At 26.5% G+C, this 121,896-nt stretch overlaps 1 protein-coding gene and 1 long non-coding RNA gene across 2 annotated transcripts; one reads left to right on the top strand and one right to left on the bottom strand.

The window, feature by feature from the left end:
* Positions 1-78,542: 78,542 nt before the first annotated feature.
* On the bottom strand, positions 78,543-94,772 carry LOC136972994 (uncharacterized). Its single transcript, XM_067267676.1, has 5 exons — positions 94,578-94,772; positions 88,390-88,525; positions 84,168-84,310; positions 83,370-83,511; positions 78,543-79,440 (listed from the first exon to the last, which is right to left on the bottom strand). The coding sequence occupies exons 1-5, from the start codon at positions 94,624-94,626 to the stop codon at positions 79,209-79,211; spliced, it is 702 nt and encodes a 233-aa protein (XP_067123777.1). The 5' UTR covers positions 94,627-94,772; the 3' UTR covers positions 78,543-79,208.
* A 14,990-nt stretch (positions 94,773-109,762) lies between these two features.
* LOC136972934 (uncharacterized) lies at positions 109,763-112,109 on the top strand. The gene is made up of 3 exons (XR_010880418.1): positions 109,763-109,866; positions 109,996-110,127; positions 111,794-112,109. It is a non-coding gene; the product is annotated as an uncharacterized lncRNA (long non-coding RNA).
* The last annotated feature ends 9,787 nt before the right edge of the window (positions 112,110-121,896 follow it).

The following is a 121,896-nucleotide window of genomic DNA, read 5'->3' on the forward strand; positions in this document are numbered from 1 at the left end:
CAGCCCAATCGTGTAAAAGTTTTAATAAGGAAATTTTAATCTTTTTTAGTATTTAAAATATTACATTTATTTGAATTTCCACGTCGATTTTACAATTGATCGTAACTCTTAATGATAAAAGATTCAGAGCTGTAACTCGAATACTTTAAAAATATAAAAATAAAACCAATTAAAGAAATAAAGCAAATGGATTACATGAGATCAAAAAGAGAAAATTTAATATCATATTTTAAAAACTGTTTAATTGTATTTATTGATTTATTAGACTTAAGATACTAATTACAACAAATTATTAATAAAATAGAATTTAATTTAAAATATTTCAAATTTTTAGATAAATTAAAGTCGAAGACCTCCGATTTAATCTCGATAATTCTAATTTAATTAAGAATTGAAGTTAATTATATGAATATACTAATTCTAATTAAAAGGAATGGAAATTAAATAATGCAACTTTAAATTATAGAAAAGTTTACTTAAAATTTTAAAATTTCAGAAAATTTTTAATTATCAAACTCGTTCGTATCTTTTAAAATTTAATTCCAACATAATAGATTAATTTATTGCTTTTAAAATTGTAAATTGATTAATGTTTGTTTATTAAAATTAAGTGTCAAAACTTATAGACAGAGTTAAAGGAGCATCCCAATAGAAGTTTAAAGATAAAAATCACTCTTTTAACTGTCCAAACCTTTATTAAAAGTTGAAAGTTTGAAAGGCAAATTCCTCATCAGCTTAACTACCATCTGTAAAGTTTCAGAATCGATAGTCGAACCGGCATTTGTGGAATCCCAAATGTAAAGGGTTGGTAGGGAAAAAACTTCTCTCTCTTTAATCTGACCACCTGTAAGCCATGAAAGATTAGTATATGTAGCTGAGAGTGATCTATGACCCGGTTTAATCACCCAGAATGGAGCACAGTTCGACAGTAATTACAATTTCCCAAGCGATGCATCTCGTGTCATTCTTAATCTTTAGCTTTAAACTCGTCCTCTTGATCGATCGTATGAATTTTCTTTTTTCTTTTTTTTTTTGATTTACCTCTTTGCCGAAAGCGAACTCTTCTGACTTCAATATCTTGGATGGACACCAATGACATTTACAGTGACAATATAACAACTAGGCTTTGTACTTTCTTCTATGATTTGGGATATTGTTCGACAATTCTTTATGCCAAAAGGAAAAAGCCGTACTTTTATCTTTCACCTTTGATTAATAGACGTAGAAAGTATTTCAAAACGATTTTTATGTCGTAAAAATTCTTATATGGATTTTAAATTATATTAAAGGTCTTTAATAAATTATTCTAGTCTTTTATTTAAATAAAAAGTCAATTATATGATTATAGTTTAGAGATAAACAAGTATTTTAAACGCAAAAAAAAACTTTATTGTATGGTCTACTGTTATTTTAATGTTACTAGACGAATTCGTGATTACTTCCACAGATGCGTTTAACACGTTAACTTTATTATATCGTAGGAAATAATTATTTTATTATTATTATTATTATTATACTGTACTAGCGACAACAATCAATAAGTAACAACCCACGTTTACGTCTTCTATTAAATTTTATCAACTTGTTGTATCAAATTTATTCATATAAGCACTTATACAACCTTTCATAAATTTGATATTTTTCCTTTTAAAAGTAGATCGATAAAGTCCTCACTCATAAAATTCATAGGGTTATGATATAAATTTTATTGAAATTTAGTAATAGCTACTAGACTTCTTTATCGACTTAAATGTAAACTGAATTCATTCATAAACTGGTGCAATTTATTATAAATTTTATTTAAAAATACATTTTTATTTTAAAACTAGATCGATAATTCTTTCATTCAAATGCGTTTAAAATTTTAGCCAAGTATTTTTTCCCCTATATATTTTTTTTATTATTTTAAATAAAAATTGACAATTTAATAGAATTCAATTTTTTCCCCTTGTTTATTGGCCAATGTTTGCTATAAATATAGATATTTTTAAAATTATTTTTTACGGTATTAATCATAGAAAACTACAGTAAATAAATACGTGTATTGAGAATAAGATTATTTCCAATATAAGTGAAGCTGTTCTCCATTGGGAGATAAGATAAAAGCAAAACCACCGCAAACAACACCTACAGCCATGTTGGACACTCTTTGTTGTCAACATTTCAAGCAAATATAATATCTCCAGAGATCTCCTTCTTTATTTTAGCTATCCCTAGATATATATATTATTTCTAATAATTGAATTCTGTAAAATAATGTAATAAAGTCACTACAGGTCATACACGGAGTCGGTTTAAATTCTAATTTTATTTCGTATCTATAATACTTCTCAGTAGAAATTCATATACAGTATAAATAAATAACACGTAAAAAATAACTAAATAAAAATGACAAATTTTACTGTAGAAATAAGTTTATTTTTAACTAAATAACTTTCTAAAGATGAAAATTAATTCTTTTAATAACGTAAATTAAATTAAATTAAAATTCGTATATAAAATACGTAAAAATTTCATTTTTTTTTTCTCACAAGAGAAAAAAAATGAAAGATGTAATTTAACCTAATTAAATAAGTTTTTAAGTTATAAATCCATGAATAACCAAGTTAAAAAGTAAATTCCATTATCAAATAAGTAATAAAAATTAAAACTCTATTAATAAATATTCGCACAAATTTAACTTATAAATTAATAAAACAGAATTATAAAAATGAATACAGTTTCGGTAACATAGAATAAAATAAAAAAACTTAAATCCATTAATACAAAAAATAAACAAAAATTTTAATTTCATTTGATCAAACAAATTTAAAAACGAATAAATTAAATCACTAGATCGATAATTACTAGATATGAATTTTTTACGGACAGAAGGGATTAGATCGTTTATTATTATTATTATTTTTCATAGAAAATAACTTATAAATTGCATTATTCTAATTTTTTTTTTCTTATTAGGATACCAAATCTTATCAAAACGGAAGCAGTGGATCATGAGTTATTAAGTTCCTTCACCAAGGGAAACGGACAGTAATAATAAAGTTATCGTCGCTTTCCTTAAATAGCTGCATACATTTCGTACATATTAATGAATTTAAGGCAAATTTAATTGATTAATTAATGATAACTTTTTACATTTAGCGGCTAATTTTTTTTCCTTTTTAGAAAAAAAATTAGTAAGATAAATTTGCATTTGGCTACGCAAGGGAAAAAAAATTAGAAGAGATAAACATATTTTTAATTACATTTATATCTTAAGCATATTTAAGTTTTACATATGTAAAAAAGTTAATTTAATTACTGTATTTAATGAACTATTTTTCTTTTAAAATGTTTTAACAGTATGAGATATAAAGGAGATACAATAATTCCTCAATGTTTTTAAGGAATTGAGGGAGGGAGTGTCCCACTTCCTTCCGCTACACCCAAGCATCTAAAATATACATTTTCAACTGATAGTACTAATTAAAGTCTACATTTTAGGTTTATCGGGTTTTTGGGGATTTTGGGGAGGCTGGTCAGGGTGGGCCACCCCCTTAAACGTCATTAAAATAAACCTTAAAATTTCAGTCTTATATCTCAATTTGAGCGGAAGAAATTTGAGTTACAACATTTGAGGACGTGATACAAAGTATATAAATAAAAAGTAATAAAAAGTAATAAATAATAGAATAAAATTCAAGCATTTAATTTTTAATTTTAATCTTTTTTTTTTATAATTTTTAAGAGATGAAAACATTTTATTTTAATTTATATCTTTAGGTACTGTACATCCGTCTTTGCTTCTTTTAAAGTCAACAAGCAATAAAAATACTAAAATAATAAATCAACGTAAGAAAGTACAAGATCAGTTTTTGATAGGCCACAAGATTATATTTGAAATTTTGTTTCTGCTTTTTCTAATATATATATATATATATTTCTATTAACTCTATCTGTTTCTAGTTTGTCACGAAAGAAAGGAGAAGAGGGGGAGGAAATGATAGAAAATAAAATGACTACAATTCACTTAAATCTCAAGTTCTTCCAATTTTCATGTGGTAACTAGATTGGAAAGTTGTTTGACTGTTGTTGCTTGAAATGTCAGAAGTTATCATCATCTATTGTCATCGACAATTGATGATATGTTTACTTGAAAGAAAAATGTCAATGTATCGGTTTGACCAAATAAGAAAGGTTAAAACATGATATATTACATTATTTGATATATTAAGCTTTTCAATTTGTTGGTTTCAGTTTCGAAAAGAAGAAAAAATATATATATATATTAGAGTTAAATAAAGTGGAAAAAACTCATTTTGTATGTTTATAAAATAGATAAAAAGAATTTTTTTTTCACCTCTCTTCATTGTAAATTTATGCCTTGACGTGAGTTATCTTTCTGTATTAAATCCAATTAAATTATTATAAATAGCGCATGTACAAAACCTAATTATGGTATAATAATTTAAATAATTATTAAATTTAAAATTTTACAGTGATTGCTGTTTATTATATTGTGAAATTAATATTAACTCGATTATAATGTTCAACGTTTCCGGATCTACATTTTAAACACGCAATGTTAAAGATAGGATAGAAAAACGAAAAATTAATGACTTTCGGTATAAGTTTTTGCTGTTTAATTAAAGAAATCCAGATTTATTGAATGGCTAACATGCTAACATGCCCGTTTTTTTGTTGCTGTAGACGAATTAAATAAAATCAAGATTCATTGCTTTTTCTTTTTTTTCATTGTCGTTGCCTCGCTTAGTTGACAGTTCTGCTAGCTCGGATCAAATTAAAAGATATATTGTAACAATTTTTAAATATTTTATGTGTTTTGCATATTAAAATAAATGAAATTAAATCGTTTAAAGCATTATAACTTTTATTCGTTAAATAATTGTTTTTATATGTAACTGGGGTAGTTACATTTAAGCGTGAGAAAATATGAGTTACTTATAAAAAAGTTTACATGGGATTTGTAACATTTTATGTAACTTTAAACTTGATGCACTTATAAATATTCCGGTTTGTTTACCACAAAGTGAATTTTTTATACTTCTGTTACCATATTCTTTTGTTTTATAGCGATTTATGTAACATAAAAAAGGATTACAGATAGGTAAAAGGAAAATCCTAAAATAATGAAGGATGATTCAACGAAAGACATCGGTGAGTAGAAAAAGTAAATCAATATATATATATATATTAAAATAAAAATATTTAACCAATTTTACTGTTTAGTAGCATCTTGAATTTGTTCATCTTCGTGTATATTAAAATAATAATAATAATTAATAAAGAAAAATGCTTCTTCTTTGTATGGAAGTGCAGGTCTGAATGAGATGTTTGTTGTAGTCTTGTGTGTATTATTACGGTAGTAGCATTCGACCGCGATTTTCATTACCTTGCTATTTATGGTTGGCAGAGGAATTCGAAAGAATTCTTAGTATTCGAAGAAATTGGACGGAGCTGCGGGTACTTCCTTCTAATGCATCACAACGTGTATGAATTCCTGCAGAATCGTGACGAGTTCAACTACACAACATACAAATACACCTAAACAAAATATTTTTCCACATATAAAAATATGTAATATATAAATGTATCTAATACTTAAAATACCTCATAAATTTGAAAAATTTTTAAAATTGGATTTTAAGTACACTTCTATATATCATCTTAATGATAAGCTATACATTTCGGGATTCTCTTCTAGAATATATTTAATATGTCGGCAAAAATTAAGATTACTTACGTTCTTTAACAATAGTTAATATTTAGAAAATTTTAAATAGCTTTCATTAATTTATTTTCTTAACGTCCTTATCTTGTGAATTAATATTTGAAAAATTAATTAAATATTGTAAATATAAATTTTAAAAATTCTGCTTTGGATAATTTATTATGCATTAAAAATAAATAATTAAATTATTTATTTCTTTATTAAAATTTATTTTTGCATTAAAATAAATAAATAAAGTATATTTATCTTAAGTAAATATACGTTAACTATAATAAATTATAACAGCATAATATATATATATATATATAATTGTAAGCACCTTTAAGCATTGTTTAATCTGCCTTGGAAGTTTATACAGGAATGGATCTATATCAAATTTGGGAGGATAACCCTCTGCCCCTTTAACTAAAGTATCTCCCTCTCCTTAAAGCCCATGGATCTACCCTAAAACTGATATTCTCCAGGATCCACTATTGAATCTATACATAATTTTCTAAATTACATTGTGTTAAAAGATACGCGTGCATTAGTATAAATGAATTTGTGTTAAAAGGTGAATCTAAATAAATATTAATTATTATGCACCGAAAAGCCAATTGATTTAAAATAAAAGTATAATATATATATATATAGCTTTATCTAGAAAGGTGAACTTGTATTGTTATAAATAATTTAATTCTTGAACGTCGTACGAACTTTTAAATAAATGATTTCGTGTCGAAAGGTAAACATTTATATTAATATAAGTGATGAGATATTAAGAAAAATTAAAATTTTGCCCGAACTTAATTTTATCATTAAGTAATTCTAAAAGTTAAATATTAAAAATTTATATTCTTTAATTCGTTTTTATTTTGAAAATTAAGGTTTAAAAATCATCGTAATAAATCTAAATATTGTTTTAATGAGTGTAGAATAAATATCATTTGTCAATTTGAATCGTTTAGCTCGGTAATTATACGCAATTTTCTGAAAATATAAAATTATTTCTACGTAATTAGATATAATAACTCGATGGCTTGTTTAAAAAAATAAATATTTTGTTTTTAATTCGTCGCATTATCTATTTTTCATGTGATATAAATGGGAAACTTCCATGATATAATCTGTGACTCAATTATTGATCCAAAGATTATAAAATATGCATAATATAGAATTATATTGGCTATTAACATTAATAATAGCATTAATTCTTTCTTTAACAGAAAATAACAGAAACGGAATTTTTATTTTCTTGAATTTTCAATTATTAAAATTACTAAAAAATTCGATAATTAACAATTTTATTTAATTTTTATCTCAGAAGATCAATTATTAAAAATGTGTTTCGTTTCCATAATTAATTGATATAGACAATGTACAGTACAAAAATAATGATTATTTTTAATTAGATTTAAAAATTATTTATTTAAGAATAAACAATACAAAGCTAATATTTTTCAAATAAATAAACTCGGTTTAATTTTAATTATTTATTTTTTTTAATTAAAGAAAAATTTAAACTTATGTAATTATTGAAAAGAAAACAATTAATAATGACAAATAAGTGCATGAAATTCTCTGTTAAAACTTTAATAATAATAATAAAATACTAAATGGCAATTAGTTTATTTGATCTGCTAATGGAATTATTTTTATTATTCAATGAACTAATTTTGTTAAAGGTAATTAAATTAGTAAAAAAGTAAACTATAGAAAAATCTTTCGTATTTTCTATTTTTACGAAGCTTAAAAATGGTAATTTTAAGGAAGATAATTAAAACAATTTTTCAAATTTCAATCAGTAATTCATAAATACATAAAATCAAAGATAGATAATTCAATATCTTAACATTACAATTAATATTGTTCTGAATGATTAACGATGAGTTAAATGATTTTTCTCTCTATCTAAGTATACATTCGTTACGATTACAAATTTCCTTAATGGTGCAGTTTTTACTGAAGTTTTATTTAAAACTACTACGCCCGACAGAAATAATCATTGAGTACATGAAAGACTAATTATAATGACTACATTGATCCATTTCTTGAGGCAATTTAGAAAACAAGTTAATAGATGTGGGCGTTTTGGATTTAAAACATCAATCTTGGACAATTCCGAATGAAAGTTGAAGCGGGTTTTGTTAAAATGTTACATTTTTTCTTTACTCTTTTTTTTTCTTCAATGTAAGCTCGATAATTTGACATTTGTCTGATAAACATTCACAATTTTTATTGCCATTATTATTCATATACTTGTATACATAAGTTTTCTTTTTCAGAATGGAATAATTTGAATGTAAATGTTGCATGTTCTCTAGTACAATTTTCGAATTCTGTTGGAATGGTTTATTCGTAATTAGCCTATTAATTTAATAGTCATTATGATATTTAATTTTATTTAAAATATCTTTAATTACGAGAAGGACCACCAGTAATTGAGTGGGTAAAACCACTGGACGTCGATAATTCAATGGTTCAGAGGTCGAGGGTTCGCATCTTATCAATTGATTGACCATGTGGAATTTTCTAGATTTTCTTACACCCAAATACGAGCCAGTTTCTCATAGAAAGTCCTCCCGAGAGGACTGTCTATGAGAAACTGGCTCGTAGTTGGGTGTAAGAAAATATTTCTATGAGAAACCCCTTGGTGCCAGTTTACCAGAGATAGTTCTCCCGGAAACACCCCTTTGGCAGGTCGTCTAAGTGTTGCGTTGCTTTATATTATATTATCAACCAATACTAATTATGAAAGTAATAGAAGTTTAATTAAATATACAAACTTCGATTTTGCATCATCATTAGTTCTTTTAAATTGGCATTAAATTGAGTTTGGAGCTAAACTGACGTATCTCAAACAATAAAAATTACATACAGTAATGAGATCTACACACAGGTTTGAGACTAAAAATTTGAGGCATAAAATTAGATGATAATTTCTTTTGAAATGCAAAATCGTATATTTAGTCACTCACAGAGATATACGGATTTAATATTTACGGGGAAGATCCGCTCGTAAATATTCCTTGGCTCTATATAGGAGCGCTATATCGAAGTTTAGCAGTATATTATGGATTAATTTATCCTCGACGTTTTTTAATATTACATATATTTGATAATATGAAAATTAGATGAACTGTGTACTTTAATTACTAACAAAATTAACATAACTGTTTTCAACTGAAAAATAAAAAATAATTAGAATATATTTAAAAATTTTACAATTAAATTCTATTATATTAGTTTGTATATTTTTTCCATTACATTGGATAAATAATTAAAAAGTAATTAAAATAATAAATTTACGAAAGAATTATTACATTGACATGCTAATTAATTAAATAATTTACATATTCTTTCATATTGAAATGAAGCAACTAATAGAAAAGATAAAGTTTTAGATAATAATAATAAGAATATATTCAAATTTCGCATGTCGAAAAGCGAAAAAACTAATTTTGTAAAGCTGAGACGATAAATTGAAGTTCATCAATTCTTTCTATATTTGCTGCGAGTCCTCCATATTCGATTTGTAAAGAGGAACAATCGACTCCTAACCAATACATAAATTACTTTGACACCATCATATATATTTCTCTTTTTCCTCTTTCCGTTCTGAATGGGAAAACCATAACTTCACTTATATTCATCAATTGAAAATGTCTTATTAAGGTTCACAATTTTTCTCTTTTGTGTTCCAGTTTAAAATTTCAAAATCAATAAAACGATTTTCAAAATTTATAAAGAGAGAGAGAGAGAGAAAGAGAAAAAAAAACATTTCGTTTATTATAAATAAATAAAATAAAAAATGAATATTGCAGCTCTAAATTTTAATGTAAAAATTAATCTTTTAAAGTTTCCAATTCAATGATTGAAATGATTTCCAATTTATGATGTAAAAGAAGAGAAACTGATTTTTATTTTTTAGAAGAAGATGTTTATCTTCTGTGTAAAATATTTTAGATTTTCTACAAAATCTTTTATTTTAGTGGAATATAAAAGAAATTGTATTCTTTTTTTCTTCTTCTTCTTCTTTTTCCTTCTTTCGAAAGATGAATTTTGAATGATGGATGACTCAATTTAAAAACTAAACAGGCGTAAATGAAAAAGCGATACATAAAATTCAACTTTACTTTTACTTCAATCAGAAAATGAATAAATACTATTCTAAACGGTTTTTTGGAAGGAATATATATATATATATATTCAAACTGATATTGTACAATGATGATATATATTTTTACAAGAAGAATTTTGAAATATGATATTCAAAACAACTGAAAAATGTATTTTTCATCAGATATTTAAACGATTTCTGGCTCAATTTCTCAAAAAACTCAGCCAATTTCAATTTATAATATATGACATTTAAGCCTGCGAATCACTCAAAAAACATCACACGTAAACAAAGTATTAAAAAGTATGCATTTTAAGCAATTGAATAATTTCAAATAATAGAATTTAAAAAAAGTTACTTTTAATATGTTAAGGAAACAAATTTGAATATGTTTTTCATTGTAAAATATTATTTAAATTAGTTTTATTATTATTATTATTATTTAAGAAATCAAAGAGGCAAATATGTAAGAAATAAAGATATTTTTATTATTAAATTGTTATTGGCAATCTTCGAATCTAAAAACATTATCAATTTAGCGATTGAAATGTTTCTATTTGTTGTTTACTTTAGGAGAAATCATATAAACACTAATTTGGAAATTGAAATTTTTCATTCGTTAGACAAAGAGAAACAATATTGCATTAGTTAGATCTATTCTTTCGATTTCTAAAATATGATTTAAATTGACATTTGTAATATTTTTAAATACATTTAATTATTTTCATTATTATTAAAATTAATTAACGTATCATATAAATGAAGTCACACGACTAATAGGAATAATATGATAAAGCTATAACTACATAAAAGTAAAAAATAATAGAATAAATTATATAAGAAATTAAGAAAGAAATCACTAACGGGCTGGCTACGTGGAGTTTTCCAAATTTTGTTTACGTGTCTACCACCTAAACAGTGGCAAATTTCCCATAGAAAATCCTCCTAAGAGGCATCCTCTCTTCTCAGATAGTCTATGTGTTGCGTTGCCTTACTCCATCAATCCCAATCCTCTTCTATCATTATATACAGGCATACACATACACTAACGTATGAAAATATAGTAATAAAATATTTTCAACAAAAATACAATTTACGACGATGATTTTAATGAAATATATGGATTTTATTTTTTTGCATTCATAAATTACCATATTATTTTTTCAAACGTCCGTTATTATTAAGTAATTTTGTTGAATTAAATTATATTTATTATATACATTTATACATGCATTAATAATTACACAAATAATGCTTTTTCATACATTAAATATTTACAAGGTAAATAATATATATTAAGATAAAAATGTAAGTAAAACTTCAAAAATTTACACAATATAATCAATTTATTATTTACATCTACTGTAATTAAAACAGCGTTAAACTCTATTCAATTCATAAAACGTGAAGAACAACTTAAAAGAATAAAATAAGATAATGAAATAACAAACAAAACAAATTAAAAATTCAGAATTTAATCATTTTAATTGTAAACTATTTTAAATTTTATTTTTATATAAAAGACATTTTAAAATATTAATTCATTTTAATTCATTTTAATTATTATCCAATTAAGTTGAATCGAATAGAACTCCAAATCCAATTGAATTTGGGTTTATTTAATACAACCAAGTTAACAATAACACAATTCAATTAAATATAATTCTATCTATTGAAACCAAAAGGTGTTACTAGTTACTTTATTAAATTTCTTTCGACATTCATTACAATGATTTAAATTCAATTCTATCTATTATTAAATTATGTTATTTTTTTATGTTCGTTAAGAAAGGAAAAACAGAATAAATATACTAAACATGATCCTATACGCTCTAACATATCTCTTTTTTACTTAGCCTTAATTAACCGCAACCCAGTCTGCTCAAGAATGTTTGGCTTCCAACAGGAGAACCCGAGGCAGATTCATCACTTCCTAACCCAAAAAAATCCAGCAACGAGTTGCTTAACTTTCCTGGCAACATTAAAATTTTAGTGGCGCCATCTGTTATGATATTTTATTTTAAATTTTTTAAATATTTTTAACTATTATAAAAATTGCAAAAAGCTTAATTTTGAGGGTAGGGATGAGTTTTATTTAAAAAAAAAGAAAAGAAAAATGTAAATGCTGATAACGAGTAAAATCGTCATTAAGTCCGACCCCACTCGAGATATGACACATGACCTGCTTTTAACTCTCACCCCGTCGATCTTCAACCACCAAAATTTAATAGTATCCATCCCCCAAATACGTAAACCTTCCTGTAGAGTTTCAGAAGTTTTCGACAAAAAGCACAGGAGTTATTAAGCTTTAAAGACGGTGAACAAAATCGCGCGCGCGTGTGTGTGTGTGTCTCCCCACACACTAACATCCAGACAGAAAAAATTCCGAATTTTTTTGCATTTCTCGACGTTTTATAGTGTCCTGAGTCCAAAAATGTAAAAAATGTTTGAAGGGGATCATTTTTTTGATCGTTTGACATACTTATCCTCTGTTATATATAACAGAGCTGAGCTAGTAATAGCTATTTTTCTATACCAGAGTGGAAAGGAATAGAAATATTCTGTAGGAATTAACAAAAATCTGATACAATATAATCTTCTACAAGTTTACTTAGTATAACGGATTCTTGCATTTTACTATTTATTAAGGAAAATTCTTTAAGATTTCATAGAACTCAAGTGAAAAAATTCTACCCACGGCATAGACAGATTTGTTACACTAAGTAGAAATGGATCAGATTTAGTTCATCCATAAAAAGATCATTTGGAATAGATCAAATTTACCTTATTCCTGTCGAAAAAAGTTTTTATCTGGATGATGTATTGATTCAAATTTTAATGATTATATCAAACTTTTAACAAAATCGTCTCCAAGAACTCTTATTCATTTTACTCGATTCGACTTAAATCACCTGCAATAGTTGTAAAAGGAAACATAATATAATATGATGATATATAAATATTTGATCAGTGAACCATCATTACAATTAAATATTTAGGATCTAATATTGCTTCATCGATTATGTGACAATAATCAACTGGATAATTATTTTACAATTTCTTCTTTAGTAATATACTGTAATGAAGAAATTTCTCATATATTTTTTTGTCCTTTTTGAGATAATTGCACGGATAAGTAAAGACTTTCCAATTTATTTTTACGTAGGACATTCGAATGATTTCCTTTAATTAAATTTATCGCATCTTCAATTTCAACAGGAGCATTAAATAAGTTCATCAAAAAATACAATTAATATTTGTGATACCGTATTAAAAAAGTAATATATTAAATAACTCTACTCACGTGTACTTCTTCGACAAATTAATAACAATTACATAAACAAAAATCACATTTTTTTTTATTTGGACACATTCAATTAACAATGCTGTAATCTCGAAATATTACTTAAAATAAAAATATCTACTTAATGCATGTAAATAGAGTGCTAATGACATTATCGATCCATTTGAGAAAATTCGCATTTTTATAGAATGTTAAAAAGTAAAAATATTATTAGTCTTTTCTACTTAATGAAGTCGATAAGTGTCAAGGAATTTAGTGTTAATTACAAGAACATTATTATGGATAATGTTCTCTTGTGCTATTTGACAGCCTTCAAATCCTTAAAAATCTACTTGTTGAACCTCGTGGACCTGTTAGACTAGTGAACTCTCAACATGGTTATTTCTCTTAAGAATTTTTTTAGGTAATTCGCCAATAACGAAATTAACTTCTACATCCCTCGTTTCATTTCATTTATTAACAATTAAGAATTTATTAATGGCTTTAGTTAATGTACAGGTACTTCACCCGGACATGTAATTTAACAGTATTTTATTAAAGAATTTTCGCATAAAAATCATATCTGATTTATAATATTCGCTACGTAGATAACTCAAAGTGTATTTAGCTGATAAGCACCTTCTGAACAGGGAAAAAAACATTTTTCTAATTTTAGAAAAGAATCACTACATTTAAGAGAATCTTTTATACATTTACATATAAATTACCGGTACACCAGACCTGAACTACAGGCAGCCATATACAATACTTTAACTATGTATCACAAATGGAATGTCACATTTACATAACATATGATACTGCTATGTCTGGTGATATAATTGCTGTATAATCATAAACGGAGCTGCTACCAGAACCAGAAATAATTGATTTATATACGAACGTGGAACAATTAATTTTTTCTCCCTCTTTTCTCTACTAAAATGAAACATTAATGACGGATTAGATAAAATTGTTATGAAGATAAGAATGAAAATGTTATCACTTCTTTAAAAAATCCGAACAATCTCCTTCATTATAAATTTCAAAAATGTAACTAAGAATCTTTTTCCTTTATCTTTTTTTTTAAAAAAGAAAATAAATAACAAGATAAGATTAAAGCTGTTAAATAAGGAAATTTTAAAATCTGATATTTTAGTAATTTATCATTTCTAATTTTTAAAATGCGGTTTTGTAAGGAGAAAACGAGAGAAAAATTAGTCTCCCAAGGCGAAGCAAACTGGATAGAAAAAGAAAAACCTTTTAAAATATAAATTTAATAATTCGTTTATCAGTTTTTAAATACTTTTCACTATAAATATTATTCATAATTTAAGTTTTATAGAAAAGAAAAAATATATATATTTTGTATTAAAATTGATTTTTTTCTCTAATATCGAAAACGTAAATATTGAATAATTAAAAATTTTAATATTTTGTTCATATAATAAAAGAATTTTTTTATTAACATGCTTGAAACAAAGGAAAACGAAATGTTAACACAAAAATTGTGCTTCCAGGTTCTGGAGATTTTAGACATTAATGGCGAACAAGTAGAGAATCTTTGACTCTAGAATTGTGGACAAACATCTATTGTTATGATAAACCTATTGTCTGTTCTGTTTTTACTTAAAAGAATGGGTTTAACGTTTACTGAAGCCTGTTTTTATTAATAAAAAATTGTTAATAATATCTAAAAATTTATTTTTTTACGCTTATTATTGAGTTGAACATAGATTTATCCAGATAAAGTTTTGTTATATATTTGTTATCTGTCTGTATAAACCTGAATCTATTATTAACGATACATTTATATTTTATTCCTATAAATATTTATATTTAAAAATCACAAAGAAATTAAATCAAATATTTGTCGCAAATAATAAAAAGCAGTGAAAAGTTTGTCATTTTACATTTCTATATTATTCCACATATACAGTGTAATAACTATATTAATATTTTTCACTAGTTGGGTTGCAATTTTAAAAATTGTAGATCTATAAATTTCCACTGAGATCCGCCTATCTGTCTGTCCTTCCCTAATCTTAAGAATGGTGCTAGATAAATGAAAGTTGTGACCAGATATGGAAAGATGAGGGGCAGGAGGCCCTTATAACTATATACAAACAGTTGGTCTGTACTGGAAGTCACGTTATTTTAACTGAAAAATATTCCCCAGAACGGAATTACATAGATGACCGGCACGACTCTGTTGTTTTCAGGAAAGTATGATGTACAGGGGCAAGACACTACTAATTTGAAGTGGAGAGCATATATTTTAAATTAAATAAATTTAAAAAAATATAATTAAAAATTACATCCTGGCATTGTGAAGTGGTCAAAATAAACAATAACACGCTCGTTTATAATAGGCTATATGCAATAATTTGAGATTTGCCTACGTAGCTGTTAGCATTGATATTTGCTTTATTTAATGGTAACAAGATAAAGGCTTCTATTATAGCTGATTATATATTCCTTTCTATCTAGAATTTGCAGAAACCTTCCAAAAAAATAAATGCCCGGAGGTCTAGGAGCAACTTGAGTGGTTTTAATAATTTATATACTATTTGAAAAATTACAGACAGTGTATTTCTCTCAATTGTTTCTTTTTGTATAGTCCAAACTAAAAAAGCTAAACAATTTATAATTTTTATTTTTATAAATTAGCCCCGAAAACTTTTTGCAAAGACCTCAATATTATAGTTACGCCGTTAACTGTTAGACTGCATTTAAAAGATTTTAGTTTACGTGACGCCCATACACGATTGAATGAAACCACTGAACACTCTGCGACCGACGGTAGTCGGTCGCAGAGGGACTGAACCTGACGTCACAACAGCTCTTTCATATCAGCACATCTAGCAATCAGTACACTCGACAGAATATTCTGGCAATAAAAGGATATATCCAGTCCGCTAACCGATTCCATTTAAAACGTCCCCAGACACGTGTCTCTGAGGAAAAGACAAAAGTCGGTCGCAGGTTCGCATCCTCACAGACAGGGAGTTTTTCGAGTTTCTTTACGTTTGTGGCGTCTAAATAGGGACCGGTTTCTTATAGTCCCCTCCCGACAGTCATTTCCTCAGGCAGATAATCCATGCTGTATTACCTTATTCTATTAGTTTATCCTATCCGAAATAATTTTTTGCAGAAAGCCCCCAAAATTACAGTTAAGCAACGCTTGCATTTTGGTATCTTCTGTAACAAATTCGATGTAATGTTTCTCCATATTTTAAAAAAAATTTAAAAGCAAAAATTCAATTTTTTATGGAAATAATCTTATCGCTATTTGTCAGAAGCAAACCAAATAAATCATTTATTAAAAAATAACAATAAAAAAATTTATAGGATTAAACACCACAGGAACCACTATAAAATATTAAACTTTTTCTTTAACTTTTCGCTAGATTAGCAATATTTCATTATTTATCCTCAAGCAATGCTTTTTCATGTCAATGTAAGCAATATATTTGCAAGACAAATACAGTTAGTAAAGTGTATTAAAAATTGATTAGATAATTTTTTTAAAATAAATGAATAAATATTTTGAATATATTTTTTTGTTTATTCTAAATTTTTCTTCAAGGGTTAAATGGAATCTATTCAATTTTAAGTGGATTTTTTAAAGATATAATATAATCATTATGCTGATATGAATCCATTGAAAACTCAACTGAACTTAAAATGTATATAGAAAAAAAACTAATATAAATTATAATTGTTCTAAATTGGGCGTATGCAAGAATTATTTCCATTTAACATCGTAAAGAAGATTTTCAAACTGACTAAATGACTCCTCCCAAAATTGATAAGAATAATAAAATTACTCCTAAGATTTACTCTTGTTAAATCATTGATAATGATAAGCAATTTTTATATTAGTCGAGTAGAATAACAGAGCAGTTCAGCAAAAAAGTACACTTAATATTATTTATTTAATACCAACAACCAATAAAGTAAATTCCTGTACAGTAAGGAATTAAAGAATAATTGAATAAATATTTATTTTCCTTCATTGTATGTTAAGAAAAAGATAATAGTAAAAGGAAAATTTCTATTACAAAATGATGCTCGAGGAATTTTTCTAGTACTATAAAAGATCTAGATTCGAATCTAATCTACATTTATCGAGTAGATTTCTTCTAAATCGCCTAGTCATAAGTCAAATGGTCGAGCAGTAAGGTGTTTTCATGCGGTCATTATTTGAGTTCGAATATGATCTGGATCACTTTTCACGGGATAATTTTAGACGATCGGGATGTCAATTCTCAATGACATATCCATATTTCATTGAAGCCAACTGTATAGTTTATATTTGCTAGTGTCTTGTTAAAAGAATTCGATCTAATGCAGTTCATCACTCTATGAACAGATTTCATTGTGAACTTGTGATAGATGAAATTGAAGTCGGCCATTTTATATGTTGGTGGCTCGTAAAAATTTATTTCAATTCTCAATAGAAAAATTTAGTTTCCAGCAATCCAAATTTCATTAAATTTGTAATCTCAGCTATTTTAATTCTGATAAATTTTTGTTTTGAAATTCTTTTACAGAGAATAAACTTTAGAATAATGGAAATTTTTTAAATGTTACAAAACTTTCAATGAAGATTACCTTATCAATATGCTGATAAAATTAAAGTTAATTTTTTAAATAACTTTTTTTTTGCGATTGTAATAAGAGAAGAAAGAAAATATTTAGAAACATGATTTTATTTAAGAGGATTAAAATAAAAATTACATTGATTACGATTATGATGAAATTTGATCTTATGCTTTTGTCAGGGAACGAAGAAATTTAAATAGTTCCATTTTTTAAGGCAGGAAAAATTATAATTTCTATAACATACAAGTTTTTAAGTATCATTAAATAATTTAGGTTAAAGTGTACTGTACCTAGGTAATCCCTATGGAGGCACTTCCGGAATCTCGACAGCTTTTGCAATTAGAAATGCAAATTTTTAATTTTCGTGGCCCCGAGGACGCACGTTCTAACCTAACCTAACCTAACCTAGTCTAATAAATTACCAATAATTTGGTATAGAAATAGGGAATAGAATAGGTTAGGTTAGGTTAGAACGTGCGTCCTCGGGCCCACGAAAATTAAAAATTTGCATTTCTAATCGCAAATGCTATCGAGATTCCGGAAGTTCCTCCATAGGGGTTACCTAGGTACACTTTAACCATAATTTATATAGATTATTACAAGTCTGCACATAATTACTAGAAATTAAATGTATTACATGTTATACTATCTACTGCATTCGTCCCTCAGGAAAATTTTGGGCAATGATAAACACAAACACCCACTTACATGCATATCTATACACACAAGTTTAATCTTCATACATTTATTATTTATTCAAAGAATAAAGTAGAGATTAATATCTAGGTTAAAAGGTCTTAAAACACAAAAAGTTATTAGTAAAGAAATAGTAAAATTAGATAAATCTGGTAATTTAAAATTTAAATATTTTATAAAATATAAAACTCAGAAATCAGAGATGGACATGTGAATTTGACTAATTTATATTCTTTCATTTATCAAAATTTATTCGACGCTTCAATAACTTAGCAATTTGAATAACTTTAGCTAATTAAAATATAATAAAAACTGAATTTGTTAGTGTTTTAAAAATTCATAAAGACAATATCGAATTTAATTGTATAATTTACATAAAATTAGGAAGGATAATTTGTGTTGTATCGTAACCATAAAGATAAACAATAGAGTATGTTTAACATGAATTCGGTTACTTTCCAACAGTAAACATATATTTTTCTCCATGTGGTTATGACTTTGCTTATGATAATGTTATTATTTATTAAATATTATGATTACTTATAGGAAAATAATCCAGGTAGAGTTATTAGTGTATTTTCAGCATTTTTTACGAATCAGTCACAAAATTTATTGAAAATCATTTGTAAATCCTAATATATGAATTAAGATTCACTAAGTTTGCACTGAATTATACATTTATAAGATACTGTACTTCAGTTATATTACATTAATTTAAATAAATGTATTTGTTAGGTACTAGATTTGTGGAAAAAATTCAAAACGTTTCTGTAGTCAGGTGAGAACCTGCGACAAACTATCGATGTTCAATGCTTTTATATACTCTGAATATATATAGGATTTGATAAATTAAATCCTTAAAACTATAAGTTTACTATATATCTGTAATTATTTCCCAAATTCTAGTACAGAAAACGAGTTATCTAAACCAGAGATAAATTAATGATTCGTCAAAAGACAATAAAATAACGTCTCTTGTAACTATGGATCGTCTATAGCTATAACCTATACAAAAACACGCATAAATAAAAAAATATTGATTTTTGTTTAAAATCATGTAAATGGAAATTATAAAATTTAAATAAATACTATTTGTTCAAGCAGTTTGAAAAATTAATAAAGTATATGTGAAAATCTTTTGCGATCTTATGTGTAATGAAAGCTTCGGGTTACATGAAAAAATGTAACTGTACACGCGAAATGATCAAATATATAATGCAGATTGTGCAGCAATGAAACGTGCTAAAATACTTTAAAAACCTGCTTAAACTAATAAACACTAATCCTTTTATAAAGAAAAAAGCTAAAGAATCAGATTTAAATTTTAAAAAAAAAAGAATATTCCTAATTTTAATACCTCTCTACAATAGTAATTTCAAACTTGTTTTTATAATTTTCATAGTGCAAGATCATTGTTTAGAAGAAATAATTCTAAATCCACTTATAATTAAATGTAAAGCGTTTAATTGATTAACTAGTTGAAAAAGAACAAACAAATACATCCAAGAAGTCAGCCTTACGTTTTCTAATATTTCTTCCATCTCAAACGTTATCCTTCCTCTCGCGTGATGTTTCTCGTGGGTTCTTTTTCATCAGGCGTTCTCTAAAGTTATTCTTCCCAAAACTCGGCAACATCCGATTCGAAGGTTGTATTCGTTCAACCAATCACGGATCAATAAACGATCACCATCCTCAAAGACCACCCGAAACCATGTGTTTGAGAATAGACAGATTCCTCGGATACTGTTCAATGCTTGAATAGGATCCGAGGAACTTAGGGTGAAGTTTTAATCCAGAGTTTAATCGTTTCATTGTTACAAGGCCTACATAATATTTAGTCTATGCGTCTATGCGTCTAATGCGTTGAAGCTTCGTTGATATTCTTGTTGAATTTTTAAGATATTTTGGATTAGCAGATTGCTAAAGAGCATTTCTGCTTGCATCACAACTGCGACTGCTTTCGCAATTAGTTTACCTAGTTCGGAATCATTATTTATTCACATTTTTTTCCCAATTAGGATCTTGAAAACCGAGCATCCTGTACGTCTGCTTTGAGTAACATTTGTGTATTGTTATGTCAAATTGACATATTTATTGCATTCTTTTGGCCCTTCACAGATACTTCGAAGTAATGGTAAAAACACGGGATTCATATTCTACTTGTCCATTCGTTTGGGGGACGTCCGTGGAGAGTAATATGTAAACGGTGATTTCTTCCTTACAATAGTCTTGAAACGTGTGCAGCACTGGATTAAGGTTGCTGAGAGCCCTACGTAGGCTACAGAAGTATTGTGTTCCCCCCTCGTGTATGTCAGTGTGAATTAAATATGTAAACACCAGTTATTTAGGAAAAAGCTGGTCATGGAATCGTAGGAAATCATTCCTGGTTTGTGCTCCAATTTCATATTTACCACGAAAACATGTTAGTCGAAGAGATTCGTGAGTCTAACATGGCAAATTCTTGTTAGAGCTACGTGAGTTGATATAGAAGACAAAGATTTTGCTAGTAACTAAAACTTTTTTACGTATGCTTTCTTTTGTTAATTGTACCATATAAAATACAAGAAATTTTAAGTTGTTTTCCAATTAACAGGCTTTCATCAATGTTTCGAATTATGAAATAACGTTTTGTATTCGTATCAAAATTTTTATGTTTGTGTTGCTTAAGTAAATACGAAATGGACATGGAAAGGTACTAACTTTGTATTCCATAAACTCTTCCTAATTAAAACTTCTGCTAAAAGATGGTACAGTGGTAAAAATACATCTGAGATGACCAGATTCCTCTATTCTACTTATTACAGCGATGAAGACGCCACAATATAGTGTCCTTGACTAGCTAATGATGATATGGAATGTATTTTGTGGTATTAAGTTCTGTAAAGACGTTAGAGTCGAAACCTGGGTACAATGTGTTCAATGTGAGATGCGGACTCATGAAGAATGTACTAAGTGAGAGAATATTAATACGTTTACGATTTTTATAAATAAGAGCGCCTTTCGTAATAGTAGTTATTTGTATTTCATATCCCTCTCCCTATTTCATAACTCTAAGTTTTTGCTATTTACTTACTTTTTTGAAGATTCTTATTCCTGTACATTTGTAGAACATTAGCTTAATATATAATAAAGACCATTAAAATTCCTGAATTCTATGAGTAAGTGAATCAATACAACGAGTTGAATTAGTTGTGGTGCTTCGGCGAGTCAACTCTCAATAATCAACTGTTTCAAAACCTCAATTTTATTCTATTGCCTTCTGCAAAAGAATTTAAAACACAACAGATTCACTCGCTCATTGGCCAAAACTAAAAATAAAAACATTTTGCAGATTTGAATTTTGATTGAAAAATTGAACTGACCGAAGCATTTTATCATAAAACTAAGCAAAGTCCTATTGTTTATTTATTTTATTTTCAATTATCAGGAAGGCGAGATGGGGGAGTAGGTATGCAAAACATGTTTGATTTCAATTATAAAGAAACAGGGAAAAATGATAAAATTGTGGTACATAACTATACATTAAGTCGCGATATATAGTGAGACGTTTTTACACGAAGGCAATTCCGCACGACCACAAAAACCAAATAAAAATTTTCATGGATTCACAACTCACACCGAGCTACAGTTCACACGGTGTGTACGTGTAGTACAAGTGAACTGGAGGATTGATCTTCTCACAAGGAGAAGATTAATCCTGTGAGAAGTGTTATCATTATTGTACAACTGTATAGAATCAGTACGTTTTTAGGAAATTCCAATGTCAGTACCACTTAAAAAAATAAATCCAGCAACGAGTTGCGTAACTTTCTTGGAAAAAGAATTTAAAATAGTGTGTAGCGCCATTTCTTACGATATTTTAAAATCTTTTTATATTATCAATTATTATAAAATGGAGAACAAAAAAGAGTAATTTTAGAGAGCATAGACGAGTTTTGTAAAAAATTAATATAAATTCTAATTAGCAATGATTTATTGTGACGTCGTCACAATGCCGGGCTGCAAATTTTAATAATATTTTTAAAATTTATTTAATTTAAAATATATGCTCTCCACCTCAAATTAATAGTGCCTTGCCCCTGAACTGTACATTTACTTTTCCTGTTAGTCATGCCGGTCATCTATCTAACTCTTTTCAGGGAAAAATTTTCGGTTGAGATAATGTGACTTTCGGTTTGCATCGGAAGTTTGTATATTGTTAATTGGGGTCTCCTGCACCTAATCTTTCCACATCTGGTGTCGATTTTCATCTATCTAACCCCATTCTGCAGATTAAGGAAGAACAGGTAGATAGACAGAATATATATATATATATTAGAAAATACATACATGTATACTTTAACGTTTTACCTAACACTGACAGCCTTTTTATTTATTTATACCACTCTTTACTTTTTTAACAGTGCTAAAGATATATAAAGTTGATTTTAAAACTTTCAATTTAAATTTCCGGCTTTGCGGTACGTTTCTGTCAAGTCAGTAGCTTCAAATTCAAATTTACCTGAGGCAACACTGCTTATGACGTGCGCTTCCTCCACCTATCGGCTGAGACAGGAATGAATACCGCCTACCTGTTACTCTGTTTTCCCGATGAATTAGATTTAAATGATTGTATATCAACTTTACGGGAGACGAGGGCAGTGCCTAATTCTATCCTCGTTCGCAGGACCCGTAAAAATCTAAACATTTTTAGCCTCGCACCAGACATAATACGTTGCTTTCTGCAGGTGCTTCTCAAGCAACGTATGGGACTAAGTCCCACCGCCTAAACACTCTACGACTTTGTCTGAAAGAGACAAACGTTTTAAGAATTATTACTATGAGTTAATGTATTAATAAAAATGTTCTGTATATCGCAGAATTTTTCAATTTTAAGATAAATTAATGTTAAAATATCTATTCGTTACCTGCCATTTAATAATATTAAATATAATGTTTATATTGTAACTAAATTAAATTAATCAAAATAGGTGTGAATTGTATTATTCGAATTTAAGAGAACACTTTAGAATTTGAAACGCACTCTATTCAAAAGGATTATTAAAAGAGGAAATTTAAATGACAATTAATAAATATATTCTATATATACGTTTTGCACTTATACGTTTTATTTGACAGGTCTAAGTCTTATATAATCTAATGTAATTTTCTTTCATTTATTTGTTTAATTTTTCGGTCCCAATACAGTACAAAAATTCACTTGTGGCTTTTACTTTTTACCGGGTCGAAATAAAATACTTTTTAATAAATTGGGGAATTTAATTCTAGCGATGTTTACATCTTTTAACCTTGTAAACTATGATTGTTGTATTTCTTAAGCCATCTCATCTGTAAAAAATACTGAGTGGTCATAAGGGAGAAGATGTCGTCTGTCTTCGCTATAAAAGAAGCGAGAACAATTAGAAACAGGCAGTTTTTAAATGTAGAAAGTTTAAAAGAATTGTACGAATATTGAGTTAATTAATCTAATGGCCCAATACTAACGAACTTTAAAATTTAAATTGTCAATGAGTTTTATTTGTTTGTAATTTAAATTTTAAGTTAGGAATCATTTAACTGTCGATAACGGAATCAAACACATTTTGCTGGATTCCCGAAAAATTTTTATTTTTATTACTCATATTAAAACAATAGGTATAAGATTTTTTATTCCTCGTGGTGACCCTTTTTCCTTGATGCTCTAACACGTATTTACTCTGCTTACTTGGTAATTCGGCAATGCTCCATAAAGTAAGGATTTGTTAAGTTCTTCACTTGAAATGCCTTCTATAACGTACTGCAAAACTGATGAAACATCACGTAATTTGAGAAGCAATATATAACATTTCGTGTAAATATTTAAGTTACATTTTACAGGATTTTTTCTATGTGATAAAAAAGACCTCGTCTACTTAATTACAATATCGACGACTTTAATTAAACTAAATTCTCTCATGAGGAGAGTTCACCACTATGTATGGCATACAGCTCTTCCGGATAAAACCTTCAAGTTGAAACAATATAATGTTGCAAAAAACAGGGAAGAGTTGGGGCACTAATGTGACGTTTAGCAGTTAACTCTTCAAGCAATACAATGCTGAATTTTTAGACAACCTCGAATTTGTTTATGAAACACATCTGACTCTTGAAATCTTTGTTATATTGAAATAATACCGATTAAGACTGGTATGGATATAGTTATAAACTGTATCTGATTGATTTTCTTCCATTATTCCAATTCGTTTCGGCGATTTGTCAATTTGAGTCACTACCAAAGAAGCTGGCTTGCTTCGCTCAATGAGCTTCAATTAATTTATAAAACAAAAACTTTAGAAATAGTAACAAATGTACTGTATAGTACTGTACATGTCTATAGTTAGTAGGCTGCAATTAAATAAAAAAAAAAAAAAAAAAAATGTAGAACTATAAATTCCCACTGTCAGTCCTTCCTTAATCTTCAAAATGGACTTAGATAAAAGTCGAGACCAGATATAGAAATATTTGAGGCAGCAAGTCCCGATTAACTGTATACAAACCGGAAGTCACATTATTTCAATTCAATGTATTATTAGTTAGATAGATGACTGGCACGACTTTATTGTTAAAGGAAAAGTGTGATGTACAGGGGCAAACCACTACTAATTTGAGGTGGAGAGCATATATTTTAAATTAAATAAATTAAATACCGGTATATATATATAAGATATATATCATATTGATTTATGTATTAATTTAAATATAAATAAATAAAAATATGCCAAATATAGTCATCTGTAATTCATAAAAGCCAAAGGAATAAGAATTTTTAAAACGGCAAATAATAGATTCTAGCTGCAAAATCCTTGTATTCGTACTTTCTTGTAAGCCAAAAGCATTGAATATAATATTATTATTGAATATAGTTTGTAGTACAGAATTATACAATGCAATATTACGTATACAATATAATATATTAAGTAATTTAAAATTGATTAACTATTGTAAATGATGTAAAATTGTTTTAGACCTTTTACTTTAAATTTGCTATTGTATTTGATTGAAAGCGTACTAAATTATTGAGTGGAACAATTTATTTATCACGTTAAAGTATACTTTTTCACTTTATTTATCAAAGATTCTCTATATTCGTGTTTTAAAAATTTATAGAGCTGTTTAACTTGATAAATTTTTCTGAAAAATCCAATATAGGCGTGCATAACATAAATAAATGAAGAACCTGTAAAGGTTAAATAAATTTAGAGTTTATTTAATCTATAGAATTTCATTAAAACAAAGCACAAATATCATTCTCTATTCGCTAATCCTTAATAGCGTAGCTTTATTCTTTCTTATAAATTATGAATGCTATCCTTGAGGCTTCTGAATGAGGCTATATATAGCTATGTAGTCTACATTTGTTTACTATTATGCATTATTTATTTTTTGTTAATAATAAATACGATTTGATTTGATATATATATATATATACTGTAGTTATAAAAAGCGCCTGATTTCTGAGAAAAAAGTTCGTTTATATATGATAAAAGCGTCAATAAGAAACTATAGTCCTGTGAAAAGAATGTCAACAACATAAACAAAGTTCTGATGTCATCAAAACATTTAAATAATAGAATAAATTTTTAAAAATTGTAAATATATTTTCAAATCATTACAATTTTTAGTTATTATATTAAAGAATTTCGTGCAGTATACCTGTACGAAAAATATTTCCTGTTTCATTGCGAATGTTGCAATAATCACAATTGATTTTTATATAGGCCTATTACTATTAGGATTTTTTTGTTTTTGACATTTCTGCCTTACGGGTAATAAGATAACCCTTTCCTCCATATCCAGCATGGGTTCGGCCAGGGCCACTGTTGTGGCGGAGAGGTAAGGGACAATCCCACATATTCGGGACAGATCGTCTATAAAATTTCTACAGTTACTTTTCCGAATTTGATTCTGGGTTTACCAGAGCGGTAAACTGACGCCCTAACCACTCCAGCACTCTCCCCACTTTGTGATATTATTGACTATTTTGTTCAGATTTTTGGCCATTGGCATCTCTCACCAGATCACCTCTACATCAGGTCTCCAGTGCAGAATGCAGTGTTTCATTTGTATTGGTGCACTTGGAACCTCTGGACTAACAGACGATTGGTGGTTGTTTATGCATCGCTTATTCTTCTCATTTTCCTAACTTTTCTAATATCTTCTCTTATACACTCATTGTCTTTTTTATTTGATCTGAACCTCTGGACTAACAGACGATTGGTGGTTGTTTATGCATCGCTTATTCTTCTCATTTTCCTAACTTTTCTAATATCTTCTCTTATACACTCATTGTCTTTTTTATTTGATCTGAACCTCTGGACTAACAGACGATGGGACACGAACAATGCAACTGTTTTCAACATTATACTGTAATTGGAGAATGATGGATTTAATCTATCTTTTTCTTTTCCATTTTCCATTCCTGCTCTGAGTTCAACTCTTGTTTTATGTTCGCATTTGTTAGATGCTTTCTCTTTTTCATCTACTGTATCTGCATCTTGCATACAAGCAGATTAGTTGGAGCTTCTTTTCTCTGGGTCTGTGTTTTCAAGAGTAGTTGAAGCTAATTATTGCAAAATAATGTACTGATTTACTCATTTTCTAGGCGGGCATAGTTTATCCGGTGAGACTCCAGTCCCGTGTCACACTTCAGTTTTCGTTGTTTCAGATAACGGCTAAGTACTGTTTAATGTTGTGTTTGATATTCGTGATGATTGGCAGTGGCTGGTCGTGCTGTGGAGTTGCCGTCAGCAGTCGGCAACGGGCACGTTTATCTTGGCCTCTATGTTGCTTTAAACCACTCTTGGTTGTGCGATAAGGAGTGGTACCTCCAACTGTCGCCTCTATCCTCCTTTGTTCTATCCTCTCGTACAGCATTCCTGTTCGATCACGTCTAGTACTACGAGATATTGAGGCTCCGTCTCCTTGCAACCTTCTACTAGTTAACCTTGTATGCTTCATGCAATCTATAAAAAATACTGTAAACATTTAAGTATTTGTAACTTTCACGTGTGAAATGTAATAAGCCATTAGTTATTTCTGATTTACATATCTTATAAGTCGGGAGAATATGCCAGTTCAGAAAAATTCCACTAAACCCGCAACTCGTTTATCAGTCAGTGGAGGTCAGAAAAACTTATTTCAATTATTGCTGTGTACAGTGTAAGACACAAGTTTTTATACTGTATAAGTTTTGCAGACTCCCCTCGAATGAATCAAGGTTTATCGTCATTCATTCGAGGAATCTGCGATTTATGTTCATTGTTGCTTCTGAGTTGATATGTTATAGTACTGCTCTTTCTGATAATGAAGATAAACATGTATGATCTGAAGAAAGTGCATGTACTGTACATTTATGAGTTGTTTCTTGAAGTTTACAGAAAACGTAATAAATGCAATGCCAGAAAAATTTTAATAAAGCGCTGTGAAATATTCTTACAATAATGTCACGAAGTTAGTGGACTTGACATTAATTATTGTATATAACACTATAAAAATGTTGTTTATTGTTGACTACTTCATATTCCATACAACTGGCAACTTCCCCAGTAACTGTGGCATCTTAGCCGTATGTCGAGAAAGGTGATACTTATGAAGGTACAGTTAAATATTGTCAACACTCCCTTCATTTCCGTAATTACTCTCCAAAACTGTGAAATTTATTTAATTTTCTAAAACCATCTTTCAGTGAGTTTAGCCACTGCTGTTTTCTTTTCTTCCGCATCATTAGACAAATCAGAAAAGTTAAGTTTTGTCAATTATAAACTAACGACATATCCTAGATCTCTTAGTGCTCCCTGAACCAGACTTATTCTAAGGATTTTTTCTACTGTACAAATATTAGTTTTGTTTTGTCCGATCCAATAAATACTGGCATTAAAGCTAAAATTAAAATAGGTTAAAGTAAGGTTAAGTTTGATTTAGATTTGCTTAAAGTCCGATTACTTTAGTTTTAGTTAAGTTAGATTAGGTTAATGTTATGTTATGTCTTTTCCTATTTTGTAAGGTTTGGTTTTGAAAGAAAGAATTATTTTGTTATCTGTGAGCTCCAAAGTGTTCGATATTTTTGTATGAATTATATTCTACTGTACTGTACTAATTATTCTTTTTGGTTTTATACATTTAAACTACATTATATACGAGGGTTTATAACCATATGGGTGCAGTCTGTTACATAGTATAGAATTTATATTAGAAATATTTAACAATTGAATTGATTAAGGTTTTGAATAAATGCTTATAGATAGAATAGTATATTCGATTAGTATGTAAGTCTAGATTGAAATAGATTAAGATAGGTTAAGTTTGGTTTAAGTTAATGTTAGGTTAAATTAGTTTGAGGAGTTTTTAGTTTTCAGAATCGAATAGGCCGAATTTAGGTCATTTTTTGGTCAAGTTTGGTTAAATTCTTGTTAAGTTTATTTTTATATTGTACATTTGTGGTTTGTACATTTAAACTACATCCTGTATGAAGCTTTATAATTAATAGGTGTGCTGTATTGTCTGTATAAACTATATTTTGTTTGTTACACTGTATTGGATCTATGATAAAAGTGAAATAAGTTATTCTCCGTCATAGTCTTTTTCTAAAGCTCTTAAAATAATACAAACTCTTTCTCTTTTGGTTAAATAGCTTTTTTCGGAAAATTGTTGTTTTTCGAATCAATATAATCGGTTAGAATTAACTTATACGTTAGACCTATCTCGGCCATACTCGACGTTTTCGGAATTGGCTAGTTTTATCTTAACGTTATTTTTCGTTCCATTAGTCTTTCGTATCTGATTTATCCGCCTTTTAGTTTTGAAAATCGAATTAACAGGTCTTATTTTATTCGAGTTTCGTATTTTCACATTTCTGGTTAGGTGTTTGCAATTTGATCTGTATGGATTTATACATATATGAGTTTAGAAAGTGCATCTTAAGCCCGACCAAAATGTGTTAAATTTATTTTTTTTAAAAAAGACGTTCTATTTTTCTAATAAAATGTCGAAAATTTAAATTGTGCTAAAACTGAGGAGATTAGGGAAAATGTTAAGATGTTGAAAATTACCTCAAAGAAAACAAAGTTTAGCAGAGTATTGAAAAGAAAGCCTTGACTAAGTCTGGCAAAGATGGCAGAACTCTTCGAGGATTTATTCGTTGAATATAAAGCATTCGAGAAACGTAGGCCTAAACTGAAAAATTCAAAAACAAATAATTTAAATGCTCTTGTTTTAACGCATAATATTTAGAATGGAATAATTGTTGTTATTCGTTGTAAAGATTATGCAGTAGAACCAGATATTAAGTTACCTCTGAAGCTAATGTTGCTAGGTTCAGATTGGAAATTCCCAGTTTAACCGAACGTATTAAATACTTTGTTTACTTTTATACAAATACTTCCATAATTCCATTCGTTCTGATTGGCTTTTAGGCTTTCATTTTCTTCAGATCATTTCTACATCAGTCTATTCAGAATATGATCTATGTGGAATATTCTCTACATGAAGATTTTCTACATTTTAAACACAATTTTAAAAGGTAACTTTATAATGTATACTATTATCATGTATATTGATTGTTATCGTTTTTTATTTGTATTTTAATCTTTTGTTACGGGCATTATTTTCGGGGAGGATATCAATTGTCTTATGACATTTCCTTTTGTATATGCAATAAACTTGGAATAAAAATTAATTAATGCGTAGTATTAAAAGTTTTTAAATTTGATTTAATGGCTTGTTCTTCTTTGTTTTTAAAAAAACGGGTATAAAGGAGATGTGGCATTTGGATACGTTACTAGTCTCTACGGCATCCTTTACCTAGAAAATATATTCTTTACAAGTTAAATTTTAGAATATACGAATAGTCTGAAGTATTTAAGTTTTATTGTAAAGTATAGATTGAATTGAATACTCTATACACATAGAATAATTTCTAAAATATTGCTATTTATTTGTCTTGTAACCCTCAGATGAGGATTGATTACAGATCCATTGAAATATAACTTATGAGTTTTCCTTACTGCTTGCCAAGTTTAATATGTGAACTGAAACAAAACTTGAGATTTCAAAGATCTGTATAACTTTAAAAATCATTAAAATTTTGCATAGAAGCTCTTTTGTTTTGGCTAATGGAATTCCTTTGAATAATTTCATTTAAAGAAAAAATATAATTTTGCTACATCTCTAGACAAGAAGGTTAAAAATAGGAGAGTCGATATTCGTTTGGACGTTCGATTGCAACTGTCTTACTAACACCTTTGTAGTGTTTCTGGTAATACAGACAATTTCAAAGTTTGTTTTTGTCCGTATTGTTTATATACAGACGGATCAAGGTCGGCGAACTTTCTGCCATAACCAAGGTAACTCTATTACAAGCATCTAGTTTCCGGTTAGATAAACATTGTACTATTACACAGATCAAAAATTATGCTGTCGAAGATACTTTAAGATATGTAATTCGAAACAACATTCAGAATGTACTCACGTTATACTAATTTCGATGTTACGATGTTGTATTTATTTAATCATAATAATGAAATCTTCCTACTACTTCCGTCTCCTCAATCGATGAATTGTTTCTGTACTCTTAGTAATGCTCAAATGTAGGCTCGTTGAAGCATACCTCTACACTGAAAGTTGCCTTTGTATATACAATTTATTTACAAGAAAATATGTATGTCAATTTACAAACGTTTAACGTGCACGAAACTAAAATCCGATTTGGGACATTCACTATCTGGGATCAGATTTCTCTTTGATGAAACCTCTGGAGAGCAAATCAGCTCTATTTATGTACAGTACATTACGTACTTACTCTGATTTCAGTACCTCACCCATACATTTTTCTTAGAGGAATAAGATACCTCTCTATATACTCAGTGGGCTTACCGGTCACTTTAAATCCTACTGCAATCAGTTTCTTACCTCTTTCCCTACTCCCAACTCTTTTCCTTTCCAATTTAAAGCCTAATCAGAATGATTTCGGTCACTGGGAAAAGCTAATCTGTTTGCCTTACCCGAGTGTGTGTGTGGTCAGTCTTCCACTTGTTTAATGTCTCTTACATCCGGAAGTCGTTTATGACAGTCAAACTTAAAATGTGGTTTTATTTCTTCCTTGTATAGACCCATTCCTCCACTTCTGGGACTATACTTTAAGACTACATTTCATCTAATTTATATTTTTCAAATTAAATAATATTTATTAACGTGTACACATCTTTAATTTAAAGGTTTCTTTGATTATAACCTAGTTGGTTGTTTGGCTGTTTCGGTCTATTCAAACAGCAATGCTGTTTATATTTTATAATATTATGCAATTTATTCATTGATCATTCCATCAGTGTAACGGCTGCGTGGACTAGCAGTTGGAAGAATTTCGTTAAAACAGCAAGATTATATTTAAATTTCTACCATTTTTTTGCACATTGGGCGTAAAAGTAACAATTAAATAAGTGACTCTTGGCCAGGGTGGACAACTGTTTTAAGTGCGCGTGCAAAAATCGCCAAATCTGTGATGCAACGTACTAGTCGGAATTTTTGAGAGCATATTATTTGGCCTCTTTTAAGCATTGAGAGAGCCTTTTCAAATAATCAAATACCCACATATTAATACACAATAAGCGATGCATAAGTAATCAAATATACACTTTAGAAACCTGATAAATTCTTTGCGAAACGAAACATGAAAAATATATATAAAAAGATGTTGGATATTAATCTTTTAAGGTGAACCCTGGGTTGCGTGTTGAAAAAAAAGCCATTGAGTGCCAAAGTTTCCCAACCCCTGCGCTAGGGTAACACAGTTCATTACAGAACTGTGGCAAATTTAATAATCACTCAACTCGTCTAAAAATGCCATGTAATACAAATTGCGATTGTGGTATCGGTGTCCCTGACACTGGATTCCATTTAAGTAACAATAACAAATTGCTTACTGTATTTGATGTACTGTTATTTATAGTCTGATTATTGTAATATATACAATTATGCGTTGGAAATATTCATTTTCACAAATAAACTAGTTTTACAAGATATAATTAGTTGTTTGTCCGTTCTTTTGTCATCTATGGTGATAAGGAAAGGAAGATAAGGAAGATGAGGAACATTACTATCTACTAATGACATGTATAAAAGAAAGTACATAATTATTTGGACTTATTACAGGTTAGACTATTCCAAGATATCCGGTTGTCCCTATTATACTCTGTTTTGCTGAACTCAAGCTGACTGCTTTCTTCTGGTGTGGACAGAACCTACTATTGAGCCTAATGAGTGGACATTAGTATTGTCCATCTATCAGACCTACACGTATTTGCTTCTTTCTCTATCAGTATTGCATAGTTTATCTAGGTTTAGTCAGCAGTATGAGTCAACGATTAACTGTAATAGGAGTGCAGATGACGGGTTCGGGATATAATATTATTCAATCTATGCAATAAATGTAATACTATGCAGTGTGCCAAAGCACACATCTCTCTATTTGAATGCTTTAGATCCTATTTTGTTTGTCCAGTGGAATTCTGATTTTTCCATGACTTTTCTGTGTTGAAACTCATCTAGTAACACTTTCTAATTACCTATACGTTCTCGATTTATGAGTTTATCGTTTAATGTTGTTTCGGAAAACGTTATTACTCTTTGTTCAGTTAACTTAATTAAAAATAAATACACAAAACAATCTGTCATGTATTTAATTCACAAATTTTGTTGCGTTTGAATCCATTTCCTCTATTTAAAATGACTTTATTTATTACAATAATCATTTATTTCACTTGTCTTTAGCAAAATTTTAGTTTATTAAATTCGCGTGTTTAGTTTACAACTGCGTAATTATTATTTCGTTTATGTAATTTTATGTATTAAGTAGTTTTCATTCTACTGTGGTCAAGTCTTACTCCTCAACAAAATTACTTTATAGAATATGCTTTAGAATTTTTAAATTATAATTTTCTATTTTTATGTTGACCTTTTAGTAATTAAACTAGTATAATCGATAGTATTCTTGAAATAGCATTATAATACAGTTTACATAAAAATCAATTTATCTCAATTATTTGACGTATTCGGTTTTGTCTTATTTGGTTTCTCCTGTTTGCTCTGCGCTAAGACAGCCTTTGGTTGTTTATTCTTTATTTGGTTATTTGGTTTTATTAGACTTAAAAGCTTGTTTTTACCACTGAGTTTTCCAACTATAAGCCTATTACTTTTCTTCGTTATTTTCCCTACGAGAGGATTGCAGTAAACAGTTTGTAAAACTGGAAGACTGCAAACTGAACAGAGTCGATAACCTGAAGAAACTATGAAACTAAATCATAAATAATAAAATCAAAAACACTCCTTTTCTTCTCTTCTATCAACATAATAACTTATGAGCCCAAAATAAGACTAAAAGCTATTTTTCTCAACAATTCTTACCATCTCTTAATACTAAAAGATTGGGACGAGATTTCGGTTTTCTAACTTTCTTTCTTGCATAAAAAGAAATTTATGTTAAGAATATTTACTAAACTAGTTGAGTTTGTGTCGAAAAAAGAAAAAAATGTTTAGACATCCGGAGATGTTGGGCTTGGCCCTCACTACATGGTCTTCCCCACTCGATTTAGCCCACGAGTAGATGCAGAGAATGATAAACTAATGCCTGAACCGACTGTAGGTTTAGTTGAGATTAAGGCTTTTAGATTAAGTTAAGATTTTTCTTTATTGTGAGATTTGATTGCGAAAGAACAAACCTCTTTTCGCTCTGAGAGTTCTACATAGTGGCGGGAGCTTACAAATTTACATTATACGCTGCGTGAAGGTTTATAATCATTGCGTTTGAAGTGTGTAATTTATAAATTTTATTGTATTTATGGATCTACGTCGAAAATACTCACAAAGAGAGTTGATTTTTGTGTTGAATAAAATGTTTAAACGTATAAACAAAAATAGGTAGGAAAGAATAGCGAGTTAGTTTCAACCTGACCTAATTTTTTGCTTTTCCAGATCTGAAAAAGAAAGAAAAAAGCAGATTCGGAACATATTACTGAAGACCGCTGTTGCAATTTTGAGTAATTGTCTGTAATGTTGACTGTAGTAAGTAATGAAATTTCGGGGAAAGGTTGCCCGTGCGGCATACTTGGGATGACAACAGCTATCCATCGGCAAACAACTAAGACAAAAGGAACACTTACGACAATGAATACAGGACTAAAGGTGAAAAGTTGGTGCCATAATAATTTAATTATTTATCCTAATTTACAAACTATTCTAATTTCTCTAAGTATTTCACTATTATTAATTTACTAATCTTTCTAAAACTTTATAACAACAAAAAATGTATGATAGATTTTACAATATAGCTACAACTGTTTGTCAATAGTGTTCTAAGTCTAAGGTAGGTTGCTGAAGAAGTAGAGTTTCTCAACTGTCTTACTTAGGATGAGAAGGAAGATGCTGCGACAGGAATAAAGTATAGGATGAAAGCGGATGATAAGACAGTAGATGCTATTAGGACAGTTGCACCACGACCAATGGGGCATTGATGAGTGTTTAAAGCAAGATGGAAGGCCAGATAGAAGAGGCCCTTTGCTGACTGCCGTTTGCAATCCCAGAATACTGTAGTGTATATTCCGCTACTGTCGTTCATCTCGTGGAAAATACTCAGCCCATGTGAAGAATATAACTACTAACTAAACAAAGACATTTGGAACGTAACAGAGGAACGGAACTTAGCCAGATGAGTTACGACTTACTGGGAAACAGATACAGAGCTATATAAACATTCGGCAATAACCAGCCTCATTTAATCTGGAGACATTAGGCCGAAGAACAAGAAACTACCTAGTTAATTCGTGCAAATAAATTTCATAGGCGTTAGATACTAGAGAAAAGGCATTTACAGAACAAGAAAAACAGGAGTTATAGAAGGGGATTAGGGTTGGGGAAAGTAACAAGAAGTAAAGTTGAACCTGTCATTCACCAATTGTTATGTCTTTGGTACCGCCGAAGGTCGAAGTTCTGAGGTTCAGACAAGAAAGAAAAGGTAACCAGAGTGGATAAGAGAAGAACGAATAGCCAGAATTATAAGGAAAGTTAGAAGAATATAAAGAATGTTTCACTTATCTCATTGGGAATTTTTATTTAAATAACACCCTTTATGTATCTGTATAAATTTGATCGTGTTTGTTAAAATTATTCATTAAGCAAATTAATTTTTATATTGAAAAAAGTTTAAACATATAACTAGTGGGTTATCTTTTAAAAGTTTAGTTTAGTTTAGGTCAAGTTATTTTATTATGGGTTGGGTTGGGTTATCTTTTGCCACAGTATGGAAATTACGAAAAATTAAAAAGACAAACCGTAGTTAATAAATCATAGTTAATAGAATCGATTTATTAAATATAGAAATGAATTTTAAAAATTACTCGTAGTAATTTGTTTCGATTAGGATAGAAAAGTTAGAATAAAATAACTCTTTACATTGGATTAAATAGCTTATGCATGAATATGGAAAAATGGTAATTAAATATTAAAAATAAATGAAATCATCAATTTTAATATCATGTTGAGATTAGACCGAAGTAAAAAAAAATAATCGAATAAAAAACGCTAATCAAATATCTTGCAAAGTGTTAATTTTCTCAGTTACTCTCCTGGGACAATCTAACCTCTATTAACATTCAGTTGCGGTATCAGAATAGCCTTTAAGTACCCTTAATAGCCTAGAAAAGTTTTCTAACTATAGACAATTTTAGTGATTCTCCGCAGATAGGTGATTATAAATGTTCATTTCCTACATCATAATTAATTCAATCAACACTAATTTCTCTTAATGTATTGCCGCTCATTTACACATGTATAACATGATTGCCGCTGAGAGAAATAGGAGTGAATAAAAGCGTTAATTTCCTTTTTTCTTTGCATGTGATAAACTCAAATTGTTTCCACTATAATTTTAATTAATTAGTAATAAAATTTTTGATAATTTAAATATAATTTTTATGTCTTAATTTAATTACTAGGTTACATGATGTGAAGAGTGTAGTCGTAAAACTATTGGAATTTTGCAGGCTACATTAATGAAAATTGACTATAGCCTAAGCTAAATAATGTTTTAATCTTCGTGAAAATTGAACTGACAGTTTTGAGTTAATTATTAAGATGAATAAGGGCAGAATGACAGTTAAAACTAAAACGAAAGTGGAATTTACGAGATGTTAAGTTTTATCTAAGGTAGATTTTATTAAATATTTGTTCGCTCGTGTATAAATTGGACTATTTATAATTAATTTAATTAAGAAATAATAAATTATTTTAATTATTTTCACGTAACTTTCTTTTTTGTCTTTCATTATCACGTATAATTCGTTCATAAAAGCATGAATTGCAATAATGTAGAGCGGCATTTGTCTTTTAAACGATGATTATTTTGTTTATAAATACAAAAGAAGGAAGTATTTCCCTTAATTGTTAAAAAACAAATTTCATTACGACCAATTTTTACAACTTACAGTTCTCGATATGCCATTGTTTCTTAGGGCCATAAGCGTAATGTTAACTTGAAAGAAATATAATTAATAAAATTATTCCGCTTTGTTTGTTTTCTTCATTACGTCTCTCATTTTTAATTTGTTTTATTGATTCTGATTTGTCACAACTCTGATCTAAAAATGACTCGATACAATTCTAAGTGTAGGATTCGTTACGGCGTAGAAACTATTCTCGGTTAAAAAAACAATAAATTTAATAAACTAATTGTATTCTTATAATAATAAATATGGTTAAACCTCTGAACAATGGCCACTGACGGAGCTTATCTTTTATGCATTTCAAAAGAAAACGTTCCAGGAAAAATGGCGGCTGTTGGAAGGTGGCCGTATTGGAGGTTCGATTGTAGTTTTAATTATTAATAAATTATATTCATTATATAAATGTTTCCCATGTTTTATGAGATAAATACGAAGTTAATTTACGTATCCAATAAAAATTAATAGAATAATAAATATATAAAAATAATAAAGTAATAACAATAAATAACAATTAGATGGAATAATAGATAAATCTTGTTTTAAACATTATGAAATAATGATATTACTTTTTCGTAGTTCTTTCAAATGTAACTTCGTGTGTACGAATGTACTGTACTGTACAGTACATAAAATATATTATTTTATATCTAGATAAATCTTTTTGCAATTGTAATGTCAGCGAGTTAAAGACAGAATGGCACAAATATTGACACAATGATGCACTGTTATAACATTCCCTTAGAGGAATAACCTATTCCTGGAGGTCTTACATCTGTTTAGCGACTCATATAAGAATATTTATAACATTTAGGGCAAAAACAAATAAAATATTATTTATAGATTTTAATAATGTTTTAATCTATAAATTTATCGTTCGATGAAATTTAGTGTAAGTAAATTATGAGAAAATTATACAAGAGAGTAATAACAGAACGGGAAACACAGAAAATATTATAGGAGACAAAGTAAGTTTAATAAAAAAAAATTTATGGACTATATGGGCCATATTGAGAAAATGCGAACAAATCTTTTATCTCGAAGGAAATGTGAAAAAAGTGTGAACAGAATTTATCTTAGCGGAAAATATAGCGAAAATACGACTAAAGTTTTCCTTATCCTTATAGAAAAATAGACAAAAATGTAAACAAAAGAATAAAAATAAATAAAATGCGCGTAAAGATACGTAAGATACGCTATGAATACGAGTATAAAATAAAAGTAATTTTACCAATAAGCTTAACCATTTTTCACTACAAACAACAGCAACATTAAAATTGTCTCACGTTTAAAACAGTAGAAAATTACATAAAAACGAAGCACCCCATCTAATTGATAATTGACTTCCACGTTATTAAATCTTCTCTCCGGTTATATTAATATAATTGTATTATTATTTTTTTTAATATAAAGAATAAATTTTAAACTTTATCCAAGAAAATTTCACTTTCTAGAAGTTAAAATAGTCGAAGCAGAGCATAAAAAAATTTTTTTCCGAGTCAGAATAGATTATGGGATCTTAGTCCGATATATTACTCAACTGTCCGATTCAACGAATTGAAAATTTCTCTGATACGATTAAGGTGTCCAAATAAGATATTTGTCTGTCAATCTTTTGTAAAGGATGAAGTTTACAATCTCTTCAATTTTTTATTATTATATTATATATATATACACGTTGCTTCCTTCGAAAATATACTGACTCTTAGCTTTTTCATTGAAGAATTATTATTATTTTTTTCGATCGTATTCTTCTGATAACATTAGTATGAATCAGAAAGGTAATCGGATTGAATTTTGTTACCGGATACATATATATATATATAACTCATAACTCGATTTTTATTCAATAAAAATGATTTGATCTGGAAATTGATATTGATGGATAGTTAAACTTTCCATAAAAGTGTATTATTTTTTTGCAATTTATCGGCTTGTTGTTGTGAATTTTATACGAAACATTCACATAAGCTCTTCATACTTTATTTTTTTACAACTTATTTATATTGAAAAATACATTAATTTTGATTTTTTCTTATAGAGATTATTAAAAATTAATTATTCCTACTATTTTAAACTACGCGCAACAGGATATTTGCAAATTATCCATTGTATATATTTAGTGTAATTAATAATTTTACAAAAGTAAAGCCTTTAAAAGGCGAAAGAGAGCCTTCTCCTTTACAATAATAACATAATAAAAACGATAAAAAATATTTTTTTTATATTTATTTATAGTTTTGATAGGTATAAAGTGTAATTCAGATTCATTGAAATCGTTAAAACAAGAGAGAAAATGAGCAAATTTTTAAATATATTCACCCTTGATAAATTTAATTTAAAAAAATAAGTAAATTTATTTATTTAAATTATTTAATAATAAATATTTAAAAGATAGTTCGTTTTAAAACGATAAAAGTGATCATTTCTTTGATACTTTTTGAGTGCCCACTTTCATTCATACCGATTTAAATGGGAAGATGAATGATGGTGTTATTCTCATAGTATTTTAAAACGTGTCATTCGTGACAGCTTTATATATGGCTTCTATTGTATAATACATTTTTAACTTTTAAAAAATTTAAAACCGTATAAATTTTAACATAAAAAGAGAAGTAAATGCACATATTAACGCCTTTCTAAACTGCGTGTTTACCTTAGATAAAATTCAAAATATGTACAGTACTTACAATCACAAAAGAATATTTAAAAATCTTTGATATATATAAACTAAAAATTGAAGAAATTATTTAAAATTTCTAGTTAATATCTCAAATTGTATTATTTTTCAGTCGCCGAATGCTCTTATAATAACAAAATGAGAAGCATCTCATTTTGTTATTATAAGAGCATTTCAACGAACGTTTACTTGTTAATTATATTAAAATAGCAGATAGGCCCGGCGTTGCTCGGGCAAAAGTAACGATAGCGAAGATTAAGATTATTACGTTATAGTCAGTATTACTTTTCACAGAATGCAAGAATTGGGTTTCCCTGTTTCCAGACTAATTAGAGAATTTTTAGGTGGGTCTAACAATATTTCGATTTTCCGCAAAAACGAAAAAAACTGCATCTGCGTCTTGCACGTCACTTTCTCTTAACACTTCCATTGTTATGTAACACTTCCATCAACGATGGAAGTGTTAAGACTTAATCCTGTCCCTCTCTCCCGTCGGGAGGAATTTCGAAAAATCCCTTCTTAGTGTGCGTTCTCGTGACGTACCCTAACTATGTACCAAATTTGAACTTTCAACTCCTAACCGTTTGTGCTCTTAACATTTCCATTGTTACGTAACACTTCCATTGTTGACTCTTCCATTCTTAACGCTTCCATTGTTGACACTTCCATTGTTACTTAACATTTCCATTGTTGATGAAAGTGTTAAGACTTAATCCTGTCCCTCTCCCCCATGGGGAGGAATTTCGAAAAATCCCTTCTTAGTGTGTGTTCTCGTGACGTACCCTAACTGTGTACCAAATTTCAACTTTCAACTCCTAACCGTTTCGGCTCTGCGCTGATTATTGTTATTATTATTATTATTATTATTATTATTATTATCAACTCGTCTCGATTATATATATAGATAAGGAATCCGTATTATTAAAATAAGGTTACTCTGTTAGTGATTTTAATAATAAATTTATATTTAGATAGCATTTACGCTATTCAATAATATTTTATAAAATACAAATATACTGGGATCTTCTCTCCTCTTTCTCATCATCTCACTCTCTTCCTTTCTTCAGCATAGACACTTGAATATGCTCTACCCCCTAACAATTATCTATACATTACAGAAGTATGCATATATAATAACTAGCAGTTCAAAAGAACGAAAATTAATGATAAAAGTTCATTTTTTGCTAGTGTTTGAAGGCTTTATTATTGAAATTATGTACGTTAAATCTACTAATTTGTTGCTGTGGTAGCATCTAATAAATTATTTGAATAGTAATGACATTAATTAGTATCATTTGGTAATACCTAGATGAAGTTATAGATTTTTATATTTATTTTTATGGTTAATTTTTCGAGTGGATCCTTTATAATTCTGTATACGAATAGCCAGAGATTTAAGTTAGATTTATGCAAGCATTTAGTATAAGATACTTATTTCGCTATAATAACTTCCTTAATATGTTCTAGACTACGTTATCGTTTATCTTAATATTTGAAATTTAGTAGAGAAGCATCTCTTGTAGAAATTGAGATGAGAAGCATCTCATCTTCGTAGAAATTATATTTTATAACATATTAATAATGCTTCTTAATTATATAAAGATAATCGCAACGTGAAGTCATTAGCATTGAATATTAAAACATTAAAAGTAGAAATAAATGATGAAAAAAAATTAATAATGTTATTAAAATTAAATTTATTTTATATAAAATTATATTGAAAATTTCCATATGTGATATATGAGATAACGAAAATAATTAAATTATTTTATTTTAATATAAAGTTGAGTTAATTTTTTATCTAGAAAATTATATTTTTCTAGAAATTGTTCACTTAAAAATTCAATTTTCATCAAAGAAGTCCAATTAACTAAGATTATATTTAATTTTATTAAATGCCATTATCTATTATTTTTTTGTTAATTTAATTACTTTTTAACAAAAACTAATATAATGTAATACACAAGACAATATATAATAGTTTTTATCGCATAAAATTAAAACATTTACAAGTAGAAAATTATAATTTTTTATTATTTTTTTCTTTAGAAATTAACAACTCGAAAACTCAATTTTCAAGAACTTTCTACTTAATATACAAATTAAATTTATAATATTTACTTAATAAAAATATAAATTTAAATTACGTTGTTTATATGACCTAATTTATATGTACACACACATACATATATAGAAAATTTATTAATTTATACAAATGTATAATAAAAATGTACATATATTATTTACTTGTATTTTCGTATGTAAATATTCATTTAAATGCAAGCTAACATTAGACGATTCTACATTTCAATAAGTATTTTTTTTTTTTTTAATATTTTTTATCTTCAATTTTTTCTGGAGTTACTGAAAGATATGACACTTCATGGTTTCTAAATGTTTGGTATTATTACACTAGGAGTAGTTTACTTTTAAAAAAGCGAAAGTTGAAACGAATAATGCGTTTCTATTGGTGTAGGTGAAAGAAGATTTAAAATTGAAAACATTTATTTAAATAGGAAGTGATTATAAACAGGCCGAATGCGGTTCTGACATGACACGATATCCTGTCTTAATGGATTCTACATGGATGGTCACGCTCGTTTTACAGATTGCCCTAGAGAAAATCTTTCAAAAAACTTAAATATAGCACTGTAGCATTCCAATATATACAATCATACGAGAAAAAAATAAAATCCGAATATTGAGAAATATTTTGATATTATGTTTGAATCGATCTGCAAAGATGACTTCTATTTGAAGATGCTGGTTTGAATTTTAAAGCGAATCTATCAACAATGAAGATGATTTTTTTCCTTCATTTTTAAAATATCGTTTGCACTTTTAATATGATTACTTCGTGTAAATATTACTGGAACATTTCTATTAAATAATGGTAATTTATTATAAATTTATTATTAATAGTTTTAAGCTGAATAAATCTTTTAAATTTAATTTTCTTAAAAGGTTTTTTTTAAAAAAAATTTTAATTAAAAATATAAAATTAACAACTCGAGAAATAAAATTTTGAAATTGAATTTTTTAAAGTAGATCTTTATAATTTTGCATACGAATAGATGGAGAAATATTAATTTAAATAGTTAATAAAATTCTTCTATTTAGCAGTTTTAATAATCTCTTTAAATTCTCTATTAATGATCTAATATAAATTTTATTGGATCTTTTAAAAATTCTTATCAACTATGAATTAAAATAGCATCAAAAATAAAAAATATTATTGATTTGTCTTATTTTTTATACAGCAAATAACAAAAATAAAAGTAAATTTGTTGTATAAATCATATTCGAACACCGACTTAGAGACGAAGAATAAACAAGACACACAATTGAACTTCTTCAGCTGGATCAACAACAAATTCCGATAGATCCTAAAATTATCCGTAAAGTCATCGAGTAGACAATAATTTTCCTCAAAAAAAAAAGCAAAAAATAAGGCAAACAAACTATTCGTACGTGAAAGACATATATCGAATTCATCCTACTTTAATTTACAATGGAGCCTCGTTAACTCGAGTATAAATTTAGCTAACTTTAAAAAAAGGGGAAAAAAATCAAGCTTTTGTAAAATGTATTTCTTCAGTTTAAGCCGGAATTTCTAGAGGCTAAGAGGTATTCACAATGTAAGCTACACACAACAAGACGAGATAACTTGATCACAAGAGAGGAGTTTCAACTCACGTTTTGATCCGAGAGTTTGTACCCCGGGGGTGAGGTGCAGATTATACTTTTCCCTCAAAATCCCGGCCGCTATGGTATAAATGTCACCGACTGAATAAAACATCAATGTCCGTAGGCAGTTAGAAAGACCTTATGACACTCAATAGCCATGTCCTTTTGTCACGATGACTGTCCACTTCAAATTCTCTAAAGTTTCTTCTTTTAAAGACAAATTTTCAGCTTCTGCTCCCTCTAAACCGAAAGTGATTCTACAAGAGTATTTTACATGTAAAAGGAAATTAGCAGATTGATCGATAAAGAAAAAAAAATGAGAAAATCGGTAATGTTCGATCAATAACTCAAAGAACAATCAGTAATTGAATCAATAAAAGAAAATCTATATATAATTTGATCGAGGGAGCAAAAGAAGATTTCAGATAGCATAAAATCAATAATATAAAAATCAGTTTATAACAATGATGTAGCTTAAGAATGATTGGCCATTGATATACAATGCAGAAAACGATCGTTAAATAAATATCGAAGGATATAATCGACGTAAGCTTGAAATTATAGACGTAACTCACGAAAATAATCTTTTATTTTATGTTATAATTCATACAATTTATATAATAAGTTGGCTCTTTTACCAAATTTTTGTATTTCGAGCTATTATATATCGCAGACCTATAAATCCCCACTGTCGTTCATCAGTCTATCCTTCCTTAATCTCGAGAATGATGTCAGGTAGGTGAAAGTCGAGACCACATATGGATAGAGAAGAAGCAGAAGTTCCCAATTAATCATATCTGAACTTCCGGTATAAACCGGAAGTCACGTGATTTCAATTCAAAATTTTCCCCTCCCAGAACGGAGTTACATAGATGACCGGCACGACTCTGTCGTTATCAGGAAAAGTATGATGTACAGGGGTAAGACACTACTAATTTGAAATGGAGAGCATATATTTTAAATTAAATAAATCAAAAATATGATTTAAAATTGCAGCTCGGCGTTGTGACCATGTCGTAATAATATTTTTCTAGTTTATTTAATGTTCAACGTATGATAAAACCCACGATATAATAAGTAAAAAAAAAAAAGTCAGATATTCTAAAGCAAAATCTAGTAAAATCGAACTAAAGATAAGTTCTAAAAATAAACGGAACAATGCACGTTGGAAAGGAAGCTTAGACTTTATAGTATCTCCTTTTATTTGCTAGATAAGATTAGATTTGAATTCTTATACTTGCCGAAGTATACTTGTAAATGTAAAGAAAGACATAAAACAGAGCAAATTAAATATTTGCTTCTTTCACCAATAAAGTAATATTACAATATAACGAATACAGTGTTTTAAATTAAAACATATAACAATCTTAAAAGACAATTTAAAAGTTGCTTCACTTTATAAGGAATCTTGGAATAAGAAAAAAACTTTATACTTTCTCTAACTAACGAGAACTTCTCTCTTTCTTATTACTTTCGTTTACGTGAAAGAACCATTTAATTGTCATTATATACCACTTTATTTATTTATTTTTCTTATAAGCCTTAATAGGAATTGGGAAAAGAAAGAAGAAAATAAAATAAGAACAACAATTGGAAGTAAAAAAAAAAAAAAAGGAAACGTTCATTTTGTTGGGTGCAAGACCACTTCAATGTTTAGATTCGGTAACGTGTGCAAATCCTACGCAGCTTTTCTTTCCTGCTTCATCCTTTCACTTCACCTAATACATGATTCTGTTTACATTTGGTAGGTAAGAGAACGTTTATGGCATACATGATTTCCCATGATGGTCGAGGTCAGACAGGAAGTGCAACAGTTATTTGGACACCTGAGTATATTAGATTTAATCTCGATGTAAACATAAATACATACATCTGTGTATAGATACAGTAAAAATTATGTAAGTTATTACTGCAGTTATAGTAAATTAAATGGTGAAGTAAAAATATTAATTCAATTACAGTAGAGCGTCGATAAGTGGAACCAATTGGGGACTGGGGTCCTTCCAGTTAATGATTTGTTCCAGTTTCCGACTTTGTACGAAAAAATACATTAACCTGTCCGATGTTCAAATTTTTCTCCGTTGCGTATCGCTTCCTGTTGAATTTTTCTCCGTTGCGTGTCGCTTCGCGTTGAATTTTCGTCGATTTTAAGCCTAACGAAAATTTTTATAATAATCATCGAGGCTATCGTATCGTTAAAAATTATTTCTGCATTTTGTACAAACAAAATAAATATATTAAAGAATATAAAAAACATGAAAATTATACTTTAGAAGTAAATTTAGTATCAAAAACATTCGATTCAGCACGACACAGTCCGACTGAAAATCGTTCCACTTTCCGGCCATTCCACTTACCGACGTTCCACTTATCGACGCTCTACTGTATTGTAAAATATTTATACAGAAATTAATATTATACAAGAAAATATACATCTATATAAATTACTGTAACGTAAATAAGATATTTTTTAAGCTTTTAGTATGAGTCTAATTGTGTTTTATTCAACTTTTTATAAAATATAATTAAATTTTATATTTATAATCATTTGATTTACGTATGAATTAATTTAAACAATGGGAATTCGACATCTTCCTTTCCAAGTATTATTTGTTAATGGAAAGGAAAAGTTTTAAATAAAAAATTTAGAAAAAAGGATATAATTATAACTTGTAATGAATTAATTTTTTAAAATAATAAGAATAAAACAATAACAGACAAAAGATTTATACAATAGGCTTTATACAATAACCACAACAATAGAAAATATTTGACTTTTGTTTGTGTTGTTTTATTAGTTTTTATATTTAAACTTTATAATTTATAAAATAAGATTTTTTTTATACTTTCTCATCTTAATTGAATAATAAACTAACATAAGCTAATTAACAATAATTATAAATTTTGATACGAATTTATAAGATTTAATTTAATTAATAAGTGAATTGTTTAGTTATTCTCACGTAAAACAATTAATAATTTTCTACATTCAGCATTTTATACACAAAAGTTTATTTCTATAATTATCGCTTGCGCTTGTTATAAATTATAGAATTTTAGATTCATTTTTCTTATTTTAAATAGCATTTTACTAGAATATGAAAGTATTAAATAATTAATATACGCCAAGGAATGAGATAAAGCTATCTCAATTTTTAATTAAAATTTGAAAATATTAAGATGATTCCATTAGACTTTCATTACACCGCTTCTTTAACACGATCTTTACACGAGTTAAATTAGTCGAGGCCAACGCTAAAAATCAATAATAATTTTCTGTTTCATATATTTAATAACTTAATTATGGTAACTTTAAATCAAATTTAGCTTTTCAGTGTTTAAATGTTTTAAAATCCAATCAAATTTTAGCGAAGTTTAAAAAAAAAATGTTTACAATTTTAAAATTTATAAAAACAAAATGAATATAACAAAAAATATATTTTTATAGAGTAAAAAAATATAATAAAATTAAAAATAAAAAGTGTCGAGTACATCTCGAATAATATATTTCTTTAATTAGTTATAGAACGAATGTGAAAACGAACGATATGTGTGATGAAATTTGACACTTGCACGCATCACTTTAACCACAGAAGGCTTAAATACCTAATTTAAGAGTTGTCAATTGGAAATGAAAAATAAGACGTGTGACAGATATACGAAAAGTGTTCGAAAGGAAAAGGATTTAAGATGGATTTCCACAGTTATCGAAGTCTTTAACCATTCTGATGGTTATCTTTGAAATGGTAACCACCACATCTTTTCGAAATTACTTCGTTTTTCGAAAATATAAAGGAAGCTTAAAGCGATATGAAATCTATTACAAAATATATAAAATTTAGAGAGTAAATTCATAATACTTTTCTCGAAAACTAAGCAATTTATAAAATTCTACGGTCTTTGTAGAGTAAATCGTAAAGAACCACTAGCTAGTCGAAGATGAATTGTATTTTAATATAATTTTGATATTATTTATTATTATTTTTTTTTAAATAAGCAAAATATTTAGCTCTGATTTCGATACGTCAGCTCCCTGCTGCTCCATTGTAGGCTCGAACAAACCTGCAATAGGCAGGAATAAATGCCCTCTTAGAGCCTACAGGACGTAAGAGATAATATTAATACATATATCTATAAGATAAATTTTAAAAAGTGAACAAAAAATTAAAGTTTTTAAAGACAAATATAATTTGAAATATATCGTGACGTATAAGTTTCATATGTCAATTGTAAAAAAATAATAATAAAAATAAAAAATATCCCAGTTAAATTATGTCTTTGATGTGATTTGTGCGTGACAATAATTACCTTTGTGACTCATGTAAAAATTCGGTGCATTAGATTTATAAAAATATAACTTACATATTTGAAAGGAAATTAATAATTGAGGTTACTAAAGGTTACCGCATTTACTTGAGTTATTATTACTTTGATTAATAAAGAGTAAATATATAAAAAAAGGAAGGAAGAGGACTCTTGTTTGAAGTATTTGTATATGCTAATGAAAATTATTAGCATGCAATTTTCATACATTCCTTTCTCAAGTATGAAAGTTTTAAACGAAAAAAATACGTTATTCCAGAAGTCAGTTGTATTTGTATAATTATTAATGATGATAATCGTGATTAATAGTTGCCTGTAACGTGATGTTATAACATTAAAATGTGATCGTGACAGAAACGAAAGCGAGAATGTGACAACAAATATCTAAAAAATTTCATTTTTCGCATGAAACATTCGATAATAATGACACACAAATTATTTAATATTAAATGAACGATGTTTCTCTCGTATAATTTAGATTCTTAAATGCACGGATAAATCGAAATTTAAAAACATCTATCGATTTAATTACCGTTACCGTAAAATATATCAAGATAAAACGAAATTATTTATAATATCTTATCAAATATTATAAGTAATGTACTTAATATTACATAAACTGGATTTTCTGCTAATGCTTTTAATGTAAACTTAGTAACGTAACTGAATTAGAATGTCATAAATGTAATCAAGGTATTAGTTTGAAAATCTCGTTTTCATTAAAAAGAAAGGAAAGAAAAGCAACAGAAAGTATCATTTCCTGCTAATAAACGAAGGAACGGAGTGTTCTTAGGTGTCCTTTCAATTTAAAAACATTCTTACTTCGTTACGTTCGGATATCCAGCACTTTGATCATTCTTGTCATTGGAAATTCCATTGGAGGTACTCTGATATACAGTGGAATTCAAAGACTCGAAAAGCTATTTCCTAAAAGAGAGATCGAATTTCACTCTTGATTTTAACTTAATGGTCTTTGTAAATTGGATTAATGAAAAATTGAATGTCTCTGATGACAACTGTACTTTGTCGATTTATAGCTTGTTTTTTCCTAATTAACAATGACAAACGATATAATTTTTTTTTAAATATTATTTTACTCATGCTTAAAAATTAAACGATTTATGCCGTCATTTCTTTCTTGTAAATCGTCGTTTCATATAGTCAAACTATACTAAAGATATCCAGAAAATTTATCACGCAAAGTCACGTAAGCCAGTTATTAAAACATACCCATAAACGTAAAAGTTTTCGTACAATAACGTTTAAAGTAGACGACTAAAAAATATTTTCAGTTTCAATAATGGAATATTTGAAATATACATATATATATATATAACACATTATTTGCATTATTAAATTGTTTATAAAAATGACTTTTTTCAAGCTTCGATGATTCTGAAACATATTTAGATTTAATTCAATAAAAATGAATTGTTTTTTCCCCCTTTAGAGAAAAAAAAGTAATTTAACTTTTAAATCGTATCAAATTTCGAATAAGAAAAAAAAATTATTTTTATTACTTCTTTCGTGTTTTAAACTAGAGTGATTTTCAATTTTGTTTATGATCCTTCCTAACCTCTCTCTCTCTCTCTCTCCTCCCTACCATTTAAGTAGATAGGCCTAAAGGCATATCTTATATTAATGCAGATGTTTCTACAGAAACGAAAAAAAATTCCACAAATTATACAAAAAACGAATGATTAATTAAGAAGTTAAGCATATTTAAGAAAAAAATAATAATTTAGGCAGCGGTTGAATTAAAAAAAAAACATAAAATTGTGCCGCTTCAAAGTACGAAGGATCTTAAAAAAAATAAAAATTTAGTTGACTTTTTAAAATTACACACATTCTAAAAATGCTTTTAAAAGTTATTATTAATATAAATCTTACGAGTACGGTAGGAGACAATAGACTTAAAGTAATCTAATTACTAAATATGTGGCTTATAGAACATATAATAAGGAAAAAGCATTAATAACTTATCGGATAATAGAATAACTTATAAAGTGTTAAACTGTGTTCTCTCCATCAAACTGCCAATCGTTTGCAAGCGAGTGAGGCACATATAGGGAACAACAACCCCATTAGTAGATGTATAATCCATTTATATCATCGGCGGTTGTTGTAAGTCTAATAAGTGTCTGTTGTATGGTAAATGAGAATTGCATTCGTGTCAACACTAGATCAGTTTGCTTTTACCATGGGAATTTTACTACTATCCAATTTGATATTTTAATATAATTTTCTTGTAACTTATATTTCGATTTAAACGCATTCGATATTTTTAATCCAATTATGTCAATCGTATAAAATTTGTTCGAATTTAATCTGAAAATTTAACAATTTTCTATCAAAATTTTTATAAAAATCTTTTCCCCAAAAAAAAGTTAAAATTGATTTAAATGTTTTTAAATGTTTCAAAATCACTTTAACAACAAGGAAAAATCCTGATTAAACTCTTAAATCCTTCGTTTGAATTTACAATAGCTTGCTTCGTTTACTGCATGTATTAAATAAACACAATGTAAACTTAAATAATTTAAATAAATATTTAATTAATGCAAAAAATGGGTAAATAATTATATTTGTAACTTAATAATAATTATTTTTAAAGTGAATAACCTGTTTTAAATGTTAATATTTTAATTATAAGAAAAAAAAACAAATCGAATTTTAATTATTGTGTCTTGTACGAATTTCGTTATTAAAATTAACTTATGATTTTTTTTCTTAAAAGATAAATTTAATTATCTTTTTTTATGGAAAAGTCTGGAAAATATTAATAAATTAATTAACGTATCTTAATAATTGAATAATAAAACTGTGGTGTTTATGTGTAGGGACTAAATGTATTCTAATATATTTAAGTACAACAAGACTTTATATAAATAATATTAAATTATATTTTATATTTGATACATAAAGAAGTTAATTAATTTGATAAATTACAGTGAAAAATGAATTAGAAAAACTTAAAAAAATAAATGATTAGCAATATTACAATTAAATAAATTTCACTTAAAAATTTAATTATAATTTTAGAATTTTGAAGAAGTTTTGAAAATCCTTTTGAGTTTTCCATAAAAATATAATTAAAACTTAAAAGCTGTAAAGCATAAAGATTTTTATTTGTATTAATTCATATTCGACTCAATGGTAAAACATTAATTACTAGAGTAGAAACGGTTATTGCCTGGATTCTGCAGCAATACAAACATCAATAACTACTTTAGAGATTTGTAAGAGCAAAGATTTAAAATCCCAGATTTAATTCAGAAAATTTGTGAAATTTCCTATATTGCCTAGAGAACCATAAAGAACCAAGTGTTTACTGATACAAAATAGAATTTAATAATATACAACTCGCAAAACGATACCCAAGGTAAATTTAATCAGCGATATCCAATTTAATTTAGTCATATCTAGAGAGACATTATAAAGTATTAACAGAATCTATGAGTTAACTTCATAAAAAAAAAGGTACCACATCAACCGAATCGATAGCCACAGAAGCATTTTTCAAAATTTCTAAATGAATGTCTTTCTAAATAGATTAAAAAATCTTTACAGAACCTTCAGACGTTACACCAATATGTCATAATGTCAGATCTCCTACAGATACTATTCCCTTGTTTTACATTACTTTGTCTAGTCTCAATGATTAATTACTTACATAGTGACACATAGTAAAGAAGTAAGCTCAATTTTGCAGATCCCTAAGGAATTTTTCTCTTTTATTCTACTAACTTCGATAGAAGACGATATTTTAAAAAATCAAGAAATAAATTCGGAAGATCAGCAAAAGTTAAAGCCGGAGTACTGTATATATGTATTTTTTTTATGAGTGGAGACTAGTTTAAAGTGAAAAGTAAGAAATAAAAAAATCGAATAAGACTATAAATTGTTTTGTTTTCTGTAAAGTGATATAAACTTTTGATACGTATAACACTTAAAGGATTTCAATGGTTTTCAATAAGGAATAGGACGAAGATCAAACGAAAGAAAATGTAAAAAAAAAAATGAAGATAAAAACTATTAAATAAAATATGATTTTATTATTATTGATTATATTATGATTTTATTAATCTTAAAAAACTAAAAGTAAAAAGTTTTTTTTTTAATTTTTTATTTCTCTTTTTAAAATTCTTTTTAGATAAATTGAATTTTATTAAATTTATTTTCTAAAATTAAATTTTGATATTTAATTCTTTTTTAAGTCTGATAAATGTCAAGAAAAATATCTTTTCGAATGTCAATAGAAATTAAGAAACTGTTTTTAAACAAATTAAAAAAATAGAATTTGTTATTTATTATTTACACAAAATCAATTTATATAAAATAAAATGTAATAGAAAAAAAATCAATGAAAAGAATATATAAAATGAAATTAAAAAATGTTAATAGATGTTGAAAACATTATTGAAATAATATTTTAATGGAAATATATACTTTATTAATTTATTTTAATTTTTATTATAATACGTTATTCGCTTGAATGTAAAGTGAAATTATATCTTCTCTTGTATATAAAGAAATGTTACCATTTTTACCGAAAACGTTTTATTTTATTTATTAAAAATACAAGTTTTTAATATACATAAACATTAATATCCGCCATCTAAAGTCAGTCTTTAATGTTATTTTTTATAAGTAGAAATTTTTAATATAAAATATGTTTTATTGTATTGCACATTAATTTTTTCCATTGAATTATTATTATTTATATATTTAATAATACAAATTATATAAAAAGCTATTTTTTTTCTTATCTTTTAAGCTTCTGATTATTTTGATTAATTAATATAATAAAGAATTATAACTCATTTATCATTGTAAAATGAATAAAATTAGGATTATGTTACACAATAGCTAATAAAATAATACAAAATTCATTACCTAGCAAATAAAATTTTTTTAAATTATAAAATTTGACTTTAATTTAAAAATTTAGAACAAAGAAACATCAAGTAACCAAACTGATAAAGTGGAAAAAAAAGAACTTCAAAAGATCAACAAGAGTTGAGATGCTAAGTAACGTTTCTCACGTGTGTACCTAGTTGAGAAACTATAAAAAAAAGACTATAAACTGCTTTATTTTCGTGTAAGGCAGTAGAAATTTTGATATTAGACAGGTGTGGTTTCACAAAGTTTCCACCCTTCACTATCAAATTCACTAAATAGTGTTAGCTACACGCGTGACTTGTTTGTGTCGACCACATCACGCATAAAGGGGGGATAGGTGAGCTTGATATTTCACTGTTAAAAGTTATCTGTTCCGCAAAGTAATCTTATCAAATGAAGCAGAAGAGATCATTAAACATATCGAAAAGAGGTGGATAAACCATTTAAGATAAAGACACTCAAATATTAAAATAGGTTATATCAATAAAATTTTGTCATCTTAAATAATAATCATATATAGTAATATAATTTATTTTTTTATGGAAAGTTTTAATGGTAAATGAAAGATTTAATTCGGTTTTATTGGAAGGTTTTAATATCTATTTAAAAGATTTTTTCAACATATTTTTAACAAACGATTCTTAACAAAGACTTTAGAAAAGTCGTAAGAGTAAGGTCTGTTAGCTATAATCTTGAAGTAAATAAGATTATGGGGAACAAAAGAACTTAAAAGAGATTTTGAAACCAGATTAAAACAAAGTAAATAATGGCGAAAAGATCAAAAGTTGTATTTAAGTCCCTTTAAGATGAAATTTTATAATTGATAATGTAACTATAATTTGTAGATTGTTTATTATTTGTAAAGACATTTTTGAGTTTAAACAGTGAGATGATAATAATGACAAAGCTTTTCGGGTGAACATCCTTGTATCAGTGGGATTTTCAGTACTTATACGATTATTTTATGAGAAGATTTATGTCAAATTTTTAAATATTTAAATAATGATCGTTAATAGATATTAAATAAAGTGCATGTCTTTCATTTAGCTATTAGAATTTATTATTTATATACAGTAAATATAAATGTTTACACTCCGCTTTTACGGATGATAATATATAAAATTATATAAATATTAACTTTTTAAAAGAGATGATTTAATTACAAATCTGCTTGGAATGTTTTATTTCCTTAAATAGTGTAATTAAGCTTAATTATATTTAACTCACGACTACATCTTTATGTATATATTAATATAAACAAGGTTTTATAGGATTTCATAAAACTAGGCAAAGGAAGAAGTATAGAAGTACACGTAAATACTCTCGTTCTTTTTAATAAAAGATAAACTTCCAAGTAAAAATAACGGGATAAACGGGCGATAAAATGAAACACTCATCATTCGAACAACCATTCAATTCACCGACATCTGGAACAGTGCAAAAGACAAGCATCATTTCCGTCTATCTAACGTTCCAAACTATCATTAGATAGTGGACACGTTTCGGGTCGAGTTAAAATACGCGATCTGATTGTTGGAAACGTCTGATTAAAGGCGAAAGTACAAGCGAAGACAATCTGCCTGCCTCATCACGTTTCGGACATTAGGATTACAGCAGACGATCAGATTGGGAGCTATTAGCGACCAACCTTCTGACCACATACTTCTGTCTACGCTGCACACATTTCTGTTTCACTACCGGTCATTAAGGCTTCGATTTGATGCACTCATGATTTAAAGACTTAGATTCTTTTACCATGTTCTAATGTTATTTCGTACGAATCAACTTAAAGATATAAAATTTGTCCCACTTTCATTTGCTATAAATTGATCCGCGTGTATACATGTATAGATAACCTATAAAGACACGCACCAATTTATTATTACTCTATAAAAAGCTTATCGACGAGCACGTATGCTACACTTTTCCACTCCTTATCCTTCACGTGTAATACGAAAAATGTAAACTATTCGCAGCAGAAAAAGAAATTTAGAATAATATATTTTTAACAGAAAATTAAACGGAATTTTTTCCCCGTCTTAAGGTAGAAAAACAATACAAAAATAGTTACAACGAGCAATTATTTAATTTAAAATATATGCTCTCGATTTTAATGTGCTTTACCCCTGTAAATCATACTTTCCCTGCTAACAGTAGAGTCATGCCAGTCATTTATTAGTAATAAGATTATTTTATAGGACAAAAAATAAAGGAAAAAATTTAAGCGTTAATAAAGTGTGAAAAAATATTAAAACTTTTAATGTATATTTATAGATTTTTTATTAAGAACCCCTCGAAATGGAAACTATTCATAATAGAAAAATTCGAGCTAGTTTACTTTTAACAGGAAATTGGATGCGGTTCTTTTATTAATGACATTGTTCACCCTTTACTATCATAAACTATGTCAACACGAGAACGGATAGACCTGAGGGTGCTTCAATTTAGAAAATTATTTTAAGAATCATAAACTTATCTGAACAATAAACGTTTAAATTTTTATTTATTATATTATATATATATATTTTAAACGAAAGAGAGAAAAATTAAAAGAAATTCCATTTTAAATAATAATAATGCAAATTCCTCTGTAGCAATTCAATAAGAAAAGAAAATAGTTAAAATAAAAAAAGAATATATTACAGCAATGGCACACTTTCCATATATATCACGCCATTATTTTACTTTTGTGAAAAATTTTATAACATATTTCTTTCAACCGTTATATAATTTCTTCAAATAACACAAGAGGAAAAAATTGCGATTTTAGTGGCATTGAATATTCTTTTACAATACCAAAGTTCTTCAATCTTTCATCTCCTTCGCAGATGTCCACGCCAGTGGCTGTTATATTGAACTGTTGAAAAATGTCCTCTTTTAGCTCAGACTCATAAATGATATAAAATATTTTCAAAACGGAAAGCCAATACGACCGAATATCTAAAAGGTATTTTCTGAATTATCCAAAGAGCAGGTGTGAGTTTATTCATTGATTTTTAAGATTTTAATTAAAATGACTTTGTTTAAAATTTTGTAAATAAATTAAAGTCTTATCGATAGTTTAAATATTAATTTATATTTTCGAAATTCCCATTTTATTTTATCGATTTTTTGAAAATGAGATTATGAATAATATCGATTTAATGCGGAAGTATTCATCGACATAATTTAGTCTTCTTATAAATTTATGTGTAAAATTAAGGAGCGGATAATGCTCAAATTTATTTCCTTTTATATACAAATTTATTAAAATAAAACTTATTAAAAATTTTCTTCGCAAATTAACTAAATTAAAAATTTTATAGTAACACAAAACGTGTATAATTTTGTATATATTACAAATTAAAATAAACAATTATCATGCAAAATAACAAGTAAATAATTTAACTTTAAAACTATCATTTTCTCTGCTTTATAATATATTATTTGACTTAAATAATAAAGATATCTCTTAAAAATGAATTAATTTTGTAATTATAAGTCAAAAATTCGGCTGTAAGCCAACGTGTTAGGCAAATTACTAGTGTTAATTGCCAACACCAAATATAATATTTACAAGTAAATTATTGTTTGGTAATACGTTCTAAATGTTAATTATTCACATCAACGTAACGTTGAAAGATATTTCAATTTATTATATGTACAGAATTTAATAGAAATGATGTCTTCTGACACGCAAATTGGTCTAATAACTTTCACAAAAGAAATAAGTATTCTTGTTTATAAGAAACTTAAAAAAAGTCAAAGATGAAAGGCCTTTGTTTCTCTCATTGCAAAGGGGATAAAGAAATGATAAGCACAATTGTCGGAGAAAGTCGATAATGTTGTTATTAATCAAATCTTTGATCAAATCTTGGATCAATCACAAACTGATCCACATCTGTGGCAATCACACCTACTGTTACTTTACTGTCAACCATTTAATGGAATGAATGCACTTTCGCTTCGTTCGTTCTTTCTTTTTTTAATTATTATTTTGACTGTAATCACATGACAAGAATTTCGTTTACGAAATTTGCTACACTTCATCAAATTCATCTACGTACTAAATGATAATATCGACTCCTGTCACACCTTATATATCATGTTAGATTAAATTTTGATATCTGTTTCTTGTTGATATGGTTCTAAATTCCTGTTTTATCCCGTTATGATAGACTCGTTCTAGATGATAAATGTTGATACTGCTATAAACGGACGTTATTTTAAATCTGATCATTCATGATAAAGTTACTAAACATGTCTGTATTTCCTCTTAAATTACAGAAGGAAAAAAAGGAACTATATTCTAAATAAATAACATTTAATATTCGTATAGAATATTTTAATATAAATTAATTTTATAATTGTTTTTCTTACAATTTACTGGGAAAAACAATACAAAGTAAGACTTTTATTTATCTTATTATACTTGTATATATAATAATAAAAGGGCTTAAGGGATAGCAAAAACTTCTTTTAGCTTTTGTTATTTTCATATATAGTACTAGAATTATATAAATTAATATATACATGTTATAGTTAATATACGTAATATATATTTAATTTGTTTTTATGTAGTTATGTTCATACTTTATTATGTAATTCTAACTTCACTTTTTATGATAGAAGAATCTATATTAATAACATTACTTAGATATAGTGAATTATTTACGTACTGGTTACATGTAACACTCTGCCAAACCAACGAAATATAAAAGCACACTTCATAAATAAATTCAGATTACCGAAAAATCTGGAAATCTACAAATGGTTTTATTATTTTACTTTTGAAAAATTTAAATATAAAACAACAAATTCAACGTTATTGGACAATTAAAAATGTTAGTTAATATGTAAATATTAGTCACTTAACAATTAAGAAAGTTAGCCTTGAATTAATCTTATTTTTAGTCAAATTATTATTGTATGCAACGAAAATTGTGCATTAAAAATGAGTAAAAAAGTAAAAATTGAAACCTTGTTAGAAATTTTAGTGCTGAAATATTTAAAAACATCAATTCTTTTTCAGATAAATAAATTATTCGATGTGATAGCACCGAACAAAGTCCACACCTAATAAACAAAACATCTCCCAATTGACACAATAGTTCTGAATAACGTCAATGTAAGCAACGGATAAATGGCATGTAGTGTCTTCCACTATCGTAGAGAAGACTCAACCTACTCAAAATTAAGAATTACTATAATTTTCCCTTGTAATATGCACATCAGATTCTACCTTTTAGCTTCATAATTGTTTGTATCAAAGAGAAATTTGATTTTACTGAAATTTTGTTAGCTTTGAATAGCTGCAGAGGGAAAGTATGGCGATTCGGCTAAGCAATGACCCTCCAGATTTTTTACATTTTTGGATTTAGGACACCTTGAAACGTCGAGAACTGTAAAAAAAAAAAAAAAAAAAAAAAATCGGAGGTAATTTCTGTGTGTGTGGATGTTAGTGTGTGTGTGTGTGTGTTGGCCACAATTTTGTTCATCCTGTTTGAAGTTTAATAACTCCTGTGATTTTTGTCGAAAATTTCTGAAATTTTACAGGCAGGTTTATTTATTAATAGCATTGATGCTATTACATTTTGGTGGTTAAAGATCAAGGGGATGAGGAATACAGGAAGTTCGTGTGTCATATCTCGAGCAGAGTCGGACATAATGGCGATTTTACTAGTTATTAGCATTTACAATTTTTTAATAAACTCATTCCTATCCTGAAAATTCAGGTTTTTGGCATTTTATAATAGTTAAAAATATAACAAGTTTTTTAATAAAATATGATAACAGATGGCGCCACTAAAATATTAAATGTTGCTGGAAAAGTTGAGCAACTCATCTGTTTATTTCAATTGTTATTTTCATCTGTTTTCTATCAACTGCTTTCAAAACTCATTTCCTCAAGTCACTCCATAGTCTTAGCATAGATCTTTTAAGTCAATGTATGTTTAGTTTTTCTGGCTCCTTACTTGCACAATAACAATAACGATGAGTTTAGCAATCTTCTATCTTTGTTCTTCTACCAAATGTCATATTATGCCTCTTTTGATCTTTGAGGAAACCTAATTTTGATAAGGCATAACAGACAACGTGAAAAATAACAGAATACCTTTGCATTTCGAGTTACTGTAGCCGATTCCTTGTGGATAAGACGTGGATAATGGTCACGAAAACGGATATTTCAGTACCAATTCAATTTAATTTGATTAAACTTAATATTATAATTGAAAATTTAATCATAATATAAAATTTATACAGAAAAATTAACATATTACTTAACGTTATTAATCAATACTCTTTACAAATACATATATTTAACACCGTTTAAAATTTTCAAAATTAATTTCATCGGTAAATTATCTTATATAAATTAAATACATATTTACATATTTTCATCCATAAGAGTCGACTAAATATAAAAAGAAAATGTAAAAATGAGTTTTATATATTTTTTTTTATATATTAAAAAGAAGACTTGTTTATAAAGATGAATAACTGCGAACACAGTTTGTTTATATTTTTACAAGAAGAAGAAGAAGAAGAAAAAATTAATTTTACAATATAAAGGAATAAAAATAAGTTCAGAGATCAGTCTGCTTATAGAAACAATGATAAATCAGTTGACACTGTAAGTGCTTAATGACTATTTGTGTGTGTTGTTGGTGCAAAATCAATGGAAGACAACTTCGTTTAATTGAGTTACAACCTTTTGCCATTTACCAACTTTTCTCTTTCACCTCGCTCTAAATCTCATCCCTTTATTTTAGCGTTTTAATCAGAGTTACACTTAATCTATACAAACCATAAATTATAAATATTTATATTTCAGATTTAATTTTAACAGAAGTTAATCTGAAGAATCGCTTTTCGTGATGTAGTAGCAAAATGATTTATTTACTGTATCTTTCTCTCTCCAATCAACACACAAAAAATGAATTTATATATTAAATAAGTTATATAATAACTTGACAATTGCGTAAGAAATTTTTCTTTTATTTAATTAAACTTTCTTTCGTCTAGAATTTATATTTGGATTGCTTCTGTTTACAGTTATGTTTTCTTTAGTTCGTTAAGTAGTAGAGGACATTTTGCATCAATATTCAAATGATTCACTTTGATCTCCAGTGAAAAAAAAGAACGAACTAGCTTATTAAAATTCATCAGATATGAAGAGTTTCAATCACGTACACATTGTCGTAATTTGAAAACTGCTCTTGAAACACGACCGACAGCTTTGATGATTCTTACCAAAAATTGAGGTAATTTGATCACATCTTCTATAGTAAAATTGCGATATATTTAGTGTAAACTTTAGACATTCGAAAGCTTGAAACGAGTGTTAATATCATACTTTAAATTTTTTTAAAAGTCTTATTATAAGTAATTCTACATTTAGACATGGAGTATTGTTAACTTAGACGTAGTAGTAATTAAGACATAACGAGCAATAAAATACTTGTTATTATATAAAGTATCATTCTGCAAAATTAATTTAAGGGTTTATATATGCTATTTAAATAGAGAAATTTTCAAAATAATTGGAGGAGAAGACAATCGATGTCCACCTCTTCGTATTTGAGATGACAAAAGCGACGTGCCACTGCTGCTAATGAAAGTCAATTGAGCAGACAACATGTATCTCAGGTCTATGCTTCTAGCAAGTTTATATTGGTCGATGATCACTACTGACAATCATCTTTTCCATGATATTCCTCTAATGAACTTCTCTTCTTTCTAACTTTCATGATTATATTCTACACGATAACCGAATTAAATAGACTAAAACTGAGTTCGTGACTTGTAATGCCCTTTCCATAATTTATTCTACAAATTGTACTTTTAAATTTTCTAAATATATATTTTTATTTTTCAAGTTTTTAGAATTTAATTTGAAATTTATAACAATTTTTTTTAAAAAATTACTTTTAAAACATGAATATATAATTTTCTAAATAAATATTAATCTCTATGGTTTAATAATATTTAATGCTGTTAATATTCATGCTTACTTGAAAATTAATATCTATGATTAGAACTACTTGAAGGGTTAAATACGAAAGTTTACTACATTAAATTAAATTTTTTTTTTATTCATTAAAAATTTAAATATTAAATAACTGATTTTACTTGGAAAGAAGAATCATTTAATTTCTTTATTTATTTTAATTTTATTTTATTAAATAATATCCAGTTTCATTAATTAATAATATTTTAAAATGGATATCCAATTTCTTCATTAATTTATTCAAATACAACTAACCGTATATACATTTTAGTATTAAATATTCCATAAAAAAGCTGAATTTTTTTATGTTTTCTTAATTCATGACATTCAATAAGTAAGTTAAATTGAGTATTAAATAACTTTTCCAATTAATTTTTTAAGGAAATCAGTGAAAATTGAACCTACAAAAATTAATTATTATTGTGTTTTTTTACGTTTATTTTAATAATTAAATTTATATTGAAGATATAAATTATATATTTTTTTCAATAAAATTGAAAACGTAGGTTATATTTTACTGTAGTAACCAGAATACTTTTGCATATTACACCAAACATTTTAAGATTATGGTGATAAATATGAAGTGTGAAGAGCTTCATCTGGCTTGGCGTGAAAGGAAATTTAGAGCTGCTCACCATGATGTTCACCAATCTAATGAAAGGTAATTGCAGGTGAGCGTAATGAAGCAAGTAGTGTAATTGTAGCATCACCAGTTATTTGGCGGTTTCGCTATTCTCATCGACGAAGTCACTAATTAATTTACTCCTAATAGTTCTATGCTGATACGAACAAACTTCTGTTTCCATAGCCTTTATAGATATATCAACTTATTTTGTTGTTTTTTTAAATTAATAGAGCTGACACCAAAGAATTTCTATTGTTCAACAAATTACTATTAAAGTGTAAAGAATTTTAATATAATTATTGTTATTTTTAGGATTTTTAGATTATATCTTGAACGTTTATTTATTAATTTATTTTATTAATAAGAAAATTGATAGTTAATTTCAAATAGGGAAAATATTATTATGATTTTAATCTTAGTACTGGTAAAATAATATTTATTTCCAATTATAAAAATTAAATAAATAAATTTTTATCATGAATGTTAAATGAATAATTTAACTTTGAATTCAGGTGTACTACATTCATTTTCAACCATGTATAATACGCATTATCGCCATTATTATTATAATACAATGTTATATAACTTTACGATATTATTATGTATACATTTCTACGTAGTAATATTGTATAAATTAATTTTACTAAATAACAATTGGTTACAATTGCAGAAATTATTATGTAGTAATGGGCAATATATAATATTTTACATGTAATTACAGTAGGTAGCACTTCTTTTATATAGGAAAAATTGAAGGCACAAGACATTTATATGTATATTTGTATTTAATTTTTTTTACAAGATTAAGCTTTATTTAATAAATAAATTCTACAATAATAACAACTTTAATGCTAAAAAGTATTAATAAAATATTGTTTAAATAGAACAAAATTAATGTAGATAAACTTAGAAAAAAAAAAGATATTTATAAGTGAGAATCAAATGTCTTAGATAAGCTTTTGCAAATTAAAAATAGGCCATTTCCATTTTAATAAGGAACAAATCCTATATCCAAACAAATCGACAACAATTAATTGTTGTATATTAGAAACGTTGAAAAGTTTTAATTAATAAAGAGAAATAGAGGATTTAATTTTCTTATTTAAAGCGGCGAATTTAATATGAAAATCGTTTATTATTCCAATGTCATCTTTTTACATTAAGTCTTCATTATCGAAGTTTGAAAATTAAACTCTGACAATCTCTAGAGGTTTGCAGATTTGGCTATTAACGTTGATTTTAAGGCTATTACCTTTACGCAATTTTCATTAAAATACGGTCATTTGAACGTCCGATTAATTATAGATTGGATCCTCCAAACCTCATATATTTTCAACCACGTGATATCCTGTTGTGGCCAATACTCTTGAGATATTCCATTACGTTTCTATTACCTAAGTTGTTTGACAAAAAAAAAATCAATTTTCCTTAGAAAAATATCAAATTTTCTTTTAATATATATTTCTATTTAATTACATTATGTTTTATATAGACTTTAAGAATTATCTTCTTTCTATTTTCAGAAGGAGTCTTTAGGATAGAAATTATTAGCTTTATACATAAATAAATTTTTATCTGTTTATTAAATTTCTTAAAATTTTAATTGTATCATCATATTTTAGTTTTAAAAATTTATGTTTAACACTAAGCTAGATCTTTATTTTCATTCGTAAAGTGCTCTTTCACTTTAAACTTAATAACGTTAAGCTTACTGTTTATAGTTTATTTTTAAATATTTTTCTTATTGTAAATCTTATTTAAAAGAGAAAAAAATAGTGTTTGTATTCTTATACGTTTCTACGAGAAATTTTACAGTCTATAAAGCTATCGAAAAATTATTTCTTGGAGACAGAATTCTGTTTTGTGCAGATTTACTGCATACAAAAACAATATAAAGAAGGCTTTAAACATTGAACTATGATCAAACTTGCACAATATAAAAATTTTTACAGGAAGAATACTTGTTTTTACCCAATTCTCTTCAGGAAAATATATTCTAGTCGTTTGAATTTTCATCTTTTAAGCCACTATTTCTGCGAAGAAGAGAAAATTCGAGGAAAAATTTGTTATTTAGTAGACTAAGTATTTTATACATTCGCTTCTCTTTATTATAACAAAAGAAAAACTGCCTAAAAGTGAAGCAACGAGAGAGAAAATCGATCTATAAATAAGTTTATTGATTAAAAAAAATCTTATTTTTTTATTTTTAAAGCACTTTAAGAAATCTATAAATTAATTTAAACTTCTTAAATTAACAGGGTAATGACTTACTTGTATAACTTTATTAATATAAAAGAAGAGTATATTAACGATTAGCATAAAATTTCATTTATATATTTAACGTTTTATATATTAAATGTAAAAATATATTATAATAGAAATACCAAATTGAAAATTAATTCAAAACTAGAGTATTTCAAATTATAAAATCTTTCAGGTTTCATTTAAATATATTAATATCATAAACTAGAGAAAATTAAATTAAATTAACATGAATATGAAATGGGATTTATAATAATAATTTCAAAGTACAAACAATCCATTTCTAGTTATTAATCATTAAAATGATCTAATTAAGCGTCTATAAATATCTAATTTGCATATTTCCTATTGTAGTGTGTTATGTAATTTTCTGCGAAAATTTTGTCTTTGAGTAAAAGATGTTAATAACAATGAATTCTGACTTAAATTACAAATACAGTAAAGGAATTCCGATTTAAGTACAATAATTTTTATATTTTTCTTTGTTTCGATGTTAATTTAATACAGCAAAACCTGTATAAAACGGAAACCTACCTCAATGACGCCTTATAAATTCATAGGATCCAGGCGAATTTGAATTAGGGGTCACATGTACACTGCTGACTTCAGATAGTTTTTCTTCGGGGAGAATGTTTTGGGGAGATATTTCCTTATAAAAGATTAGTTTAGGGCCTCTGTTAGTGAAGGCCTCAGACAATTTTCCTTTTTTGCAGGCGCTATTCACCTATCTAAACGGAAAACCTTCGGTACCGGGTTATACAGGTTTTTAAAATTCATTTGTATAATAAATAAGGAGAATATATATATATATATATTTAAAGTTAAATTATTGTGTATATAAAGATATTTATCAACTACATAATAAAAATAATGTATATTAAAAATGTGATGAAACAATTTCTATAATTTACAGTTTTGTGTAATAGCAAGTAAATAATAATAATAATTTTATATCTTAAATTTTGTAGTAAAAAATGTATTATTGATCTATAATTATTTTACAAAGCACGAATATAATAAGCATCGTTAATGATTAGGATAAAAATTTGAAAATATACCGTTAAAAATATTCTACAGTTGCAGAAACTTATTAAACTATAATTGGTTTTTTTTCCTCTTGTTTTCTTTATTAACGTATTGTTTTTCTGAAATAAATTATTTATTATTTATTATTACAAATATTTCAGTTCTTTTTAATCGAAAACAACTCGAATTACATTGATGACCTTTAAAATTATAAGCTTTATATAATCACTAGAAAAAGAAAATGTGTATAATACACGAAGACGAATGGAGCTTCAACCTTCAGCTTATGTACTGAATTCATTTTAATCTACGTAGAACGAGCAATTATTTTATTGCGACATCGTCACAATGCCGAGTTGCAATTTTTAATCGTATTTTTTAAATTTATTTCATTTAAAATATATACTCTTCATCTCTAATTAGTACTGCAGTATCTTGCCCCTGTACATCATACTTTTCCTTTAACAATAGAGTCGTGCGGGTCATCTATCGAAAAAATGATTTACATATTATATAATAATGGAAACAATTAATTTATTTAAAATTACTTCTACTTATTATCTTCGGTTTGGTAATAATTCATATACGTAAATTATTCATGAAAATAATCATTCGGATTGAATTGATGAGATAAGACAACGCAACACATGAACGATGTACCAAAGGGGTGGATGCCTTCCGGGGATGATTTTCTATAGGAAACTACGTCTATTTAGATATTAAACACGCGAAGAAAGCTCGAAAACTCGAAAAAAACTGCATAAGGCAAGCTGGCTGGTCAGGGCCGAACTCACGACCAACTGATAGTGGTCAGTGGTGTTATCTACGCTAGTGATGGGCCGAGTAGATAACAATTAATAATTTGTTGTATTAACAAGTATAATTTCATGATAAAATAAAACTAAAATAGTAAAGAATTAATTTATTTCTCATTTTAAGCAAGTTCATTTTATGTTAGTCTAAATAAACCTACAAAAAACAAAAAATTACTTAAATTCAAAGTAATCTCTACTAGACAATTTGAAAACGATAATTTATGTAAAAATTAATATCCTATGAGCTAATTTATGCAAATAAATTATTAAAATAAATGTGCAAAATGCAATAAAATATCTAAAAATAGATAAATTATGACAATTCTTCCTAATTCTCTATCTCTATTCATCTATAATAGACTTCACTGCTCAATATTTTAGGAAAATTTATTATTAAATATGTCTAAATTGACCTGTATAATTATGAAATATATTTAAATCATCATTTTAATATATATTCTCTATTTTAATTTAATTAATTTTTAATTTGAATTAATAAAATTTAAATAAATATTATACTCTAAGCGGTTCATCGGAGGTCCCATAAGAGTATAACGGGGCTGATAAATTCGTATCTGCCTTTACCTTTTTATGTTTACTGGTAGATACTTATCATTGTGTTATATATAAACCTATACAACTAGACTATATCATATAAAGTACACTATCAGAGGTGTATTACAACTTGAAATGCAAGCAAATTTGTAGAGAGCCCCATTATATTGTTGACTTCAAACATTTTTCTTCGGGGGATTTTTGGAGGAAAATGTTTTCTTATTAAAGATTGATTTGGGGCCCCACCAACAGGGGCCCCAAATGGATAATTGTTCTATTTGCTCATAGGATAACGCACTACTGGACTATAACGTAGGACGTTCAAGCAGACTCTATAATGTTTTCTTCACGACGTATTTCTCAGTATGTATTAAGCCGCACATACCTGTAATTTAAAATATACTTTGCATACTAATAAAGTAAAATTATACTTTCATCCAAACAATAAATACGCCATTACTTTGAGAGTTTAATGTCTTTCAAACGATTTTTTAAAGGAAAAACACGCATAAAAATGTTTTAATATAAAACCTATATATCTATACAATTAAATAGTTAATAATTTTATCTGTTTAGTTATGTTTATTAAATAGATCCAAAGAAAAATATCACAAATTCTAAAAATTTTGTAGTTAAATTCTACACAATGAACTTAATCTTGTTTAGTAATAATTCATTTGTATTAGATATTAATAATTCATTTTACAATAATCCTTTTTTACGTTTGTAGTTATTTCACATCAAAAGGAAATGCAATTAATAAATAATTCATAAAAAATCTTTCAAAATAATTTTATTAATGCCATTTTGTATATAAAAAAAAGTATTAATAAGTAAAAGCTAATAAGAAATGAAGCATTTATTATTCTTTGGTTCAAATAAAAAGTATCGTTTGAATAAATGAATAAAAATTTAAATAAATATTAATACTTAAAAACGTATTTTAGCTATATAATTTCTTAAATAATTAAAATATCTTTCGACCAACTGCTTTTATCACTCTACACACTTGCTTTAAATACACATTTCATACCTAAAGTTAATAAGGCAATTAAAATTTTAATTAAAAAAGTGTAAAATTTAAACTAGAAAATTGCATAAAGATTAAATCAATTAAAATTAATGTAATTTATGAAATGATTCTTCGTAATATATTGAAGAAAGTAGCGTAATAATAAAGAAACTTCTCAGTATAACTTGCATTATATTTTTAAAGGATAAGTAACATACATTTATCCTTTTTATATACTTATAACTCTTCTATTAATAATGTATTTTATGCAATTTCCAATATGCTTTTAATACATTTTATGTTTATTTTCTTTATATATCACTACAGCATTAATATGCATTTTGATTTAATTTTATATAACATCTTATACAGATTATATTAACTTTAACTTTATTTTGATACAAATTATGACTTGATATAGTTTACATAGTTATAAAATTAGTTCTATATTATATATTTATATTAAAAATACATCTTTTAAGGCATTAATTTTTGTTAAAAAGCTGTATGTACTACAGTACAGTACGTATTTTATCCACAAAACGTAGCTAAATTTGAAGCTTAAAATGACTATATTTTTTAAAATGTTGTTTAAATTTATTAAAAATATCGATGTAATAAAAGAATTGTCTTAAATGAATTTAATAGGATTAAAAACGGTAGAGAATACATGAATATATTAGATTAAGGTTTTCTAACGAGTTCATTCTTATTTCTAGTTTTTAAATCAAAATTTTTAAAAATCCTTTTTTCCCCTGCTATTATTTGCTCTAGTTTATGTACAGAAGACAATTAATAATTCAAATGTTTAAAACAAAACAAATAAAAAACCTGTCCTGAAATGTACTAAACGATGGCGTCAAATTACGTCAATAAAGTTAAAACATAAATTTAGTTTTATTTTTTTACAAGCTCTTATTATTATAGTTAAAACTAATTACTCACTTTGGTAATAGTTACCTATCATTAATTACTGTTATGTCGTTGACTGAACAGTTCTGATGTTTGAACAGACAGTTGCTGATGGCAAAATGAGTGCAAGTTAAACAAAACAGAGAATCTCTCTCCCTGTCAGAGAAACAGAACTGATTAACATTAGATTTGATCATGTCTGATGTTTCGTATTAAATACACAAAGACCCTTTATTTGTAATCTTAACAATTACTAAACTTTTTGAAATTATTTTTGCTTTCTATTCACCGATTAATATGACGATTTTTTTGACATTTCGTAAACGATACGACGTATTATTAAGCAGAGAAAAGAAATACAGTATATATAATCGTATACACAATTGAAAGAATAAAATAAATCTATTTAAAATTCAATTATATTTTTAAATATTGAAAGATTTAAAATGCTTGTTTTGAATCTAGTAATGCATTTTTTTCAATTATCCAATGACTGTAGTACGAGTCGAAGCTGTACAAACTAGATAGAGGAATCGATTTTGTAAAAATAAATATGTTCTCACCGAGTTAAGGTAAATGTTAGAACTTATTTCTACGTATAGAATATTTAATGCACTATTAATATTATTATAAGTGGTATTATTGCAGATAGAAATAAGCAAGAAGAATGTAAACAACACGCTTTAACATTATTATTCAACCTATGTCACGAATCGTTGCTCTAAATTATTAATTAGATGTTGCACGTGAAAGAACTTGTTGAAATTTAATACACTTTTTAATAAATATAATAAAATATTGGAGAAGTTTTAATAGAAATTGGCGTAATAAAATCAATAAATTGGAAATTTAGAAAACACTTTTACTTATTATTCACGAATTTCAAGAATTTCATGATTAGATGGTTTAAATAAAATGATTTCAAAGCAAGAGAACAATATTATCCATCAAATCTGATAAAAACTAATTACCATCGTGTGATCAAAAGAACAGGTGCACATCATGAAAATCTACTAAACTTAATTCTTTCAAGGCTTTTGTTACTTTGATTGATGAACTAAGCGTCAATAATCTCATTTCTATGGCCGAACCTTTTAATTCTTAACACACCTGTTGCTATTTTTCGTAAAATAAATCCTTTTGAAATTTGTATACGGCATGAGAATATTGTAGAATTGTTGCAATTACAATAATAGCATTAGATTTTCTTCTTTCATTTTATAAGTTTTCTATTTTTATTATTCGTTTAAAAAATAAATCTTATTACGATAGGTCTACTAAAATAATTTAGTATCTAAAGAAAGTAATATAAGTAGAGCAGGTTTAAAGACTATAAGAGACAGGAATTAATAGAATTAAACTAAATTTAATGAGAAAATTTAAGGAAAATAAATCCATCTCCATGATATAGGCTACAGAATGGCATTCATTTCAATAGAGATTGGCTTAATATTCTATAAATACCATCTCTTCCTGTAATTTAATTTGTCTTTTCTATTAACGCTTAAAGTTAAATTTACTTTGTTCTTCCTTAGAATTCTATTGTGAAATATCAGCATACACGAACTAAATAGTCAGCCTCAATCTCTCGTTATGGTAAAATTGAGATCCATATCCTCCATATTGAGGATTTTTCTTATCCCTCATCTTTGCTGACAGCAGAAATCAGGGATTTTTGGATCAGGGCTTTATTCTTTTTATCCCTCATCTTTGCTTTTAGCAAAGATGAAGGATAAGGATAATGTCCTGATTTGAATTGACTTTGAAAATCAAGAGCCCATAGCACATTAGAATTTAGATTGCTGATTGAGGTAGAAAAACAATAAGCGTAACATTAATGGGAATTATGTTGTATTGAATGATTGATATTTCGTATATTCGATAACCTGAATATTTTTATTTCAACTTTTTCCATATAGAGCTCACCATTACTCCAAATAACGAGAAAAAGTTTATTGTCCAAAACGTAATAATGATTACTATTTGAATACCATAGCAATACTGTTTAGAATATATGTTTAAATTTTTGTTTGTATTTTTCCGTATCTTATATTTAATTATTTTAATTTTTCTACTAATTAAATAATATATTTGCGTCTTAATTAAATATTTTCTATTCAAATATTTATAAATTTATTTTTCTGTTTAGAATCTTATACAGGGTGGTTATAATTAAAGTTGCCCTACTCAGATCTGTCTAGAGCCCGTTCTCGTGGACGTATTTTGATTAAACTTAGTATATACGTTATATGGACCATGGGGAACAGTAAAATGCAAAAAAAATATTTAGTTCAAATTTTTACCACTAGGTGAAAAAATGGCGCACGAAGAACAAGAAAAACAAAATGGAAACACGCAAAAGGTTTCTATTCACAACATTTGTTCAATGTGCAATCCATTTGCATCAATTACGTGTTCAAAACACCTTACGATGCAATCCATTTAAGGAGTTTTGAACACGTGACTGGTGTAAATGGATTGCATCGTAAGGTGTTTTGAACACGTAATTGATGCAAATGGATTGCACATTGAACAAATGTTGTGAATAAAAGCCTTTTGCGTGTTTCCATTTTGTTTTTCTTGTTCTTCATGCGCCATTTTTTCACCTAGTGGTAAAAATTCGAACTAAAATATTTTTTGCATCTTCCTTTTCCCCACGATCTATATAACATATATACCAAGTTTCATCAAAATACGTTCACGAGAACGGGCTCTAGACAGGTCTGAGTAGGGCAACTTTAATTATAACCCACCCTGTACATAAAAAAATATTATTTATTTAATTAAACAATGAATTGAAGTTTAAAATATTTTTTTAAAAAATAATAATACTATTTTTCGCTTTTTATTTTTTATATAAAGTATATAAAACACAATAAAAATCACTTCGCCTTACGTTTTCAAAAATTTTGAATGATTTTTTAAAAAATCCAATGATAAATTTTACATTATCTGGAAGTTTTTTTTTCTTCTTTATTTCGTTTTAGTTTTCTGGAATACTTGTAAAATGTGTTTTTTCCCCTACTTTTTTAAACTCGGAAAGTATCCACAAAGAAAAACTCAACCGAAGACTATTTTGCATACAAATGAAACGAGGATAAGATTATGAGACGTAATAAGCGTAGGCTCAATAATGGTTTATTACATGTGTTTTTTTTTTTAGTTTTCCTGTTTTTACCAGCCGGAAATTACTTCCGGATTTGACTAAGTTGAAATGTTTTGGACACTTTCCATTTCCTACTCCTGCATTTTATCCTTCTTTTGTTTTTTATGGCATCATCTCGATACGTACGTAGTAACGAAGATCCACCTACTCCTCAACTGTTACTGTTAATAGTTTTAATGTATAATATTTTCTCTTTAAAACGTACTTTTGTCGACTTTTTATTCATTTTATTAATATTGGGCGGAGGATAATGATGTATCGACACAAAAAATTTTGGGTGGGGTAACATCGACATAAAAGTATTGTAGGTTATCGAATTAGTGTGTTTAGTTAATGCAGTTTTTTTTTTTTTTTCTTCCTTTACAATTTTTATTACTTATTATCTTAAGGGACAATTATGTATAAGCTATTTGCGTGAAAATTTTTTTAATAATTTGTTAGATTTTTGAAAATAATTAATTAAATTTATTTACTAAATTCTCTCGTAAATATTATTATAGAAAAATTAATTACATAATTAAATCGCATAAAGAATATAAATCTTATTATTTAGACGAATAAAACTGAAAAACTTGTTCTAAAATGACACACCCGTAAGAAAAGTATTAAAAACACCCAAAAGTTTAAAAAACACCCATTTTCTTAGATAAGCGTTTAATGATTTATTGACATGTAATATTACACTGAATAATACAAGTAATACTAATAACAAGAACTGAAAAATTCACTGGTTTTAAGTAACAGGTGTTTCAAAAAATAGTAATTTTGTTTCATTTTATCCAAGTTGCTAGTGTAAAACGATATACTTAAATCAATTTTTGCATAAATCGCATATAGAATTGATTTTTTCTCTGGGTGATGTTGATACACTTATTACGTGTTCACAAAGAACATTTCTAACATTTAAACAGTGTTTCTCCGGATTTAGAAAGACATTATTACATCCAATAACTGTCTCTGCGATTCCCTCTTGTGTTCTCTCCATAATCTAAAGTATATTCGTGTTACAGTAAAGTGTAAATAATATCTTAAAAGTCACAATTACATAGTATCATTACATAAAATAGACTACAACTTGAACATTTAAGCAAGCAGCTGGTGTCTCATTTTATCTTATGAATAATAAATAAGTAATAATAGAGCATAAGCTGAAGGAATGGGGGATAGTTTGTTACTATTTGTACAGAAAATTACTTATATTTGGAAATATTACTTATATTAATTCATAAATAATTGAAATATTATATTTCAATTATTTATGAATTAAGTCTACGATAACACATACATACAAAACATACTCCAGCAGGTATGAATTCGTGTAAGCAAAGTGCAACAAGGTGCAAATTTTTGACACATAAAATTGGATATAATCTTTAAAAATATAAATCAATATTCAATAATTTATTAAACGTTGATTTTCTTAAGTTTAAATCCTCTTTTCCTTCTTAATATTACTTATACCAACTTTACGAGCTATTTCAGCTGATACTATCCTGAAATTCTATTTATAATCTTCTTTGCTTTTATATTTCACTTTCAAATGGCATATTTTATATTTCCTATTTTTATTGGATTATTTTTATTTCTTTAGTCGGGTAACTTTAATCTACAGTATCGGATTTTATAGGCATATTTTTCATAGAATATATTACTCGATTTTTTTATATTGATATTAAATCATCTGTAAAATAATATCAACCAGACTTTTCTTAAACTTAAGAAGTAAAAAGGAAATTAATATAAATTTATGTTTTAATAAATTATTGAAATTCATTTTAAAATGTAAAATTTACGCTTAAGACCGTGCATTTCCTCGCTACAAAAATTATGAGAATAATTAAATAAATCATATAACTTAAAGCATATTTTAAATGAAATATATGAAGACTTTTCCTATAAAATGTAACTACACAAGTAATACATCATATATTGTGAATAACGTAATGATTTAGATAAGAATTATACAAGTTATTTTAGTTGCTGTTTACTTTAAGTTGATACAACTTAATACAAGCAAACTTTTGTTTATTAAAACTGAATTCGTGAATTGATTTTTAATATAAATTGAGTTTACCTAAAAATATATTCATGCTTCTTTATCATTTTTAAATATATTACGAAGACAACAGAGATTGATCACTTAGTCAGTGATCTTTCTCACTTGAGATTCCTTATGATTGATACTTAGCAAGTTGAAATTTGTGATGCTGATTACCCAAACTGATCACCGTGCTTCTAAATTTGAGTAATTCTAAGAAAAATCACGATATAATATTAGACTTCGTGATATAGGTACACTTTAGTATGGCACATCAAGTATAACCATTCATCATTTGTTACAGAAATGCCATCAAGAAAAGCCATTCTGTACACTGGGTGTCAAAATCGAACAATAGGAATTCTGGCTTCAAACTTCTGATAGAACCTACAAAAGACAGTTGACAATGTCCCGACATGTAGTAGGAAGCCACAAAAAAATAGATATATTTTTTTCTATTTCTTGCCAATACTACTAAAATTCAATTTTTATTTTTTTTTTTCTTTCAATTTTTTTTTTTTTTACTAAGCTCTTCGTAAATTGCTAGGCGTTCGTCACATGTAGTATACTGTACCAACTTTGAAAGGAGGTAAAAACTAAGAAGCGCAGCAATACAATAGGATTTTTGACTTGTATTCTTTCTTTTCCATGCTGTTTGGGTACTATTTTTTGTTGTTAGAACTTCAACAACTTTCCTACTTTGATATGTCACTGATTTCTATTGAATACGTGGAGTTTACAAGGTTAGAATCCCGGAGAAATGATGAAAATCCATTTTCAATATACCTTTAGATGTTTTTTTCTTTATTTGACATTTTACAGAGTGATAAAAAGGGGTCAGTTTTTTGTAACATGTGTCTTAGATTTTTGACAAAATAAAATTTTTTTGTTTTTTTTTACTAGTTTTTAAACGCTTTTCCCATTTCGAATCAGAACATTTTTGTAAAATAAATAAAGGAAATTAATTTTATTTTATACTGGAAGTAATTTATTCACGTTTTTATTATTTTTAATTTATTATTGAATACTTTTTTTTAAATCAGGGATAGAAATTTATAACGCGTTAAAGCTCATTAAGGATAAAAGCTCATTATTTTAAGCTTCTTTAATATTTAAAACCCTACTTGAAAATCGAATATCCAGAATTATAGCACTCATTAGGTTATTTTATAACGTAACCTACATAAATGTAAATTTGTCAGTTTCTTATTATAGGACGGTTTCTCATGCAACTAATCGTTAGATAGTTAGCATATTGCATTGGGGAATAGAGACACGTGTCGTTCATTCTGATACGATGCTGCATAGAATCACAAATCATGATTAATTAATGTATGCGCGAGTGTGCTCGTATTTCTCTTATTGTGATGTTAATGGCGGATTTAAATAGTCTTTCTCTCTTTTTTAAATCCTTTAATGTTGAACTAATGACTCGAAATAAATTTTGTAATTTGACTGTTGTAATATCTTATAATGTATTATAGAGGATGTTAAATAGAATAAAAGACTAAGATAATAAAATTTTATATAATTACTGGGCGTTTCGCTGTCTCTAACGTTTCTAGAACTGCCACGAAGTCGAGGATTTGCACCCATTTTACTGTGATATATTGTAGCTTAGTCTGTTTAAATAGGAAAATCGTTAAGTAAAGGTCTAAATTGTAAAATATATAATGCATTCATAAGCATTATACGGTTGCAAAGCGATTAAGCAAAGTTTGTGGTTGTATAATTTTCATCTCGTGTGCGATATTAGATTACACGCTACATGGCGCGATTCGCAAGCGATTTGTAACTATTTAAGCGCGATAATGGATTTAATTATATTCAATGTTTAGAAGATTTCGTACTTTGGAACGATAAATTCGCTCGTCTTTTTATAAAGTAGCGAGATAAAGTTTTCTACTTTGGAAATTTGACAGCAATTTAACACAAGAAATACCTCAAAAGAATTACACTTTAGTTACTGCAATTGACCTGTCGCAAAAACTGTTGAATGGATAAATGCTGATTTATCGTTAAAAATATTTTATTTTAAACTTCAGTTTATTCCCTTAAAATTTACGAGTTTATCATTCAGTTTAGATGCTGAAGAAAATGAGAATTTTATTCAAAATAGTCGCAATTGAGGTTTCTTTTTTCCAAAATTAATTTTTTCAGATTAAACTCTTCTTAGTTTTAAAGATAAATTCTAGAAGAATTTGCTATAATTTTATATATAAAAGCAAATAAAATAAGATAAAGAAGATACAATAGGATTTTCTTATCTAAAATAATGGATAAGAGAGAGATAATTCATTTTGAGGATAAATGAGCGGATGAGAATGATCATAAATATTAATGGAAAATGTTTGAAATGTTGTAAAAGACACAGGATATAATTCGTTACAGGATATCCTACAGGGAAATCGAATATATTAATTTGAGGTTATACTAGACATCAACATAATTCATTTCAGGAAATCCAAATAGATTAAGAATATCCTTTATGGATAATGATTTTGTCATAGTAAATTATCTCGTCTTTCCTTCAGGAAAATGAAAATTTTACGTCATAAAGTATGTTAATTGGCTACGGAATAAGAGATGTAGGAGATAAAACACGAATTTAATTAAAAATGTTATTAAAAAGTAACACTTTTTGTAAAGAAATTATAAGAGTCGCAATAAAAGTTGTCTCCAGATACCTCTGCCCAAATATCTATAACTGTATATTATAACAGTATAAAAGCGAAGAGTTTCAGAAGATAATATCTCGAAACCTTTATACTAACATCTGACAAGCTGACATATAAAATTTTTAAAGTGAATTTAATAGAATTTTATACTCAGCTAAGAATCGATAATACTTTTCTTAAGCTACTTAACACGCTATTTATGTGAAACTATTGGTAAGAAGGGTGTATGTTTTGTTCTCTAATTTTATTCTTATAGCTAACCGTTAAAAGTTGTCTGGAAAAACGAAAATTGTGTCGTAAAATAGTTCATTTCAACAGTTTACTTTCGATCATATCCCTGGAAAGAATGCACAAGAGCAGTAGAAGTAGATACGCTCTTACTCTCGGTTTCTATTCAAACAGAAGTCTTTTTTCTCATAAAATACGACTATTAAAACTAAAAAAGGAGGTTAGTGTTAATTTATTTTCGACAGTACTTCATCAAGTCGGTGTTCTCGACTTCGCTCCATTTATTGGCTCCTCTTTTATAAATGTCTCAACTTACAATGGTATTTCGGAGTTATAACACGAGTTTTGCTGGATATAACAACTGTTAATGTTAGAATAACACTTCTATATCACTTTTCATTAATATTATAGCATGTTAGAGCTAGTAAACTCCATTTGACGATGTATAGATTCGGAGAAAATCGCTTTGGATCCACCGATAACGTTCAAATTTCGAAAGATCGAGTATTTAGTTTTAATATTTTACATAATCGCGACGTATTCGACATGGCCAGCCAAAATTTTATTGATTCGCTTCAAGATCTATCTAAAGATAACATCCAAAGTAGGATTTTATGTGGTACTTCTCATCGCTGTATTGTCACACATTATAAGCGAACGAGCGTGACGCCACGTTACCGTCGCGTCAATAAAATTTCTTTGTATAAATTGTTACAAACTTCCTACCTATTACGTTATTATACGTTATTCGGAAAAGTTTTGATAGCTTTAATTAAATTTTATATATTTGTTAGAAATCTTACTGAGGTAAGTCGATACTGTAACTCGCGATGCGGCAATGCCCGACGCTACGCGAAACGCCGCGCCAAAAATTTAAAATACAGTTTTTAACAGTTTTGAAGCGAATTAAACAACAATTATAATGTTAAAATTTATAATTTTATAATTAAAAAATAATCCCCCTTTTTAATGGAATTACACATGTAAAACTTCCACAAAAAAAAACAATAGCTTTTTGCATACTAAGCAGAACTTAGTGTACGTTGGCAGAGACAAATTTAGCCAAATTAATCGATTATTCCATTAATTCTGACGCATAATCAATCAAAATCACCATCGATGTGTTTATAGGACATTGTTAGTTTAGTCCGACTTGGAAAAATATAATCTTTTGTCAGACAAAATCGAAGATTTCGACAGAAAAGGGAGGGTGTGTGAATGACAGAACACCTGCTCGAGACTCTAACCATTTCCTAGACGTTGGATCACGCTAGAAAGGTGCCACACTAATTAAATGAGTGATAAAATGATAGTTGCACGTGACGTAGGTGACATTGTGTAGCTCACTTTTGTTCTCAATGAAACTGTGATTAATAGACATGTGTATAGAACATTCGTGTACACGCATCGATTATATGTTAGGTGACAATCTCTTCGGTTTAAAGGGGCATAACTCGACCGAATAAGATCTCGACAGACGATAATCAATCACTAACGAAAAGTTAAATGAATATTTAAATTATTTACAAACTTGTACTCTTTTTTATTATCTTTACACAAAGTACAATAAAATTTTAATAAATTTATCTTATATATAGTTGATATTTATTTTAAAAAATAAATTTATAAATACGTAACCATTAAAATAATCATTCTAGAAGTGTTAATATCATAGATGAGAATTCGATTTAGTTTCGTGTTTGCTCCTAGTTTAGGGCTAAATTGATCTTAATGATGTCATGTTCACAATAATGAATCAATTGTTCACAAATGAATTAAATAGCTGGCCCAAGTTTAAATCATTCTATACAGAATTTAGCCATATTCTCTAGATACAAACGTTATAATTTGTCTTTCTGTACTTTAAATTTATATAACTTATATAAGAATTTAAATTAAAATGAATTCAAGTGAATAGAAAAGAATAGAATTTTGAATTACTGAGCAAAATATTCACATTTTAGTAATAATTTAAAGACTTTGTATATAAAGACAATTGCTTTCAATAACTGCAGTCACCTTGAAATATATAATATTAAGAGCTGAAAGATTAATATCTCATTGAAATATTATTAGCATCCTTTATTAGTCATAACCTTTTTTTGCTTAAGAAAAACCTTACATATCTTTTTAAAAATTTAAAAATAATGAGAACAGGTAAAATCTTTATTAATCATATATATATATATTTATATATATATTCGCGATACAGTTTCTCTCCCACACGTACAGTACATCTTTACAGTTTATCAATTATCATTACCTCTGCAAATACTGCAGCGAGAGTTAACGGTTAATAATTTGTGTTCACAAATTTACTATATCGCGTATCAGTTCGTCTAGACGATAAGCAACTAATACAGAATAATTCGAATTAGTTGGCTGATGGAGTACAAAATCTGTGATGCACGAAGCGTTGATGTAACACTAAACCTCCATGTTAGGGATTAGCTGGTGATAACGTGTAATGATACTTTAATATCATGTCTAACAAATGTTGTGCGAATTTATCGTTCTGATCCGATCCATCCTTGGAAAGATGATGATATTTAGAAACGAACAAATATTTTCATATAATTAAATTAAATTCGTTTCCATAACTCAAATATTTTGATTATTTTCCGAAAACTTTTGCAAAATTCCTGTTGTAACTTCAACAGATTCATTACAATCCCTTAAATTATCATTTTTGATATGTACTTATCTATTAAAATACTCGTATATCTTTGATGCCAACTTAGAAACGTCAATAATTTTGAATTTAATCGCGTTAGAAATGCATCAATATTGTTTTGCATGGGAATTTTCTTTTATATTTGAAGTTGTACTTACTTTCCAAGAAAAAATGATACCAGAAAAATTCAACAACATTCGTTCTTTTCTAAGAATAGAAGCAACAATAAAAATTATTTTTAAAGAAAAGCATCAAAATTTACATTGCAATGAAACCTTTCTTACAAACTCATATTCCTTCTGATTAAAAAGATTATTCCTTGAGAAAGAGAGAGAGAGAGGAAGGGAAAAAATGCATCAAAAAACTTTCTTATACAGAAAAAACTGCATCAAAACATGTTTTATAGAAAAATTGTATCAAAACATGCTTTACACAAAAATTCACAAGAAAATATATTTTATAAAGGAAAAAAAAATTAAGTAAAACTTTTTGCAGTGAAAGAAAGTTATCGTAATTCAATTTTCTGATTTTTTTCCTCCTCCTTATAAAAATTGTAGTAATGGTTTACAGTTTTAACTATAAATAGTCCATTCGTCTTTCAAGTTCAAGATATCTTTGATTGGTTTAGTTCTTTCGGGAATAAGTGGTAAACACTTTTCAATCGATTTTTCCTCTGTACAATACAGTTTAATACAAAAGAAGATTGTTAGATTAGGAGTCACTTTAAATGATTTAAGACAGAAAATACAATAAGAAAATAAGAAAAGGACGTTAAGAGATTTATATTTGCTATACTGCACGCTTCTGATCCGTAAGTGTATGTGGCGCAATGTTCGTACATTAAGTGTGCCGATATCTTCTCCAAGTGCTCTTGAAGAAATTCTCCAGCTTCTGATCCACAGTCTTGAGAGACGTGAAGATACTTGCAATGGACAAATTCACGAAAAGCGCTAGATTAAAATGAACAAAACTTATTTTAGAATATGTTTAACATTTCTAAACTTACAGTATAATGTATACGATACGGTTTGTAATTAAATACAGGGATATTAACGGAGGAAATTAATTTGAAATCTTTCTATGACCATTGGCGGTTATTTGCGATACACGCAAGACACGAAACGTCTTAATAGATGATAATCGGATGGTTACTTCAGTAATGATTAATGAAGAATATAAAATAAGCTGAAAAGTATACAATGTTATACCTCAAACTAAGGATACTTCTATTTTTTAAACCCATTATTCTTAAGAAATAATCACTAATGAATCTTCTTTCAAATTAAATTGATATTTCGCCTGGCTTGAGTATTTTCTAAATACAGATCTATATTAATTTTTAAATTATTTTATGAAAATAACGGAAGAATAACGAACCGAGTAGAAATATAAATAGTTCTATGACGTAATTACATATTCTTAGGGAAACTTTTAATTGAGTTTCGTCTTCAAAATTATTGTGTTTATTTACGTTGTTTAAGCAATGTAAAACAGTAAATAATCTTTAATATTTCGTTTGCTTTTAAATCTATAACAAATGAATACATTTTATAACATATTTTATTTATTTTACTACTAGCATTGCAAGCGTGACAGCAGTAATGACACTTAATGTCATTATACACTCGCTAAGAAATTTAAAATTGAGAGGAAACACTTGCTGATTTAAGATCTTGAATAAGAGTTCCCACCTAAGCTAATTAGTAGAAATTTTGCGCACATAAATAATTAAAAGCGAATAATCTTGTTTTCAACAAACACTACACAATAAAATCAATTTAGACGAAAATATTTTGAAACAAACCAATTGAAAATTTCTATTAAATACAATCATTTATACGGTTTTATGACTCAATTACACAATAAACGATCTTTAAAAGAGCAATGACAGATTAAATAAATCAACATTGTACCTTTTACTTGTTTTGTAATAAATAAAATTTGAACAAACAAGAAAAAAAAAACAAATTTTAAATTTGGAAATTTAATTAAAAAATACTAAATAAATAAATTAAATTATTAAATTTTGTTAAATGCACATTACTAATTAGCACATTACTAATTAGCACATATATAATCTGTACATTTATTTAGCAGTAATAATATGATTAAATGTTTAAGAATTGTATGTTTTTTCCTCTAAAATAATATAAACATTAAGAAAAGAATGACATCTCAACATTAAATGTAAAATGTTGTATTCATTTGAGTATTTTCTATGGAAAATTCTTCTGTTTTTTTAACAATAATAATAATACTTTTAGTTTTAATTAAATAATAAATAAGAAATACTTTGATCTAAATAGTATTGTGAATGATAAGAGAGATATTCTTGTAGTAAGATGGGACCCGAGCCATTCATAAATGCGTGACCCTATCTTTTTCGAAAGCCATAAAAATGCATAAATAAAATAACCAAAACAAATAGAAATAGATGACGAATACTTTACAGTACTTTCGTGTCATGTGTTTTACACAAAATAATAAATTTTGAGAGTTTTCTGTGCCCGAACAATCCGAAAAATCCCGCTTGTTCTCTCTATTTGAGCCTGCATAGTCTAAAGAAATTTTACATATGTTCTGAAGAAGTGTATAATCAATGATAAATTATAATAATATACCATTTTAAAGTTGTCTGATTAGATCTGCTTTTTTATTTATAATATTTCGCTTTTGTTTATACGTATATTTAATAATTTACATTAAAATTTTCATCACATTATTGATAGTACGGCATTTAATATACAATTTTTACTTAAACTTGTCTTCGTAGTTAACATTTTACATGCCACATCTATTATTTCCTTCATTCAATACTGCCTCACTACAATCTGACATTTAAAAGCACGATTCTTTGAATAATTTATCCTATATTTTATTATTTACAAGTTAAATATCAGCAGTTTTCCTTTAATAATAGCCTACTAATTTTAACTTAGAAATATTCAAGAAGGAGTAGCTAGAATTTAAAATAAAATAAAATAAATGTAAACCTATATATTAAAAGTATGGATATTCTCGTTATTATAAATAATTAAAAACTTTTTAATGTATTATTAAAAATTTAATAAATATCATATTTCTGATATATTTAATTTAAATACGTGTAAATTTAGATATTTATATTTAATGATCATTTAGTTTTCGTTTGTATAGTTTATTAGAAATGGGTTAATCGATAAATGTAATTTTTATACGTATCAATGAAATATTTATTAAAGGTTTTTAATAAGTGATTATTATTTGTTAATATAAAATTAAAAGAAAAAAATATATATATATATATACAGTAAAACATTTATTTAATATTTAAATATTCAGAAAACTTCAATATCCTTAATGGTTTAGTTAAATGTCTTGAATTTTCTATGATGTACTTGAACTTTTCCTGTAGAAAATTTTAATTTTATTATTTAAACTTTCTTATTAAGCTTAGTTATTATTAATTAGTACAGTACATTATTAACGTTTTAATGATTTATATACGCGAATAGATTAGGATTTTCCAGAAATTCTAACTTTTATGTGGTTAATATATTATTATTTTACGAGTTATTCGAAATATGGAAATAAATTTCGTGTGTGATTTCTCACTACACTAAGAAGAAATTTATGATTTTTTTTTAATATTATTTTTCTATGGTTCATCGATCATATTCAAATTTTCATAACTGAATATTTGTTAGAATATATTGATACTCGTGCGGAGTCATTCTTCACTAACTCTTGCTTCCATTTTGGAAAATGGAATTTGATAGAGCGTCATACGCGATGTTTCAGATAAAATTTTGTTTTCTGGGAATTTTCCAATTCGATAAATTTACACTCTATTGCTCTTTATTCCTACTGAATTTTGATTGATAAAAACTGTTATTATTATATTTCTTCGCTGTTTTTTTTTCTTTGTAAGTATTAATTTTTTTTTCTATTTTTCTGTAACTTGCTCCAATAAACTGGTTCTAAAAATTGGCTTTATTCTAGAGCTATAAATCAATATATATATTTTTTTTTAAAGATCAATTTTTCAAATAAACGTATTGAAGTTTACTGAACTCAATGGAAATTCATTAAATATATATTTTAAACTTTATTAAAGATATTTGATATAATTACTTTTATAAAAGCTCATTTAAAGTTTATTCTGTACTTTATTAAATATATAATGTGTTTATACGATATTTCATAGAGATTTTAGGTTTATTTTCGAATTTTTTGACAAAATTAGATAATTTTAATGTACTGTACAGTACAGCACTTCTGTGTGTAGATATACTGTTTAAAAAATTAAAACTCTTTGATATTATATCTATAATAAGATTAAAATGAAATTTACAGCTTAAATGGATTTATTAGAGTGTTCAATTTTCAATTTGTAATATGTATTTTAATAGAAAAAGTTCAAAGCTTATATAATATAAAACCTTGTATCGAATACGAGCTTGAAAGATACCAATTCAGCCATCTTATAAATATGTTAAATGCATCTTAGGATGGCTCGCTTTTAAATTTATATATAAAAAAACTGAGATATTCAAAATTTGTTAAAAGTACCAATAGAAAATCTTCCATATTAGCATTCATTGAAATCATTCGAGTAGAATAACAACACGATACAAATCTGAATCCTCTCTACTAACAGAAGATACGATTGTGCTATTTTAAAACTTTATACATAGCTGCGAATAATAATCTAGTGAAACAATTACCATTCTTAATCTAACAATTACACTAAACAAATCTCTATTTTGTCAAATCTATTTAAGTTAACTGTAAAGTTTTCTGTTTAACTTGTTGTCAATTAGATTTGTCATGCAATAAATTTAACTTTAGAAAATTTCATGTATATTTGTTCATTAAAATTATAAAAATATACACTCACCAACACGATTTTCTAAGTCCGTCTTCAACATCTGGTTCGTCTTCAACGTTTTCTGATAATTTCAGTATATTCTGGTACATGGGAGCGCATTTATCTTCGTCCAGAGATATATTTTTGAAACATAGTGCGTGTCTTAGGTATGCTAAATAATAAATTATATACATGTATATAGATCTATATTAATTTTTAAGCTGTTTTACGAAATTAAACTTGCAATTTTATAAGAAAATTGTATAGAATTATAAATAGTTCTGTTAAAGTAATTATATCATTAAGTATGCAGAAATTACTGCGTGCAAAATTATAAAAATATATTGTATCAAATATTTTAATCTAAGAAAATATTCTACCGAGATAAAATTTCAATAATATTATAAAACTTTAATAGATTCATATATCCATTTCGATTCGGGAATTACTTTTTAAACTCTAAAGAGTACATTTTATTTCTTTTTTTAGGAAAAGAGGAGATTATTTATTCAATAACTAAATATCTTTTAAGCTTTAAGAAATATATATATATATATATACTTATAAAAATTTTAAATTTTATTTTTGAAGTGTTTTTCATATTCGTAGAAAGAGTTATCTCAGATTTTAAATTTGTATTCAACGACCCACAGGAAATCTTTTGCATGCATTTTCTTATAGAAATTTTTAGAAGTTTGGCATGTGTATTTTTTCGTAAAGATTTTTATAGCAGACTCTTTTTTTATGCAAATAATCCCCAAGATGATTTTTCTACTCAACCAAAATGTTCTACTTTGTATAGGAAAGAGAGGAAAAAAACCCTCTTACACTGTTGAATCGGTCCATCGACACAAAGTTCTTCAATCACCTGTCGAGCACCTGCCACTACTTGATTAAAGACTTTTCTTTGTACGGGGGTGAAACAAAGTTTCATATGATCATCCACACATAATACACTCTCCTGAAGGTCTCTGCAATTAAAAATAAATCGATAAGGTAGTTTATAATTAATTTAATTAATGATAAAATACTTTAAAAATGTACCTGTAGATTTTATTTTATCGCGCAAGATAATCAATTTCGCTAGAAATGAAAATAAATGGACGGACGCTGATTATACGTGAAATTTGATTAGCTTATTTAAATTTAAAAATATCGTACGCATCGCTGATTGGTGTATTTTATTTTAGACAAGCCGATGAGAGAAAATACTCTGTATTTTAATTCAGAATTAAATATTTAACCGAATGCTAACAACGATTATTTTTTTCAAACATTTAATTAAATTATATAAACAAAAATATCTACTAATTATATTTATTTTTGTCAATATTATCATAAATTTAACTTAAATAAATCAGTATGTCGCGAAATAAAAAATTATATAAAGTTAAAAATAAACATCGTCGCTTTTTATTGGTCTATTCAAATTCAAATAAACCAATAAAAATGTATGGTGTATAAACGTATGGAATGTTTTCATATTTATTTATTAGATTTAACGATATTTTTTTTGATATTGTCATTGTATGTGATGCAAAAATAAGCAGATAAATAAATAAAAAATTTCATATTTTAAACATTATTCGGATCTTTATCGATAGGAAATTCTTAACTAATAAGGTTAAAAATATTTTAAAGTAGTAACTAAATAATTATTAGGGAGCAGACCCTACCCTATGGTCTTGGATGAAGAAAGGAAGAGATCGAAGTGACGAGGAAGAGACAAATAATCAATTTAAAAATATAAATAAAATAAAAAGAAAATATATTATTTTCAAAAAAAATGTATGTTATTTTAAGGTTAAGTACTTCGTTTGTACAGTAAAATTTAGAATTCAGGACGAGTATACAATAGTACGATAATAAGCTATTTCTTTGTATAGTTTTATTCTCGTTTTCTAAAATAAATAAAACTTTTTTAATTATATTTATGCACTGGATGAACACTCCAAATTTGTATATATTTTAATATAAAATTTATAGAAGTATCGATAAGAAAACTTCTTAACATTTGTTTATTAAAAAATACGCGTATGTCACATAAATATATGAAACAAAACAGGAAAGACATTTTGAAAAATTAGTCTTTTTACTTATTATTTTTTTTTTTTTTTAAATTTTTCAATAGAATTTCTTGAGATTATTATGTAAAATTTTGCTTCCTTCATTAAAATTCTATAAAATGAAAGATATTCATAGAATTTATTTACGTTAGACGTTTCCAATTTTTAATAAAGTCTCACTAAAAACAAAAACAAATCTTCATCCATGAATATAGTAACTGTTTTCAATTAAACTGCTAATAGCATGCTCTTAACTGTTGAAGGAGAAACTAATATTCAAAAGACGTTTACAAGTTTCAATTCTCTTTTGTTTTTTTTTTTTTTGAGTTAAATTCAAATTCCTGCTATTCATATAGAGTTATATACCGTTAATTAATAAAATTGTTAATTAAAATTTAAATAATTTAAAAATTATATAATTTATTTATTTCTTTTTATTTAATATAAGTTTTAAATTATTCTTTCTAGTCTTTTATTTCAAGTTAAAGTTATTTAAAGTTTCCTAATTAAAAATACCGATATTAAATTGAAGAGATCAACTTATAATTGCTGACTTTGTTATTATTTCGTTCATTATTTTTATACAAAATAAATTATTAGTATATAAAACTAATTTGAAGATTACATTTCTTTTAATTAAGTTAATTAAGAGAGCACTTTATTTAAAGCCTCTTTCGTTTGATATTTTAATGTATCGTATAGGATGATACATATTCATATGAAGTTTCTTGCCTAATTTGATTTATTTCAGTTCCTCACATAGAATTTTTCAGTGTAATTCGTTTTTCCATAATAATCATTAATGAAAAACATTATTTATTATTTTATATGATCATAAACTATTGTTTTAATTAACAAAAGCAATTTAAAAAAGCACAGAATTTATGTGTTTATAACGTAAAAAATAATAATTAATTATAAAAAAATTAATTAATTATTTTCAGTGGGATTTTGCATACAAATTAAGAAATTTTAATGACAATTAAATTTGCTAACTTAATAAAATTTAAGCCAAAAGTTATTTTATTAACACCAAATTCGAAACTTGTATGTGTTTTATTTTGTGTTTTTACGATTTTAATTTGAAATTCTCAATTTTTAAAAGCATAAAAATAATAATAATGAAAGGAAAGAAAATATAAAAGGGCTTTTGAAGACAAATAACAATGCAAATTTTATGTATATTTTAAAGTATTTGTTTATAAAGAAAATGCTAGTTGTAACAAGAGTAAATTTTTACTCTTAACAAACATTTTAAAAATTTATCCAAGATTTCTAATGTCTTCTAGCATTTCTAAACTATAGAAAAAAATCGAATAGTTATTGAAGATAAGAAAATATAACTTATACATACGTATATAATATTTTCTAGATCAGTAATTGAGTTAAAATATAACTTAAAGAAGAAATATTATGGGTTTATATATGCACAATAGATAGGCCAGATAGAGCGTTAACTAGTATAAAATAAAATTCAATATTTACAGGATTAATTTAAAATTTAAAACCTGTTAATGGAGAAGTTCGTTGCAATATGACAATTTAATCCAAGTAAATTAGGCCTTCTAAATAGCTTATTTATTCTGAATTATGTGTGGTATATATAGTACAGTAAATAATTTTAACTAATGCCATCATTTTAATTTACTAAATTTATATATTAAATAATTATTACAATAATAAATGAGTTATTTTATTTAAGTCATTCAATCTAGTAGAATCTGAATAAATAAATAAGTAAATAAAAATAAAACAATTTATAAATATTTAGCGCTTGTTAGATCTATTATAATTACTATAATATTTATAATATAATATAAAATTATATTAATTAATTAAAGTCATTATTCTAGAATTAATTATAATTATTTACATAGTGTAAAGTTATTATAGTATTTATATTTATCAAAGGCACTCCTATTTAAAATTATTATACATAAATAGTTATAACAATTTATATACAGATTTAATTTATTATGTATCAAATATACTGTACTGTACATATTGACATTTATGGATATTTCTCCGGAATATTTACATTGTAGAAAAATATAAAAAAAATTATTTATAATTTATTATAAGAAAATGAAAATATTAAATTATGCATTTAAATCTAATTTAATACCATTTTATTTTAAGGTTATGAGTAACGTAAAAGCATTGAAAAAGTATTTCTTATTAAAAAAAAATAAATATAAATTGCAAAAACTAACCTCCCTTTCTTCCATATCATTCTTTTTTATTTTGACTTTTCAAATTTCTTCGATTCTGTTTTGTTAAAGTTAGAAATTGTATTCCTTCGCATCTACTATCATTTATTGTATATCAATATATTCCATTTTTCACCATATCAAACATATTTGATTTTACTCGCATAGAATAATGCCTCAAAAAAAGAACAATTTACATAACTGATCCAACTCAAAAGAATGTGAAACCAAACATTGATGGATCATTATGACTCCTATTTCGTGTGATGCTTACTAGGCATATTTTTGCTTGTTATCAAAGGTTGAGAATCGATAAAAAATGTTTTTTTCCCTTGTCAATAACGCTGATGTTTGCAAAACTAATAACAAGAAGGATAACAATTTTTTTTATAAAAAAAAAATAATATATAATAAAAATTTAAAAACTTTATATAAAAATTAATTAAAAATAACTTCTTAAAAGAGATTGCAAAAGTATTACAAAGTGAAAGTTAAGTTTCGGTCTTATTGGCGCATTCATATTTAAATCAGCCAATAGGTCGTCGAGAGAGTGTAATTTAAATTTAAATTAACGAATAGACGATTTTCTTGTTTTATTTAAAAATGTAAATTCGTTCTCAATTGGATAATTGAAATTTAAATTTATAATTAAGATAAATAAACGCTAACATTTGAATTTAATAGTTTGAAGTATTTAAAATGTAACTACTAATTATACTTTTTTCAAAAATTAATATATATTTATTATACGAAGGTATAAAAATTACTTCATACCTACAAACATCCAACAATTCTTGTCTGGTTGAAGCAAAGGCCAAATCATTATTCGCAGTCACTGATTGCAAAGAATTCAAACAACGATGAAACTCCTCCAATGTACATAGCTCCTGTTCGGTGTTTGTAGCTAAAACTGCAACAAAATTTAATTAATTTAGAAAATGCATAAAGATACATTTAAATAAGTGAAAACCTGTAATGATTAGAACGGACAATGACACCCACAATATTACACAGACAATAGGAACTACCAATATGAAAATAGGACCGCTAATACAACTTTTAAGTCAATATTTACACGTCACGTGATGGAGTGCTTTTGAATGACGTCCCCCAGCTGCATTTAATACAGCCCGGAGTCAAAAATGATTCATTCCTCCTCCCATATTGACGCTAGATCAAATTATATACTGTTGACTTTTATTCTTATAAAAATTTGTTGGATGGAATTGAATATAAATATATTAATTTGATTTTATAGAATTTATTTTAAATTTTTTTTACTTTTTATTCAGAAATATAAACTGGTATGCTTTCCTTGAATAAAAATACAGAAAAATTAATAAATAATCTATTCCGGATTATCGAAGTAGGCGTATAATTCAATATAAATGAAATAAATTGAAGGTTATTTTTATTAAAATTTTTTAAATTTCTGTAATTTTATTGTTTTTTAAGGCGATCTTATCGATTTTTTTAACGAAAATATTTAAGAATTTTATCATCTTGCTTAATTTTGGCCTCGTTCATACGCTATATAGTTAGATACAATTATTATAAGAGATTAATTTTTCTATAATGTACTATATTTTAAATTAAAATTAGAGATAAATATCATTTTTTCGGATGCTGAAACCTCAATAAAACGAATCAAAAGTCAGCCATCTTCGAGCAAGCTTGGAGTATTGCGATTACGTTTCTGTGATACGCTGGTACTGTACTTGATTTCCCCATATATTAGTGAGGAATTTAGCCCTATTAGTAAGTCACGTGATTCTAGTAAGTTTATCATCTTTTCAAGAGTCGCGTGACCACATTTCTTGTCTTTTTATAGATAAATTTATCTCAACTCGCAAGACTTTTATGTCATAAATGTGACGATATTTTGAGTTCATTTCCGTAGAAAGTTTGTAGCACTTTTATAATGTCATTTAGTTTTTCTGTTAAAGATTTCAATCAAATCTAAATAGATCCAAAACATCATACATGCTATATAAAAGCTTTACTTTACAGTAAACCGAATTCTTATCTGAAAAGGTACTACTTCCATTACAAGTAATCCTATCAAGTTTCAAATTATTTTTATCGACTTTACATATGTAACACTACTTTAACATTATAAGGAATTACTGTTGACTAGTAAATAAAAAGAAATTTTAAAAACAGAAGTATTACAAACGTATAAGTATTTCTCTCAATTACCGAACTTCTTGTCTTTTCTAATGATGCTACTAGAGTAATATTAAATGGAAACATCTCTGGAGCTTCTGTAATTCAACAAATTACTTCTGTTACCTGATTAGCAAATTATTATTGATTATTGTCGATTAGATTTGCAATTTTCAATCCTCCAAAACATAATTCAATTTACAATTTCTTTGTTGTAAATTATCATTCCATTCCTTCGCCGTTAACAAATTACTACTACTTTTGTGATTTTATAACAAACAACCTCCGGCTTAACAGGAAAAATTAAATAAGAAAAAAATAATAATAATAATTTATATAAAATCTGTTATTTTTATATTTCATTTTAAAACATTTTTCGAGTCATAATTTATTCATACAGTTCGAATTTTCACTTAAAACAAAAAAGTTCCTGGATTAAATTCCCTAAAGATATTATTTTACGAATGTTTTGTTTATCATAAAGATAATAAGTTTATTATTTTGAAAATTATAAATATACCGTAATTTGGATTATATGAAAAAATACATCCGTATGTTTTTCTTTCCTAAAAATATATTACTTAAACTGGAATTATTCAAATTTTCTTTCATAGTTGTTTCGTAAATTAATGAGTAGATATTCGCCCTTAGATGTGTTAAAATCAACAAAGATAGCATCTTCATTCACTGTACATGTATAAATATTTACAAAGTTTTTAATTAGAATAACTATTTAATTAAATCTGTAAAATGTATTTAAAAAAAAACAAATTAAAACATGTTGCGTGGCCAAAATTCTTTCAGTATTAGCAGTAGTATTTTTCATTCAGAAACAGGATACTCGCCATATTTAATACAATAATTATCCTAATTGGCTGGAAGTTCTGATTAATGATAATGAAAATTCGTACAGATTTTACAGGGTTCAAATCTAATTAATTTTACTGAATTATCAGACAAACTCCTGACTGAAACGAAGATTGAAGTTACATTTTTATAAGTCTAGAGCATCTTTTCAATCTAGCAAATTCTGCTTTATAGCTCTATCTATTATAAGAAATTCTTCAACACGAGCCTTTATGAGATCTCTAAAGTCCCAACTGGATTAAGTTTTCTTACTACGATAATAAAAAAAAAGAAACTTGATCTAGTTCGGAGTGGGGAAACCCTATGGACGATTTAAAAGAATTGTGCCAGTCTTTGTTCCTGATTTCCTTACGTTACGATGCTGTTGTCAGATATTTCACGGCAGCATGAGCATTATCCGCGATTAAATTTATAATATGAGATTAATCAAGGATAAGATTCATGCCGTTACGAAATATGGTGAACGTTTACGCTAATGGTTACGTATTGGATGGTTGAAAATTAGATGTTTAATCGATAATAATTTACTATTCGTGTAACAAAATTATGCTACCACTTACAACTATGGTTCAATACTTTCTATGTAATATGTTTTTCAAGAACATAACTCAATATTTATATACAGAAATTTTAATATACTTCACCCATCGTAATTCTATGATTATGCCATTGATATTCTATTCAGTAAATTAAATAGTCAGAAATATTGTTAAATTTATAAATAAATTTAGTTCTTCTTTTTCTAATTTTTATATCTAGAAAATTAATTTTTTCTGGTGTTTTCGAGCTTCAAAAGTAAATGGTACTTAAGCTCTTATTTAATATAGTTTAAGAACTTCTAGACTTAGTTTCTCTGTTATTAACTCTTCCTTGAAAACGATTCTAAAACTTTTTATATAATTCAATAGAACTTTTGCTATTTTCTAAATCTAAAAATCAACTTCTTTCAGAATATATATTTTATATTTTCTGTATTTTATTTCTATTTTATTTTTGAACTTTATGGCTATAAGTCTAGAATCTTTATGTTTTATTTCTCTGATATTTTTTTTTTTGCACCTTAAAAAAAGTAATCAACTCCTTTCTGCATACAATTCCATATATTTTGTATAAGACGTTATTTCACAGATTCAGGAAAAAAATCTGTTATTTTCCAGAATTCGATTTTGTTATTGTAAATTTTAAAAAAATTAACAATCTTTCTGTGTATGCTTTTAGAGTTTTTATATTTAATTTCTCCCTTATTCTTGAAAACTGTTCTAAAAAAACCGTTCTAGAACTTCTTCAATTCCTTTTATTTTCGAAATTTAAAAAATATATATATATATAATTCGTATGTGATTGAGAAAAAATCCGATAGGTAAACCGTTTCTCTATTGTTTATATATATTTTATTATCCTTTAATAAGATATTTATTAAATAAATACAATGTAGAATAATATCGTAACTTATTCCGCAGAAGTAAATATTTAAAAAGTTATTTTTCCAATTCGATGAAAGGAAAAATAAAAAATTAATTTGGATGCGAAGTAAAACTATTCTCGTAACTAACAGATGTAATAGGAACAATTAGTTGATAGAGTGAAAAAAAATATTTATTTTGAGATAAAATCCACAGAAAAAAACGCCCTTAGTTTTGTTTAATTCAGTTGTCTCCAATCGTGATAGAGAAAAGTGAATATAATTCGAATTTAAATATTTATTATACGTTTTATTACTACATAAATTTGTTGGAAATATGAAAAAATAAGGGCATAAAGTCATGTTTAACGTAATTTTTCAATCATCTTTACCTAGAAAACCCGTTAACGTGCGAGTGAATTTATGACCTGTTGTAATACTTCAACTATATGCATATAGAAATAACAAAGGGTCAATTCATTAACGAAATGAAATTCATAGCTAAATGAAATTATATATATATAGCAATATAACGATACAGAAATTGATTCAGATTTCGTATGAAAAGATCTTTTCCTTTTTTTCTCGATTTTTAATTTATTTTCTGTTCAGTTGTATCTGTGCGAGACGTGTAGAAAAACCATTAAGTAAAATAGGAGCAGTGCGAGTTATTGTTACTAAAAATATTCGTAATGCTATGTTTTAATCATTAAGAAAAGAGGAAATTGCACTAAAAACCGTACACAACAGAAGAAATTTAAAAAAGGAATCTTTCGAAATTTATAAAATTAAAATAATATATTGTCTAATCGTGTACATGGGATGCTAATGTGTAAAGATAAGCTTTAAAGAAAAATTAGCATTTTCACACTTAACGATTATCATAAACCTAAATCTGTTGAAAAGTCAACAATACAACTCCGCCCAAATTGCACATAAACAACTAACTCGGTAATATAAATCTAATAAAAATTAAAGATGTGACATAAATTTTATTAAATGAAGATATCCGGTAGAAAAATTTATGAAAAATTGACTTTATTATTATTATTATTATTATTAATTTTTTTTAAATTTTAATATTTGATATTAAAGTTCAGACTTGACTATAAATAAATAAAGTATAATTAGTAAAATTTTAAAGTGAATTCTCGATATAATTGAAGTTGTATAATTAAATTTATGATAGTGTTTAATATTGCGAGCACGTTGAGTGTAAATGCGACGAAAGAGTTAAGTTAGTCGCTCGAACTACCATCTCATACACATTACTACGTTACTCTCAGTCTAACATCATAGTGGCTTACTGACCGTTTGAAAAGCTCATTGACACGAAAGGAGGGTTTCAGATAAGTTTATCAATGTGATGGCGTGGTCATTTCAAGGTTCAGATTTCCTGACTACAGCATATTTTACTTGGAAAATTACATATTATTTAGGAATTGTGAACTTTCCCGAGTTGGTTCCTATGTTTATGTCGATGGCGGTTTGTAAAATACAGTAAATATTTTATTACTTTAAAACTAACTTTGTATTCATTTAATCCATTTATATTCAGAGTTATCCTCGAAAGTTTATATATATTAACATTTAAAAGTACACTTCAATTATGGATTAAACAACACTAAATATCTACATAAATAAAAGGCAGTTTATTGCTTTGAACCTATGATTTTATATTATTTATTTAATATTTGTGCGTTGTATATCTGTTAAATTGACATTTTAATAAATCTGGTATAAATATATTTTTTTTTCTAAAATGATTATTATAAATATTATTTTGTTATAATGATAAATTCAATCATAAAAATACATACACACATACTCAGACTGTATATATATTTCTATTATATAGAAGTTATCCAACTAACTTATACTATATTTCTCTAGGGAATTTTTTTATATGTTTTATTTATATTTGGACAATTCCTAAAGGAATTTTTCTGCCTAATTCGCAAAGAATATTTATTACATTTTAAAACCGTATTATAAAAATTTAATAAAATATATTTGTATATATATATATATATATTATTGAATGTTTTTGTTTCGTAATATATGAAAATTTTATATATATTTTAATATATATTTTTTAAAAATAAATATAAAAATGCTTATACTAGAATAAAAACTTATCGTACTGAAAGAAAACCGATATCTGTACATATTTTACTTGTGTATCTCGCAGCTAAATACTAAAAATTTCATATAAATATTTTAATTAAGTATACCTGAAAGAAATTCTACGTATATTTTTTTAATTTTGGCCTCAAAAATAATTTAAAAAATGATTTAAATAACAATATAAAATTACATCCTTTAAATGTAATTAAATAAAAATTCAAAATCCTTAAAAAAGAAAGTTGCAAAATTTTAAAAAATCGACAGATAATAAACTAATAATATAATTATTATTATTAAATTTATCATAAATATATATATATATATATAAATTATATTTATATTTTGGAAAGGATGGAGATTATAATGTATAAAAATAATATAAATTAGATAAAAGTCAAACCTGGTAATAAAACCAGCAAAATGTCCAGACAAGAAAGTTCAAGTTTCATGGAAAGTTGTACACTGCACACGCACCAGTTAGACAGAGAAAAGAGTTGGTATGAGCTGCACTGATCACTGGCTTCTACTGACAAGGTAGTCGCGATCAGCTCGGAACATCGATCTGGGAATAGACCTCGTGGCTGCTGAGCAAAGCGTCAACTCCTCTAGCCACTCTGATTGCTTCTGCTACCAAATTCAGTAGATTTATCAAAACTTCTGACCCAGAACGACACATCCTGATAAATATTAACAGCGTGTATATAATTATAACCTACACTATTCTCTCTCAAGCTTATATTTTTACACGTATATCGATTTATACGAAGGATTATCCTAATTCCTTACGTGGTTGTTTATATACCGAATTTGTCTGTAGAAAAATAAAAAAAATAATCGCTTGTTGAATAAAATAAATAAATATTAGATAAATTGGGTTTATTGAGGAAAAATGCCGGATGGTAGCCTTGGAAAATGAGGAAAGATTGAGGGAAGAGATTTAAGTTGATAGTGAAGATGATGGTAGTTAGAAAATATGTGTTCATGTACGGGGGAAGATGTTAAGTTGCTGTTTTGGGAGAAAGGCTGTTAAAGAGAAATTTATGTTCAACTGAGAAGTTTTAACTGCGTTACTCGCAGTTAAAATCAAGTTAAAGGGCTAGAAAATAATAAAAATGAAATTTCGTAATGGTGTAGTAAAACGTAATTAAAATGCGGTTTATGTTAAGGAAAGCCTTTAATAGAGTTTATGCTCAATGAATTAAATTTAATTGAGCTTACTATAAGAAAGGCTACATTGATTGGACTTATGTTTAAGGCGATAATTTAATGAAGGTTTACTATTAAGAAGGCAACTTAATCGTTTACTTGTTAAAAAGTATGCTAATTAGCAAAGGAAACTTAATTCTATCAGTAAGTAAATAATACTGAATTATTTAAACTTTATTTTTTTATGTATAAAATGCAAAAATTAAATTTAAAAAAATAAATAAATAAAGTGCTTTAAAATATTTAAATTGTGTTTGCTTTAATTAATAAAATTCTTCAAAATTTATTATAAAATAGAGGGGGATTTATTGGGCTTAGAAACCTTTAAAAAATTTAAAATATATAATTTTGAGGCATAAAATTGAGCAAAATTATATTTAATTATAATTTTAAAAAATTCAAGTTAAATAACAAAGATAGAATTTATGTCAAAATAAGTGGAAAAACTTGGTCTAAACGAAACGATCAGAAGGGAATTAAAGCAATTAAAAGAGATTTTACATTTAATTAAGCGGGATAAAAATCATAATTAGAAATTTAAATCTGACAAGAAACAAAAGTAATTTGGATTAATTGTTTTATTTTTTATTTTTTTTTACCCTTTAATTTTTATGCAATTTTTGCCAAAACTTTTAAATTTTCATCTTTAATGCCACTACTCAAATAAATAGTTTTAAAACAGAATCATTTGCTAGAGAGACGGATAATTATTTACAATTAAAGTCATTACCTTGCAAATTTTCAGCTTAATTTGATGAAAAATTGCGCTTTAATGGGAAACAAGCTTCAAGCTATATTATAATGAAAATTCACTACGTTTGATTACGTAGACATAAGTTTAAATGGCTATTTTTTTTTAAAACAAATGTAAAATGTTTTTTTAAATAATATTTAAAAAGAGGGAATTAAAATAAAGTTACTTACAGTTTATACCACTAAATATTAAAAAATATTTAAATATTTGTTAATTAATAAATATTATAATATCTGCCTCGAGCTTTACTCAAAAGATGGCGTTGAATAGCAGATTGGGGAGTTTGCCAACTCGAACAGTTTAATTTCTGTCGAATTACCTTGACACCCGTTACATTTTAAACGATCAAAGGGAAATCTATGAAAGAATTTTTGCTTGATAAAGCACAAAGTTTAAAACGAAAAATAAATGTTCTTTAATTTCCAATATCGGTTATATATATAACTTGCTATTCACGTGGCTATTTCGTATAGGTTCCTGACCCATTTTAAAACACGCCAAACTTAATTCTAATTCTACTTTTTCAGGTATAAAAATAATTTAAATGTATTTAATTTTTTTTGTATTTTATCCAGAAAATACATCTTCCTTGATTTCTAACACAGAAAAAAAAATAAAGGTCAAAGTAATTAGCTCATTGATTAGCTACGCATCTTCTTAACGAAACAGTAAATGTTACTAAAATTAGCAAATGTTTAATGTCGATTTAACTCGGTTTATCACAAAATTACACATTAAAACGAGAAAATATTTTCATTATATTTAATTTATGTATTAAAATCTGTATTATATTATTGTATTATGCAGATATCTTGTATGATATAGACCATATTGTACTGCGCATTACTTTATTGTAACATATATATATATATATCTTTTGGAAATTCCATTTCGTAGTCTGTCTGTTTGACTGTCCAATTTTTAAAATCTATCTAAATAACTCGATAAACGTTGTTGAGATTTAAATAAAAAGTTTTTTTTATTATTATTTTTTTAAAGACGAATCACTGATATCTGGTACGTGTTTTATGCAAATTTTTCATCACTCTGACTTCTTTTTTTTTCATTCTTGTATTTGTCTTTAAAGTGTCTTTTATTAAATTTGAGTATAAGAGATTTCTTTCAATTTAATTAAAATAATTTTTGGCTTTTTAAGGTTTTCTCTGATAAAGCAATAAGTTTTTTTTTTTTTTATTTCTGCTTGCAAATCTATTTGTGGCAGGGAGAAACTTGCTTAAAAAATTCTTTTTACGTAAAGAAGAAAATTCAATTTGTGATATTGTAATTGTGTTGAAATGACACATTGTCAAATAAATTACAACAAATTTGAATCCTTGATGAAAATCACGGTTTTTTTTTTCCTATCAAAAAAATTATTATTCATCTTGACAGAAATTTCTATAGTGTCGTTTATATTTTGCATAATTCTCTATGTTAAGTTAAAATATATATATATATATTGAAATAAATTATAAAAAGTATATAAAATATGAACTTTTAATAATAATAATTATTGTATAAAAATGTATAAATATTTAATTTTTAATTGAAGTCAATATATATATATAATGAAGACATACAAATTTAAAAATTACAAATGTAATTGATAAATTCAACGCAAAAACCCCCGAGATTTAAATTTTATAATTATTAATTTGTGCAGATTATGTAAACAATTTTTTTTTTCAAAAGTAAATTAACAATATTAAATAATTTAGAGGTATAAAAGTGTTCATATCAATGTTTCAGGCATACAGGCAGAAAGCATGGAAGCAAGGAAAGAGCTGATGCGTATCGAGTAGAAGTATCATTAATAAAGGGGTGAGCTTAGTTTTAGATGGCTGTAATAATTTCTAATGAGAGTTTAGCTATAATACTACCATATGTTCAATTTAGATTGAACAAAATAATATTTATAGTTATTATCACCATCGATAAAAACTAAGCTTTTATAGTCGTTTAGTGTAATTTGTTACGTCTTACGGTCACCGGGAGTAAACCTACAATTATTTAATTCCTGTTTAAAAAGTATAAAGATCTAGTGATGCACTTGTGATTGCTGTGGCAGAAAGGGCGTCACTTAGCATTATCAACAGAGATATACGTCGTTAATAACGAGATATATCATTTTTGATAGGAAGAAAGATAATATCTTGAATGAAGAAGTAGGTCAAATCCAATAGGGTTACTGATAAGGCGTTTACTGTTTTAAAGTAGCAGACTTAACGTAAATAAATGGAAAACACACGACTCTTATTCATCACCGCACTTAAAATTGCTGTTTATCTTCTGAGATTTGAGTTATCTGCATTTTCTCAACGTGACCTAATCCAAGTAAACGTATCTAATAACAGGAAAAATTGGAAATGCCATCATAGAAAATATATTTAGGGAATGTATATATATACGTTAAAATATTACATTTACTCGTAGAAAAAATAATGCGTTTACTTAATGATGTAGGCTAAATTATAAAATATAAAATGATAAATTGTATATGCAATTAATTATTTGTTCTTAATATTTTTAAGTTTGATTAAAATATCTCGTTAAAATTTTTAATTAAGAATTTATTTAAAAATCTTTAAGAGAAGTGCAATAAAAAGCAAGAAAATTTATAGTGTAACGGCATATAAATCCGGATATAGATGATAAAGATATCATAAAACAATTCGCAATAAATGTCGAGGCATAATATTGTTTAAGTCTTTTGTTATAGCATGTTTTTTAGACGAATGTTATAAAAATATTTTCGTACAGAAATTAAATTTTAATTATTTATTTACGTTAAACTGAGCGACTGTTTATCTTTTTTTATCATTAAAATATTAGATTTAATATTCTAGAAGAAGAGAGAATTTTTTATAATTATAAAATAGATATGTCTTTATTATATTTAAGCCATAACGTGCCACCGAAAGCAACTTTAAATAAGGGAAAAAAATCGTTAAATCAAATAGCAAAGAAAGAGTATTTTTTTATTTATATTTTTGTCCTTTTGCGGTTAATTGCTTAGGTTTTTTGTTCAATTAAAAAAAAATACATATAAATAAACAAAATCGAAAGATCGGCTCGCCCAACAACAATGTCAGCAAAACAATTTTAATGAATTTTAACTTTAAAGTTTATTATTGGAGTAACGAATTGAATGGAGTATATTTATTTTTTCAACTTGGTTATTTGAGTTATAATGGACGTATTTCGTAAGGAATTCAATAGTCTGTTCAAAATTCAATAGAAATGTTCTTAGAAAACATTTTTCTTCATTATGGTTTCACTTTCTCATACACATTTACATTTATTAACATATTCTTATCTAAAATTTTATAAAATATAATTTTGAAGTTTGACAGAAAATAATTTTTATTTTAAAAATATATATATATATATATATATTTATACGAAGAAAGTGTTTTTATTTATAATTGGTTATGCCATTCTCTTTTGATGTATAGCTTTTTGCAATTATATTTTGTTTTTATAGTTTTTAATTATACTTTCAGTTTCATTTTCAAATATATATTTTCTCTTACTTTCACTTTTTAAATTTAAAAAACAAAAGAAATTATTAAGGGTCAAAGTACCTTAAACTTTGATTGAAAATCGTTTTTTTTTTCTTTTTAAAGATAAAAAGTTAATTACAAAAGTACTATTTTGTTTCCTAATTATTTATTTATATTTTTTTAATAAATAGGTTTATAAGATACAATGACTTTTATTGAGAAGATTTCTACGTCAAAAATACAATAAAAATTAAAAAGTAACGAGTTAATGAAGAAAATTATGGTTAATGTTACTTTAGGTGCCAAGATGGCGGCTCGTCTCTGATTCCAGCAAGGAAACAGTGGGACGCACGTCTAACCTAACCTAACCTATTCTAATAAATTACTATAGTTATTAGCAACCAAATTATTAGAATAGGTTAGGTTAGGTTAGAATGTGCGCCCCACTGTTTCCTTGCTGGAATTAGAGACGAGACGCCATCTTGGCACCTAAGGTAACATTATATTTGAATAATGATAAAAGATACAATCAATTTTTAAAATATATTTGAGTTTTTGGACAAGAATTTTTGCTAAAAACGATATTTATAAAAATTTATTGTGAAAAATATATATAGAAGTGAGATAACTAAAATATTGTTATTTATAGTTAATAACTAAAGCATCGTATAGTTTACATCTGCAAGATAAATGATAGGAACGATATTAGAAATTCTAAATCTGCTTGGATAAGGAATGAGGGTTTTAACTTTCCAACTAGTTTAGTTTATATAATAAATAGAGACATAAACAAAAGTTGTACAGTGTATTCATATTCTATGTTCGCTTACATTTCTTAGCTAATCTTTTATAAATTTTGATGCGTTTAAAACAAAAATGGACGACGTCTGAATTATCTAAGTGATTCTGTAAAGTGAACTTAGTTTACAAGTCAATTATATCTTCATGCTACTTTTTAAGCAATTACTCTAAAAGTATTGATTTAATTAAAAAAAGTCGTTTTAATTCAAAACTTATTCAACATTTTCAGTACTTTTTCCAGCTAAAATTGCTTTTATTTATTTATTTTGTAATGGCAAAGTATTGTTTTATATAGAAGTGAAATCATAAAATTCGAATTATATTTTATATTATAAAAATTAATCATTTTAAGTTGAATTGCTAATTAATATTTCTTATATAATTTAATTTAATTTATTTTTTTCTATTAAACGTTGGATAAATAATTAATTATTTATACTGATTAGTAAGTTAATTAAATAAGAAAGAAATATGTTAAATTTTTAATTATTATATAGAATATAATGTATATAAATTGTCTGTCTGTCACGCTCTTCACATAAGAGATTATAACAAAAACTACTTTATATTCCAAACAAAATGAATGTGTTTAAAGAAATATTTTTTCTTTTTTTTTTGGATAAATTACAATTCGATTTAGTAAAAATAAAAAATTTTTCGCTAGAGAAATTAGAAAAGTTTTTATGCAGTCTTTAAAATTACCGACGACATTTCAAGAAGTTTAGAAAAATATCATTAAGAAAAATGTACTTTATTTAAGCGATTTTGCTCTTTGTTTACTATTTAAAAAAGATTTAAAAAGTTTATATTTAAAGTATGAATATCGCTTCGCATCGCTTCATACGTTTTCTACGCGATGCGACGCGACGCGCAGAGTACATTATAAATTTTAATATAGCGCAGAAAATAAACATAATTACGTTTAATTTTTTAAAGGAAAAATATTAAAATTTTAATTTCTTTAATTATAGGGCAGAAAATTATCTAATTTCTTCATTCGATTGAAGTTTCCGCAATAATAATTTATATTCTATTAATAACTTTTTAAAGGGTTTAATGTCGTTAAATACTAAAAAAAAAGAAAAAAAGTTATATATTTTTTAATTAAAAATTTCATTTTATTTCTAATTTAATGTTAATATTTTAGAAATTTGTTTTACTAAGTAATTTATTTTCTACAAGAAATATTCATATCAAAAATGTAAGTTATTCTTTAAACGGAAAACAATTTATCTTAGTTTAGTTTTTATTAACTTAAAATTAATGAATATTCTTCTCATAAAATTTAAATAATCGAATAAAAATATCATTAAATTAACTTTAAAGACGACATTAAAATGTTATGATTTTTAATTGAAATTAATGATCAGGTTAGGAAAATATATTACGTTTATGCTCTTATAAACTGAATTAAAACATATAAACGAAGCATAATTAAATGTTTAATTATGATTAATTTTTCTCGTTAATTTTATTAAATTTTTGAAATTTTTCAATTTCTAATAAAGTAATATTATTATAATTTTAATATGGAAACAAATTTAATTGCTCGTTTAGTGAATATTTTAAAATAATAAATTAAACATCAAAATTCGTAAATTACTTATTACAAGGATTGAACTTTAATATTAAGGCATAAGTTTATAATAAGCGTTACATTTAAAAACCGAAAATTGGCTAATTTTATACTTTTATGTATCTAGAATATTGTATTCTATTGTGGGGAGAATACGTCTAAGACAAGGTTTGGGAATTCGAATCATTAATTAGACAATTTGACACAGATATATTAATTGACATCTCTAGAAGTTCTCAATTACGTGGTATAAAATTTACTTAATTTAGAATTAGATAGAATTTTTACAGAACAAGACAACAGTTATGTTATAATTAGAAGTAAACACATCTTAATTTTCTATCTTATTATCTAGGAACGTATATCTTAATAAAGTTCTGGTCAAAACTAAGACGAATATGGTCCCCGATGATCGCTAGGTAAATTAAATGAAAGTCGTTGGTCTTGTAATTTTATTAGGAAATAACAAAAAAAAAAAGCTCTAAGAGATGCAACAAAGAACAAGGCAAAGCAAAGTAACTCCGAAAACTCTTTTGTTATTATAAAATTAAACCAAACCATTCAAAAAAAAAAATGATTGCATCTGTTTAATCTGATTAGCCAAAATAGGAGGGAAAAAAAGGAAAATAACAAGAGGAAAATCGTTTTTTTTTTTTTTTCGACTTAATGGAGACACAGATCGAAAATGTCACCTCACACTACAAAAGGAATGTCAAGTCAATGAACAAACAAAATCCTGTAGACGTTTCTCTAAAGAAACTTTGAATTTTTAAAACTTGGCCATTTATACTTTTTCTGTTACTAATGGGACTTATTTAGTCGTTACAACAACAAAAATCTGTTCGTTTTTTCCCCTTCCTTTTATATGCTGACATGCAACACGAATTCAACCCCCGAGGTGCTGTTCTTTAACCTATCTTAAGGTGTTGTAGGATCAGTGAAAACGAAAAACGCTTCTTTTGAAGTATAGGGAGCAGATGGAAGATGTATTCTTTAACTTCTGTGAACGGAATATTCTGTAGGAATTTTCGAAAAAAGAAGTGGTAATGTAGAACACGAAATGCAAAAATCTAACGTATATTTTTATGCATACGAAATAGTTTTACAGAAAAACTTATTAAAGTTATATATCTAACACCCGTGTAGTTGATAGATGAATTTATTAAAATTAACGTGTATACAAAATATATTTTTATTATATTACTGTGAATTTAAATTTCTAATAGTTTAAGACGTATTATTTAGGTTAGGTTAGGTTAGGTTTAAATTCTTAGTTTACACTTTAAATATTAATTTATTAATAATGATATTTGATAAAAATTATCCTAAAAATAGAATAAATATGATATAAATTATTCGAAAATGATTAAAATATTATTTATTAATAAAATTAAAAATTGTACTCGAAGCTCTTTAAGAAATAATCAAAGATCTTAAATTGTAATTTAAGCATTAAGTTCAAATACCCCCGATTAAATTCCTGTCTCCGTCTACTAATTCGTTCAGAATCGTGTAGAACAAGGCATGTCATTAAATTTTTGCAGCAGAATACCCCGAATGAGACATGTGACAAAAGTTTTGGCCAAACTTTGCAGCACGGAATGACCCAAGTTTCTCCACCCACTTGGCTATCTTCCAACTCTATAGATATACATTGTTCAATGCCTCACTTTTACTTAAGATATATTATAATCACATATTTCATTGAACCAGTCCAATTACTTATTTCGATCAACGTTTAGTTGCAGTTAATTCTTTCACGCTTCATCTCTTCTCGTATATCCGGAAATGTTATAAATTTTAAAGATTTTTTTTATTGTTATTGTATTACTTAAGAAATTTATCATCGTCATTCTCTAACAACGTCTTATTAACGTAATGGCATTAAAAATATATTGATTTATAATAGAAAAAATAATTTTAAATTTTTATATTCTTAAAATTAAAGCTTTCCCTGACTAAACGAGCTCAGAAAATGTACACTTTAACGTCAATTTGACGTCATCTCTTCAATATTACAATGAACAGTTTAAAAAATGACATCAAACTGACGTAAAATTGTACACTTTTCTGTACAAAACGAACAGAAATTAAATTATTTTAAGATTCTTTAATTATAAAACTTATTTTTTTAATTATTAAGAGGCATTATAAGAGAGTAAATTTTTTTATTCTTTTAAAAGTAAAGAAATTAAATTAATTATTATATTTCTTTCTGTTGTTTTTTTTTTCGGAATTAATATATAATTTTATAAATGACAAAATAGAAAGTTCACCAGTTTGATAGTATCCAGTATCAGATGATAATGTAATCAGAAACCGTTAGGATATTCAATCATTTGATTCATTCTAGAATTTCTCTTCAGATGAATATCTATTATTAGTATCATTATATATTAATAATATTCGTCATTGCTGTTAGCTAATGAATAGCAATTACTACAAATCTATTCGATAAATAATTTAAAGCGTATTTTTATATGGAAAATTAACTCTGAATCAAAGTTCGATAGGAGGAGGGGAGTAATTTTTATTTTTCATTAAGTGTAGAAGAAAGAAATAGAGGAAGAGAGACTTGCTTCAGTCTACATGAGGAAGTACTGCATGCTGGGCGCATATCTTGGCATCATTAGGATTACATTTCTTTTCAGAAAGCAGCACTTACAGAATGACAAAGTGTCCTGATTGCGAAGTTTTGTTTGCAGTCACATGGTTTGCTCTTTGCTTGGGGATACAGATGGATCATCTAAAAATCAACAATGCTTATTCTGAGATTTATTGAGTGCAATGCTGACTTTTCTAGAATTGAATGCAAATATTTTGTAAACGAATTCTATTCGTGTCTGACTTGAATCAAAATTCAGGATTTTCTCGAATTATTTCGTCCATGTCGATGAAAAATAGGTTTATAATCATGTTCTAGAATTTTTATTTTTATTTTGTCAATTTTTATTCTTTTCCTAAACAATAAATTTTTGGTAAAATTTTGTTGATTTAAACTTCATGAAATAAATTTTTATAACGGTTTTCATCCATCACTATGATTTACAACTATTCTTTGGAAAATTTCCTGGAAATAATCAGAGAAAAGAAGAAAAAGAATTTTTAAAAGTATAAACGGGAACACTTTCAAATTTTTATATTAATAAAATCGAAATTCTTACTTTAAAATTTTCACACTTTTACACGATTATAGCGTGATAAAATTACGTGACATTTATAAATTATTCAATTTCTAAGCTAGAATTAGTAATGCTAATTAATATAATATAACATAATTAACAAATTTAAAGGAAAATACTATAAAATAATATTTAAATTGATTCAAAATTTAAACATGAAAATTTTTCGATTTACAGTAAAAATATTCAATAAAATTTAAATCAAGTAAAACTTAATGCAAATAATTTTAAAATCTGCATTAAATAAACTATTTTTTTTAAATACAATATTGTATTTTAGGATACATTATTTATGTTTTTTGTTTTGTTTTTTTTCTACTTATTGATCAACTTTCAAGCAGATTATAAATTATTTAAATGTTAACTTATAGCAGGGACTATTATTTAAGTTCTTTAAATTTATTTAACTTTTTTATACGCGTGTTATATACAATATATAGTAAGGGGCTACTATTTTTTGGAAGGAATAATAATTCTATATCGCAAACTTTAATCTTATTGTTCAATATTTCCGAAAATCTCAACAACAAACTGAATCGAAGTGACCTAAATTGAAAAAGGAACTAAACTCTATCCAATATTCCAATCAGGTGTTATACTTTTAAAGAGGGTATAGAAGCATCTTGTAATAAAAGCAAAGCTTACTAATCCACTCTTGGATGAATTACGAACATACACAGTATATTATCCTATCGATTTTACACTTTTGCCACTTTGCTTCACTATTGACAGAGAATGCTGATAAGAATGACCACAACAATGATTATTGACTTCGACCTGCCGATATTGAATCATATCCAAGATGCTGTAAATGGATATATTATATATATAGTTTTTTTTTCTTTTTCTTTTTTATCTCGCTAAAATTTCATCTATTTATAGATAATTTCTAAAATTTCAATGTTTAACTTTGAAATCTTGCCAAAAATCATTCGAATGGTAGAACATGTGTTATAGAGTTTTAGAAGTAGTTTCCCCCCTTTAATGTTAAAATTATATATTACTCCATTCTTTAAATCCTATCCTCTTAAAATAATATAAAATTCTATAAAGCTCCTATGTAATTTTTATCTGTAAAAATAACTTTATGTTTGAAATATTTTTTTTTTAAGTTTCGACTTTATAACTTTAGTTATAAATAAAACCATTATCTAACTCTTAAAGTTTTTTAGGTATAAAAAAGTAGTAAGATAATCGAATATTAATTAATACTTTTTAATCTATAAAGATATAAAATGATTTGTTTTTTTTCTTTTTTCAATTAAGTTCTGACCTCGTAAACAATTTTTAAACGTGTAGAAAGACGAACAGATTAATTGCCCGATCGCCATGACGTTGTCTATATAAAACTATGACCGACAAACATAAAATTTAAGTTCAGATGGACACATTTTTACGACCTGCAAAGAACTACGGTCGATAGATAGACGGACGTAACTGCGACACTAACCATTTTCAATAGACCAATGCTTTCGATCATGGTAGGGCCATTCCTAAATTTGCAGCTTAATAAAAATCGTTTAAACAAAAGTTAATGTGACTAGAAGATGGACTCTTTAAGTAAATAGGAGTATAAATTGTTTGAGCATTAAACATTATTGTTATAAATATAGACTAAATGGAACTTTCGATATAAACGTATCATTTATATAGAAATAATTGCATGAATCTTCCAATTTACTTTTATCACGTAACGTTATTCACGATATTCTCTATGGAAATAAATATTACTATAATGTTAATAATTATATAGAACATTGTTAAGGTCATTGACATTAATAACTAATCCTTAAAAAAGAAAAAAAAAATGGCTGAATGAAAATGCAATTAATCCGAAAGATACGAGCGAGAACTACGATTAATAACGATGCTTTAGTCAAAGTCATAAATTTAGTAAAATTTTTAATAAATATTCTTAATTAAAAATTCTTACTTCGTAGTTTTAAAAAATGATTTCTAAGCTTAAAAATTATTTTAAAAAATTCGATTATTCACTTTTAATAAAATAAAGCATCTCTACTTAATTTTTAAAAGCACGCCTCTCGGCTTTCGTGATCCTGATTATTTAATATGTTTTTTTTTTATTTTTAATCTTCCAAAATATTTAAACTGTCAATACTACTTCTGACTAAACGACTAAAGATAATTTATTAAAGCGCAATAATAGATCTACTTCGGAATAAAGCACAGCGTAGCTAATAATCCATTTAGTGCAGGTCACGAAGGAAATTCAATTATTTAGCCAGAGAATAATTGAATAAATAAACAAATATGTATGAAGAAAAGTCTACAGGAATTGCCTGTTGAAGTAAGACTTATTGGTTGTGAAAACCTTAGGGAGTGAGACAATGCACTCTACCTGCTACTTATCAAAATGACGTAGAGGTATGCCCTTCACTTACAAGAATCTTTATTGTTTATCCTTCATTATTAATGACAAAGCATTAAAGTCATTCAGGGGCCGAACTGTAGATTAATTTGAAAATAATATTTTTTTTATTAAAAAAAATATATATATATATATATTATATTATTGACTACTAAAAGTCAATTATAGAAACCCTATTATGTCATATGATCGAGAAGAGAAAATTTAATATTTTTCATATTGATCTGGTATAGATCGATCGACAGAGAGTTTATTAAAATATCCATCTAATTTTTAATGATCAAACGAGTTCCTCGTTTGATCATTAAAAATCCCATGAATTTTTTCGAGGGATTGTCTGTTCTGGATGTTCTGTCCTTCACCATTCGACTGTCCCATTGTTGGCATAGTAGAATATGCTCAGGTTCTGTTATAGTCCATGGCTACCCTCTATGGGCACGATGGATCTGAAAAAGACCTTCTTAGTGCCACAGACAGGAAGAAAAAATGGTTAAAAGAGATAGAATTAATCTATACTATTGAATATGTTATATATAATATATTCCATATGTTTTTATAGAGTTGTTTGCCCTTCTATATTATAACATAACTATTTCTTCAGTCATTTATATGCTACAGTTACAGAGAATTAGAAATTAATGCATTTCACCAAAATGAATTATTACACGGAATCATTTTGACAAAATAATTCGCTTTTCAATGATATATATATATCCTGTTACAAAGCTTAAAATTGATATTTTCTCGATTTAAAATCGAGAAATTCCTTGATACAGGAAATTAACAGGTAACTAAAAATATATTCCAGTAATTCTAAAAATTGTATTTATGAAGTAATAAAAATTTCGAATTAATTTAAAAATTAAACGAATAATTTTTAAAAAAGACATTAAAAATTCGCCAATAATTGCTAGGATTTTAAATATGAAGTGTGTTTATAAATAAATTTTTTTTTAAATTACAGGAAATTCCAATAAAGATGTTACATTCTGTAATGAGGCATTTTTATTTTTAAAAGAAAATTAAAATCTACGATTAAGTGTAGTACTTTCCTTAATTACTTTACTTCGTAGTGGGAAGTTTTAATAATAAAAATAAACAACTTTAAAAATTTAATGTGTGGTAAATTTAGTATTGGTGACATTAAAAACAATTAATTTTTGGTACCTTTTTATAAGAAAAAAAAACGCAAAAAATAATAAAAATAAAATGAAAAAGATAATTAATTTAAAAATAACTAATATTGATCTTTACAAAATGTGAAATTTTGGTTAATGTTACCCTAGGTATACAAAATGGCGGCTCGTCTCTGATTCCAGCAAGGGAACAGTGGGGACGCACGTTCTAACCTAACCTGACCTATTCTAATAAATTACCATAATTATTAGCAAAAAAACAATTATTACAATAAGGGTAATTTATTAGAATAGGTCAGGTTAGGTTAGAACGTGCGTCCCCACTGTTCCCTTGCTGGAATCAGAGACGAGCCGCCATTTTGTATACCTAGGGTAACATTAACCGAAATGTCTATAGAAATAATTCTTTTTTTCTCTTAAAAACTATTATTATTATATAAATTTCGAGAATAATTTGGTTACGCTTTTCTAATTCAATAATAGGAAAGAATATATAGTGAAAATAAGCAGGAAATATTGTATAAATTTTTAATAAAATATTTTAATATATTAAATTTATCGAATATTAAGGAAATTTAAATATTTTTTTAAAAGTTCTGTAAATGTCTATTACTTAAATAAAAATCCAACTCTCAATAGACATTACTCCTTAAATATAGACTCGAATAATTAGAGAAATAAGCAAAATTTAAGTTAAAAAACTAAATTATACTTCTTTCATTAATTAAATCCCTATTGGACACTTATATTCTAAGAAGACGGTGTTATTTATAATGGATATATTTATAAAAAGTGTTATTGAGATAAACATAAGGGATGAATTTTTATTTTATAAATGGATAAAGGTTGCAATTTTAATAAGAAAAAGAAACTTTTTCTCGTAATTTTTATTCAAATTCATTTAAAATATTTTCTTTTCTTTATTTAAAAAATATAATAATAACTTATCATCCATTAATTTTCTATTAAAACAAAATTCTATTCATTCGAATTCGAACGGTGAATGAATAAGAATATTATTATAAATTCAAATTTATTCGTTTTTAATATTTATACCATTTATCATCAGACGAAAAAAAAAATTATATATTGAAAAATTAAAAAAGAAATCGTCGATTTGCTAATGCAGTCTATGTTTTTGGGTTATCTGCCATTTTTTTTCCTCTCCTACTCATAAGATTTATTCGCAAATTTATACATTTATATCGAAGGTAAAGTAATTTTTTTTTTCTGTTGAATTTTAGATAATTTTGTACCCTTCTTATCTACAGTTTATAGAAGAAAATATAAAGTTATATCGCTTGTAGATTACCCAAACCATTCCAGAATTAAGAATTAAGAAAATCGATATTGGACATAAGTTTGAAAATTGAGATAAATGGTAAAGATCAGCTAGCAATCAGGTATATTACGAGATTCCCTCTCAATAAAAATATAACATATTTTTTCCTCCTGTTTTTTTCTTTATTGCTAGAGAGATAATGATAAAAAAAACACCTTAAAATTGACTCAAAAGAAGCGATACTAATATAGAAATTTTAGAAAAGGTTATTATGTTTGAGTAGGAATTTTTGTAAGAATATTAAATCACCCTTATAATAATCACAACGTTGAATAATAATAACTTCATCCCCTAATTGTTTCTCATTAAAATTTACGATAGAAATGATTACTTTTTAAATATATAAACATTAATTAAATTGTAAAAGAAGTCGTTTTAGTTAATTAATAAAGAAATCAGAAAACATTACACTTAAAACAAGTGGTAATAAAATTTGATAATGTAACAATATGTTTAATAATAAAGAATACTTTAGGCTATTGGAAACTTGCTTATTTTTCTTATAATTTTTGTAATTACTAAATGAAACGATTTAAGAGACTTTAAAACTTTTATGACAGATGTTTTGTGAGTTCTTTAGAGTGTAAAGACTTCATTTGTACCTGAGTGCACCTCTAGCCTTGAGGCTTACTTGTCTCTTTGTAGATAGAAGTGTCTGTTTTTGGCACTCTTAGGAATTACGACTGACTAACTTTCCCTCTAGCTATACAAACTTATTTTTTTTTGTGTGTGTTGTACAAGATAAATTCACTCATATAGAATTGAGAACGACGATAGAAAACTTTCTAACTCCAAATAAACATATAATTGTTTATATCTACACGTGTATATAAATGTGTATATACTTACATGTAGGCCTATATACAGTATATCCAAACATTAAATGAATATAGAAAGATTTATATGATATAAAATTTTTAAGTTTTTTAAGTTAAATTATAGTGTTTTTATCTATTTATAAATTGTAATATATTTAATAAAAACATTGTCATGTATTGAATAATTGTATCATTAAAAAATGTATCTATTTCAATATATTTTAAAGAAGGTTTTAAAAATTTTAACAAAGTAATCTTTAATAAATAAAAATAAACTTATTATAAAATAAATTAAAGTAATTTTATATTTTATAAGGAATATTTCTTTAGGTTAAATGTCAACAGATGGCACCACAAGTATATTCCCCCCCTTTTCAAATAAATAAATTAAATTTTAGATTGGTTCCAACTTGTTTTTAATTTTTTAATAAAAGTTTTATTACATAAAAATAAGTTTATTTTATACTTCTTTATATGAATGCTCTGATATTTGTATTAATAAAAGAAAAAAAAGAAAACCCTCTACATTAAAATTGCACGGCCAGTTTTAATATATTGATCCAAAAGTGTATGTGGGCAACTAGTGATGCCCAAATGGGATCATATAATGTTTCTTCACAAGCATCACAAGCCATATATTGGGTGGAGCGCTGTAATCAATCTTACATTAAATGAAAATTTTACAACGTTGATTACTAACGTATTGATTACATTTTTATATCTATATACGGGAATTATTCTCAGAATTATAAAGGTTAGTTTATCACAAATTCATATATTTGCAACCGTTAATATACGGGAACCATTAGACAATTCCCCCTCCCCTCTGCGCACTATATAAGGAAAAATTTCATTTTCTTAAGAGACACGAAGTATAAAGTGAAATAGCGATTCATGTATTTCCATTAGAAATGCGACCTTCTTCGAAGAACTCCATTTTAGAGAAAATATTCGAAGTAGGAAAGTTTTCAATCTCGCTATCCACCAATTTGAACACAAGAGAAGTATTCTTTGCACAGATTGCTTGCTATGGAAATGAGCCCAGATTTTACAGCACTTTCATACGTTGAAACTGCATTTCAGAATTCTAGGATCGTAGTGCCTCCAACTTAGAAGAAGAGGACACAGATAAAGGAAACACAATCCTTACAAAACTCAACTGGAAAGAGGAATTTTTCATCCCTTTCGCTTTTATTTCTTCCATTGTTTGTGTTATGTATAAAAGATTTTCCAACAAAAAGATTATTATTAAATTACCATAATTTTTACTTAATTTTCTTTTTCGGAAATAAATTCATTGCTTAATTAGCGTGTGATATATTTTTAAATATCTAATTCGAAATTCTTTTTTTTTTATTGTAATATTTTACAAGAAATAGGCTACTTAATCCTGAAATTAAAAACAATTAAAATTTCTTGTGAAATTCACGTTTTATGAGTGTTAAACGCGAAGGAAAATAATTAAATTAATTAAATAATTTATATATTTTTCAATAAAAATAAATTTAAAAAACCTTTAAAGCAATTAGAGTTTTAATTATATCATTAGGTAATTATTTAAATCTTTATTTTGTAAATAATATATATGTTTTTTAAATATCTTTAGAGTAACAAATATTTAGTGAAGATGAATAAATTGCTTTTTCTAATATTATTTGATCATTTATTTATTTCTTTTTTTTTATCGAAATGATTTCTTGCTATCTTGGAATTAGACTTTCTCAAATAATGAAGTATAGCCATTGTTCGGATGTGGATTGCATTCGGATGCAACAATAGGAAAGGGATGATGATCACTAGATGCTGAACAATGAGAACTAATGAACGGATTGCTAGCTTTTCTCCTGTCTAGAAAATAAAAATCTTGACAAAGTATGAATCGATTTGGAGAATTTTATTCCTTTTACAACACTCTTATTTTCTTCTAAATGCTTTTAAAATTAATTGGAAACTTACTATTGGGTATAGATTTTAATTTGGGAATCTTAATAGCTCTCTCTTTTCTTCTTTGTATCTTTTTCAGACTTAAAACTTTGCTGACTAATCAAATTCTCCAAATTAAAAATACTTAACTTTTTGCAGGCAAATTATATAGGGAATTGTCGAAAATAGAATTTTTATTTTTATCTCGTATATTGAACCTTTATGTGATAATAAACGACGTCTTGTCCTTTTTTTATTACAGTTTTAGATAATGTAAATAATATCTTATATTACATGATAATAATATTCACTAGTTTATATATATATATATATATATATATATATATATATATATTATTTTTAGGAAAAATTGATCTCGAGATTTTTAACAAATGTCTCTGAAATAAGAGGATCTTTCATACTCATTATGGGTTCTTCCAAGCCCTCAATGGGACAACTGAATGGTGAAGGATATATCCGAGACACCACTCATAAAAAACTGGATTTTTCGACCCCGGATTCCCCAGAACGGTCTTATTTACAATTATATCAAATGATCTAATTTATGGAAATGAAATTTCTGCCGATTAAATTATAATAATGCGACGTTCACATATTTTACAATGAGCTCCATTGTGTCGTTTTATTGCGAACCATAAAGAGGAATATATTGCAGAAGCTCTTGCTGATTTTTCCATGCAAAGAGTAACTTCAAATTATAGCAAATAAAATATTTTGTTATTCTTTTTTTTATTAATTTCGAATAATATAAATATAAAATAATTTACTTCCTATTTGAGAACTGATAAAAGTAGAGCCGCAACCCATTTTTACTTAATTCTTTGAAGTTTAATGCTACTTAATGAACCGAAATCTTTTCTTTTCTCGATAAGTAAACTTTTAAACATTTAGTTTATTTTTAAGTATTGCTACTAAATATATCCTATAGGCTAACTATTAAGCTCTACATTTAACATTTATAGCTCTTTGCTACAGTATAAAGCGTGTACTATTCCGCGTTAATTAGCGAAAAAAAGTCAATTAATTATCGCAATCCACTAAGCAATTTTGATCAAGGAAACTTTATCTTAGCATTTTTAAACGATACTTTGTCAGGAATAAATTACTCGAAGACAAATCAACCTCCCAAGGTTAGTGTTATCGATTATGCTAATATTTCAGTTGGTTGAAAATTTCCTGAAAGCTTTTTTTTTTTTATATTTTAAAAACAGTGAAAAGTTTCTGCATAAATTAACGTAAGTTCATTCTATTTTTTAAAATATTAATTCAATTTTCAATTGTTGATTAAATCAATTTGTAAATTTAAAATGTATACATTTATTTATACTCATTTTGATGTGAATTTTAATTATTTTATAACTTTATTTTTGCCGTATTAAAAGATGATTGACTACCTGTTAATTTGTTAGCAGTCAAGCAATTGATTAGACAGTTCTGATATAAATTTTTCTAGAATCCTTGATTAATATTAACATCTTTAATACTTTAATTTTCATATTAGACTTATGAAACACTTCTTAAATGCAGGGGTGCAAGTACTCTGTTACCTGTGATACATGTTCCCTGCTCCCTAGTTGTTATAGAAAGTATTATTACTACTATAATATTACTCAATAGAGACAATAACAAAGCTTAGTCAACTATTATACTGTTATAAAATAGTTCTAAATGATACAATAATTACAGTTGTTATACAAATGAAGTACAGTATTGTTCCATTTAAAATTGTTTCTTCCTTTCTTCTTATAAAATGTAAATTAATTCGAATTTAAACTGATTTATTTAAAGAATAAAAAGATGTATTTATTTTTTGATTAAAATTAAATTAAAAGTGAAATTTTTATGATTAAATTTATGAAATTTAAATTATCTTTTAAGCCAAACTTCAAGTTGTTTATCGAAATAAATTGCAGCTGCGCCTTAAAAAAAATCGAAACATATAACAATCGCTCTTCTTAAGTTATTTAAAATATATGTCCAAAAATTCCATTAAAATTGTGATATATCCAAACATTTGTTCCGGTGATTTCTTAGAAAAAATTTTTATATCCCACAACGATGTATATTGATAAATTTGATTGCATTCTTCTTGTTTTTGATACATAAATTTAAATATTTTAATAATTTTTCTGTCGAAAATAGATTTTTACTATTTACTGTTAAAAATGTTTAATTATAAAGTGTATTATTTAAAAAATTTATTCCATTAAAAATGTTTTGTACAGATATAAATCACTTTACTTATAAAATTTTATATTTTTATATCGCATCTAATAAAATTAAATTAATGCAGAATTTTTTAAAAAATATACAGTATAATTCCAGAAGAAATATCCGATATTTGAGATAGCAAAAAAAGAATTTTACATGGAGTTGCAACATGTAAATATTGAATCAGAACTGGAGTTTGAGTCGTATTATTTTTCTTTTTCCAGGACTCACGAATTTTTAACACTTAAAACATAATTTTAATCACAAAAATTATTCTTTAATTTATTGTATTTTAGTACATTTTATTCAGTTTAATATATTTCTGCAGATATACGCATAATATATATATATATATGCAAATTGACATAATATCAAGTTGAGTGTCTAGAAAAAAATGACAGGAGATGCTTGATAATATAAATAATTATACCAGTACCTTACATTCTTTTAAAAATGTTCTCATCTCTCTAATAGGCACGGCCAATAAGTCGATCATGGCAACATTTTTGGTCGCCGGTAGATAATATAAATTGATAAAATGCGAAAAAGATTTGTAATTTCTACGGAAATATAAATGCCATACAACTTGAAACGTCAATTACCGTGCGATAAATAGATATAACTATGTTTTGCAGCATAATAAAGTTTTATAGCAGATTAAAAATGTGGTAGTAGGTAAATCAAAGAAACTTTTAACTCCTGAAAGTAGCTCACATCTTACTGTAAGTTGGACTGTGTGACCCTTGCTGATGTTTATTTTTCTACATAGGGCACGTGTCCCTATACTCCTACCCTGAATTCATTCTGCGTGCCCTCAATACCTGATTGGAATAATAGTAATATGGACGAACTGACTCGGAAGGAACAGACACAATGAAAACGTATCAAATGGGATTGTTTATTTCGCTTAGTTAATAGTCAAATTAATTATATTTGAAAGAAAGACAAATCGATGCATAAAATAACGAACGTTGCTGAGTTTCGTCCACAGAATAGATCAAGCTATTTACCGAAATATTGCACATATATAATCGGTAAGCATCACTTAAGAAGATAGTAAACTCTGTTTAGTATAACGGATAGAAAATTTATTTGGAAGTAAGCTTTACTTATTAATTACTCATTATCTGTTTCTTATCAGTTCTTCAGTAAGTCAGATGACATCGATCCTCATCTCTCTAAACAATTTGCCTTTTAATCAGGATTAGGTCGAGTGTCAAGTAGATGCAATATTGGAGCGAAACACAAATTTTTTAAGGTTAATGTAGCTGACTACCAAAGAAAAGAAAGGAAAAGGAAAGGAAAAAAAAAAGATTAAGCTTTATCGTTTTCTATTGCCGCTGCTAATCAATCAATGGATAAATACCGAAATGGCCAACGTTTCCTCATAATGAGCCCTTGATCCTTAATTTTCTTTCTGATCACGTGATTTATATCGTCTTTTTCTCTTTTTGTTCTTGCTATATATTACTTGATTTAAGAGCAAGATACACATAAACCGCTCGACTTCATATTTTTACTCTTGCAGGATGTTATTGATTTGTTTATTTTGTTCCTATTACAAAGCAGTAATCCGAAAATTACATTAAATTGAAATTGAATTAGAAGATGAAATAACTCTAATAATGGATTTTTATCATATACCGAGGTTTGTGAATTTATTTCTTAGTAATTGAAATTTAAGTAATTTTGTTTTTTTTTTATCCTTCTTTATATATAAAAATACAATCTTGCTACCGTCGTACGAACGCATCCATAAACTAGAATATAATGAATTTTCTTTCAAACAACTTGTCATATTATCAAATTCGATAACGATATTTCATACAGGGAATAATTTTACCATAAATTATAATTTACAAAATAGTCCTGTATTAATAATTCTGCATACAATCTATACATGAGATGAAGTACTTGATTAATGTATATAACTTAATAATAAATATATGTACAATATCTCTTGCAAAAGTTTTAAAAATCAATAAAGAGTCGTAACTTATATTTTTAAATAATCTGAAAAATTTTATAATAAATCTTTATTAAATACATTTATCAAATTATTGAAAGTTTCTGTATTCATAAATAATTGAACAATTGTTTTGGATTTTTTAATGTTCTTTATGTTTAGTGGCAAACATAACTTGTATCAGGGCATTATTTGTTTATAATCTAAGCATTTAGGGCCTCATGCATCATTATTTGGTGGAGGAGAAGGGCCTGTTATATGTTAAAACTTAGGGCCACAGTCTAAATCCCGTTGGGATGAATAATTGTCATTCTTCATAATACACGTGTCTTGTATATCTAGCAATAATTATCAACTAGTTATTCCTTAAAAATGCAAAATACTTTCCTCTTTCTAACATAAATTTAATATTAATTTGTGTGCGGAAAAAATACACATAATAAATCGAAAGATTTAAATTATGCGCATAATACGATCCGTGGAAGCATTTGCCAAGATTATTGCATGAAATCCATTATACATAACTGATTTATTATAATATATAAATAGCTTAAAATATATTTTATAGAATATTTATGTTTCTTTTATGGTTGTTGATCAAATTCTTACAGCGTTAGCATTAAAGACACGCCATGCTTTTTTTTTTGTTTATGTAATTGTTTTCTACATGACTTCACTTTAAATAATTGTTATTTGAATCTAAATAACAATACTAGATGGAAAGAGTAGCTTTAATTCCAACTAAATAGCCATATTTTTTAAAATTTATCGCAGTCTCTCGCGAGAGCAATCGTAGTTTTTAATAAAAAAGAAAAAGAATCCTAACCAAAAATACAAGTGAATTTTCAAAATGTGTTCGTTATTAATACAAAATATGAGACTGGAGGGAGAAGAAGCTATTTCTGTACACACACAAAAAACAATTCAAGTATTTAACCGCCTGTTCTTATCTCTTTCCAACAAACGTTTACAAATTTTATTTTCATTATATAATTCTTTTTGTAACCGCTAGATGGAGCGGGATGACAGGATTTATGAAATGAATTATTTCCGTCTGTCTAGCAAACAATGGAGAACTTGAATAAAAATTAATTATTTGATAAATACATTTTTTTTTTTTTTTTTTCGGTGGAATTGGTATAGAAACTCTAAATATCATTACCAAGTGTTCGAAATTTGTACGGTTTACTTAAAATAAATTGTTTTACTTGATAAAAAAAAAGAAAAAAATGTGATACAAAACACACAATTTCGTTGGCTTGACGTCATTTTTAGAAAAAAATGACGTCAAGCCAACGAAATTTTTATTGTAAGTAGGTTTCATTATGTTTTTTCATATGCTAGATATATTTTTTACATGTTTGATGTAAATGATTGCATAAAAACTCGTTTTGTATGTTAATATTAGGTTCTCTAATGCGAGTATAGACATAAAAAAAAAAAAAACAGATTTACTTACATATAGTGTATATATATAGAGCCAATATTTTATGCTAGATAATATTTTCACGCAATTTGTTCACGGAATATAATAAAAATAAATAAATAATCTTTTTATTCGGTTCAACCGCGAAACTGTTGAATCGCGTGTGTTTATCTGTGCACTTCGACTTATTATAAGAGGGTTGGCATTTCCACGTGTTATTTCATGTTGTATACTTTAAACATGGCATGGGAGTAATAGATTTTCTTTATATTTTAAATCATTTTATTTTACACTAAATTATAAATAAATGTAAAAATTAGTTAAAGGTTTGCTATTTTATTGTTACTAATTTCTTTAAACTTAACTAACAGTTTAAAGGAAATTCTGTGACTAATTAGTAAATATTTGCTATATGATTATATTAATATCTAGAAGAATTCAATACAATATATGACTAGTCATTATTTAATTTAATTTATTTAACAAAATCAAATTAAAACTATGCATACATATTTAAATTATTCAATGTATTTGTGCTATAGATCCTATACAGATATTGACACCGAACAAAATTATTTAAGTGGTCAAAGGACCAACAATAAGTTTATACTGTGTATAGAGTTAATTTTTCTTTTTAAAAATGTGACTTGCATACTAAAATTGATATTATAGAATAGTGATTTTGTTATCACTTTAGAAATGAATCAGTATTCTCTATACTTTGCTATAACTTTTACAAGATATACAGTTATATCCTTTATACCTATGGTAGAACCTTAATTATAAAGGTAATTCGAATTTCTCTCGATTTATTTAATTAAATTACATAAAAATAATTTATTGTAATGATTATTTATAAATTTTATATATGTTATTGTCGAGTTTCCAAAGAAAATTATTATCTGAACTTATAAATAAAACTTAATTTTTTTCTTACAGTAGTGGATCTACAGACGTAAGAGTAAAATGGAAATATTTATTAAAATACTTAACTTTTTTATTGTAAAGTTTAATGATAAAAAATTAAATAAAATAAATAGTTAATTGATTAAATGCTGCATTAAAGAAATTAACAGTTAATGAAGTAATTTAAACGTATGTTTTCTTTTTTTTTTTTTTTTTTTTTTTTTTGGTTGTTGCAAGAAAATTTTATACAGTTTAATTTTAAAAATTCGTAAAAAAAATGTTCTTAAACATATTTTTCACTTTTTGTATTATTATTTGAAGATTTTCAGTAGCTTAATTTATTTCCTCAAGGATAACTATTTATGTATACAATTTAAAATGACACGTTGTGGTATGTATTCTACTATATTACAATTTTACTTTCCCGGATGTTATATATACATAATAAGGAAAAGTATTGAAATCGTGTCAGATTTGACCCTCAGAGTGTTTTCTAAATCTCCATGTTTTGAAACCTCCTGAACCCAAAATAAAAAAAAAACAAATGGTAAAAATTCCGTAGATGTTTGTGTGTGTGTGTGTGTGTGTGTAAAGATTAAGAAACGAACGGTAGTTTGTGTATAAAGGACATTGATGCTATTAAATTTTGGTGGTTAAGGTCGAGGAAGATAGAGGAGATAGAGGAGGTGTCGTGTTATATCATGAATGAGGTCGGACTTAATGAAAATGTTTTACTCGTTATTAGCATTTACAATTTAAAAAAAAAAACTCATTTCTAGCCTTAAAATTAGACTTTTTTGCCATTTTATAATAATTAAAAATATAAAAAGTTTTTAAAATAAAATTTCGTAACAGATGGCGCCACACACAATTTTATTTATTATGATTAATAGTATAATATAAATGATATTTTTTTATGTTATTATCAATGGAATTATAAATAAAGACTTTTTTATGTTAATCCCAATTTTATTCATCATGTTATGCTAGTTTTAATATTGATGATCTTGTGCGTGTGATACAAACATATGATAAGAGTTTGTATGTTACAAATTTAAATAAAAGCAAATATTTAGGCAAACGTTTATGGGAAAATTTTATTTGCCTACACTTCCGCAAATTTTATTTGAAAGTCCAACAGAGCATTTAAAAGGTGGAAGTCGGCTATTTTAGTATCCTTCTTGAAATGGCCGAATTTTATAGGAATAAAATTCGAACTGGCATAACAAAATGCATTGAGTTTAAATTCCGTAATATTGCATGCATTTCAAACTTAAATTACTCTCACTGATAAATAAGTTATTCACAAAGAAGGAAGAGTTAAAATAAAATAAAACTTTATTAGTGAAAATGTAATGACAAAATGATTACAATAGCATAGCAAAGGGACAATTTCCTGTGGAACAATAATACAGTTTAGACAAACCTTTAATACCTTTAGCCTGGCTACTTATGGTAATACAGTCAAGCATCAAGCATACAGGTTTCGTATACTATCCTGCAACAGATAATTTGCCCATAGATGTTAAAGCTGCCATTTTAGTTTCCTCACGCTGTGGCATCCTGTCTATCTCACAAATGCTCAATGGGCAACTCTGGAGATTAGACAGAAAAGGGAGGTATGGCAACTTGACGGAAACATTTCTGAGAAACTGGCCTAACATTATCTTGCTGGAAAATGGCCATTTGAATCTGTGCTAAGAAAAACAACACATGAGGTTACAGGATCTCTTAATTATACCGCTGTGCCGTCAATATTCTTCTCACGTTACCAGGAGTGGCCAAAATGTCACATAAAATGGTTCCAGAAGTGGGACAGGGTGCTGGTCAACAGTAAAGGTGTATGTATATAGTAAAGGTAGGATTGAAGCACTCACCACTGGTCCTCCATACTCAAACAGTGGTTGTCCGTTCACACACGGGTCTGAGATTTCGTATTAAGATCCGAGAAGCCAGTCCGTAGCAATCTATGCTTTTCTGTTACATCACTGTAAGCAAAGCTAATATCGTCAGCTTTGGTGCTATCTGGCTGTATGCGTAACTGCTTTTGTTAATGAGTATAAACTAAAAGGTGAAAAGTTTCAATTAAAAAAAGCAAAAAATAATAAAAATATAACAATTTAGTAGAAAATACTTTTAAAGTAAATAAAGTAATTTAAAAATTATACTTACTGACAAGATAAATTCGTTGCAGATTCCATAAATCGTTGGAAGTGCTGTCTTTTATTTTTTAGTATTATATATGTCTGCAATTTATCTGTCAGCTGTAAATAAGGTAAAATATAGCTAATTCATATCACAAATTAAATAAATTTAATTATATACGCCATATCAAGAAATGTTTTAAATTTTTAGTAATATTCTTAAACGTTTTATATGTTCTGTTAAACTCGCGATTATTATTAAATCAAATAAATGAATAATACACTTGTTAATTTTTCGACAATAATTCTCAAATCACAATTAATGTATGTTAACTAATTAATCTAATTTGATTGATTTAGAAATTAATTATCAGCTCAATTAATTATCGTTCTAACTACTCCTGATTGATGATTG

Source organism: Centruroides vittatus, unplaced genomic scaffold, assembly GCF_030686945.1.
Source record: "Centruroides vittatus isolate TY-2023 unplaced genomic scaffold, ASM3068694v2 contig_1074, whole genome shotgun sequence".
NCBI lineage: Eukaryota > Metazoa > Arthropoda > Arachnida > Scorpiones > Buthidae > Centruroides > Centruroides vittatus.

Coding starts and splice junctions, on each gene's coding strand:
- LOC136972994 (XM_067267676.1), bottom strand. CDS start 94,626: ATGAAACTTGAACTTTCTTGTCTGGACATTTTGCTGGTTTTATTACCA. Junction 88,526..94,577: donor TTTGCTGGTTTTATTACCAG/GTTTGACTTTTA, acceptor ATTTTGTTGCAG/TTTTAGCTACAAACACCGAA. Junction 84,311..88,389: donor GAATTGTTGGATGTTTGTAG/GTATGAAGTAAT, acceptor TTTTAATTGCAG/AGACCTTCAGGAGAGTGTAT.